General features: G+C 40.6%; 8 protein-coding genes and 1 non-coding gene across 12 annotated transcripts; 5 read left to right on the plus strand and 4 right to left on the minus strand.

Moving 5' to 3' along the window:
- Positions 1-330: 330 nt before the first annotated feature.
- Positions 331-10,960, minus strand: proza (protein Z, vitamin K-dependent plasma glycoprotein a). The gene is made up of 9 exons (XM_085784274.1): positions 10,859-10,960; positions 5,966-6,119; positions 4,620-4,774; positions 3,867-3,891; positions 3,672-3,785; positions 3,431-3,565; positions 3,228-3,343; positions 2,333-2,450; positions 331-1,310 (listed from the first exon to the last, which is right to left on the minus strand). Exons 2-9 carry the CDS (start codon positions 6,042-6,044, stop codon positions 772-774), a joined length of 1,281 nt encoding a protein of 426 aa, XP_085640400.1. The 5' UTR covers positions 6,045-6,119; positions 10,859-10,960; the 3' UTR covers positions 331-771.
- Positions 10,961-17,301: 6,341 nt separating this feature from the next.
- Positions 17,302-33,647, plus strand: gpr139 (G protein-coupled receptor 139). The gene is made up of 2 exons (XM_085784275.1): positions 17,302-17,900; positions 32,329-33,647. Exons 1-2 carry the CDS (start codon positions 17,753-17,755, stop codon positions 33,312-33,314), a joined length of 1,134 nt encoding a protein of 377 aa, XP_085640401.1. The 5' UTR covers positions 17,302-17,752; the 3' UTR covers positions 33,315-33,647.
- A 23,575-nt stretch (positions 33,648-57,222) lies between these two features.
- Positions 57,223-59,665, plus strand: LOC146982968 (lipid droplet assembly factor 1-like). 2 transcript variants are annotated; one of them, XM_085785413.1, is made up of 5 exons: positions 57,223-57,387; positions 57,696-57,787; positions 58,498-58,666; positions 58,773-58,918; positions 59,108-59,665. In XM_085785413.1, exons 2-5 carry the CDS (start codon positions 57,701-57,703, stop codon positions 59,168-59,170), a joined length of 465 nt encoding a protein of 154 aa, XP_085641539.1. In that variant the 5' UTR covers positions 57,223-57,387; positions 57,696-57,700; the 3' UTR covers positions 59,171-59,665. The 2 variants fall into 2 exon arrangements, with proteins under 2 accessions (XP_085641539.1, XP_085641540.1); XM_085785414.1 differs by having other exon boundaries at positions 57,224-57,387; positions 57,636-57,787.
- A 2,494-nt stretch (positions 59,666-62,159) lies between these two features.
- LOC146982969 (ER lumen protein-retaining receptor 2-like) lies at positions 62,160-70,474 on the minus strand. Its single transcript, XM_085784280.1, has 5 exons — positions 70,165-70,474; positions 67,918-68,018; positions 67,658-67,816; positions 66,715-66,967; positions 62,160-63,550 (listed from the first exon to the last, which is right to left on the minus strand). The coding sequence occupies exons 1-5, from the start codon at positions 70,253-70,255 to the stop codon at positions 63,516-63,518; spliced, it is 639 nt and encodes a 212-aa protein (XP_085640406.1). The 5' UTR covers positions 70,256-70,474; the 3' UTR covers positions 62,160-63,515.
- LOC146982970 (uncharacterized) lies at positions 69,555-76,604 on the plus strand. Of its 2 annotated transcripts, XR_015036291.1 has the most exons (8): positions 69,555-69,627; positions 73,786-73,979; positions 74,144-74,470; positions 74,569-74,669; positions 74,753-74,800; positions 75,052-75,156; positions 75,320-75,930; positions 76,367-76,604. XR_015036291.1 is itself a non-coding variant. In XM_085784279.1 (7 exons), exons 2-7 carry the CDS (start codon positions 73,895-73,897, stop codon positions 75,371-75,373), a joined length of 726 nt encoding a protein of 241 aa, XP_085640405.1. In that variant the 5' UTR covers positions 69,555-69,627; positions 73,786-73,894; the 3' UTR covers positions 75,374-76,077. The 2 variants fall into 2 exon arrangements, 1 of the variants encoding a protein (XP_085640405.1); XM_085784279.1 differs by lacking the exon at positions 76,367-76,604 and having other exon boundaries at positions 75,052-75,162; positions 75,320-76,077.
- Positions 76,605-77,057: 453 nt separating this feature from the next.
- Positions 77,058-84,676, minus strand: mfsd13al (major facilitator superfamily domain containing 13a-like). Of its 2 annotated transcripts, XR_015036290.1 has the most exons (8): positions 83,670-84,676; positions 82,672-82,986; positions 80,959-81,381; positions 80,638-80,792; positions 80,456-80,539; positions 80,150-80,293; positions 77,239-78,015; positions 77,102-77,145 (listed from the first exon to the last, which is right to left on the minus strand). XR_015036290.1 is itself a non-coding variant. In XM_085784276.1 (7 exons), the coding sequence occupies exons 1-7, from the start codon at positions 83,880-83,882 to the stop codon at positions 77,874-77,876; spliced, it is 1,476 nt and encodes a 491-aa protein (XP_085640402.1). In that variant the 5' UTR covers positions 83,883-84,676; the 3' UTR covers positions 77,058-77,873. The 2 variants fall into 2 exon arrangements, 1 of the variants encoding a protein (XP_085640402.1); XM_085784276.1 differs by having other exon boundaries at positions 77,058-78,015.
- Positions 84,673-95,599, plus strand: cdr2a (cerebellar degeneration-related protein 2a). The gene is made up of 7 exons (XM_085784278.1): positions 84,673-84,902; positions 87,865-87,977; positions 89,949-90,097; positions 90,956-91,126; positions 92,921-93,235; positions 93,415-93,709; positions 94,396-95,599. Exons 1-7 carry the CDS (start codon positions 84,821-84,823, stop codon positions 94,675-94,677), a joined length of 1,407 nt encoding a protein of 468 aa, XP_085640404.1. The 5' UTR covers positions 84,673-84,820; the 3' UTR covers positions 94,678-95,599.
- A 3,876-nt stretch (positions 95,600-99,475) lies between these two features.
- On the plus strand, positions 99,476-99,557 carry trnal-uag (transfer RNA leucine (anticodon UAG)). The gene has a single exon. It is a non-coding gene; the product is annotated as a tRNA-Leu (tRNA).
- Positions 99,558-100,692: 1,135 nt separating this feature from the next.
- sdr42e2 (short chain dehydrogenase/reductase family 42E, member 2) lies at positions 100,693-114,612 on the minus strand. The gene is made up of 11 exons (XM_085784277.1): positions 114,108-114,612; positions 111,219-111,314; positions 110,958-111,015; positions 109,823-109,941; positions 109,641-109,716; positions 107,111-107,193; positions 105,088-105,225; positions 104,905-104,970; positions 104,334-104,397; positions 104,140-104,213; positions 100,693-101,242 (listed from the first exon to the last, which is right to left on the minus strand). The coding sequence occupies exons 1-11, from the start codon at positions 114,564-114,566 to the stop codon at positions 101,012-101,014; spliced, it is 1,464 nt and encodes a 487-aa protein (XP_085640403.1). The 5' UTR covers positions 114,567-114,612; the 3' UTR covers positions 100,693-101,011.
- Positions 114,613-143,296: the final 28,684 nt, after the last annotated feature.

Genomic DNA, 143,296 nt, shown 5'->3' on the forward strand with positions numbered 1-143,296 from the left:
TCGCTTATTTTTTACTGTTTACATGTATGTTTACGTACGTATGTCTCCTGTTCTTGTCTCTATTTTCAGCCACATTGGAGGCATGGTTGTTGACATGGCAGTATCAGTGGGTCTGCTGATTGGTTTGGCCCAGACTATTTTTTTAATTTCTCACCATTAGGCTACTGATATTAGTTTTGCATAGCAAGGCAGCTGTTAATTACTTTGATGTCTTGTTGGTTTCATACAGATGATTCTTAAGGTAAATATATCATGGGTGTAGTTTGAGTCGTGGAAAACAATTAAAGAATTTGTCACATTACTCTTCATTCACAAATGACAGCTCTGGCATCAGGTGTGACGTTGGGGTTTATTACATTCATAGAACAGTGATTACCTGTAATGTTACAATGTGGAGTGGTCACTAAAATAACATCAGTCAAAGCTTATTAAAAGGTCTGTCCACATCACAAAACACATGCTGAATAATTCACTCTCTTAGCCATAAGGGTAGCAGACACATACAATAAGTGCTCCTCCGTTTATAGCAACACAGAGCCACCTTGTGGTTAAATGAGGAAGTCCATACAGAGAGATGGGGGAGGCCATTGCGTAGACTGAGATTATATAGAGTTACATGGATAGTTTGACATTTGGAGGTGGGTATTAATAAAAGACACACGGGATGTAAACTAATGAACTAGAAGTGCACACTCGGAAAGATTTATCGGATTTATTCACCTGCATTTCCTTAAATTCGTAGCCTTCACGTTCTCCCTGACTTACCCCGTCTTAACGGGTGTTCATGAGTGACTGCAGCCAGTCGAGGTGGCGTGACACTTTCTGGAAGATGTAACCTCTGCTACAGTCAGACCCTTCTGGCTGACTCACCACCCCTGTGAGAAAGAAGACCCCCCGGTACAGGGTGAACAAGGGGCTGCCGGAGCTCATGCTGCAGTCGGCGTTGGTCCGGGCAGCGGTGCAACCCATCTTATTGGTTATCAGGTTGGGGTGAGTCTCCAGACACTGAGGCAGCTGGTTGTACGCCAGTTGGTTAAGGGTGAGCGGCCCGGTAAACGCAGTCGACGAGCCCGTGGGATCTTTCCATCCAGCGATCACGGCGGGGAACTCTCCCGCCGTCAAGATGCTCTCAGCAAAGTCTCTTTCTGGCAGACAGGCAGCGATCATGTCCCTCTGAAACGCGATGCGGTCGCGGAGCTCGACCATAGCCAGGTCATTTTCGGGACGACCCGCCACGTAACGCGGGTGGATGTGGACTATCCTCACTTGCTTTACCTGCTCTCCAGTTTCATAGGCGGTGCTGCGCTTGCCTGAGGAGGCACAGGTAAGAAGAGCAAGTCATTCAGGATGAAAGTGGTTATCAAGCTCATGCAACATGTATACATTAAAGAGCTGTAATCAATCAATCAATTTGTTTATTTCGGGCATGTCAATTTAAATCATCATCATCACACTTCATCTTAGTTCAAATAATACAATACACATGGCCGAAAGGGAAAGCGGGAGAAGCAAAAGCTTATCTAGTCCCGCCCCCATTACCCACAGAATAAAAATCTTTTCATAATCAGTAATAATTGGTCGATTTAGTGATCGATTGATTGATAGAAAATAAAAAAAATATTTTGACAATTCGATTATTAGTTTAGTAATTTTCTTCAGGAAAAATGCCAAACATTTGCAGCCACTCTGAATATGTTTAGAAATTGCAAGGGAAGTGTTTCTCAGGATTTTCTGATCTCTCGTAGAATAAAAATGAATAATTTGCTATAATAATAATAATAATGCTTATATTAATTTCTTTTTAGAGACTTTAATCCAAATGTGGCCAACATTCCTTACATCCTTGTTACTGACTGAACTCAATTATGAACTTCGAACCTAAAATACTAAATTCAAATGCATATTTGCATGGGACACATTGACTTCCATTCAGTTTAAAAACAGTTTTGGGTTTTTATTTCAAGTGATTTTATATGTTCTCAAAAGAGAAATTAACATGCATTGGAAAAATAATGAACTGTGTGAGCTACAATTCTGGACTCTGGTTAGCCATTTCCTGTTTTATTTTGAAATGACGTTGCTAATGTGTCGGTTGCTTTAACTTCCTGTGTTTCCATTTTTATTTCTAGCATGACTGTGCACAACCTCTCCTTTACCTTTGTCTGCTGATTTGATCCTGCACCTATACCTAACTGCACTCTAGCTGCTTTCCTTCCTTTATACAGTAGATGTAAAAATTCTCAAGTTACTTTTAATAAAGTAACTGGGTAACTTTATACTTTCCTCTAGTTGCACAGATGTGAGTGTGTGTGTGTGTGTTTTGTCGACTCACCGACAGCCACCTGGAAAGTGCTGTATTTGTTGGCGCACTGAGCTGAAGTCAACACCATGTTCTCCTTCAGAATGACTCCACTGCAGAAGCCTGGCGACTCTGAGCTCTTCAGGAGAGCCTGCAAATAAAAAAGAAGCAAGACCCTTCATTATGATGAACATGAAGAAAATGTTTGCTGTGTGAAAGACACATAAAGCAGTGCCTGTTAAAGGGATAGTATCATTTTTTAAAAGTGGGGTTGTATGATCTACAAATACCCCCTAAGTACTTTAATTGCAGTAGAAGACTCTCTGCACTCCTCCCGTTAGCAACGCCAGCCCATAATAGCCCTGCCCAGAGATTTACAACATACATTGTTGTGAATGGACCCAAAGAAACGGCCTATTTTCGTGGCCTAAAAGAGGTTTTACGTGAAAAAAAAAAACACAGTTCCATTGTTCGCTATAATATAATTTTTTCCAGCCCTTCAAAGTGCAGGAATTATTATTTGGACCTAACCAACTGCTGATCGGCGGGCGCTAACCCTGGGCGGAGGGATACGTGAGTTGGTTTGGTCCAAATAAAAACTGCGTTTTTCCTGCACTTTGAAGGGCTGGAAAAAATTATATTATAGTGAACAATGGAACTGTGTATTTTTTTTCACGTAAAACCTCTTTTAGGCCACGAAAATAGGCCGTTTCTTTGGGTCTGTTCACAACAATGTATGTTGTAAATCTCTGGGCAGGGCTATTATGGGCTGGCGTTGCTAACGGGAGGAGTGTAGAGAGTCTTCTACTGCAATTAAAGTACTTAGGGGCTATTTGTAGATCATACAACCCCACTTTAAAAAAAATGCTACTATCCCTTTAAGTGTCACTGTGTGTGTGTATGTGTGTGTGTGTGTGTGTGATCCTACCTGCCAGGGACACTCCGCAGAATTACAGGCAATTCCTTCAAAGTTGCTTTTGGCATTGTTGGTCTGTCTCGCATCCCACTGACTCAGACTGTTCACCTTACCACAGGGGTGTGTGACTGAGAGAACAATAGAAAATGGTTATGATTGCTTTTTTCTCTCATTGGTTTTGTTTCTCCCTTCCTTGACCCTGGAAACACACTAACCTGCAGGCTCACACGTATCCTTTTTCGTCGTGCTGAGCTTCCACCCGCGCGCGCAGGAACACTGGTAGGAAGTGTAGCCTGGCTTACAGAACTGGGAGCAGCCCTTGTCCTTTTCCAGGGTGCACAGCGTCTCATCTGCACCGTGGGAAACAAGAGAGGAGAGGGTTGCAGGCAGCGCTCGCACACCAGGTGAAAAGTAAACTAAAACACACACAACTCGCTGGCATCTCCTTCTTCTCACCGTTTTCGCAGTGGACCCCGGAGAAGCCCGACTTGCAGACGCAGTCGTAGCCTCCCACGCTGTCCGAACACATGGCTCCATTCTTGCAAGGCTTCTCTGCACACTGGTCTCCGTCTAAACACACACAAAGCAAGTCTGAGAAGATCTAATGCACCACTAATGACTGGAAAATCATTTTTTTACCACAGCACTTACCGATATAGACGGACCAGAAGATATCCTGTAAGAGAAAATACACAAGAGGAGCGCAGTTGAAGTCCAGTGCAGACACTATAGGCTGTAGACCAGTGGTTCCCAACCTGGGGGGCGGGACCCCCCAAGAGGGTCGCCAAAGATCCAGGGGGGGTCGCGAAGCCCTCTTGATTTTAAGGGGTTTAATAATTTTAATGTAATTAAAATGTTAAATAAATGAGTAGGCTAAGCATTTAATTCATATATGTGACTAAATCAACTAAATTCAAGGGCCACATTAAATATTTATTCGTGTATTTAAATAGATAAACAAATAAATTATAAGCCTATATCAATAGATGATTGAATATCAACAGTTTTAAAACATTAAATACGTAATATACAGCAGGGCAATATCAGTCACAATGAATTTGGAAAACAGCATGGAACAATGAGAAAAAACCTGTGTAAAATTACAACATATTCTTCAGAACTTGTACTTTTAAAAACACAATTATGTTTTTAAAAGTACAAGTTCTGAAGAAATATGTTGTAATCATACACAGGTTCTCCTGATTGTTTGTTCCATGCTGTTATTAAATTACTCAAATATAATAAAGTATTTCATGTAAAAGAAGTTATGATGTTCCTTATCTTGTTTTATTTTTCACCAAAGTTTTCAATGGTAAAAATATGGGTCCCTTAAGAAAAAGGTTGGGAACCTCTGCTGTAGACAACAGGCGAGGCAGGACTTCAAAGTGAAATGCGAGGGCTCACCGTGCGATACGAGTCCTGGAAGAACCTTCTGGCCTCCTCGTAGTTGCACACCTTCTCCATGCAAGCTTGCTCGAGGGTGGCGGCGCGGCTGCTGCCGTCAACGGCCCTCTTCTGGCGGTAGATCACCGAACTCGCCTGCTGCTTATCCAAAAACACTGGAGAGAGCCAGTTCATGTCTCAGCTGGTTCATACACAACAGACTAAACTACAGACACTGATGCAGAGTTCATCATTGGTGGTGCTGAAAATTTACAATATGCATATTTATAGCTGTTAATCAACTATTTAACTAATCTTTCAAGCAAATAATTAATAAAAAACCACATTGCTAAATGTGATTATCTGCTGCCTTTCTCCCTGTTTTAACATTGTAAAATCAATAAGTTAAAGCAGAAGTAAGCGATATTTTTGTGTTAATATAAGTCTTAAATAGTTCTATCTTCCGACAGCAATCACTTACATAGAGTGTTTGGACTGAAACACGGGTCTGTCAGTCACTCTGCTCTGCTCTGAGCCGAGGAGAAAACTTTTCTCGTATCCTACAAGTTTTATCCAATGAGGAGAGAGAACGGCATGAAGCGCTGTGTATGCAGCCAAGGGATGCGCCTGAATGTGGTGACGTAGGGACGAGGACTGTTATGGTGCATTCAAGGCAACTCGTAACTCGTGTATTTCCGACCTGTGAAGTCGTACCAGTTCGATCTGGTACGAGTTCACGGGTCAGAAGTTACGAGTGGCCGTTATAGTGACTTTCACAGGTAAAACAGGTCGGAAAAACACGAGTGGGTTGCCTGGAACGCTACAAAGTCGTAAGTCGTGACTTGAAGCTGTAATTTACGGCCTGCCTGGAACGCAGCATTAGCCAAAACGACCGGATCGCTTACTTCTGCTTTAAGGTTTTGGAGTGAAATTGTGACTGCCATTTCAGTATTTTGTGATGTTTTATATTCCAAAAAATAGATCAATTCTCAAAAAAATAACTAATAATGAAGAGAACAATTAGCTGCAGCCATATACTGATTAATCAATATAAAATACAGTGTTCATCATAGAGATATCAAACAAAATTTCATTCTGTATCTTGAGTGCCTTGAAATACAGGCAAAAAGTAAGTGCAACCAGTGAACACAACTAAATCATCTTGTTTGATTTTAAAGCTTCTGTTTGATCCATTCAATAGTTTCTTGTCTTGTGCAGAGGGGAAACTGACATGTCAAACCCTGCATGCTGCCATCTTGACCTCCTTAAATTCCTCCCTTCTTTTTCCTCTCTCTCTTTCTTTCTACATCTTTGTATTTTTTTTGGGGCTCTGCAGTCTCATCTAGCGTCCATGCCGGCCTCCTCACCTGTGTGGGGGGTCTGGATGGCGGCCACGGCCCCCGCTAGCAGACACAACAGAGCGGCGAATGTGTTGGAGGAGCCCATGGCGACACTGAACTGTGGCCCAGATCTGAGTCGAGCTGTTGGTGGAGCAGGGATGAGTCAGTGTGTAGCCTACTCCTAGAAAAAGACAAACAGATTTCAGAGGAAGAGATTGAGGAACAAACAAGTGTTATCTAGTTTCTTTTAATGTTGCAATACGACCACACATGACACCAGGGCCGGCCCTAGGATTTTGGTGGCCCCCTAAACAACAAGCAAACACCAAATCACTGGTTAAAACTGAATACAGACGTGTTTATGCCCTCTGAGGTTTGAGGCCATTTTCTCGATTTTTACATATTTTCTTAAATTGATCTTTTTAAGATACTTGCAGATGTAACAATACTCAAGTGTTTTATGTCTAAATATTAGAACCTCCGCTGTAAGTACACTGAGGCCAATTTGTCCTAGAACACTGTATAAAGAAATAATTTAGGCCAAATGCTGGAAATTTGAGGTCTGCTTTTTGAAAAATTTCAAATCCCTTGTGAAAACACACCTTCAGTCATGAGAATGAACTGTTTTTTGGTAATATATAAGTGTAGAAAACAAGTCTAAAATGAAATTTTGTAAGATTGCTTTCTGAGCACAAATGTTGTCATTCTGCCGTTCTATTTTCACCAAATGTCTTAAATGTGAGATAAAAGAAGCTGAATATTGACTTCACATTACATATAAAGCTCATAGCGTGCACGTGCAGACCTCAGGATGTTTAAATGACTTGATGAACCCCGGTACCTTTCTGATCATGTGGCCCCCCACCTAACGGCTGTGGCCCTAAACAACCGCATAGAGTGTTTATGCCAGGGGCCGGGCCTGCATGACACACAAATTAAGAAACTTGCTTTTACAAAGGATGATGTCTGATAGTCATTACAAAGAACTTGGTCTTCTATTGCACTTAATGTAGTATGACAATTATTCCCTTTTTGTTGGCAGGAACTGATGTATGTATGTTTATTATGCTGATTATTAGGGAGTTCCCAGTATTTAAAAATGTAACCAACCATTCTTCAACCTTTTACGATCACAGCTACTACCAGGTCAAAAACGCAGTTCATTAGACTTTGTAACCATAAAGTCAGAATGACTAAAAGAGATATTGACCCAAAGTACAGAGGCACAAACATGGGAGCTATTTGAGTTTTATCAAATGTTCCCTTTATTTGTGACAATAAAGGAAACATAGGACTCTATGGTAGGCTATAGTAACACCTTTTGTGTAGAAAACATTTTGGAGTCATTGTCAGAAACATGAACCAGATTTGCAGTTGTTTCCCTCATATGTAAATATACCCTCATACCTAAATATATCAAATAAGGAGATCAGAGCCTTCAGTGAGTAATTTGTTAATGTTGTGTGATGATTAAATCCAATACTACATACAAAAGCACACCTAAAGTAGTGCTAGTAGCTCATGTCTCAAAGGGTTTAACATCATCAAAATTAATGAGTTTCTATTCTGTTTCCTGTTCTGAATCAACTGGCTTTTCACGCTTATCAGTTATTGGTTGATAAATGGTGCTTGACAAAAGGTTGCCTGCTGCAATTATAAATAATGATCATACTGTAGGTTCTACAATAATCAAACCTGCAAAGTTCTGCAGCAGGATTTACAACAAGGTGGCAACTCAGAGGTGGCCGGTCTTACAACATTGGTTAATAACATACAGCCATCTCTTTATCAATTGTTCCCTTTTAAAATGAGTAATGTGTTATTATAGTGTAGGCCAGTGGTTCCCAACCTGGGGGGCGGGACCCCCCAAGGGGGTCGCCAAAGGTCCAGGGGGGGTCGCGAAGCCCTTTTGATTTTAAGGGGTTTAATAATTTTAATGTAATTAAAATGTTAAATAAATGAGTAGGCTAAGCATTTAATTCATATATGTGACAAAATCAACTAAATTCAAGGGCCACATTAAACATTTATTAGTGTATTTAAATATATAAACAAATAAATTATAGGCCTATATCAATAGATGATTGAATATCAACAGTTTTAAAACATTAAATACATAATATACAGCAGGGCAATATCAGTCACAACAAATACTACTGATAATAGTATTTTTGGTTATGCTAAGCTAGCAGCAAAAAAAAGAATAAAACTGCTGATCATCCTATAAAGTTATGCAGGGAATGTCATCATCTGTAGCGAGTACACTAAAAAACCCAATGAATGACATTTTGGGCTAACCAAAAATATATTGCTGAATCAATTTCTTGGCGTGGTATCAATTGACTGAACCTGTTAATCTATGTTGGAATGATCATTCTTTGGAAATTGTTGAAAGAACTAACATATTCAAATACAGTGAACACCCACAGTTAGCTGTTGGCTCAATTAAAAGACATAAATCCAGTCAAAGAGATGCTGGCTGTCATGTGACATTTCATACGAGTGACTCGTTCAATCAATGACAAATGATTCATTAAGTGAATGAAGTCAAAACTTGTCCACAAGGCCAGTGCAAATGTGCCATTCGAGGAGCAGCATCTTCAGAGACCAGACAAGGTGAGTTTATTCACATCAAGTTGCTAAATAATAAACTCTACTTTGTTGGTAGTTGTATCTTAACTCATCATGGTCGACGTGTTCCTAGCGAACAAGTTAAATAACCGTCTTAATATTTCTTTGGCTTTGATATTCTAGCTAGTTAGCTAACATTAGCTAGCTGACAGACTGACTAGCTAATGTCAATGTTGGCTGGAGGATACCGGCCATCAGCTAAACTAACGCTTAGTTTTAATATTTTTTCATGCGAGAAAGAAATCATTTAGAGTCCCAATCTGCGGACAGTTAATCCAAATGACGCCTGTTTGGAAATTTGCTCCCACGTTTTTGGAGAAGTGAAGCTCCACCTGGGGAGCAGCCACAGAGAGTAGAGGGTCGTCAAGGAGTCAGCAGCTGGTTAATTCATGATCTCATTGAATGGTTTGTTAAATGAAAAGTGAGGCTCCAGGTCAGAAGAGCAGCGCTGCCCCGGGGCTCTGGATGTACAGAAATCATCACATTCATATCAATAAATTCATGTTTCACAATTAGCCTAACTGATTGGTCTACATTAAATTTAATCTAATCAACATACAACAGAGGGAAATTCTTTGTGACGCGCTTGTGTTTTCACTGTTTTCGCCTGCTGTAACTTAAGCAATATTTTTTTTCATATGATATATGCAGGACCCACTGTGTATATTGTTTTATGATTTATTAATGTGAAACAATTTTAATGTTAGTAAATATTATCTCCCACGTGTGGCCTATCGGTGCAAGTAATAATGCAGTGTTGAACATTGTGTGATGCAATTTCCTAATTGTTCTTTCTATACAGTAGCCTACCATGCATCGAAGATCGGTTGCAATCCAAGGCCTGCAGTACTTTCTCAAAGAACCTACACTATCATGAAGACATGTCAGGTAAATCAACATTTCAGGCATCAGGGGGAAACACTTCTGCTATAAATATCTTGAAAGATTTTAACGAGTCTTGTATGTACTTTAATTTAGACAGCTGATGTGGAGACTGCAACTGACGGAGTTAAGGTCGACATCCTGGAGTTGGTGCCAGTTCCTGCAAAGTTGCACTATTTGCATTTTTAATAAAGTTGTGTTAAAAAAACATTGCTGCTTTCATTCTGTTGATTCAGTATGTCTAGTTTTACATCCAATTAAGAATTTTATGTTGATTGCTTTAATGAACAATTGTATAGAAACTAATTCCCTAGCTATTTTTCATTGGGATGTCCAATGAAGAATTTCTAATTGAAAGTATGATAAGATAATGGATAAACTTTAATTGAGTGAATTCTTTAATGGTTGGGATAATGGATAAACTTTAATTGAGTGAATTCTTCTGATGGTTGGGCAAGCAAACAAATCAAATTGAGCCAACCAAGATTTTTTAATTGAGAGAATTACTTAAACAGAGAAATTGAGTAAATTAACAATAGCTAGGGAATTAGTTACTGAAAGATTTTACATTGGAACAGCTCTTTTTTTTTTTTTACAGTGTATGAGCTGAGTGATTGAATTAATAAAAAATAGGCTACAAACACAAAAAAACAGCATGGAACAATGAGAAAAAATGTAAATGTGTAAAATTACAACATATTCTTCAGAACTTGTACTTTTAAAAACACAATTATGTTTTTAAAAGTACAAGTTCTGAAGAAATATGTTGGGAACCACTGGTGTAGCCTACTAGCCTATATTTCTATGGGATGATGCAGTGACCGACTTCATTGTGCATTATCATCGGTGACTGCGCAGTTTCCCTGCCCAATGCCCATCGTTGTATTTGCAGCATCACTGGGCCTCACAGTGTCTTTGATTGTAAACAGTGAACAACCAGGCCTCCTACTGTTGTCTGTTGTTGTCTTTGGGCTCTTACAGTCACTGAGTCCAATATTGTAGCAACAGCTGCAGCCTGACGCACAACACTGTGTTTGCACCAGGTTAAAGGGAAGCCTTATTTGCTCTCCTGTCTGTGAGGTTGTGCAGCCACAAATAGCATTAGCTCATGTTGTGTGTTACTGTTACACAACAAAGATAAGGATCAATCAACAGCCGTTAAACACGCTGCAGTTGTTGGACACGCGCGGTGCTCGGTGTCCACGAGCTGCTGCGATGTTATATTATATTATACCTGCACGAAAACACTGAAATGACAGCCTATAGTTATCAGCCCGAGACTGTGTCTGTACGGCTCACCTCAGCAGACCAAGATGCGCTGTGGTACAATACAACAATAACAATAACACAACAGTAATAATAATAACAACAACAGCAGCAGCAGCAGCAGTGATGTTTGGTACCCACCTCTCCGGACAGAACCACAGCACCGACACGCCTTGTTCCCTCGAAACACGTCCTGGACGGATCAGGCCTGTGGATGTGGATGGAAAGTAACGGGTAATGATCACATCACATCCAAGCCTCCTTCCTTCCTTCCCACTCCCTGTTCCCTGTTTACTGCTCGGAGTGGCTGCACGTACAAAAAGGAGCCACCAGGGAGCGCTACAACACCGAGGACGCTCACCGCGCAGTTCAGCGTGGTGGCCTGCAGGGCCACACCACTACAGTACATCCATGGGCCACACTCACATGGATCAACACAAACACTGTTACTAAGACGCTGTAAGAGGTCAGTTACACAGATATGTGATAAGAACCCCAGACGTGGGAAACTTTTGAAATACTAAAATAGAGAAACAAATATTTGAATATTTAGTGTGAATAAAATGGTACGGACAACAGAAAAAAAATAAAGGTAAAGTAAATCAAACATGAAATAAAGTGTAGGCTAACTTACTCCACCTCCAAGGCTATACTCTGACTTTTTTTTTGTTACGTCCATTTTCCTTATGATTGTTGTTGCTATATTATTTTCACTGTTTGTAGATGTATGTATGTATATAGCCTGTATGTATGTATGTATGTATGTATGTATGTATGTATGTATGTATGTATGTATGTATGTATGTATGTATGTATGTATGTGTATGTATGTATGTATGTATGTATGTATGTATGTATGTGTATGTATGTATGTATGCTATGTAGGCTATGTAGTATGATGGTTGATTGTTAATTTGATTAGCATTGTCTTTGTCTTAACATGTGTGCTCTAATAAAAAAGTAAAAAAAAGAAATGTATCATATATTTTATTGTTACTTAATTGACTCTAAAACTGCTAAAGGAATCCATTGATAAATCTTGGGGGTCAGCAGATGGTTAAACTGACAGGAAAGATGGGGAAAATATTTGTCATAGAAAATATTTTCCTGAAGGACACATTCACCTTTCAGGGATGTTTGAATTACAATCTTTCTAGTATTAGTGGGAAACTATCTTGTTCATCTCCCCTTTTTACAGTGGCCTTTTTTTTTTCTTCTAAGGAGACGTCACTGTTATTCTCCCCAACTGTGTGAGGGGAATCAGGGACTCCTCTGATTTGCACACAAACAAATTGGGACGCTATCCGCTGTAATCAATAAGAGAAGCCTAACTGCAAACAAAAACATGTCAGTCTAGACAACAGCAAACAGCCAATGTCCAAATTGGGGCTCTACATAAATCGGCTAGAGCAGACAAGTCAAAATCAAAGTGGACAGGAGGATTAGATGGAAAGTGTTGAGAGACTGGGAGCGGAGATGCTGTGAAGTCTTTGGCAAAGTGCAGAATGAGTAAGAGTCAAAACAAACAAAGGTTGTTGCATATTTTAATTCAAAATGTGGATTCTTTAAGTTTATTCTTGGTAGAAACAACAGACACACATACACACACAGTGATGAGTGCTGCTGAAACCAGGCCATCAAGGCCATGCTTTCCAAATCCAAAGTCGCTCCTCAGTGGCCTTATTTCAATGGGATTGTTTGTGAGAGCAATGTAATTTGCAGACAGGGCCGTGGGGCTTTAGTCTCAGCTGCAGTCGTGTTAACTGTCTCCATTTCCCAAGTCTAATAACGGAGGGTTTTTTTTTTTATAAGAGCTTGCTCAGACCAGCTGGTCCCTGGTGCTGGACAAGGGCAGGAACTGGTCTGCCCAGTCCGAGGAGACTTACCCCGGGGTGGAGGAAAGAGCCTGCCCCGGCCAGCCAGATGTGTAAATTAGTGAGATGGTGTTAATTTCCCTTGTGATTGTGTGTGGTCTGTGGGGTGAAATACAAGGTTGAGTCTATGCATGTCCCTACACACACGTGCCCATGTTATATATCGATTGTGCACCTGTGTTTGAGTGTTACTGTACATGCTGGCTTGCAACCAGCACAATAGTACATATACCCCCCCCTCCTCAATCCATCTACCATCCCATTCTCCCAGTAATGTTTTATTCAACGTCCTGCTCTTGTACTGTCTCTCACCCTCTCTCTCTTTCACTGCTGCTCCCATTTCTTGCCAGTCCTCTCATTATTCTTTGAGTGCCGCCTCTAAATTGGACGAGAGCAGGAGAGAAAGAGTGGTACGGCGCTCACGTGTGACCTCGGTGACCCGTTTCCTCTTCAAATCCAGGGTCCAATTTTACAGGCACACTAAACAAACAGCTCAGCCATCTCAGAAGGCATCCATAATTAATGCCACCTGATATTCGACAAGTTTCTGATGGATTTAACAGGCTGGGAGACGAAATCCCCGGGACTCCCTATATGTTGGGGTCTCCATTATTCTCCTTTGGAATTCATCAAGGATGGCGATTTCTATCAGTCCGTCTATCCAGCATAACCTGGCCCTTAGTGTTGTTCCCAGGGCCGTTGTATAGAGGAGAAAGGTGATGATAATTCTAGGGGCCCAGCGCCCAGTGGGGCCCATAAAAGACCCCAGTAGTCTAATCTTTGTATGACTGATTTATTCTGCGTAAGACCCTGACTAATACTCATAGTACACTGTAAAAACTCAACATCTTTCCAAGAATATTTGTCTTATTTCTTGTCCAAATGTCTCATTTCTAGTCAAAACTAATCTCTTTCCACTTAAAATAAGACTCATTACCTGAAAATTAATTTGTTTTTAGATCATTTTCACTTAAATTCACAATAAATAGAAAAATCTGCCAGTGAAAGTAAGTTTTTTTTTTGTAATAAGGAAGAAAAACTTGCTCCACTATCACATTTTTTCTACTTATTCCAAGTGAAAATATGCTTGAAAGAAGTAAAAAGTGTCTAAAAACAAGCTACTTTTAATATGATGTGTCTTATTTTAAGTGTAATGAGATTTGTTTTGACTAGAAATGACATTTTGACTAGAAATAAAACAAATATTCTTGCTAAGATACTTGAGTTTTTGCAGTGTAATGCTGCATTAGCATCAAAACAAAGAAGGCTAAATAAAAAACGATAATACATACGTAGTCTAAGAAAAAAAAAGGAAAAGTTAGGGGGAGGGGCCCACTTTAGTATTCTTTAAGGGGGCCCAGAATTCCTAGCAACGGCCCTGGTTGTTCCCAAATACATCGGCATTTTTCACCATGTGTTGCATTCAGGCTCTCATGTGCAAGGATCACATACAATTAACTGGAGAATTAGACAGCTTCAATGTCACCCTGATCAGCTTAGCAACAGACCATAATTGTCAACATGGCACAAATACAAATTAGTTAACATGTTTAAAGCAGAAACACGTGTTTGATTTTGCACGTTTTGTCCACGTGACGGCTCATTTCAGTGAGGACCTGACAGTGCAAGGTCCCTGTGTGTAATGATGATGTAATGGATTAATAACACACAAACACAGCCGCCCTTAGACACACATACACACGCAGACACACTCTAATGACCTACACAGACCTTTCCTCTGACCTCACACACACATATTGCTGCCGATACACAGGGCCGTTGTATAGGGGAGAAAGGTGATGATAATTCTAGGGGCCCAGCGCCCAGTGGGGCCCATAAAAAACCCCAGTAGTCTAATCTTTGTATGACTGAATTATTCTGCATAAGAACCTGACTAATACTCATAATACACTGTAAAAACTCAACATCTTTCCAAGAATATTTGTCTTATTTCTTGTCCAAATGTCTAATTTCTAGTCAAAGCTAATCTCTTTCCACTTAAAATAAGACTCATTACCTAAAAATTAACTTGATTTTTAGATCATTTTCACTTGTTTCAAACTAATTTTCACTTGAAATAAGTGGAAAAATCTGCCAGCATGTTTTTGTGCTTGTAATAAGGAAGAAAAACTTGTTCCACTATCACATTTTTTCTACTTATTCCAAGTGAAAATATGCTTGAAAGAAGTAAAAAGTGTCTAAAAACAAGCTACTTTTAATATGATGTGTCTTATTTTAAGTAGAATGAGATTTGTTTTGACTAGAAATGACATTTTGACTAGAAATAAGACAAATATTCTTGGTAAGATACTTGAGTTTTTGCAGTGTAATGCTGCATTAGCATCAAAACAAAGTAGGCTAAATATTACATGATAATACATGCAAAGAAGAAAAAAAAAAAAACTGGAAAAGTTAGGGGGAGGGGCCCACTTTAGTATTCTTTAAGGGGGCCCAGAATTCCTAGCAACGGCCCTGCCGATACACACACAACAACCATAACCTGCCCTGGTTTGGCTGTAAAGAGTGAACACCACAACATTACCAACACTTACACATCAAAAATACTCTCACACACACACGTACAGTATCTGTTGCCCTATATTGAATCCAGCTGCAAACATCAGCCGACGCAAAACACAATCAGGCTTATATCAAAGCGCCAGAAGATTGCGTGTAATTGAATTTGTGTGACAAGGACCTATGATGATGTTGTATTAAGTAGTGGTGAGCAGACAGGCACTAGACCCTGTGGGGGTCTTTCACAGCTACGCGAGCTGCTCTTGAAGAATCACCGTCCTCTGTCCCACATTTCTCCATGATCAATTCACGTCAGCAGGCCATATTTTATTTAACACTTAATCGTGGCGCTCCCCCTCCCCGCGTCCCCTGAAGCTCATTTGTTCACATATAGGAGAAAAAGAATCAAGAGCACGTGATCGCTCCTCCTTCCACTTTTCTCGCCCACTCCTTCACTCCTTCCTTCGCTTTTCTCCATCTGATTTCTGCAGAAACAGGTTGGCCGTTATCGGATGGTGTCGTAATTAATTCCTCTTTTCTTATAACACCCTCCCTCCGTCTGATTGGCAGAGGAGGCTAGATATGTAGACTTTATGCACACAAGCTCGGAGACTCTCGAGTTCTTTTCCTTCCAAAAAAATCTGCTCTTTCTCTCTTTCCTTGTGCAAAACTCTTAAAGCCGGTCTGCCCTCAGGTCCTTGTTGCAGCCAGCCACACGTGCCACCTTTAAGATGATGTACAGCATCTCACCGAGAGAGAGCAGAGTGAGGCAGAGCTCGGTGTGGTTCTGTTTGCTCAGACCTGTGAAGTGGTGGCTTAGGTCTCTGGTTGTGCTGAAAAGGCAGAGCAGAGGCACAGCTGACAGCTCTTTAAATGGACATGATGTTTCGCTGCACTCGTGCCAGAGCTGCTCTGATGTCGACTTTCTGCGCATACGGCAACTCCTAAAAAGCCCAAAGGAGTCTGTAAATCATTCATAGTGAGAAGAATGAAAAAATGTCCATTCACTACTCACTACATCCTATGAAAAACCACTAATACCCCTCATGGCTTGAAAGTTTTTCTTGAACCATCTTCATGAGGATTCACAAAATTCCCTGTGCAAAGAAAGAAGAGCACATAAGAAAAAACTTTTCATGAACACAGCAGTTGGTTGGAATACTGAGGTTTAAAATCAATAGTGTAAAAAAAAAAGTAAAAGTAAAGACCCCTACTGTATATATTCAGGTAAAGTATCAGGTATTCAAGTATCAAAACAGCAGCACAGTGGCTCCTGTGGCGGTTTTTATTAGGATGAAATTCCATAATTGCTGAATTGTTATTATAATGGTTGTATTAAACTATGAGCAGCACAGTGCTATAGCCGACAGTCAAACTAAATTGAACCACTCAATATACTATTGGTGGATTCTTATTCTTTTTTTATGGCCCATACAGACAGGTGAGAAATGGAAGGAAGAGAATTAATGGGAGTAAAGAGAACTATGATGATTATTAAGTTATTAAATGGACTTGGACATTGATTGTTCTTATGCTTACAGTCTTTTCTCCCATTAGAAACAAACAATAAGGAAATATTTTGTAGCTATACGTTGAAAATGAAAATGAAAGTCACTGTCGTCTGCAGCCCGGCTGCTGTAGTGTCAAAGAGATGTGTGATGAACCAGAAGCTGTAGTGTCTCAAAAAAAGCAATAATTGTGCTTTTCAGAGTCAGCCTTGTGCTCATTAGCACATCTTAGCTTAGGATTCAGACAGTTCACACTGCATGGCAAATGAGACTGAGTCCCAACCCCCCACTCCCACACACACACACACACACACACACTGCACGTGTCCAATCACATGTATCTATACTGTATGTGAGGTGAATGATATGCAAAATATGCTTGTTGATATGTGTTGAAGATACATACAAGACACACTGACAGATGAACACAACATGACAAGGGTAAACACACTGTCATTCTTCACAGTCAGCTTAATCCTCCATTTATATTTTTATATTTATATTTTTTTCATCTGTCTCCCAGTCGGTTTTATTGGTTGAGTGTTGTTAAACGGGAGCACGTTCCTCTCTGGGTATCCCTCCCTCCACCTCCCTCCAGTCTCCGTCTCTCCCTCACTTTCTGCTCTCTACAGTGCCCTTGCTCCCCATCTACCTTCCTTCTTTCCCTCCCTCTCTCCTCCTCTCTCCTCCTCTCTCCTCCTTCCCCCGCTGCGCTCTCCACTCGCTCTCATTCCCCCTCGCTCACACACTCAGGCAGCATCCTCCCCTCTCCACTTCTACCTTCACACTCACCTCTCCGCGCCTCCCTCCGCTCCTCTCGCCTCCCTTCCTTCTCCGTCACATACTAACACATATCACCTCTCGCATCTTCCCCCCCTGGCTGTCTGTTGCCTCCCCTCTTCCCCTCTCCATCCTCACTCTCTCCTCCATCTATTCCCATTCCTCCTCCCTTCCTTTCTCACACACTCAACCTTGCTGTCTCGCGCAAATGCACGCGTGTACACACTCATGCTGATTGGCACCCAAGGACAGAGCACCCTCTCTCCCAAACCGGCTGCCAGGCGGTTTGCTCGCGTGGCCGGGCTTCTTGACACTGAGCACAGCTGAGGAAGAGGAAGAGGACAAGGAACGGGACCATGGAGCACAGCCACATCTTCTCTGTTTTTTCCCCAAACGGCAGCAGCTGGAGCCCAGGGCAGCAGCCCTCAGAGGTTGCACAGGGATGCCCTCTCGGACCACTGCCTGTCATCTACTACAGTGTCCTGCTCTGTCTCGGCCTGCCGGGTAAGACGCGCTTACTGTAATGTGTGTGTGTGTGTGTCTACTCACATGCACGTTTTTGTTCGGTGTTATAATTTGCTCATATTTCTTCTATATCAGAGTCTGCATCGGTGGGGTGCAGGAGTTACGCTTTGCATCTTGATTTGTTGTGCACTTGTCTGCAGCTCTGAACGAGTGCATGTCTTGCACAGCTGCTCCTGAGTGCCACACTTTGCACACACTGTTGATTTGTCATTCTGACCTTGTGGCAATCACTTGCATGCATGCTCTTTGTATGTATGTATTTGTTTGTGCCTATACCTGCCTGTCCTGTGTATGTGCGTTTTCCCTCTTCAATTGGAAATATCCAAGCACCACTAAAGAAAAAAGAAAATGCAGCAACAATTGTGCAGAGCATCAATAATCTGATTATTCACTTGATTGTTTCTTACTGTAAAAATACACAAAACAAGAAAGTGCATCTTCTTGTTGTTCATCTGTAGTTGTGATGGATAATGTGAACAATGACTCAGGTTTGACCTCGGGGGCGAGTGTATCTTACACGGCCCCTGTGATGACCTGAATTAATGACACTTCCTTGCTGCGTCTTTACCGTTGACTGATTAATCCCTTCACAGTCGCTGTCGCACCCATTTACTTCCACTGTCCCGCTGCGTGATCTATCGCCGCTGACCTAGTCTCACACAGGGAAGCAAAGTGTTGTGTGTATGCACGGTACGTGTCGGTGTGAGTGTGTTCATTCAAACAAAAAAAAAAGAGAAAAAGAAAAGAGGAATAGAGGCAGTCAGACAGAAAAACTGGAGGTCAGATGAAAGAGGAAAAGTGCTGATGTCTAATCAGAGATTGGGGTTCAGACGTTCAAATCCCTCCGGACATCCAGCCTATCACCAAAATGCTGAACTCACTCTGTGTTGTATCAGCTTAACGCATAATTGAAAGGTTTTCCTATCCAACTCCTGATTTAAAGGTGTGATTTATTGAGATATTTTAACGTTAGGGAGAAACGCAACTACAGTATGATGCCTTTGATCTGACTTTTACTGTATTATTCGTCCTGTAAGTAAAACATATCTTCTTCAGCTCTGAACTCCTTTTCTTTGATAAAGTCTGGGGGTGAGATGTTATCACCAACCTAAGCTGTTCTGGTTAAAAACAAATCTGCAGCGAAAAGCCTTCTGTATGCCAAGGCTGCAGCTGCACAACAGATTTGCTGTCTAGTAAAAGTAAAAGTCTCTCCTCCTGATCAAATCTTGTCTATTTATCTCTCTTGGAAGTCCAGCCCTTGCACGAACAATTCTCTCTCCCGTCATTTAAAGTTTCGCCAGAGTTTTATTCGATTCTGCTGCTGAGCTCGTTCGTCTCGGCTAATGGGATAGATGCTGTTTGTGTAATCAGCAAGTAACAATAACCTGAGAGTGTAATGCAATCTTACAATACTTGTCTGAATTAATGGCAAAGTTGAGCGCGGCGGGGCTGATACTTCGCAGCGGCTCGAGTTCGACTTATTCAATCATTATGACACAGCTCATTCCACTCAAGCTGAATCATGAATGTTTCATGAGCGCGGCATGTGTGAGTAGTAGCAGCAGTGTGACCTACAGACCCACACATATTTAACACTCTGGATGGATGGATGGGAGGCTGTTATCATGATTACCAGTCAGTATTTCATGAAGAGAACAACAGGCAACAGGGCTTCACATCTGCACGCTTCTGTCAGACCTTCAGGGCTGCAGAGACAGAGAACCGGGTCACGTCAAGATCACAGCTTTTGAGGGCGAGACGCGAGATGATGAAGGGAGGAGATGGAAAAAGGGGGATTACACGAGTCAAGTGTTGAGAAAAAGATTACAGTGTGACCTGGTAAAAAAAATGATGAACCAAAAAGCTCTGCGCAGCAACAAGAGGGTGAACAAGGAGGAGGCTGGAGTAGCTAGATGGGAGACAAGGGCACCCAGCAGAAGGAGAGGAGGAAGAAGAAGAAGAAGAGGAGTGGAGTTATAAGAGAGAGCGAGATTAATAACAGCAGAGCCAGTGAAGTAGCACCTCCGAGCCCTGAGTGGGGGAGCTATACAGACGACAGAGCCGAGACGAATTGCCACATTTTTAATTAATCGCTAACTCGCGCCTTCCCTTCCCTCTCTCTCTCTCTACTCACTACACCGCACTGCTCGAGACAGGACAGACGTGTGCTGGCATAGCAAACAGCACGGTGAGGTGAAGCTCTGCTCGGTGCACAGTCTTGGACATGCTGGGCTTACAGAAGTGAAGCCATGCTCTGTGTACAGTACAGTTTGCCTTAAAGGGATAGTATATTTTTTTAAAGTGGGGTTGTATGATCTACAAATAGCCCCTAAGTACTTTAATTGCAGTAGAAGACTCTCTGCACTCCTCCCGTTAGCAACGCCAGCCCATAGCCCTGCCCAGAGATTTACAACATAAAGTGTTGTGAATGGACCCAAAGAAACGGCCTATTTTCGCGGCCTAAAAGAGGTTTTACCTAAAAAAAAAATACACAGTTCCATTGTTCGCTATAATATGATTTTTTCCAGCCCTTCAAAGTGCAGGAAAAACACAGTTTTTATTTGGACCTAACCAACTCACGTATCCCTCCGCCCAGGGTTAGCGCCCGCCGATCAGCAGTTGTTTAGGTCCAAATAAAAACTGTGTTTTTCCTGCACTTTGATTTACAACACTGTATGTTGTAAATCACTGGGCAGGGCTATGGGCTGGCGTTGCTAACGGGAGGAGTGCAGAGAGTCTTCTACTGCAATTGACCCTTTGTCAAGGCCCCGCCCCCCACGGTTACTGTTGCTAGGTTGGACAAACAATGGTCACGGAAGGGTTAACTCCCATTGGAAACCATTGAAAATTAGGCAGATTTAAATTGCTTGTAAGGAAAATTTTAATTAACTTATACATCAGAAAAATAGTGTCCATGATAGAAGACAGACGTGGCTCAATAGCGATTGAACGGGCATTACCTGACTTTTCCGAAAAATGGGGAAAAATCATTGTTTTGGTCACTCACTAGCTAGTAGCTAACGACGCTAGCTAACGTTAGCTACAAGCTAATGCTTAATCTCCGCCGATCTCCCGTTTCTCCTCGTAAAACTTCACAAAGTTCAAAAGACATTAGCAGCGGTAATGTTACGTTTGCTAGATAATTTTGAAGGTATTAGATCTTCTCTTGTCTATGAACACGACCAGAGAGTGGACTGGAGGATGAATGAGCTTCAATAGCACAAAGTACAGCAGGGAAAAACAGGCTCACTTCTCATGAGGACTGCACACAACAACAACAACAACAAACAAAACTTTGCAGTTAACCCCTGACCTATGCCTACAGCTCCCCCTAGTGGACCACCCCCAAACCCTATTATTAAGCTCAACTAACAGAAGGTTAAAGTAATATGTTATACAGTACACATGGACCAAGTAGCCTATGTTTATTGATGTCTTGTGTTTAGGGAATGGGATAAAAATGACTCCAGGAATACGTTCCAGATATCGTGAGTTGCTATTGCAGGAACCCCAGGCACATTTTAACCATATTGAAAAATTATAAAGTAGTTTTTGCCAAAAAGAATTGCTGTCTACCTATCTCATTTCATAGGGTTTCATTCCAGGGTTGTCCAACCTTAGAATGTTGTGCAACATGTGACATGGGGAGAAGCGCTCTGATTGGTGGATCAGCAGACCAATCAGAAGGCCAACAAAGGGTCAATTAAAGTACTTAAGGGCTATTTGTAGATCATACAACCACACTTTTAAAAAATGCTACTATCCCTTTAAAGCACCCGGTGCTGGGATGCAAACCGTGTATAGCTGTCACTTGCAGAGCCATTCTGTGACCTTGTTCCGTCACATGTGGCCTTAACATGTTTCAATCTCAAGTGGACACAGCTTTAAGTACAGATGTGAACACACTCAAGATGCATATGGAGTACACACTGGGCAACAATAGGAGGTTGTTTGGTCTGCATGTAGCTAAAAAAAATTGTAGGCAACAATAACAATAAGATTGATTCTGGAAGGAGAACAGAAATCAGATATGTCACAAGTGCATCAAACTTCATGGGCGGTTTGGATCATCAAGGAAAAGACTCAGCGTGGATTGTTTTCGATGACACTGCTGCCTTTGCACGGGTTAGAAACAACAACGCTAAAGGAGTTGTTGTACGTGTTGAGAGCGGGGAGGTGAAGTGAGCATGTGGAGACACTTCTTTCTAATGTCAGGTGTGAAATGACGTACACGAGAGTCCCTGAGACCGACCTGTGATAGGAGCAAATCTCACCATCACCCATGTTAATGCCGGGGCAGAAGAGGTCGACTGTGACGTAACCAGATGGTCCAGTGAAGCTGCTCTGAATGCCTTGGCTGAGACAGATGTTTTAACACATGACTGTTTGAGACAAATATTTCTCCACACAGTCTATCTGTTATTCTTTGAGACGCACGCCCTCTTCTAATGTTACTTCAAAACCTCATGATATTATAAATGCAAATGTTTTGTGTTGCTTTGTAGTGCACTGTCAAGTACTGTCAAGCAAAGAGATATTAGTAATTAAGCATTCATGTGGGGTTGAAGCAGTCAGTCTACTCAATGTCATAAACAGTGGTGGAAGAAAAATGAAAAATATTTTTATATATTTTTTCTCAATTGAATAATTTATAAAAATGTGTTTTGCATGCAAATTGTAATCTGCAGATTAATTAACCAAAACCTCTATTTTGAAAATGAAAGTAGGGGAAAAGGAATGAAATATAACATTTTATGTTTTAAAGGAAGCTCATTTTTTACCTCAAGACAAGATAATAATTCCTGCAACTGTTTATATCAGGGGACAAAGATTTATAGCAAGTATAGTGTGAAATGATTCAGGCTACATCTACATCCAAAGGTGGCACAAATTTCAACCAAGTTTCCAGAAAATTGGCAAACAAACAATATGCAAACAGGTGTGTCTCCAAACACCGATGTGGCCAGGATGACCTTATCAAGTCAGCTGCCTTGAACAATGGCAGAGAAAGAAGGTGCAACAAGATTTGTTGTAAAGATGCACTGATTTTTCCTGCTCTGCTGTGAATGGCCAATAATTTCAACACTAAGCACTGTTTTTTTTTTTAAATTATCACCACAATTGTTCCTTTACCTTAAAGCAGAAGTAAGCAATATTTTTGTGTTAATATAAGTCTTAAATAGTTCTATCTTCCGACAGCAATCACTTACATAGAGTGTTTGGACCGAAACACGGGTCTGTCAGTCACTCTGCTCTGCTCTGAGCCGAGGAGAAAACTTTTCTCGTATCCTACAAGTTTTATCCAATGAGGAGAGAGAACGGCATGAAGGGCTGTGTGTGCAGCCAAGGGATGCGCCTGAATGTGGTGACGTAGGGACGAGGACCAATAGATCCATGACGAGGGCGGGGGCTGCTAACTCCATCGGCTGACAAGACGTTATGGTGCGTTCAAGGCAGCCCGTAACTTGTGTTTTTCCGACCTGTGAAGTCGTACCAGTTCGATCTGGTACGAGTTCACGGGTCGGAAGTTACGAGTGGCCGTTATAGTGACTTTCACAGGTAAAACAGGTCGGAAAAACACGAGTGGGTTGCCTGGAACGCTACAAAGTCGTAAGTTGTGACTTAAAGCTGTAATTTACGGTTTCAAAAGCCTGCCTGGAACGCAGCATTAGCCAAAACGACCGGATCGCTTACTTCTGCTTTAACAAAGGTTATAAGTATAATGACCATGAGCTATTTTAACCCAAAATCTAGTGTTTCTATTGCTTTAAAGGTGGAGTCTGGAGGAAGTATAATTTAACTAAACCTTGACAACCGGTGGTGTGTGACATTTCATTTTTGAAACTGTGAGTTATAATGCTTTTGAGACAAAGACAAATGAGCAACATACAGTATCTAACTGGGGCAGATGTAAACAACTTATGAGTCATTTGTTAGACACCTTTATCGTTTCTTTTCATTAGCTTTTTTTTTCCTGAGCTTTCAGCCAAATGAAATATGCTCTTGTGAGCAGAAACGTACTTACTGTATATTGGGGTTTGAGTTCTCTTTGAAATCCTGAGAGGCTCTCAGAAGATCTCTCCTCCACCTGTGCACTAAACAAACATGTGTGTGTGTGTGTTCTTGCGCTGCACCATGTGTCGTGTGCTCTTGACGTCTTCCTTGAAGTATCTCTCAGTTCGTGGGGCCGCTTCACAATCAGAGATGTGACTCGGCGTACGTGCAAATTGGAAAACATCTCCTGCCACTCCCACTTATCCACCCGCCCAAGGGGAAAAGGTCAGGGATGTTCAGCGCTAACAAGCCTCTGTTCCGTGTCGCAGCGTAGGCCAGGTGTCAACCCTACTTAATGAAGAGATGGGCCCCATCGATTTTCAGTTTGGACTATTGATCTGTCAATCTGCACCAGCGACAGGATAACTGCGGTGGGATGAAGGCTTGTTAATAGATACTATCACTCTGAAAGCGGAGTTTAAGTTTAGGGGAGGTGTGCACTGGATGAGCAGGAAAAGACGTGAAGGTTTGTGTTGTGAAGCACGAGTGGAGTGGAGAAAAGACAGAGAATATTCAATGACTTGACAGGGTTCCTACAGCTTAAGACAAGTTTAATTTAAGACTTTTTAAGACGTTTTTAATGCCACTTGAAATGACATTTAAGACAGACTTCACAATAAGCACAAATGCAAAAAAACAAAAACGTCACCACATATATTACATACGGTTAGGGACAATTTTACCCACTTTCCTATGTGGTCCAAGGTAAAGTGACTGCTACATGAATGATTCGGGGGGGGGGGCTATGAGTGAGTGACATCATTTAACAGCTGTATAGTTGTGGAGAGGAGGTGATGAACTAAAAAGGACACGTTTGCTCGTCGGTACTGTATGTTTACATCCAAAGTGATTCAAATAACTGGGAAATGCGCATTAAAAGAAATTTGAGTTCTGTGTGTTTCCATTAAAAGTATCCTACGGACTTTGGTGAAAACTACAAACTCGCGCGAGTTTTCCGCAGCTGTCCTTTCAAAATAAATGCATAAAAAGTCCAGAAAAAAAAAAACACTGACTCGGGAGCTGGTGGCGGTGAGAAATTTAGCGGTGACGGCCGCCACTAACTTCTCTACGTCGGAATTTTACCAATTATTTTGAGATTTGAGACTAATTACAATCATAAAATCCCACTTACCAAGTGTTAACATTTTTAAGACGTTTTAAACATTGATTTAAGACATTTTAATGCCAATTAAGGCCTTGTTTTTAGATTAATGAATTCAATGCCTTTTAAGACTTTTTAAGGATCCGTAAGAACCCTGCTTGAAAAGGGGGAGGAGGGGGTTGAATTTTTCAGGGGCTCTGGTTTTTTCTCCAGTGTGCAGTTTGGGAAAGGAGGTGAAGGGAGGGAGAGGGAGATGTGGCGAGCATGTCGGCCCGTTGTGGGGGGGGGGGCGAGCCAGAGAGGGCGCAGGAGGACAGAGGATGCGGGAGGCAGAGGAGGGAGGTGTTGTTTGAGGCAATAAATCAGAGATGTTGTTGATGCAGTGACAGAGCTGACAACAAAATACTGTACTGTACCCCGCAGCCGAAAACCCAAATCCCTGTGTGTCTGTGGTCCGTTTGGAAAACAGTGACATGTCAGTCTGAGGATAATTACAGCTTCGCCCTCTCTCTCTCTGTCTTACAGCTTAAACTGAATTTCATCTTTCATATTTTTTTCTTAGCCGCAACCTCACAAAAACCATTTAGAGGGGGCCCAAGGGCACATTGTAATTGTTTGCGTTGTTTATGAACCCTTAAAAGGCGACAACAAGCAGGTTTGTGCCATGCGGACGCAGGGTTAGCCTTGGTGTAAGGACAGTCATCTCCACCCATCCTTGATTCGCTGTGGTCTGTCTTAGCAACGAACGGCTGTAAAGGTGAGCACACAGCTGAGCACAGCTGCAGCAGCATCATTATACCTTAACAGCAAGCAGGGTCCCTTCCTCTTAGTATGCCCATTAAACTTAAAACACATATCTCTTTCTCTCTCTCGTGCTCACATTATTTCCTTTATTGCATCTTTCTATTTTCATATGAGCTTCTCCTACCCTTCCCCCTGTTAATTCTCAGATCTCAAATTAAGCTTACGTTCACAATGAAATGGTGTTTCATTGACGGTATCACATTTGCATCCCATCACAGGTCTGCTCCTCTTCAATGCAAATTAAACGTGATGAAAAAGGATTTTTTTTTTTTCGCTTCATGACAACACCAGGGTTTTTATCTCTGTATTATTTAAAACAGAGCTTAAAAAACTGTTAGAAAAAAAATATATGTTATCTATAATGTATGGTTTTTTTAGTAGGGAGGATGTAGCTCCTGGTTTTTGTTCGGTGGAATTAAGGAATCATCCTGCTTTATGTCCGGTCTGACACTTAGAGAAGACAAAAGGGAAATGGTTGTCATCAGGAACAAAGTGCCTGTGACCTTTGAAGCAAGCTTTGATATTCACCCCCTCTCTTCCTTTCCTCCCACCGCCCCGCCGCTCCCCCCCCCCCCCCCATACCTCCCTGTCTGTCTCATTCTGTCTTTCCGTCTAATCTTCCCCTCCATTCACGCTCAATCACCTGCTCTCTCTCTCTCTCTCTCTCTTTTTTTTAACTCTCTGTGACCTTCCTCAGACCACACTTTAGTTTCCCCCCTCTGTCTATTTCCTCATCCCTCTCCTCCTCTCCTCTAGTCTTATTAGCCTCCGGATAAGCCGTCAAAGCCAAACCTCAATTTCCTCCAAATGACAGGGGGGAGAAAAAAAAGATCCTTAATTGCAACGCTCTCTTTCATTTTCTTTTTTGGGGCTATAATTTCCTCTTTACAATGTTCTGTCTGTGCTATATGAGGCCCGTGAGGAAGCTCCATGACAAGTGGCAGCATCTCGTGTTTTGCCGCCGGTTTTCAGGGGTTAAGTTGCGCAGCGTCGTTTGTCGACAGCCCCGTCTGAACGTGTCCCTTTAGTGGAGGGATGAGTCAGCCTCGTTACACACCTCAGGGAGCACGCTGTGCCTTCTCCTTTTCCCGCTAAACAACGTCAATGGCCCTCTCCCTCGTTACATTAGACAAGCAGCGGGGATGAGCGGAGACACAAAAAGCACTCCCACACAAATAGACACAAGGGGTCACCCATGCAAACACGCACAAACCAAACGCAAGCAAGCAAACAGACAAACGCACAGCAGCTCATTATGTGTCCCTTCGGGGTCATTCTAATCCCCTCTCGGCTGGAGACGCTTATTTTTCCATGCAAAGAGAAAAGGGAAAAGATGGGGAATTGCGTCCTCGCCTGAATGTCCAGGTGTGAGGTGCAGATGTTTCTGTATGTGTGTGTGTGTGTGTGTTTGTGTCTTCCTCTTGTCCCTTTTCTATGTGTGCACCTTTCAGCAACAAGCCCCCACCATGTGCCACCTCATACCCGCAGAATGCAGAGCAGATCCATCGCCTCCAGCCCCATCCCCGCCCTCCCAGCCCCAGAGACCAACGTAAAGAGCAGGAGTCAATTGAAATGAATGGGCGACCCAGTGCAAAGCTGGCTAGAGCTAAATGGAAATGTCAAGCTTGCCACAGATTCCTTTTGTTTGTCTGTAGAAGGTCCCCGTCTCACCGGGGAGCACAAACAGGATAATACAGCCGCTGACTGTCAGCGCCTCACTGTTTCATTTCATGCGAGTCCTCTTAAATTTTAGCAGTATGTGGACAGAAGCAGAGAGAGAGGGAGAGTGAGGGGAATCGATGGGCGGGAGGTACAATAGATAAAGCGAGGCGAGGCGGTGGGTGAAAGGAGTCGTCTGTTGTGTAGGATTTTTAATGTGTCTCCATTTGGACGATTTTGAGCAGCTCAGAGCTTAGCAGGAAACCTGTTCCTCACACAAACAGCTGTGAGGCTACAGGTGGACACACAGTCTACTGACGTCTGTGACCCGCTGCCTCATGGGAAAGTACACGCACTGAGGGTCAGTACACGAGCAGACAAAGGTGGAGTCTCTCAGTCATTTCAATGGACAAACCAGGCTTTTGAAACTCTTTTTTTTTTCTTTTTTTTTTTACTACAGTACACAATCACCTTTCATAGGGTGTGTGGATAACGTAAGTAATGATTAAAGCAGAAGTAAGCGATCCGGTCGTTTTGGCTAATGCTGCGTTCCAGGCAGGCTTTTGAAACCGTAAATTACAGCTTCACGTCACGACTTACGACTTTGTAGCGTTCCAGGCAACCCACTCGTGTTTTTCCGACCTGTTTTACCTGTGAAAGTCACTATAACGGCCACTCGTAACTTCCGACCCGTGAACTCGTACCAGATCGAACTGGTACGACTTCACAGGTCGGAAAAACACGAGTTACGAGTTGCCTTGAACGCACCATAACGTCTTGTCAGCCGATGGAGTTAGCAGCCCCCGCCCTCGTCATGGATCTATTGGTCCTCGTCCCTACGTCACCACATTCAGGCGCATCCCTTGGCTGCACACACAGCCCTTTATGCCGTTCTCTCTCCTCATTGGATAAAACTTGTAGGATACAAGAAAAGTTTTCTCCTCGGCTCAGAGCAGAGCAGAGTGACTGACAGACCCGTGTTTCGGTCCAAACACTCTATGTAAGTGATTGCTGTCGGAAGATATAACTATTTAAGACTTATATTAACACAAAAATATCGCTTACTTCTGCTTTAATAGTGGTTTTCTTGATTTGAGTTTCTGTGATAATATCTACAAATAGCAATTGTTTACATTCAGGAAGATGCAACACACAAAGTCAATCGTCAGTTGACTAATCTAGGAATTGTTTCATTGCTAGCAGACACCTGACACTTGTTGCCAAATAATTCAGATTTAACTCTAAAAACCACAAAACAATAAGGAAGAGATGACAAAAAGAAAAAGTAAAATGTACTGTATGTAGCATAGCACTCCTGCAAAATTGCTGGAAACATGTTTGTCAGTGGGAATCAAGATCGATGGAGAGGTGAATCATGGTTCTGTCAGCTTTTTTCATGAGTGTTGTACAAGTAGTGGCTAAGTAACTTTGAGAGATGAGGAGATTACAGATTGTATGTGCAGCAGCAGCAGTCCCTAAGAACAGGCTTTGTGTGTAAAATACATCTAATATTTTAATAATTGAATTCAGTGCTTGGGACTAATCCCATTGTATTGTTCAACTAATGATTGTGCAATTATTTACACTGGGGATTATTATAAACCTCATAATTACTATTGTGGAGATCCATTTCCCTAAATCCTGAGTTATTCTCATAGCTCACACTGATGACTGATATACATGTAGGACAGAGACAGTGGATCGCAGCAGCTGAAACCAAAGAATCAATAACACAGTAAAACCAAATTCAACATGAGCAATCCAACTCTGCAGACGTTAATGTGGTGTACATGCTGTGTGTGTGTGTGTGTGTGGGGGGGTGCAATCCAGCAGCCTGACATGTACACAATATATCGGCTTGCCAGGTCTTGTAAACTGCTTTGACATCTCATTTATGGTTATTGATAGATCATATGTTAATGAATTGGTGCATCCCTAATGATCGGTGTGTGTGTTTGTGTGTGTGCATGCGCAGACATGTCATAATGTGTGTGTGTGTGTGTGTGTGTGTGTCTTCTTGCTGCACATCCTCCAGTCTGGCAAGGACATCTTTAGTCATTATCTGGAGCCGGCTTTGTAATTTGTAATCAGCTGATAGTGGCTGAGGCTGTGAAGTGTGATGTACCAGACTCCAAGCTGCCATACCTAATCCAATCCCAGATCTATTACTGCAGAGGGGAGACAGGACCACAGAGCACACACACACACACACACACACACACACACACACATATACACACACGCTATATGGAGAGTGACGGCTGCTAAGTGCATGGATGTCTCAGTGACGCTGCGGAGCGAATCAGCGTCAAAGGCGTCTTCGTCTGAGGGAACAGATTGAACATGGCTTCATGCTGCACCAGCAACTTCCACTAATATAAATAAGGCTGGTTAGCAACAGTAACTCACAGATGCAGATGATGTGGCGTGCGCTTGATACTGTATGTGTGGTATGAATTGAAATAGGAACCTTTGGATAAAGTGGAAAAGTATTGATTTTCGTCCCAATAATGCCTCTGAATTTTCCACTCTACGGCTCCTGTATCGATATAAATTCTTAATGTCACACAGTTGTGAATATAGCACACTGGACTAGTCACCTTTAAGAAAAAGAAATGTTCAAATACAATTCTCCACCCAAGAAAAGAGTCTGCATGTCGTCATTGTGCGAGTGGAAACCAAGCAGAAATTAAGGAAGACTCTTTTGAGCAATGAAACTCAACCTTGACCTTGGGATCAGTGTGTGTGTGTGTGTGTGTGTGTGTGTGTGTGTGTGTGTGTGAGACACAGTCATCACCACTTGTCGCAAAGTCTACTTGTGAGTTTTCCTTCAGCTTTCAGCAGCAATGAGGCTGCGCTGCACTGTAGAGCTGCCTGTATGTAACAGAACAGAAACTAAAACAGCACTCAACCACTTATAATATTATCTGGGGTGATTTTACAATTCTGGGATGGTACTGAGGCAGCAGTCATTTTATCTTTTGTTATGACAATTTGGAGATAAAGACTAGAGGCACTTTCTTTTTTATTCTTTGGACAAAACCCTAAGCTTTTTACATCCTCACTGTGCCAACAGTGTGGCTTTATTCAAATAAATGAGGGCAGCTATTTCTTTTTCATGTGCAGATAATGTTGATCTAAACCAGCGATCACTGCGTTTATTCACAAATGAAACATCAGTGTGGAATGTGGGTCATGAGATAACAAGTAGTTGTCGATTGGTTGATTGTTGATCATAAAGATCAGGGAGGCCAGTCACATGCTGCCCTGGTTACGGCACCTACGCTCCCATCTCGGCCTGTGAAGATGTGACAGGTTGAAATTGTTTTTGTGATTAAAACACACAGACACACACGCAGTTCTTTCATATAGGTCAAACTGGCAGAAATCTCCCTGGTGCCGTCATTTACAGTAGCAGTAAACTCAACATCTCCATCAAATTTGGTACATATAGCATCATTTTTCCTGACAATGACGGTTTAATTGCGTTTAACTGAGTGTTATTCTTTGTCTCAAGCTGTCACATCCCATTAACACCACAGTGTAAACAAAGCAAGCAGTGCTTATACTCTCTCCTCTCAGCCAGAACGTGCTGACAACAACCTCGTGTGCGCGACTTGTCTGAGATTGAAGGGGAATAACCTGGGAATAATATGCACGTGTGGTGGCCGAGGGAAAATGAGAGCACAGAATACAAACGGATAAGAAAGAAAGACTTATAATGAGCTTGTTCAATTCAATTGCCGAACTGCAGCGGTCCCACGTGAGAGGCAGAAAGCTGTGCTCCTCTTGACTATAGTACAGACACACACAGGTCATGCTTTGGGAAAAGTAGCAGTGAAATAAATGACATCCAGGTCTTTGTGTTCTTAGAAAGAAAAACAAAATACTTGGGCTATTTACCTGTTCTGTGCAAGAAAGTGAGATGGAATAAATGAAGCTAAGGCAGCGAGGGGAACATTTAACTTACTGGAAGAGATTGTATCAACAGTACATGGGGTAAAATTTTTTAAAGTGATGCAGATGTCGAGATGGGGCGTCCTTGTTGCTTTGTTTTAGGTACTAAATTGCCGGCAGAAGGGTGGCAGGCAGTGGTGGACTCAACAGATTGCCAAGGCTGTGATACAGCAACGTTGGCCCCCCCTGTTTTTGTTGTCGCTTTACTCTTTATTAGAGATAACAAGTTGGCCAAAGGCAGAGGCAGGTGCTGCTTGAATTACACAGCAGGTGTGGACGAGGGAGGGGAAAGGGAATGGTGCAATAAACAGGCGGAGGATTACTGGGCAGGGGAGCTGGGTGAACATGGCAAATACTGGTCAGAGATGATAACAGATTTAAAAAAAAAAAAATCTGCACCCAGTGGGTTAAAAGTGAAGGTTTTGAGTCGTACTGGGTTGGTAGTGGTACTGTGGTGCTGCTGCAGATGGTGCTTTCCTCCCCTTTTCTGTTTTCTGTTTGTTTATTGCATTGAGCTTGTGTGAGCACTTCCAGTCTGTGACTTGTCTACTGCACCGCCGCTGCTGCTGCTGCTGCTGCTCTCAACTGTATCTCTATTGCTGTCCTGTTTGTTTCTGGCTGGATGAATGTTGCGCCTTTTTCAATTACCTGCCCACTAACACTCAATTTCTCTGTTTCCCTCCCTGCCTTAACCTGTGCCCTTTCCCTTTCCAAACTCATCATACTTTTTTTTTTTTTTTTTAAATCTTTCCCAACATTTCACAATTTCCTCTGTCTATCAACTTTCAATCATCTCTGTGCTTTCTTTTTCACCCTCCCTCCTCCTCCCAGCCAACATCCTGACTGTGGTCATCCTGTCCCAGCTGGTGCTGCGTCGTCAGAAGTCCTCCTACAACTATCTCCTGGCCCTGGCGGCCGCCGACATCCTCGTCCTGCTCCTGATCGTTTTTGTCGACTTCATACTGGAGGATTTTATTCTGGCCGCGCCGCTGCCGCCGTCGTTGAACAGCGCGGTCCAGGTCCTGGAGTTCTCCTCCATTCACACCTCCATCTGGATCACCGTGCCTCTCACCATCGACCGCTACATCGCCGTTTGCCATCCGCTGCGCTACCACACGGTCTCCTACCCGGCGCGCACACGGAGGGTGATATTCGCCGTGTATATCGGGTGCTTGCTCTCTGCGGCTCCTTATTACTGGTGGCCTGAGCTGTGGCACAGCCTGCCAGGGATGGGCAGTGGAGGTGGCGGTGGTGGTGGTGGCGATAGGAAAACCGTGGCCCAGCACGTCCTGGTGTGGGCCCACTGCGCCACCGTCTATCTCCTCCCCTGCACCGTCTTCTTCTCCCTCAACGCCGTCATCGTGCGCAAGCTACGCCGCCGCCGCAGCTGTTTCCGTCTCCGCGGCTACTCCACCGGCAAGACCACGGCCATCCTCCTGGCCATCACCTCCATCTTCGCCGTCCTGTGGGCGCCGCGCACCCTCATGATCCTCTACCACTTCTACTCGCCCCCCCCGGCCACGCGAGGCTCGGGCCGACTGCTCCACGTGCTCACCGACCTGGCCAACATGCTGGCGCTGCTCAACACCGGCGTCAACTTTTTCCTCTACTGTTTCATCAGCAAGCGCTTCCGGGGCATGGCGGCCAACGTGCTGCGAGCGCTGGTCCACTGCCGCAAGCAGACGCCTCCTTTCTACGCCAGCCACAACTTCTCCATCACGAGCAGCCCCTGGATCTCACCAGCCAACTCCCACTGCATCAAGATGCTGGTGTACCAGTACGACAAAAACGGGAAGCCCATCTGTATTTCCTCTTGAGTCTTCAGCCACCAGCACCACCACCACCACCCTCAGTCCTGGGGAGGGGGGGGGGTCTTTGGGCTCTGTCTCTGCGGCAACCAGCTTTGCCCGCATCATGGGACTGTTTGAGGTTTTTTACATAAAATGTCAACACGCCCGGGGAGCACAGAGGTGACAAGTTTAGCCAGCTCTTAGCGATGATAACAAAGTGATAGGCTATGTAGCAAGGTGGAAAAGCAAACAGCAAGATGCGTGCTTGGCACAGGCCTCGTCATGTTCAATAAAGTATTCACAAAGCAGCGACCAGCATCGACTACTGTAGATGTTGATTGTTTCCTCCATGCAAAAAATATTTAAAAAAAGAAAAATAAAGCTACTGTAAGTGACTGACCACAGCTTGAGCGAGCAACTGATGAAAAGATATCACCACCGCCGCCATCTTTCATAACTTTTACGAACCACCGTTTGTAAAAGCGCTAAGATTATAAACTGACCACTGAGATGTATCCTTGGTGGATACATCAGATGCCTTGGTTTCATTATTATGGACACTCTCTGTTGTACACTGCCGCCAACGCTGAAGAAGCTTTGAACAGCTGCAATCTTCTTCGCTCCGTTGGCAGTCATTCCCACCAAGCAGAGATCCAGTCAGAGTCTGGGCACTAAACATCTCCACCCCCCGAGGGGTGATTCACTCAGGCAGAGCCACCGACAACAACGTGTCCACTTGTCCACAGCTCTGACTGTCCTCTCTAACGCAAAGTAAAACAGCGCTGTCATTTCCACGTTAAAGGACAATTCCAGGCGAATTCAACTCGGGGGTGTATTTTCATATCATTTTAGGTCTAAAAGAAGGAATCTGAAGATTTTCAGTTTAATCGCTCCTGTTTTGCGGTAGTTGCGTCTGTCCCCGCATCGCCACGGCAGCAATGAAAGGGAGTGGATGTAAGTTCTGCTGTTTAGGCTGTTTACATCCCTCAAAGCCGCAATTTTTTTCCACAGACAGCGTCAGATGGCGACTCAAACATGCACCGAGAAGTTTATTTACTTCAAGCAAGCCGACATGTTTGTAAAACTAGATCTAATTCAAAGTCTCCCGGAGTCTCGCGCGAGCCCGAAGTTGCAGTGCTGGTGTGTTCAGGTGCAGTAGGAGCTACCGTTTGTGTCATAAACACAGGAATATCAACTCTTGACTTGCTTCAAGTGTACATTTTTTTCCACAGACAGCGTCAGGTGGCTACTCAAACATGTGCCGAGAAGTTTTTTTACTTGAAGCAAGTAAAGAGTTGATATTCCTGTGTTTATGACACAAACGGGAGCTTTTCCCACTGCATGTGAACACACCGAGCACGGCAACTGGGTCTCGTGCGAGACTCCGGGAGACTTTGAATTAGATCTAGTTTTACAAACATGTCGGCTTGCTTGAAGTAAATAAACTTCTTGGTGCATGTTTGAGTCGCCATCTGACGCTGTCTGTGGAAAAAAATTGCGGCTTTGAGGGATGTAAACAGCCTAAACAGCAGAACTTACATCCACTCCCATTCATTGCTGCCGTGGCGATGCGGGGACAGACGCAACTACCGCAAAACAGGAGCGATTAAACTGAAAATCTTCAGATTCCTTCTTTTAGACCTAAAATGATAGGAACATACACCCCCGAGTTGAATTCGCCTGGAATTGTCCTTTAACATGCAGAGGAGTCTCGACGACATAGCCTATACATGTTTTGGCGCTCGCTAATGAAAAGACCAAGTAATCCCACATCCAAGCTCAGAGGTTGTTGTAGGATGAGTAGGTGCTCTGCTGCTTGTCGTTTGTCAAATATTTATCAACGGTAGACTTGACTGTTATCGTAGCCTCACAAAAGTACAAGACAAAAAATATGACTACTTGGGGTCGGTTATTATGGTTCCAAGGTGTCATTAATCTAGTAACCACATTTTCCGATACTAGAGAGAGGAAATTTCTGCTATTAGTAGATAGTCCTCTATTAACTATTAATGATCCTTGATGACTTACTGTTAGCCATTATGTGGATGAATATAATGAATGTAAATGAGCATCTCTTTAACCCTTTAGCTTTCTGAGAGACTGAGAGAAAGAGAGAGAGAGAGAGAGAGAGAGAGAGAGAGAGAGAGAGAGAGAGAGAATCAACTCTGATCCCTTTTGGTTTCTGCCCCCACCTCACCTCACCTCCTTCTTTCCCACAATGCAATGCAGTGAATTTGGTCTCAGGGCCAAAGTGACACATTTCGACTCTGGTCATTCTGCTGCTCCTGGTTGATGGCAATTTAGTAACATTTTACACCGAAACACAGTCACATACATCACATCAACTGTGTCTCAGTGTTGCCCGAGTCCTGCCCGGTAACAAACACAACACACACACACACACATTCACATTCACATTCACACACACACACACACACACCTTGGGCTTGTATTGGCCACAGACAGCACACAAGAGATCAGTGCACATCCATTCTGCAGACACCTTGTGGCATTAGAAGTGTTCATCTATCTGGCAAGAATGGAGCTGAGCCAAAGGGCAGATTTCTGCTAATACCTGCCTGGAGGGATCAGACACTTCAGGCCTTTAATGGATAAGGATTTAAATCTGATGAATGTTAGGTGTGCCTGTCTGTCCTACCTGATAAAGTCGTGCCCTCCAAACTTATATTCAACAGTCGAACATTTCAGGTGCTATAGGGTAGAAAATATTACGGCAAATATTGTCTGTCACTGGGCGAGGATTTCACCATTTTAGTGTTGATTTTTTTGCCTATCAAGTTCATCTTGCAGCCCACATTATTCAAATTAATAAGGGGGCTGTGTTGGTGCCTCATGTCATCCAAAGTCTTTTGTTCAATGTAATTAGACCCAAATTAATGGATATAGTCCTATTGTTTGGTTTCATGCCCAACTAACTGTAACATAAAACTCAAGATGTTCTGTGATGTCAACATTGGGAAGATGTAATTTATTAAACACTCTCCCAGTGCTAGTGAGCTGTACCATTTTATAAAAAAGGTTTTAGCAAAAAAAAAAATCCCAAAAAGAAAAGTAAACTCTGAGAGAGATAGAGAATGAACAATTAAGACCATAAAAGCACATCAATGATAGATATAAATATCTAATGCATTAAAAAATATTTAATGTTCATACTCTACAAGTTTAGCAAGTGAAAGGGATAGTTCAACATTTTGGCAAATTTGTCTAGTCATAGAAGTAGGTTCATTACCTTTAATTGTCAGTGCAAGCTGTTTTGAGATCGGCTAAAACTTGCAATCTTTTCGTCTAATACCGTTCTGCAATGTGCTGCAGGAGATCTCAGCATACTATAATTGATGAATAACTCAGATCAAATAGGAATTTCCACTAAATCTACTGAACCCAGGTTGCTAATGTAAAAATACCAAATTTCCTTCAATTTCAGAGTCAGAGCTACATTAAATACAATATTATTGCAAGTGCCGTATTTGCACAATTTCTAACTGTTGGTTTATGAGATAGTCTGTCCAATTTCTTTTCCAATCAAACCAGAGTAAACCTAATTCTGCAACTGCCAAACCCCCCATTTTTCAGTTCAGTTGTGCAGCCGGGCCATAACTGGCTCCTCCGCTCTCAGTTCCCATTTCTTTGTTCCTCACAAATTGATTTTCTTCAAAACTGCTCAGTGAAGGAGGCAGTTGCCAATTGCCACCTGCTCCTCACCCCCTTCACTCTGGAAACCTCCCACTCATTCCTCTTTTCCTCCCACTTGGTGTCAAATCCACCTGCTCAAAGTTAATTTCACAAGTGTCCTCTTTGCTCATTAACTGATTACCTCAGAGTCCTTTGTGCTACATGTGCATACCGCGCATATTGCTCTATCATTTCTTATCAGAAAATTGATCCATGCTGTTGCGAAGCTTGAGCCGAAGCCATGTGGATGTTATAAGCGTTATTTGATGGAGATGAGCAGCAGCCAAAGGGTCGATAACCAGTAATCACTCAGCAAGTTCTTTGTTGCCCCACCCACGCACCTGCCAATCCATCAAAGTCATGCTCAGCAGGACTTTATATTTCATTTGGGGTAAAGGCAGGGCCGGCCGCTGGCATAAACACTCTATGCAGTTGTTTAGGGCCACAGCCGTTAGGTGGGGGGCCACATGATCAGAAAGGTACCGGGGTTCATCAAGTCATTTAAACATCCTGAGGTCTGCACGTGCACGCTATGAGCTTTATATGTAATGTGAAGTCAATATTCAACTTCTTTTATCTCACATTTGAGACATTTGGTGAAAATAGAACGGCAGAATGACAACATTTATGCTCAAAAGCAATCTTAATAAATGTCATTTTAGACTTGTTTTCTACACTTATCTATTACTGTATTCATATCCTATTTCAAGCACCAAAACAGTTCATTCTCATGACTGAAGGTGTGTTTTCACAAGGGATTTGACATTTTTCAAAAAGCAGACCTCAAATTTCCAGCATTTGGCCGAAATTATTTCTTTATACGGTGCTCTAGGACAAATTGGCCTCAGTGTGCTTACAGCGGAGGTTCTAATATTTAGACATAAAACACTTGAGTATTGTTACATCTGCAAGTATGATAAATTTAAGAAAATATGTAAAAGTCGAGAAAATGGCCTCAAACCTCAGAGGGCATAAACACGTCTGTATTCAGTTTTAACCAGTGATTTGGTGTTTGCGCTTAGAGTGCAGGGCCACAAACAAAAATCTTGTTTAGGGGGCCACCAAAACCCTAGGGCCGGCCCTGGGTAAAGGCACAGAAATATACTCTTTAAACCTTATGAATTCTCCCTCCAATGATCAATACTGTGATCATTAAGAAAGTAGTATCACATTTTAAAAAAAAGAAAAAGACAAAAGGTTTTGGCTTCAGCTGGAGGACCTCATGCCATACCCATGACATTCATTTCACGTGTTAACACCATCCAGTGGTTCGGTCATGTTAATGTGACATTTGTGCGAAAGCCAGTGCCTTATTCCCACGGCCTCCAGGGAATGAGGCAGGCATGCTGGGAAACCAAAGCAGAGGGGTGAGCCGGGGGGAGGGGGAGTGTCACATGCAGGTGTCCCCTCTTCTCCCACGTGAGGAGGGAGGGCGTTGTTGTGTGAGGGGGTTTGTTGCCAAGAAATCTTCCCCCATTATGAGGGTGGGGGGGAATAAAATGCCTAGAATCCATATTTTCTTCAGTCCGATATTAAAAAGAAAACCAAACATAAATCAATCACAGGGGAAAATTGTATTTTCTCTCTCACACATCCTGCTCTGTTCAGTTTCCTCTCTGTCTCTCTCTACCTGCTTAACTCCAGTGTGTGTGTGTGTGTGTGTGTGTGTGTGAGAGAAAGAGAGAAAGAAAGAAAGAGACTGTGTGTGTACATAAAGCCCGTGTTAGACAAACAGAAGCTTTAAAAAAAAGTGTTTGTGCCATAGGACCTGTAATGTATGAAATCAAATATGTATTTATACTCAGTCATGATGAATATAATTACATACAGCACAGTATTATAACGATATATCCATGAATGTACAAATGACGCTTCTGGCATTTTTGTTGGTATTTTTCTGATTGTGATTTTCTACACGATGACCTTTTTTGAGCAGTCTTTTAACTCTCTCCATGGCAGTGTTTCAAAACTGTGTTTTTCGATCGTACCGGGGTGATTATAGGCTTGCGTAATTCAGTTTTCTTTCCTCCTAATGAATGTATTGACTGTATAACGAGTATGTATTACTGTGCTGTGAGAAAGTATGCAGAAAAGTATTGGCCAATCTCAATATTTTTGATCAAAGAAATAAAGAACAGTATCTCTACGAGACGTTTGTGCTGCGCATTTTCTTCTGCACATGAAAGAAGGAAAATTGAGCCTTAACATCACTAACGATAATCTTATCAATATTTCTCTTTTCAAACTTCGACGTTTTTAGTTCAATCCCACCAGTTGTATATACATATACATATATTGAATTTTACAGGTCATTGGGCAGGTCATATTGATCTAAAGGTCAGTTATGACCACGTTCAAATGGTGCTCTTCCTGTTAATTAATTACAGTGAATTGATTAGCAAGTTTAACCAATATAGTCAGCACACAAAAAAAACGGAATTTGGCATGAACAAGAAAATAATTACCACATAATAAATAATATTCCAGCTATAAATTAGTATTTGTTTATAGAGCTGCACTTTGAAGGAGGGCATTCCTGTTTTTTATATAAATTATATCATTCTTCCTGGGAAACTTCCAAGGAACTCATTAGTGAAATGCTGATCAATAAACTGTTTGAATCCAGAGGCGCACACACACACACACACACACACACACACACACACATCCTTGTAAATCTATCTTTGTGAGGACATGTCATTGACATAATGTATTCCCTAGCCCCTTACCCTAACCTTAAAGGGCAACTTCGTTTTTTTTCAACCTGGGCCCTGTTTTCATATGTTTTTTCTGCATATGTGAGTGATGGATAATACTTTTATTGAGGTCGCTGCAGTATTGAGCCGGGCAGGCAGCCTGCAGCCCAGCTAACGCTCTTCCACGGGGCAAGTGGCTCCCGTCAAAGTTCAGAAGGCATTTTTTTTCAAACTGACAGGCTCAGATAGTTACAATGAGTGTCTGACAACATACTAGAAAGGAGAAATGAACGTATGTCTCTACCTTTAGCACGTCTCTTCTTCTTCTGACTGGCAGTAGTCATCCCCGGTCCAAGTGGTCACAGCAGACCCTGTGGTCGGCACGGCGACAGCGCAGTGCATCAACAGGAGTGTCAGCATCCATTTGTAGCACAGCTAGCCATAACTTGTGAAATCTCTGTGAAAGCTGCGTGAAGAGCAGCCCAACATTTTGTTGTTACAATTTGTAAATTCTCCGGTCGTCTCTCTTCACCTCAGTCAGGTAACAGTAGCTTAGCTATTCCCCACCGGTGTTTTGCCGCGAGTTATCGCGAGATTTCAGAACGAGATTTCTGGCGTGGTGAGATTTGGACACAGATCACAGCAAACAGCGACCTCCAGCTAAAGGTAGAGACTATTACGTTCATTTCTCCTTTCTAGTTTGTTGTCAGACACTCATTGTGACTATCTGAGCCTGTCAGCTTGAAAAAAATGCCTGTTTATAGGTTGAACTTTGACGGGAGCCACTTGCCCCATGGAAGAGCGTTAGCTGGGCTGCAGGCTGCCTGCCCGGCTCAATACTGCAGCCACCTCAATAAAAGTATTATCCATCACTCACATATGCAGAAAAACATATGAAAACAGGGTCCAGGTTGAAAAAAACCGAAGTTGCCCTTTAACCATCCAAAACAAATGACTAAACTTAACCATTACTCTAGACCTAATTTAAACCTAATTATAACCTAAAGTCTTAACCCTCAAACAGCCCTTGGAAAAAGTGAGGACCGGCCAAAATGTCCTCACTCTGTTGGTTAAAAACTCGTTCCGGTCCTCACAACTTAGCATGTACAAGAACACACACACACACACACACACACACACAGACACTCGTGTGTTTTCTAACCATGAATGGATTACTGTCCATCCAGTAATCCATGTGGGCCTAATACGTCTTGTTCAAAACAAAAGAGACAGGAATGGACCACAATTAGACACCTACTGTACGTGTCTGTGCCCTGGGGGCCAGTTGTCTCATGATCTGTCTGTACATCTAACAGAAGATGAATGTCAATAGATGATCACTGAGAATCAACGTATGCATGGTAACATGACATACAGACAGTGCAGAACACTTCCCACAGGGCATATGTGTGGCATGTGTGTGTGTGTGTGTGTGTGTGTGTGTGTGTGTGTGTGTGTGTAATTCAGGGGATGCACTGTACAATGCAGTGACAAACAGGGCTTTGTTGTTCCACCGCAGCAGCTCAACTGTAACAATCCAGGTGATAATCACAAGCTCAGAGGGAGAGGAGGGATTCAACTCTTTGTGTGTGTTTGTCTATGGTGTTTGTGTGTGTGTGTGCGTGCATATGCGTGGGCCTGTGCCTGTGCGTGCACGCCCAATTAAAGTCTTGACAGCAGCACTGACTCAGCCGACACCTTGTCCCCATCATCGTCAAGATAAGTGAGAGACAGAGCGTAGTGTTCATGAGAACAAACACACACACACAAAAGATGCTATTTTATTTAGCTACAATCACCTCTGATTGAAGCTGTAGCAACACAAGTGTGAGTCTGTGTGTGTGTGTGTGTGTGTGTCATCATTCAAAAACTCCCCCTGGTTACATCCACAGGCAGTCAGCCAATCGCCGCCTTGCTCATATTCACAGTCGACCCATATTAATACACACAGCTCACAATACACCAATCAACACCTCAATCAACGCCACATTTGAGCTGATATTTCCCAATATAAACATTCAAGTCACCAGCAGCTGAACAAAAGGATCAGCGTTGTCTGTTTCAGTGAGACAAACTGCGACTGGCTGCTTTGAATAAATCCACATCACCACATTACATTGTATAAGCTGAGGTCATCCACAATGGGCTGTAAAGTAGGTCCGTCTGACAAATGCCCTGCCAGCCGTCGGCCATCTCTCATGTGAAGCTTATGCAACAGATGAGGAGAGAAGACGAGAGAATGAAGAGGAGAAGATGGAAAGACAGGAAGAAAAAAACAGAGGCAGTGTGTATATGTGTGTGTGTGTGTGTGTGTGTGTGTGCTTTCTGCCAAATCTTGAGAGTGTGTTGCTGCAGTAATAAAGATGGATGAGCCCGTCTGGTGCTGCTGTGATTGGGCTGCTGCTGCTGCTGCTGCTGCTGCTGCTGCTGCTGCTGCTGCTTGTGTGTGCACACGTGTGTATCTGAGCACATGCAAAGGTTTATTTATTTATTTATTTGTTTGTTTGTTTGTATTTATTTGCACCTCAGGCTGCGTGTGTGTGTGTGTGTGTGCGTTTTGGAGCCACAAAAGCAAAAAAAAAAAAAAAAAAAGTGACAGAGTTGGAAAGGGTTTTATTTTATATAGGTGAGAAAAACATTACATTTTCTGAAAAAGACATCTCTAAATCCATGTGAAGGTTATTTATTATATATGTCTGTCAATATCCATAGAGGGAACTATAAATCATGCAGTGGTGGGCCGAGACTCTGCAGATTTTTACACCCTACACTACAGCCGTTCTCCTCTGCGCTCATTTTATTTCTTTTTCAGATATGTTCAAGTTGAGCCACTTACTCGCATGAAAATAACAGTGATTCAGTTGCTATTCAGTTAAATACGAAACAAAGAGTGTGTTCGATGTGTGATGAGAAATCCAGAAAAATGTACAATAATCACACCCTGTCTCCCTGTATCACCCCGTTTCTTTGTCTATTACTCATTCATATTCATGTGATACTGTGAGATGTTGCAGAGGTTTAAATTTAGATGGTCTTCTTATTCCAAGCTGCAATGCTCTTAATGTGTTGTCACACTTATAATATCAACAATGGATGAGCTCCATTTAGCCGTCTCAGACTCAGGGTCCATGGTAATTGTGTATGCTGGCTTAATGTCACACTAGGTGGGTCCACCTGCCTTTAGGCGCATTAAAAAACCTCAGCAGAAATCTCTAATCATCACAAGAAAGATTAATGAAGCCCGACTGGAGAATCAGCACCACCAGCTGTTTTTTCATGATATGTCCAAGTCCCAATATTCTCACAGCAGCGGTGGACAGTTATTTGCATTTTCTTGAGCAGTATTTCTTTATGGACACTTAAAAATGAGTGATACACTTGGGTGGAAACCAAGCTCCTGTCATGCCTGAATGTGGCATTTGAATAAAACAGAGCCGTTGTTAATGTTATTAGTTACACCTCTGCCTTTCCAACTATGACAAGCCAACGTGTCTCGTTATGAAACAGACCAAGTCCAAGACCAATATCAACCATGGATGATAAGTAGGGATAAGTGTTGGGTACATAACTTTTAAAAGGTAATAAGTTATATAGTAGTTACAGGGCTGTGCGGCATATACGTATGTCGCATGTGCTACATCAAAATGTGACAGTGGTGGTCCTGTCACTATGCCTCCAATTTATCATGTGCCCTGGCTACTTGGTCAAGGGGATGTCCCTTTGGGTGACTGGCAAGCGTGCGTGACTATTACCCGGGAGGTGTGGGTTCAATCCCCGCCCGGACCCTCTTCACCTTGCCACAAAAACATGCCTGTGCTAAGAATTAAAGCAGAAGTAAGCGATCCGGTCGTTTTGGCTAATGCTGCGTTCCAGGCAGGCTTTTGAAACCGTAAATTACAGCTTCAAGTCACGACTTACGACTTTGTAGCGTTCCAGGCAACCCACTCGTGTTTTTCCGACAGTGTGTTGTACCTGTGAATAGTCACTATAACGGCCACTCGTATAACTGGCATGACCCGTGAACTCGTACCAGATCGAACTTTGACTTCACAGGTCGGAAAAACACGAGTTACGAGTTGCCTTGAACGCACCATAACAGTCCTCGTCCTACGTCACCACATTCAGGCGCATCCCTTGGCTGAACGATGTAGCCCTTCATGCCGTATCTCTCTCCTCATTGCAAAATTGTAGGATATCGCAAAAGTATATCGTATCGGCTCAGATATCGTGATGAGTGACTGACGTATCGTGTTTCAGACCAAACACTCTATGTAAGTGATTGCTGTCGGAAGATACAACTATTTAAGACTTATATTAACACAAAAATATTGCTTACTTCTGCTTTAATCTGGCCTGTAGCATGGGTGCTATGGGTAAACAAGAAGAAGAATCAGAGCAGTGTATCAGCTGGTCACTTGTGGAAACGTTTGTGAGCATGGCGAGTGAAAGAGGAAAAGTCATCATGCATCCCTAATGATAAGAGAATAAACATCTAGGAGCAGAGCCTCTACTTCCAACAAAATCTGTGAATCTTTGACAGAAATCTGTGTGTTCGATGGTATCACAAGCAGCACTGAGATCAAGAGGGGGAGAGGGGGGGGGCAGGATTGAGTGCGGACCAGCAGCAGCCTCTCATTTCGGGTGCCTGTGCCATGGGTTGACTGAAACCAGACTGAGCATTTTCAAAGAGCTCTTTTCTTTTCACAAAAGCTGTTACGTAGATGATAAGTCACTTTCTGTAGTGCCGTTGTAAAAAGGACTCTTTGATACCTCTGAGCACTGATTGTGAATCTGCAAACCTAAACCTAAAAGAAAGGTGGGTCTTGATTGTTATAGCAATAACTGCAATAAGCAGTGGTGGCAACACTTGCACATCATAATGAGACATTTAAATTGATGCTGTAATATAACAAATTTGCTTAATGGAGCTTTTGCCAAAAGGAGTGTCAACAGAAGGTGCACTCTAATGGAGGGAGCTTTCTAAAATTATTTATGGACTCAAGTAAGGTTCTGGGATTATGATGGTTATCATTTATGCGCATGTATTAATTGCACAAGTATGTCCACTTAACCTTGAGTAGGCATCACCAAAATGCAAATGTAAAAAAAAAAAGATATATTTACAAGGTGCAATAGAACACTAACAGTCTCTGTAAAAGCTCTCCAAAAACTACAACTGAGTCGTTATTAGAGTTCACATTCGTGTGTTTGAGAGTTTGTGGTGTTCCAGCACATTGTTGATCCCAATGTTTTACAGAGCTGTTGTGTTGTTGTGTTGACTCGCATCCGCTTGAGTATTCAAGAAAAAAAACGGCAGCACTCAGTCTTGACATTCAGCTGATGAGGTTCAAGTTCTTCACAGGAAGAAGTGCAGAAATATTACCGACGAGTGGTTTTCAAGCGAGTCTCATAACGCAGAGATCATTGACTGACACAGCACAAGACATCAGTAACACTTTATATCTGCAAAATCATAGGCACTGGAGTGTCACACCTGAGCCTCTTTCTGACTGAGAGTGCAGCTGGTGCAAAATTATGCCGTCAGAATAACAAAATTATACTCTGGGGTGATGAAGCTTCAGAGTAGTTCTTTAACTGAGGAGGTTTATACTCAGGGACAAGGTGACTCAGTCAAACAAGTGGTATTGTTCCGGGAAGTGTAATGGAAAACATGCTTTTTTTTCCAGCAGTAACCTCTTTAATCCCTGCTCTTACTGTAACTGCACAGCCCCAAAAACTTCACATCCACAGAAGGGAATCTAGATTTGAGCACAAACATTTCACTCAAACATGTCCATGGGGATTAACGGGAATATATGGGAATTAACGGGAATATATGGGAATAAATGTGAATAAATCCGAAATTTACAAAATTGATTGGTGAGGCCGGGTGAGTAATATTTTACTCAACATTCATGTTTTTGTGGTTCAGTAAAAGAATTGATTGTTTATACAAGAATTAAAACTTGATAAAGTTCTACTCACAAATAAATCTGTTGAAATGTCATGTTTTTTAATTATATTGTTTTGCATGGATGTCTGCTTATGACAAAACCAAATATTTACATTTATGTTTGGATATGATACAGTTTGTTTAAATTGATTACTCCCAATTTCCAGTTAATTCCCATAAATTCCCAATAATTCCCATACATTTCCATAATTCCCATATATTCCCATAATTCCCATGGAAAGTTTCCAATTTGGAATATTTCCAAAATTCCCCAGCTTAACTTCCCATGGAAAGTTTCTGGAAAGTTTCCGGAAATTTACTGGAAATTTTCCACCCCTTTGCAACCCAAACTGCGATTAACCATTGAATTGTGTTTTTCTAATAATTTTATCAATCAATCAATCAATCAATCAATCAATCAATCAATCAATCAATCAATCAATCAATCAATCAATCAATCAATCAATCAATCAAGGTTTATTTACCCCAAAGGGTGACCAAAGTGCTTTTGCAGAAGAAGAAGACGCAGCTGAAAGGGGTATTTTTTGCCACTATTACAGTGTAAGCCTAAACATAGTTTAATAATACACACAGGCCTACCTTATGTAGAAAAAGAGACATTTATTGGCATTAAACATTGGAACATAAAAATAAAAACTGAATTTCTGTTCGCCTTAGGTCTTTGCAACTAAATGAAAGCAACATGATGATATCATTCAAAACAACGAGAAATATAATGACAGAAATATGACGTTTCTGTTAGTATCATCCAGCTGTTTCCATAGATTAAAGCAAATGATTTGAACGATTATGCAAAAATAATTGCGGTTGGCTCAAATAATTGCAATCAGGCAATTATGTAATAATTGTGACAGGCCTAGTTTGTATTCTCCCTAGCATCAGAGAGTTTCAGACATTCATCTGCATTTCTCCTCCACATGGCTTCTATATGCAATAGTTAAATTCCCAATAAAACTCTTTATTTAGACTATGTTAACTTCCAAGCCATTTCCCAACTGCTGCTCTGCTAAAACCCTCGTAGTACAGTACTATAGCCAAAACAGCCCTGTAAAAACCTGCATATTTGTGGATATTCAGAGGTGTGTCTGCAAATGGGAAGCCTGAATTGAAAAAATCAAGAAAATTCACAAGCAACACAAATTTGCTGGCCCTTTGAACCCAAAATATCATGTTAGCCGTGTGCCAATTCAGAGGCTACATGAGACTGAGGCAGCTTTCTTTTCCCAAGCAACAGTAGCTCCAACACCTGGATGCATCACACACCAGTAATAAAAAATAACATGGCAGCAAACAACATAGACAAAGAAACATTTAATCTTTAATTACTCTTCGAAATGTAAGACTGGGTTTCATTTCAGTTGAACAGCTGAATAGTACAACAGTTTTGGTGGAAAAAAGTGGCCACGGTCTCATTTTGGTGAGCACCCATCTAAATCTAATCGCCTCTACTATCCAAAGAGATGTGTGAAGTTTTCTGGGTTGATTGGTTTTCTCTCGTTATTATGGCTTGCAGTGCTTTCTAATAAAATAATTCAAAATGCTCTTTAGTTGTTTTTGTCATTGTTTGTTTGCTTTATGGGCTATAAGAAAATCCTTATTACTCAATAGGCTACAGAGGTCTTTACTGAATTTTACATATGATATGAATAGCTGAGTTTTACGCTGATTCTGGATCTGTGTAGCACTTGGAAAGGGAAAAAGTCTTTACTGTCTGATCACATGATGTAACTTTTTGTGTCAATTCAGTTTAGAAAAAGCAAAAATCTTCGCACATCCACTTCTCAGGCCAGTCTGAACAAATCAGTCTGAAGCACATATGTAGGTAGACTCTGCATGATTTGTTCGAACCAATGGCAGCTCATCACTTGGCATTTGGCCAAACGAAAGAGGTCCTGCCTAATAAAACCTGCATAAAGTTCCTAATTCTGTGCAAAATGTTGTTGTGTTGTGATGCACATTGTCAGACTTTTGGTATTTTGGGAGGTATAATAAAATCCCTAGCAACTAAGACAAGCTAATGCCACTAATTCTTTGTTGTCACTTTTGTGCTCCTTTAAACAAGCAAACCTGCTGAGCTCCTCTCCTGACAATAGTTCCTGACAATAGCTTCATGTAGCACTCGTGGCTTTTATGCGATAGAGAGAGATGATGAATCCATGCTAATCCCCCTTTCATCGCACCTAGTCTCTCTCTCCCCAGCTGCCGTGCTTCTGACTGTGTGAATACCTGCCTGTTTAATGTATTACCCGCCATGCAACACCCTCCGCTTTCATCTAGCTAAACACACTACCTTGATGTTGGAGTAGGGGCTTAATTCACGGTGGTTAGAGCATCAAACAAACTGCAATTCCAAACAGCCTCAGAAACAAAAGGTCACCTGTGAAGTCGATGCCAGCAGTAGGCGTGCATTTTTGTTTTCTGTGCATGTGTGGGTGTGATATTTTGCACATGCACCTAATTTGTTAAAGCAGAAGTAAGCGATATGTTTGTGTTAATATAAGTCTTAAATAGTTATATCTTCCGACAGCAATCACTTACATAGAGTGTTTGGACCGAAACACGGGTCTGTCAGTCACTCTGCTCTGCTCTGAGCCGAGGAGAAAACTTTCCTTGTATCCTACAAGTTTTATCCAATGAGGAGAGAGAACGGCATGCAGGGCTGTGTGTGCAGCCAAGGGATGCGCCTGAATGTGGTGACGTAGGGACGAGGACCAATAGATCCATGACGAGGGCGGGGGCTGCTAACTCCGTCGGCTGACAAGAAGTTATGCTGCGTTCAGGTCAGCCCGTAACTCGTGTTTTTCCGACCTGTGAAGTCGTACCAGTTCGATCTGGTGCGAGTTCACGGGTCGGAAGTTACGAGTGGCCGTTATAGTGACTTTCACAGGTAAAACAGGTCGGAAAAACACGAGTGGGTTGCCTGGAACGCTACAAAGTCGTAAGTCGTGACTTGAAGCTGTAATTTACGGTTTCAAAAGCCTGCCTGGAACGCAGCATTACCCAAAACGACCGGATCGCTTACTTCTGCTTTAACGTTTGCATGATAACGGATTCGGAGGACCACGGACCATTGCATATTTATCAGAAGGTATAGGCTAGTACTCCATGAGGTGCGCTGCGCTGCCATGAACTAAAATGAAGATTTTCCTGCACAAAACCATCGTTGCTGCATAAATTCCTCAAAACAATGAGCCAAAATATAATGAGTGCAGTGGACAGAAAAGACCTTCCTTGCCTTCCTAGGGGAGTTATGGTGAGGTGACAGGAAATACAAAAGGATGGTCTGATCCCAGGTTAATGAGAGAGAAACTCCTTTTGCCACCCGCTGTTGCCACCCATATTTATCCACTGTCTTTCGCCTCCCTCCTCTTCCTCTGCTCCAAAGGTCTCCTCCAGGTCAAACTCACACAAAAGGTGCCGCAAATAATGGATGTGAACGTATTACTCTACCATCACCTTTTCTTTAATGATGTCCTCTCCGGCGACTCTTCCACCTCCTCCTCCTCTTTTTTTACTCTCTCCTTTTTCAAGAGCTGTCACTAATCCCACAGCAGCTTTTAGCCCCCTCTCTCTCCCTTTAATCATGATGCAAACAGTGTATCAAAATGCGAGAGCAAATGGCAACAACAGTAATCCATCACAACACCAGAGCTGAAAGGGAGACTGCATATCTGATGAGGAGTAGAAAGAAACAACACAATTCAACAACATTTTGCTGATCCGGTCCATTTTTCTTACACGCGCTGTTTTTCATAATGGCAAACCCACTGACCCAGCTTTGGGAAAGTTCCTCCCTGCTCCGAAATTCACTGACACCTCATAGATTTTGCACCTGATTGATGGGGAAGTTTGTTTTCTGATAAAACGCAGCGGCAGTGTTGATTCATTATAATTGTCTGAGGGGAAACAGGCTGTAAATTCTATCATTGTTCGTAATGAAGTAGAAGATAAAAGCAGAAAAACACGATGTTGGGTTTATCAGCAGAGATGTTCAATATGCTGATGGAAGCAAACAGGCAAATTCCTGCCAAAACCGTTTATGGTAGGTAGCCTATATAGTAGCCTATGGGTGTACTTTAAATATGATGTTGGGGTGATTAAAGAAACAGTCAAGAAGGATATGACTGTTATTTGGCTTAGCAACAGGACTGTGAACAAAGGTAAACACTTGGTCTAGTCCTGTCCAAAGATAACAACATTTTTCATCACCACCACCACTACCATCATCATCATCATCATCATCATACTGTGTGACACAGTGGTGAACAGACTCAATAGGACTATGGGACCGCATGTGGGAATAAACAATTAAACAAAGCAATAAAAACGATAGCCAGAGCCCTGTGTCACATGGAAATTCAACATATAAAGTAGGCTACTGACTCGTGTCGTGTGCCTTGACACTGCAATAATACCCAACACAAATTGGGAAAAATGAAGACACAAATTGAACCTACCAGCACAACAACCAACAACTTGTGACCAAGGAGCAGCCAACAAAGACATAGAGAGCCTAAGCGGAAGCAGGAAGTAACGTCGCCATGGGACCTCAACTCTGAAAAACTATCCATGCAAGTGAACGGGACTGAAATTTTTATTTCGTGATCCGATTGAATTGTGCCTTGAGAAAAAAATATGACCTCTACCTGTTTAAAACATCACGTTTCATCCGGGAAAAAAAGCAGTTCAGTCACCTACGCGACTTGTAGTCTTTCTGGTTACAGATTCTTCCGAATTTTATTCTACAATAGTTTTACGATAAACTGCTGATTTCTCTTAATGAAACGTGATGTTTTAAACAGGTAGAGGACATATTTTTTTCTCATGGCACAATTCAATCGGATCACAAAATGAAACTTTCAGTCCCGTTCACTTGCATGGATAGTTTTTCAGAGTTGAGGTTCCATGGTGACCGTTACTTCCTGCTTCTGCTTAGGCTCTCTATACGTCAACGCGGCCGCCATCTTGGTTCGGGGAAAGCCGTGTCTACTTACTGCACTAGTCAACAGAGGCAGACGTCTATCAACCATTAAAATCGCCATAACTCACCGAATATTCAACCGATTTTCAAGCCGTTTGGTAGATACTCAGACACACACCCACATGCATAAATACACTGAAATTTGTTCTACAAGGGTCTGACCGGGTCTGACTGCTGGTCAGACGTTTATTATGTCTATGGTCAGAACCCCGGACCAAGATGGCGGCGCTATTGACGTACGCTGAGAAGCAGAACGCGGCATCTTGTCTATGGTTGCGTCTGAAGCTGAAGTTAGCTGAACTATAGCAGGTTGGCTATTAACACACCTGTGGTCAACTTCCGTCGACGATGGGATCCACAGTGGAGATATGAGGACATGACAGGCCATGGCCCATGTCACATAATCCACATGTTGCTGAAAGACAAGAGAAGACCCGCAGCCACCGCCAGGTGAGGGGCGGAGCCAAACACACACCTGACATAAGGTCATCTGATAGTTTGGGAGTCTGGCCAGGGGCAGACTGCATGCTAGGCTACATTGACTTGCTGGTTGCTTTTCCTCTTCACTAAGGATGCTGCTAAACTGTTTCCTACAGATTTAATATAAATAGGCTAATTAGCTAAGACACCTTTCAATCTCAAATTCATGTCCACATTGATTTTGAATTACAGAGGTCTTCCGTCCTGTCTGCTCGGAAGTGTCACTGTGATTGGTCAACTTCCCCGGTGCGTTGGGGTATATTAACCCATTGTTTGCCAAGACAAGTTTGTAACAATAATCTAGAAATTATTATTATTATTGTCAAAGTGAGTAAAAATAAACCTTAAAAAAAAGACGGTAGGCTACATGAATAGGAGTAGGCTACAAAAAAGTTTTCTGTGTTTTTTCTTAGGCCTAGAATACCTTGAAGAACCAGAGGAGTCTCCTCGTGTGACTTGTAATTTTACTGATTTTAAGTCAGATCATAAATATTTGTAAAAACATAATAGTGCAGCTGTAATGCATCATTTCACTGGGTTTCACTAAAGGTTGATAGCTATAACTTCATGGAGGTTAGCTTTGTTTCCCTCTGTGGGGCAGTCTGTGTTGCCAACATCTGTCCAAACTGGATCTTACCTGAACTTTAGCTTTGACTTTAGCCTTTCAAGCTCAGATTTTACTGCATACAAATATTTGTGCTCAACGTCCATGTTTATTTTGGTAGAAGAACAATGATTTGTGGGTTCGTGTGTAGCCTGCTTTCAGAGCTCAAGTCATTACTGAGCAGTCACTCAGCAGTGTGTTCACTGGTTCATTCTCCCTCCTGACAGTAGAAGACCAGTAAATCAAGTTGGTGGAAATCGGTGCGAGCGATCTTCATGTGTAGTTTTGTCTCTGTATAATTAAAGCAGATATCATCGGCACGGCCGTTTCGGCTAATGCTGTGTTCAAGGCAGGCTTTTGAAACCGTAAGTTACAGCTTCAAGTCACAACTACGACTTGGTAGCGTTCCAGGTAACCCGTAGCTCGTGTTTTTACCGTCCTGTTGTCTGTGAAAGTTCCCTATAACGGCCACTCGTAACTTCCGACCCGTGAACTCGTACCAGATCGAACTGGTATGACTTCACAGGAAGGAAAACACAAAGTACGGTTTCTTGAACGCCATGAGTTAGCAGCCCCCGCCCTTGTCAGGCATCAATTGTCCTCGTGCTATCACACATTCACGCGCATCCCTTGGCTGCACACACATCATGCCGTTCTCTCCCCTCATTGGATAACACTGTATCCACAAGGAAATTTTCTCGGGTTACAGCAGAGCAGAGTGACGGAGAGACTCGTGTTTAGGCTGAAATACTTCATGTAAGTGATTGCTGACGGAAAATAGGACTATTTAGGACTTATATTAACAAAAACATTCCACTGATATCTGCTTTAAGCTTTATACGAATATATTTTCATGTGCATATGCCAAATGTCAAATGAATTATTTGGTAATTACCACATCTAATGAAGAGCATCATTGGTATCTTTGTAAACAACGTCCTTCTGTTGAAGTGTGTGTGCCGTGAGCAAGGGCAGCAGCTTCGAGAGGTTAAAGAGGGCTCTGACTCCATCCTCCACAGCGCCCTTTACCACCCTCCGGGGAGCTCCCTTTGAGCCTCTCTCTCTCTCTCCCCCCAGTCAGAGGACAGGAACTGAAAATGGCCCCCCTTCATCTGGCAGAATGACAGCCACTGACCATGTGGACTGTCCCATTTGACATAGGGCAGACTCCAAAGACATTCTGTCCTCCTGTGGCCAGCTGTTGGCCACACACTCCCGTGCAGCTTCAAAGAGAGGTGTACAAAGTGGGGACTGTGTGAGAGGCTGGTGGTACTGTACGTGTGATGGGAAGGTGTGGGTATTGAGTGTGACAGGCCAAAGGGAGACAGAAAAAAAACCACCAGGTCCCTCTCATTTTCTCCTAACACACGGCAGGCACTGACAAAGAGGAATAGATGTCAATAAATATAACACATGCTATTATTTTGGGAGCCACACAAGAGGTGGACATGCGTCAGTGAACATGGGAACCATGGGAGATTTCTGACAGTTTTCTGTTCGTCACCGCTCCTCCTCTTGAGGTGATTAGTTTTCACAATCAGCGGATGCAAATTGGAATTTGCCGACAGCTCATCAATCACAGTTCGGCTGCAATCTGTTGAGCGGCTCGGCACGTGCCGGCAGACAAACTATACAGTCAATTTGGTCTCAGACACTCGTATATATCTCTGCACCGGGACACATTAGGAACATTCAGTTTTCATTTGCCCTCAAGTTGAAGAGGCTGCTTGTCACAAGAGTCATTTTGTCCCAGGAGCCATCAAACAACTCTTAAACCTTCAGCTGTCTTATTTTGTTCAACAGGAAAACAATTTGAGATTACCAAAGAGATTGTCAAATTAGTTTCACATAGAAATAACAAAAGTATTGTTATTTTTTGTAAGTTTTTCAATTTTATTGTTTATTGTTGCTAATTTATGAGTAATAAATGTACAGTATGTAGTGGCAGCACATTGTGTTTAACTGCTTTGTTATGTACATGACATTGTTTTGAACAGACTTTTTCATGAATTATTGAATACTAGCTTCAGGTGTTAAATAACTCATAACATTTTATGTTATTATTATAAATCTAAAAGATTGTACTGAAAACAGTAAAAGACACAGTCTGGAAAATGTTAAGTCATGTTCTCTATACAGTAATTTCACCATTGTAGCAGTAAAGGCTTTAGATGTATAGTGTCACTCAAACTGTGACTTTATGCAGAAGATAATCAATCATGAGTCTCAAAGTGTCAAAAAAACATTTTTTTTTCCTCCAAAAATGTGTTTCTGTTGACTACATCATATTCACTCTCTACTCCATCGTTAACTCAAATCTTGCTCAGGAAGTACTTGGAGCACAGCTTCAATTTGCTTGGCATTTCCTATGAGATCTGTACAGTCTGTTCATACAGTACTGCTACACAGCACAGTACGCACTGTCTACAGTCAGTCTGCAGCATGCGCTCAGGACACAGCAGACCTGTGCAGTAACTGTCTGTTTAGCTGATAAATGTGGCTGTTTCACATCTGTGATGGAAGATGAATCTCTTACTTAAAAACTGATGTCCTCAGGTGAGCATGAAGTGGGCAGCCAGGCCCCGTTAGTGAAGCAGTGGGCCGACGTGTGGGTCAGCAGTCAGAAATGATGTGACAAAGCATTGCAGCAACCTGCAGTCCAGGCTGCAGCGAACCGGGAGTATCGGATAAGACAAGAGGGAGATTCCACTGTTAGAGTCATCAAAATAAATGCCTGGAATACAAAGTGACAGCAGCAGGGGGGGGGAAACGATGTAAATTTGATTTCTGGGAACTTCTTTCTGTGAGTACATTAATGCATAAGCTGCATACACACGTATACAAGCACACAGCCACACACACACATACACAGCTCACTCCCTGGTTCACTGAGTTCATTGCGCTTAGCAGTCTGGAGAGGTGGATGCAGCCTCTCTCCTTCTCTCTCTCACCAAATCTTTCCCCTGTACTCAATACAAAAGAGAGTGATTAATTAGTTGGGCCGGCAGCAATAAAAGGTCCAAATAAGTTGTCATCACTGGTCCCCAGGGTGTCTCTCCATGGTGCAGTTCAGAACAGATCACACTGCCATTTTCCTCACTAAGACCTTATGTGCTCACATATATCTAACGCTATCCTCAAGACTCAAGGGGCCAAGCTGTGGCGGTGCCAAGGCCGGCAATTCTTATCTTTGATTGAAGAAGTAATCAGTGCTGGTGGTGAAGTTCAGTCATTTAATATTCTGATCAGTCTCGGTCTTCACAGAGAAATCTTGTTGTTGACATCTAATAGCAGCAGAGAGCAGAGAGGGAGAAAACACGGTCATTACTTTTAAAGAGTCATTTCATTCCGACAGCTGAGATGTAAATTGGGAACCCCCTCTACTGGATTTCTGGAGAACTGCTCCTTTATGACAAAGCAACAGCTTTCAAGGTTGCTAACTGCGGTCAACAGGGTTATCTGAATGTTTGTGTGGATGTCTGTGCAAACTGCAGCATGTATATGTGATCCTAAGACCCTCTGATTTAACCCATGGTTAGAAGAAGAGCTTCTTGAGCTGCATGTGCAAATCATCTGATAACTCATCACCTGTCCAATAACGACAATTAGTGTTTTATGGCGCAATTAGGCAGAAGCAAAGAAGGCTCCCTATTAAATCTATCATAATTAGTGACAGTGGTCCTTTAATGACAAGGAGTAAAAAGGAGAAGGTGGAGAAGGTTTGTGGTGGACAGTACTCTTGAGAATAAAAAGGCAATGCGGGCACTAAATGGGAGAATTGATCAAAAGTAAACTGGAGTGCACTAGCACAGTGAATCTACCCTTTAAAACAGGCACATTGTTGAATATCTGACCTGCCACCGTCATGTCTGTTTTCATTCACATAAGACCTGCAGCAAGAAGAAAAACAGCTTCATTAATGCAGTTACTATCATTACAAATATACTTTTTATCGTATGCTCTCTATAATCAACACACTAACTATGAGTTCTGTTGTGGAAATTCTTTAGCAGTTTCTTGTTGGTGAATAATGAAATAGAGACTTCTGCCGGCCGACAAGTTTTTATTTCCTTGCAAGGAAAGGTCAGTCCTCACCCGAGCGGTGACGGTAAAGGAAAGACCCCGAGAATGGGGAGACCTAAACATTTATACCCGAGGAGGAATGCTCCCTAACATCCCTTTGTCTGCTGCAGGTATCAGCACCGACCCCCATATGTTTCACCCCTGGGGCATGCTGCAGGGTTTTGTGTCTGGGTGGGAAGTTAAGAGATTAAAATACACAAATGGTTAAGAAACAAAAGGAGACCTGATACTTTGGGGGGAAAGCAGGGTGTAGGGACATCTCAAGTGATTAAAACATAGAAATATTGAAATTTACTATTACAGTTCACAGTGCAGAGTACAGTATTACTGTATATAAACATGTTTGGAGTTAAGGTTTCTCACTGTGACCACCAGAGGGCAGTCCGCACTGGTCAAAAAGTCTATTGATTAAAAATGTATTTATTGGAAGAAATAATTATCATCAACATGACAAAAACAATCTGCTTAAAAAGCTGCTGAATGAACCCTGTTTCCATTAATTTCAAGAAGTACGAAAATGAATGAAATAAATGGATAGATAAATAAATACATAACTAAATCATTAACTTCACACAAATATTTTCTTTGTACTTCTCATTAACTGTGCACACTACTTTGATTTGCTCGATTATTTGTGTGTGTCTGCTTTGCTTGCTTCATTTTTCTGTATTATTGATGTTGTATTGATCTACTGTATTTCCTCTGTTCTCCACAGCTGTCCTCGTCCCACCCCCAGATTTAGGACTTGTTAACATACATTTTTGTGAAAGGAGATATTTTCTGTAAGTTGGTAAGTAGGAGAACACTTAATGCAGGGTATCCGCGGGGTCTTGAAAAGTATTAAAAGGTGATAAATCAATTTTGGGAAAATTAAGACCCTTAAAAAGTATTAAAAAGTCTTTTCACAACTTTATAAAGTCTTAAATATTGAAGATATTTTTTCTGAATTAGCTGTCCAAGGGTTTGAGTCCTAAAAAACATTGTAAAAGTGTGTGAATTTATTCATTTTATTAAAAAACAAAGATGAACCGCTACATAAAAAAGAAAAGAAGATTGTTGTTTTTGTTTTTTGAGAGTGGAGCAATGTTGTTGTTTTTTTTTTATAAACTTTGCCTTTTATTTATTATCCCAGCCTATTTTGAATTCTGTTGTATCATAGTGGTCTATAGTCTTTATCACAAACTAAAACTGTTAAGTCACTGATGTAAATGGTTACAGCTTGAAGTGGCGGTGAGGTATTGAAAAATATTGAGAAGGTCTTGAAAAAGTCTTAAAAAGGTATTAGAATTAACTTCAAGTTTCCTGTATATACCCTGTTTGGTCACACACAGCGTCATATGCAGTGTTGTTGCTGCAACATATTTGGTAAAACAGCAGATGGCAGCAATAATATCAACAAGCCTTTAAGAGTCTCTCTTTCAGGAATCCAGAAGAGGAAGAAGGGGGAGGAAGAAAAGGAGGAAGAAGGTGTGTGTTTAAAAAGGGTGTGTTTCTTGGAGTATTTGAGGCAGTCAACACAGGACACAGTTTTAGAAGTTGTGAGCAGGACTTTGCTGAGTTAATCCCCCCGGGTTTACAACATCGCTCAGGTTTGTACAGCTCAACTAAACTTTTTTTTGTTTTTGAAGTACAGCTGAGAATTATCTGGGAGGGAACATCTGCCAGCTGTGCTCCAGGACAGCTGTTAGCTATAGGGAACTAAGAGCTAAATCTTTCCTCTGAGATTCAGGTTGATCAAGATTGTGAGCCAACTTTTAAAAAAAACACAAAAACTAAAATGTTAGATGATGTCTGGCACCTTCTATCTGTAAACCGCTGTTGTTCAATACTCTTTTAGTGCATCAGTAGTGGGATTGTGCTTGTCAGACTGAGCCGGTTTCACTCACTGTCAATACAGTGGAGATGCAGAAGAACGGCAGAGTGACTGAGTTTGAGCAGATGCAGGAAAGATGGACCAGCCTGCTGAACCGCATTTATGAGGACCCAAAGGTAACCCAGAATAGAATCACCTGAATATGTGACAAAAAAAAAAACCTCTTTTATTTTCTTAATTTCCTTAAAGGGATAGTAGAATTTTTTTTAAGTGGGGTTGTATGATCTACAAATAGCCCCTAAGTACTTTAATTGCAGTAGAAGACTCTCTGCACTCCTCCCGTTAGCAACGCCAGCCCATAGCCCTGCCCTACATTGTTGTGAATGGACCCAAAGAAACGGCCTATTTTCACGGCCTAAAAGAGGTTTTACATGAAAAAAAAAAAAATACACAGTTCCATTGTTCGCTATAGTATAATTTTTTCCAGCCCCTCAAAGTGCAGGAAAAACACAGTTTTTATTTGGACCTAACCAACTGCTGATCGGCGGGCGCTAACCCTGGGCGGAGGGATACATGAGTTGGTTTTTCCTGCACTTTGAAGGGCTGGAAAAAATTATATTATAGCGAACAATTGAACTGTGTAATTTTTTTCAGGTAAAACCTCTTTTACGCCGCGAAAATAGGCCGTTTCTTTGGGTCCATTCACAACAATGTATGTTGTAAATCTCTGGGCAGGGCTATTATGGGCTGGCATTGCTAACAGGAGGAGTGCAGAGAGTCTTCTACTGCAATTAAAGTACTTGGGGGCTATTTGTAGATCATATAACCCCACTTTAAAAAAAAAATGCTACTATCCCTTTAAAGCTAAATGAGATGTGTGTTCCAGGTGACACGGGTGATGGAGACGAGGGTCGGGCAGTACCTGAGCAGCCATCCTGCCTTAGCTCTCACGGTGATGCTGTTTGGTGTCATGGCAGCGCTGCCTGTCGGGCTTTTCCTCATCTTTGCTCTCGTGACCGTTGTTATGTCGGCAGTAGGTTTTGTTTTCTTCGAAGGTAGGTGTGCTCATGTCATGTCAAGGTCGGCCTCGCTGCGTTGTGTTGTTTTGTGTTTTGTGACAGCCCCACACACCTGAAATCTTTCTCTCACTGTCTCCACTAGTGTTCCTGCTGTTCGTGGGGGGGCTGACTCTGCTGTGTGTGCTCTCTGGCCTCGCCTTCTTCTCCGTTATAGTTTCAGTCATCTTTAATATTTTTTATAGCACAATCTCCAACATCTTCAACTATTACGACCCACGCCTGACAAAGGTAATGAACTGCAGACTCGGATCTTTTTTTATTATGTACAATATATAATGCCTGGATTTAATATTCTCAAAAATGGAAGTAAATATACACACTTTCATATTACTTTCTGTGACACTATTACAATGAACTATTAAATGTTTAGTCGCCGTCGTTTATTTCTTTCTCTTTCTCTCCTTTTTTCCCCATCAGCAACATAAAGTCCAGGAGAAGGAGAGTGAATGGGAGTCTTCAAAAGTGAAGGAAGCGCAGTAGCTCTCTTCCTCTCATCTATAGTTTATTAGGCAGCATAAATCAGCACTACTGAGGTTTGATGGTTGTGGACCCTGATGCTTGAATGTACAGTATGGTGGTTTGAGTCTGAGATCTACTGTGGTAACATATGTACAAACACCGATGGTTACTGAATGTGTAAAGCCTAATATCAAAATTAAGTTTCAATACCTTAATATTAACTAGTCTTCCAAATGTATAATTACCAAAATAGATGCCTTAATGTGTGTCTGATCTGTGCATATTCTTGGATATATTCTTGGGATGGCAACTTTTTCCTACCAAAAACATCATTATTGATGATGGCTTTCAGTCTGAAAATGCCTTAATATTTATTTGTTTGCAGATATTTAATGTTGGTGCCCTTTTGACAATGGAGATGCATTACAAAATGCTGTTACATGTGTATGTTGGCTGTTGACTGGTAAAGAGCAGAGTGTTTTGCGTTTGTAAGACAGTGTTGAATAAAAGCTCACCTATTAATCTATTTATATCTCTCCTTCTTGTATCAGTGTGGTGTGATTAGCTTCTAGCAATGTTTCCATGCAGAAGAATCTCCTGTGTATTACAATGGCACATATCCCTATGGGCCTTCTTGTAGCACTACGTATATGCAGAGGAATTTGTCTGCTCAGTTTGATTTACAGTTTTTTCTCAATCGCTTTAGTGCATTTCTCACATCACTATTAACATTTGCACAACAGTTGCAGTGCATTTCTCAAAACAATTAGTACAAACTGCAAAACCTAGTGGATAACCTGCAAAAGCGTGTCACTGGCTCAAAATGGATAGTTAATTCCTCAAAAGCAAGTATTCATGTCAATGAAACTGTCAGTGTCGTCAAAATGAGAAGTCCTGACATTGTTTATGAACAAGATATAGTCAAATGTCATGTTTTCATTATGACGGTTCACTCTGTATTTCCAATGCAAAAAAAGTCAGATCTTGGTGATTGCCTGAAAATGCTCAAGACGGCACTAATATACACTACTTGTACTGTACAGCAATTTGAAAAACTACAGTAAAGTTACACACTGTATTTAGGAGTAACTGAGTACAAGACATTGAATATACAGTTGTGTTCAAAATAATAGCAGTCCGACATCACTAGCAAGATAAATCACTGATTTTGTTAGAATTTCAACTTTTTTTTTCTTCAACTTTTTCCAGAAGGTTTAGTAAAGGTATAGAAAACCAACAGACCCAACAGGCATGACGTGCATGCTGCTGATTCTGTGAAACTGAATCATTTACTGAAAGGGGCGCGTTCAAAAAAATAGCAGTGCCAAGTTCAATTATTGAGGTCATTGATTATGTGAAAAAAATAGGTGTTAAACAGGTGGCCCTTATTCAAGGATCAAGGCAACTGATGCTGCATATGCTGGCTGTGCATTTGTCCTTGAAAAACAGAGTAAAATGGGTTGTTCAAGACACTGTTAAGAAGAAGAGCATTCTTTGATTAAGAAATTAATAAAAGAGGGGAAAACCTATAAAGAAGTGCAGAAAATGACAGGCTGTTCAGCTAAAATGATATAAAACGCTCTAAAATGGCAGCCAAAACCAGAAAGGCGAGGAAGAAAAAGAAATACTGATAAGAAATATCAGAATACTGGAAGAAGTCATGTTGCCGTATGCTGAAGAGGAAATGACCCCAAACACACCAGCAAGCGTGTAAAGAAAGATGTCAACACTGCTATTTTTTTGAACATTATATTTCTTGACTTTCTGTAAAATATTATCAAATTAAATTACTTTTTTTCCAATTTTCTTGGTTTGAAATAGAATGTGCAGTGTCCCCAATGCAGTTGTGTTCCTTAAAATACAATTTATTTGAAGAATTTTGAGGTTTACTCACCTTTTTAAACACACTGCTATTATTATGAACATAACTGCATGTTTAACATTTTTACTGCTCTTTGCAATTCTAATTAGTTTGTGTTTGTTTGATTGTGGAAAAGAAAAATACCCTACAGTCATTTTTTTTTACAACAAACATAAGAAACACCCTTTAGGTAGAGCTGTGCACAACTGTAAACAATATTGCAGTACATATTGTAACTGAACATACAGAGTACTGTAAATCATTCCTGCACATCAAGACGTTCCTGTCTGGCCACATTTTTTTTTTAATCTATATCTAATCACTCTGTCAATTATAACGATCAAAACGGACTCAATATTCCCAAAGATATTGTCATCCTCGCTTTGTATCTCTCTCAACCTCATGGCATTGTTTTGGCATTGCTATCACCATTGCACAAATCTTGTCCCACTGTAAGTTAAAGGTATGACACAATGGCAGGACTGCAGTGCAGATTGTTTAGTGCCCAATTACTGTCCAATACTATACATACCTGTTTAGTATTGGAGATACTGGAGATAGATTTTGACAACTAGTTCAACAATTTTGTATGTAATGACTCGAGCAATGAAATGAGGACTATTAGTTTTATAGGGAACAACTACTCAGCATTCATACTGTAAGTATTGTTCATTCGGACTGACGTGACATAAGCAAATGATAATGTTATAAAACAGCAGAGAATTGTATGAAAGCAATCGATACATGTCCAAAAGCATTTGCAATTTGTTCAAAGGAATGAGAAATTGCTACTGTGATGTGCTCAAATGACTGAATGTTGTGGAGGTTGAACCAATTCTGATCTGAGAAATGCACCAAAGCAACTGAGAAAAACTGTAATTGTGCATGTGTTTTCCTCACATGAAAAGCTAAAACTGATCACTTATTATTCAAATATCTACAGTATTTCTTCTTCTTAGACAGAAAATCCAGAATCTAGTGAGAATTAAAGTGAGCACAGGGACATTTTCCACATGAATGTGAAACATAGTACATCATTCTGCACAGTGAAGCACAGACATTTAAGTAGACTTCATTTCTGAGTGAATGGGGGCCCCAAGATAAATCTGCACTTGCTTACATTATCAATAATCACATAGCAGCAGTGGAGAATGATTCTCATAAAATCTTTAATGGAGGTGATATCATGCAATAAAAAAAATCACATAAAACGTCAAAATGATCTTTAAGGATTGGCAAATTAAGGATTGGCAAAAAAAGAAAAAAAAAAGAAAAGAAAAAAGATTGAAGTTAACATGAGGCCTTTAATAGAAATGCACCCATTGAACACCATGACAACCTCTACTCAATTACTGAGCAGCATAATTTCCACACTCCAGGCAGTTAAAAACTGAAATGTCACAACCAGTCAAAGTGCTGGAGGATATTCTGTAAAATATGTGAACACTTCTCATCCCGGTAAGTGTAATCATCGTTCAGTCGTTCATTATTGCTGTACTCTGACATCGGTGATTTCTACTTTGACAAGTCACTGTCAGAAAGTGTTCATGCCTTTGTTACAGGGGTGCAGTAATGACAGAAACAAAGTCTGTGATGTACCAACATCCAAAATGTAATGTAGCGTTGTTTTAAGATTGTATGAAATCTATATTAAAGCTGTAGAACAATTGATGCATTTTCAATAGACTAAGCTGCAGGAAAAAAAAAGGACCTTGGGAAAGGTTTAATTCCAAATAGGATATCCACTTTTGAAGATACCTAGAACTACAACAAAAAGACTGCTGGCATTTAAGTGTTTAACAGGTTAACTCTTGAACTAAATGAGTTGGACATACAAAAAAAGGTCTGATTTTTAGAAGAGAAAAATTCTCTTTAAAATGTTTTGAGTGATTTCAGGAAGCAATGTTCATACAAAACCGATTTGTGTCATCTTTAAAACGTTTCCATGTGAGGGTATATGTGTTACATTATAAGCAAACAATGATCAAAATTTAAAAAAAAATGTTAACAAAACAAAAAAAATACTGTGAGAAAATGGACATAATCCTCATGAGGCACTCGGATACATTACTCTTTATCTCACTCTTTAATAAGACTGTACATTTGTGCATTTCATTCTCAGAGTCGACCCTATTTGTGACATTATAAAAAAAAAAAAAAAGCGTATACACCTCACATGTAAAAAAAAAGAAGAAAGAAAGAAAAAAAAAAAGAGCCTTTTCTCCTATTTGAACAGCAATGAAAAGAAGTTTAAGGCAAGATGCTGAACACAGAAATCCAAAGGTTGATCTGGGATGATCTTATCTTTGTTCAGCTCTGGTGTTTGTTGGCATTTACCAGTTCCATCAGCAACCATCAAGAAGAAGACTAGTGTTTTTCCCCCATTAGTTAGCTCTCTGCCTCAGGCATCCTTGCTATAGGTCACAAGATTTCAGGATGTCCTCTCCACACCCCCCCCCCCCCCCCCTTGAGTCTGCTGGGAGTCGCCTTCGCCTCATCCATGTTTTACGCTGGCAGACTCAGCTTCTTGCCCTTCAACACTGAGGAATGAGAAAAAAAGTGAGACAGTTGTTAAGAAGGATGCAGAGAACCGGAGGAGCCATTTTTTTTTTTCGACCAAATACTCCCCAGAGGCTAAACTGCAGACTAAAAGGCTTTTGTGCTTCCTGTTTATGTGTCCAGCTCTTGTCAGGAACCGTGACAATTTGGCAAATTAGACCAATGACGACAGCATTTTCACGTGGAGCAAACAACACAGTTTGTGTCTTGTGCTTGGTGATTTGCTGTGTCTGATGGGATGCAGAGGAGACTTGCACAGGTAAAGAAGGAGATCATTGATTTGGAATAGGATGTGGAGCACTGCTATCTTTTATCTTGCAGCGTGTCTTAAAGGACAATTCCAGGCGAATTCAACTCGGGGGTGTATTTTCCTATCATTTTAGGTCTAAAAGAAGGAATCTGAAGATTTTCAGTTTAATTGATCCTGTTTTGCGGTAGTTGTGTCTGTCCCCGCATCGCCACGGCAGCAATGAATGGGAGTGGATGTAAGTTCTGCTGTTTAGGCTGTTTACATCCCTCAAAGCCGCAATGTTTTTCCACAGACAGCGTCAGATGGCGACTCAAACATGCACCCAGAAGTTTATTTACTTCAAGCAAGCCGACATGTTTGTAAAACTAGATCTAATTCAAAGTCTCCCGGAGTCTCGCTCGAGACCCAGTTGCCGTGCTCGGTGTGTTCAGGAGCAGTGGGAAAAGCTACCGTTTGTGTCATAAACACAGGAATATCAACTCTTGCTTCAAGTGTACATTTTTTTCCACAGACAGCGTCAGGTGGCTACTCAAACATGCGCCGAGAAGTTTTTTTACTTGAAGCAAGTAAAGAGTTGATATTCCTGTGTTTATGACACAAACGGTAGCTTTTCCCACTGCACCTGAACACACCAAGCGGCAACTGGGTCTCGCGGAGACTCCGGGAGACTTTGAATTAGATCTAGTTTTACAAACATGTCGGCTTGCTTGAAGTAAATAAACTTCTCGGTGCATATTTAAGTAGCCATCTGACGCTGTCTGTGGAAAAAAATTGTGGCTTTGAGGGATGTAAACAGCCTAAACAGCGGAACTTACATCCACTCCCATTCATTGCTGCCGTGGCGATGCGGGGACAGACGCAACTACCGCAAAACAGGAGCGATTAAACTGAAAATCTTCAGATTCCTTCTTTTAGACCTAAAATGATAGGAAAATACACCCCTGAGTTGAATTCGCCTGGAATTGTCCTTTAAGTGAAAATGCCTGTGTTTAAATGTGAAATTATCAAAAACCAAACACAAAAAAACAACTTACTAGGTGCCAATATATCTGTTATGTCCCCTTTGGCTTCCTTATTTGCCAAGAGCAGTAGTGCACAAAACATTCAGGTAGTAGCTTGTCATATTTAGCTGGCTCGGACTGTCTGTCCAGCAGAAGGTCAAATCAGGTGACACAAATTCATGACAGTCAAAAATAAAACTTGGCTGATGTCAGGTTATAGTCCTCTCTGCAGCCGGTGTTTGCAATCTGCCAAAGATTGTTTGTTGTGAGGCAAGACAGAGACCGAGACCGAGAACAAGATCTTCTCTCCCGTTAATCACATCACATCAGTTTCAACAGTTGCATTCATCTTGTTAACTTTTAAAACAGCCATCAAAACAAAAAAAAAGCTAACCTAATAAACTCAGTAGTTTTAAAGAGGCCATTGAGTCTTTGGATGAAAGTGCTACTGCTACCATGTGTCAGCTGTTATTTCAATGAGTCAGATAATCAACATCTGAATATAACTGTCAGATCAGACTGCTGGCAGATTAACATGTCCGATCGGGTACAGGGCAAAAAAAAAAAGAAAAACTTTAACAGGACATCCCTGATAACAAATCAAGTCCAATACTGATCCTGGTGGCAACACTAATGTAAATAAGACTGAACACAATGGCAGTCCTTGGGCAATCAGAGAGTATTACTCACAGAGGGGAGGGTTTGGATGCCAGGAAGTCCTAAATGTACGACCTAAATGGTTACTCTGGTGGAAATCTAAGTGAAGTTCCTACACTCCTTCCTTCAGAGGCAAAAGATTTGGGCTGCAGCCAGTGTGTGATTATTAAATGTACTCTTATTGGGGGACTTCACTCACAACCAGCTTTTTCTGTCACGCAACTCTAGGCAGTCAGGGACAAAGTCTGCTGCCTTGGTTCGTGGAAAAAAAAAAGAAAGAATCCCAAACCAAGTGCGTATAACCAAATGTGCAGTCAAATGTGCACAAAATTCCCCTTTGTGCGTTTCCTGGGACTGTGTTTCCAAACTTAATAACTGTGGAAGGACAGTGACACAGAGGGAATTTTGTACTAGAAATACCGTAACTCTGGAATATACCCACTTCATTCAGGAAACTCAGATGTGTAAAGCCTCATATTAACTTCGGCTGAACTTCTTGAGGTTTTCAGGGAACAGAGACTGTTGATTTTGTCCCTTATCTTTTACAGTGAACTTACTCTTGGGGTCAAGTATGGACGAGAGGAATGATTACATTATCAAAAAGGCTTGTAAAACCATACTTGGTGCGTGAGCATTGTATAATCCCTAGGGCTGGGACGATATGCTTTTCTCCCGATTCGATTTTTCTACGATTTTTTTTTTTGATGGCGATTCGATTTAAATTGCGATTCTACGATATTGCTGATTCTCTCGATTTTTAGTCTGCATTTTTAACATTTATCTGCACACAAATACTGTAGGAGCCTATAAATTAACATACTCCATTATAAAGTGAAATTAAACCCTTTTCAAAACATGTACTCTCTGTATGTAAAAAAGGCTAACAAATGCACATTGCACAATATTAAAAAAAAATTTTTTTAATAAATTTAAAAAAATCGATTTTTGAAAAACAAAAATCTATTTAAAAATCGTCAAAAAAGATATTGCGATATATATGTGAATCGATTTTTTTCTCCCACCCCTAATAATCCCACATTTTATGTTTTTAATTTAACAAAAACATGAATTATATAAGATTACTCAATGTCCATTAAAAGTCTCCCTATACACTAAAAATAATAATGACCACTACATAAATAATACTGATATTGCCTGATAATAAACCTCCTATTCCCACAGTCACATCTATCTAGTTTGGTGCTTGTATAATGGATGATACCAGTAGAGAGCCCACCTTTGGTGACATAAAGGTAGAAGAAGTCACAGTAGAGGACAGTCTGGACCACACCGGCCACGATAGCGATCATGTCAAAGAAGCCTTCGAAGTAGAAACGCCAGATCCAGTTGAAGAGATAGAGGGCTCGATACATGCCCAGGCAGAACAGGTAATGGGTGGTGATGGTCTCCGCCTCGCCAGTCTTGCTGATCATGAAGAGCTGTGGCAGGATCGCCACCGACTCCAGGTAGATGGAGAACGTCCAGAGGATCTGATGATACAAGTTCAATTCAAATGTGCAGTTAATGTTGGTGCCCTTTGGACAATGGAGATGCATTACAAAATGCTGTTATGTTGTGTATGTTGGCTGTTGACTGGTAAAGAGCTGAGTGTTTTGCGTTTGTAAGACAGTGTTGAATAAAAGCTCATATTTGCTAACATTTTTGTTAATGTTTGCAAAGGGGCCGTGTGTTTTCAGAATGGTTAGCTCCTAACTGATTTTGATTTGATTTGATTTTTATTTGTCTCAAACAAGCACATCAAAAGACACAACAATCTATGTAATAAGAAACAAAACAATAATGATACTGTGCAAGTTTGAGAAGGGGCTGAAGGAAGCAAAGCTTATCAAGTTCAGCCCCCCCCCTTACATTGTGATTCATGTCATACAGTACATCTGTAGTTCCATACAATTCAGAAGATTAAAAACATATTGCTTTAATATGAAATAAGACCATGATTATAAATAAAAAGAGTAAAATTAGCTGTCAAGTTCTTTATAGCTGTCCAAGAGTGTATGTTTGTACTTACTTTTAAATTGTTTTAAGTTATTGCACATTTTTATATCCTCATCTAGTCTATTCCACATTTTAACACCACAAAAATAGATGCTAAAACTTTTCATGAATGATGAATTCAGTGACAGCTGATGGAAAAAAAAAAAGAAGAAGACAGGACCCACCTCTAGGAAAGAGAAGTCGTGGTTGATGAGAACAGCCAGACCTCCAACAGGAACGACCAGGAACTCCACTCTGAAACTGTCATGGTTGCCGTCGTAGGTGGCCCTGAATTTGGCGTAGATCAGGTAGACCGTGGCACACGAGCAACCGATGTAGATCACCTAGTGAACGACACAAACACGCTCATCACTCAGGTAACAGGCAGAAACAGGAGATCTGTGTGAAAGGCTGCTGGTGTGTGTGTGCTCTGCTGCTGTCTTACCTTCATGCATGTGTTATAGAGGGAGATGAAGGAGGTGAGCAGATCCAAGTAGCGTGTGGTGAACACAATTGCAAACAGGATTTGGCTCTTTCCAGAGATACCTTTCACAAACAAAATATCAAGCACATTCATCATTAAACTGAAATTATACCAAAGCCATGAGCAACTTCAGAAGGGCTTCAGTATCTTTAGTGTGTTTCATTACTGAACAGTGACATCTGCTGGGAAAACTGTATTTATTTATCTGCAACTTTGGACAAAGATAACAATGCTTTTATATTCCTCTTAAGCTTATTTTCTACATATAAGATATATCGCACTGCACACAAGATAGTCCAATTAACAATAAATGTTGCTTTCTAAAATGATTCTTGGCATGTTTAAAAGTCCAAAACAGATGGGTTTCAAATACTAAACTTTTAAAAACTGACATTACAACACTGAAGGAAGATACACATCTCAGAAATGTGGATTATTATGCTTGAATTTACACACTACTTCACAGGGCATCAGGACAACACATACGGTATGTATATAAGGATTTGTTTCTGAGTCGGTTAGCATTGCTGGCCTCATCACAAACAAACCACATTAGTTTAGGTGTTGAGAATTAAAGCCAGGCAGTCAGACAACGACGTCCCTCCCAGATCCTCGTGTCCTCTGACCATGACCGTACCTGAACATAACCACTTCAACCTCATCAGCACTGTTGTGGGTTTTCTGCAGGTGTTTTTCCTCCCATAAAACCCCAAAGACACAAAGGTCGGGTAAACTGGCCACTGGGAGCAGTAGTGAATGTGTATGATGATAGATATCTGTCTACATGTGTGATATCCTGTCTGAGATTTATTTACCTCAGCTCAGGCCCAATGCATGGTGGGACAGGCTGCAGCCCCACATCACCACCCTGCAAAGAATAAGCAGGTCCTCATCCTGCAGGAGACTCCAGTGTTTCCTCAGTATATCCCTGTCTTCATATCATTTGTGGTGTGGTGTGTGCAGACACACAAAATATTTTATTTTACAGCATACCTCTGTGTGAATGGTAGGCTATAAGCTGTTTTATAATGTGTCTAGTCAAGGTCATCATGGTTGAAAGGGGGGGGTTTAGGGTCCAAATCCTTCTAGGGTTGAAGTTGATTGATGTTTCCGCAGTTGTTTGTATTTTTTCGTTTTGTTTTGGTTGTTCTTTCTGAGGTAGAGACAGACTGCAGGTTCCCTTATCTCTAATCGAGAGTGTAAAATGTAAAGTTTGTTGAGGCATATTTGTGATTTTGAACACCACAACATTATATCTGACCATGTTTTACCTAGAATTACAAACCAAATCGTCTTATCTCTTTATCTGGTTCCAAACATAACCTTAAATTAGCTTTGAAGCAGGTTTGTAACCAATCAATCACTGCACTTCTCAAATTCTAACCCTACTGTAGGATTCACCAAGGTGCACATGAGAAATCACTGCTGTCCGTCGTGCTCCAAGATGCAGCTTACTATATCAAGACATATAACATGCTATTATAAGAGCTGCAAGTGTGATTAAAAAAAAACACACAAACTATTTTGCATGGATGTAACGTTAGCTATTTTGTTGCTAAGCTAACGTTACGTTCTTCCGTAGCTCGTTCTGGAACGCCACGTCAGAAGCCAGACCAAAAGAATCGAGCACCAAACGTCAAATTAGTTAGCAGAGCAGGAGCTAATGGATGGGTTGGTGAGGTGAAGAAACACTGCACCAAGTTAAATATTTCTGATAAAAAAAAACCCTGTAACTATTATTTTTGCTCATGCAAGCTGCAGGGCACCTAAAATGACTTCACAGTTCACAATTCACACACACAGACACACTCGACTCTCGTCCCACAGCCTAGCTAAGTTAAGCTAACACGGTTCACGGACAATAATACACAGACACTTCAGTGCTGAACACACTGTTGCCATTTCCTTCAACGTTTTATTATTATTAGACATTTGAAGTAAATGTTTATGTAAAAGTGCAGGCAGCAGTTTTTAATTGTTGTGGTATAAGTTAGTTAGTTAGCCCACCACCTGCTAACGCTATGATGAACCGCTGGCTCAAATGAATGAGTGTGACACGTTAGCATGAAGCTAACTTAGCTGCCTAGTTGGAGCTCAGTGGGCGAGAAAACCACATTTTCAGCCATTAAAACAAAGGCAAACTCAACCAGAAACAGCAGGAAATTCACGCTGTATTTGTATTAACTAAAAAGCGTAGCTCGGGCTCACCTGCACACGACCTGCTTTTCCATATTTTGAGGAGCAGGATGATGATAGCAGCCAGATGAGAGAGGTCCCCTGTCAGCCTGAAGATGTTCATGGTTGCGGGATGAAGTGACAGACACAGCCGGGGGGAGCTAAACTGCAGATGTCCCTTGTTTTTTGTTTTGTTTTCTTATCCAGAAGCAGATCCTTTTCACACGTTTTATGCTATAAAGGTTGTGTGAGGGTGAGAGTGAGGGGGGTTTCTCCCGTTCAACTTGGTGGTGGCAAACCGGGCTGCGGGTCTCCCTACTAGGATTGAAAATATGGCGAGAGTGCAGGTCGACGTGGAAGGGGGCGTGGGGAAAACACATGGAGAGGTTTGGATTGGACAAAAATATTGACTGACAGCAGAAAATGATCCGCCCACAACGAGCTAAAACCTAAAACGAAAGGGACTAGTAGTCTGAAAACTTTGGTGAAGATATAAGGACCAACGCCTCACTCAGCAATTAACATGATTACTATACTAACCTTCACCTTTCCAGTTGTGCAGGAAGTTTTCAGACTGTGCTTATTATGTTGAAGTGTTCATTTAAAATTACATTTAATAAGCCAGTGTAAGAATACTACTGGGCTGGGCTGGGGGTCATATAGGGCAGAGCGATAGATATAATATCTATCTATAAGGGACCGTTCGTTATTTATGGAATGGGCCACCGGAGGAAAATGGGGGGGGGTCATGTCATAATATTCTTTGTTGAGGGGTGGGTCCACTAAAAAAAAAAGGTCAGTGAGGGGGGGTCATTCAACATTTTGTCTGGAGGACACTGCAATGCCCGCAGAAAACAAAAACGGGACATTTCAAAGCTGCAAGCACTGATGGCAATGAGAGCAACGGCCCCCGAATCACAACGTTATTTTATGTTGCCCTGATCTGCCCTGTGTTGGTTTCGAACCCGGGTCTCCCGCACCGCAGGCGAAGATGCTAACCGCTTCGCCAAGAACTCAATAAGGGTTTTGCCCGCGGCTTAGCACGTCTTTTATTGGTGAGTGAGTTTAACTTCAGTACCATACAGAGGCTACGCTGCCTCATTGCGTAACTCTACATAGTCTGAGCAGCACGTACGTTCACCTTGCTTTTGTGAATTGTAAACAAACAGACGCCCCCTCGGTTTTAGCGTCCAGCAGTTTAGCGGCTAATTCAACAGCAGTGATGGATAACTGTACCGGAGACAACTTCATGAACTACATTTGAGGAATAAACGGCAGCTTTTACCTGACGGGAGACCGACGCCTGAGCTACGGTAGCTAACAGCTAGCTGGTTTTACGTACTTTCTCTCTCTTTCTTACACACACACACACACACACACACACACACACACACACACACAGTTGTCTGTCATATCTGTCGTAAACCTTGTAATAATACGTTGTTGTTGAGTACGGTTCACATTATTGTTGCTTCGGTTTGAGTGTGGATTAATTGTTAATGGCTTGTTGTGTAATGTGAGCTGGTCCAAAATCGCGATTCTGTTATTGATGAGTTGGGTTTTAATAACAGCTGATAAATGGCATGATGAGAAGGTGTTGCACACATAGTTGTCAAAATGAAATAATGTAGTGTCACGCGCTACGTGATGCGATGTCACGTGTCGATGGCTGGGGGGGGGGGGGGGTCATGTATCTTTTGATAAGGCTTAATGCAGGGTCATGTTAAAATTTACTGACTCCGACAGGGGGGTCATGTAAAAAAAAAAAAAAGTCCTGTTAATCCCTCCGGTGGCACTGATGATAAATAACGAACAGTCCCTAATAGATATTATAATATAATATCTATAATATCCATTATATCTATCGCTCTGATATAGGGTAATTACTGCTGCATAGCTTTCAACCTGTAACAATATTTGGCCTTCCTCTATCCTTTTAATACAGTAGATTTCTCACTCCATTGTTTTCCGTTTAGGTTAGTTTAATAAGTTTATTTGTATCAGGGACAATGTACAAAATAACATTAGTCTCGAGATGAAAAGAGATGCCTTGTACCGGATTTAGCAGCTACTTTCCATCCGTAGTCCCTGGGCAGGTAAGTAAAAACAATAGAAAGGTAAGAATTATCAATTTACATATCGTTCTAAACATCCATACACATATGCATATACACCCTCTCACACATCACAAACACTCAGGACATAGGCCTATTTCATATCAGTTAAAAAAACATACAGTTATTAAAATACTTCACACTTTACACAAGGTTAAAAATAATTTAGGCTCATGATTAATGCTGACATGACTGATTTCTTAGGATCCATTGTTTGACTTCCCGGGAGAAAACATTGAAGTCTGTACAGAGTTTCAGATTAGTTGGAAGATTGTTCCATTATTTGACAGATTTAAAAGAAAAGGCAGATTGAGCAAAGGCAGAGCTACGCTTAGGAATATTACAATCTCCACTTGAGACAGATCTTAAAGCTCTGGTGGAGTGGCTCAGAGCAGAGTTTAACGAAGGTTTTCAATGGGGGAGGGGCAACATTATGAATTATTTTGTACACTAAACGGACATCGGAATACATCATTAGATTATCAAAGCTAAGCATTTTATATTAGTTTAGTATTTCACAGTGATGATACTGTCGTGACTTTCCGTCTAATATATTATTAACCGTGGTTTAACAGTGGTTCCCAAACTTTTTTGGCTCGTGACCCCATTTTGACATCACACATTTCTGGTGAAGCCCGCGTCCGTCAATCAAGATGCACCAGCTCAGATATTTTTATGTGCTGCATTTTATTTGAACTCGATTTTCAAGAAAGTGAAAGTACTATAGAGTTTAAGATAGGCTAGTTAGTTTTTTTCCCATCATTTTAAAGGAAACGGCCGGATCGCTTACTTCTGCTTTAAAGGAATAGCCTAATAATAAGTTTAAAAAATATTTTTATCAATACTTTTTTTTAGTATTATCAATTACTAGACATTTCAGGCAACCCCATTTGAATTCCAGGCGACCCCAAGATTGAAAAACACTACCTTAAAGGGATAGTTTAACATTTTGGCAAATTGGCCCATTGCCATAATAATCCCTATAGCAGTAGGTTTGCTACCTTACTTGTTGGTGCAAGCTATTTTTAGATCAGCGGAGCAGAGCCACGAGCTGCTCAGAGCCACGCTACGGAGGCTCATTATGGGATTTCTTGGTTCCCCTCATCAAACTCATCAAATGCAACTCCAAAACTCTCTGGTGGACAAGTTGTGACCTGCACATTCACCACGCTATAATAATAACAGAACGTTACGAGACAGAGTTGTTTTCGAGGTTAATTCATGCAAAACCGCTGATGCACGTTCCCGTCGGGGGCAGCCATTTCAGCATTATGCTTGTTTAAAATGTCCAACCCCACATTATATCTTTTCCTCCCTTTCTACCCTTTGCACACATAGATGATTGCACAGTGGTACCTACATTGTCATAAATAAATAATGACAAGAGGATGTTGGTGCCACTGGTTTCCTGTTGATAATCGCACAATCTGACCCTACCATCTCTAATACCTCAGTTTTACCATTGAATCTTGCACCATTCATTATTGCCAGTGTCATGCAACATTAATGAACTGAACTGCGTTATGTCTCTGAAAAGCAGTTGCGTTACCATTGAGCTGCATGAAACAGGAAGGAGGAACTAAGTCGTGAGGAAGAGCCTACCCACTTCCCATGTTGTCAGCTATTTCAATAACATCATACAAGGAATCATGAGATCATTCACAAGCTGTCAAACATCAGACATGGACCGGTTGTTTTGGTTTTCTCTGCTGCTCACTCACCTGCCAGTAACAGGTAAGATGTCTTTCCGACGTATGTATGTCCCGGCGTCAAGAACAAGATGTATTTAGAGAATACTGTTTTCCAGTTGTCATTATTCCACCCAATGAGAACAGCTCATGTACAGTACTGTAATAGCTCAGTAGTTATTTTGAAAATGACCAATTCAATCTTTCCAGGGAGCGAGGGAACAGCAGATGGCTGCTTAACACAGCCTGGAAAGAAGATCTGGCGTGAAATTGGACAAGATGTTGAGTTGCCTTGTAATGTCAGTTCACACTGTTCAGCCACAATCTTGCATTACGAGTGGTTTGTTTTCAAGGAAGACTCCCATCTTCAACTCAACTTGCAAGGCAATGCCAAGTATTCCCTGAAAGGAGCATCTTTACGCATCCGTTCACTTGACTCTAATGACAGTGGGATCTACCACTGTGCCGCAGTATGGGATGGGCATCCAGCAAATGGTGCACAGCATGTAGGAGCAGGTACCAGTCTCACAGTGAAAGGTGAGTCTTTTGACAGAAACAAACTGCTATATACCCAAACCTTACAAACTTTTGAGCACAGAATGCTTTGATTAAGATAAACTATGTTTTGTTTTCAGGAAAAATTAAAACAATGGCAAGGCACATTCTTCTGTTGTTATCATTTGTCCTATTGGTCATCTACAGCATGGCAGTAGTGGCACTTATAATTTTAAAGAAGGTACTTCCATATTTATCTCAAATTCATACAACTGTAATAACCGGTACTATATTACTGAAATTAATCTCTTCTTCTCTCGGCAGAATGGCTGCAATATGAGATTCAGCAAAAGGAAGTGCAAAAGTGGCAAGGTTGTAGACAAGTGTATGATTTTCTGTTTTAATTTGTATTTCAGTGTTTTAACTGTTCACTAAAGTGGGGGCAGGGGGGAAGCCCACATAAGTAAAAAAGAGGAACAGGAACCAAGGCCTCTGTAAATTCCTGGCCAGAAAAAAAGCTCTTACAACACTGCAAGTGTCAAAGCAATTGCCACTGAAATTAAATTTGGAAAGACACATGTCTAGATATATGTTATGATGAATTTCTTCTTCTTTCCACACAGGATAACTCGAGTAAAAAAACACAATTTCGCGATGTGCTACAAGAAATGAACAACAAAAGGAATTTGAAAAGAAGCAAAAAGAGATCAGGAAGAGACCATTCTCAAGTGGAGGTAAATCTTGTTGCAGCATGTTATGGTTAGACTTAGTCAACAGATTGGGTAACCGTGAAACTTCTGCATAGCTTGTGTTACAGCACGTATGTTTTTTCCCCACTCGTCGGAAAATGTACCTTTTCACTATCGTTTTCATTATTTAACTTTGTTGCAGGCTGCAAGTGCTGAACTGAACGGCTCAACGGATGACATCTATCAAAACGTCTAAGAGTTGGTCAAGGATATCAATCTGCATTATCTGAATTAAGAAGAGATTTCAAAGCCATGAAACGTCTGACAAGAGGACGCTCATGTGACTATGGGATATGAACATAAACCCAAAGGAGACCAGCTATAGTTTTCTCATGAAGTGAGATAAAAATACCAGAAATGCCAGAATAAGGAGGCTGAGTCACTGTTCCATCTCTCTGGTTTTTCAGCGTCAGCAGCAGCGATCTTAAGGCATCTTCAGTCCTACATCGTGTTGTTTATAATCACTGTAATGTCGGAACAATTAGAAGAATTTCTCCTCCAAAACCAGGTCAGTGTTTTTACCTGGATAAGAACATCCTATTTGACTCAGGGATGCCATTTGCACTTTATCAAGATGATATTATGAATTGATACTTTCTCTTCATAAAAAACATGTAAAACATAAGGTTGTGGTGGCGTAGAAATATGTTTAATCAAAAACCAAACCAAGAGATGTGATTTGACAATACAAAATCAACCATGACAACGAAGGCCTATTCAAGATTAACATACATTTAATACACTATGGCAGTGGTTCCCAAAGTGGGGTCTGGGGACCCACAGGGGTCCTTGAGAGGGTTCAATGGGGTCCCCAAATTTTTTTCAACTTTCTTTTTTTTTTGAGAGATTTTTTTAAACTTTTTTAAAAATTATTTTACTACTTTTTTCTAGAATTTGAAGTTGTTGGGTTTTTTTTTTCACCTTTTTCTAGAAAATGTTTTACTTTTGTTTTCTTTCTTTTTTTTTATCGAAATCTTGTCACTTTTTTCCAGAAAATTCTCTACAATATTAACAAAAATTCACGCCATTGGCCCTAATTTGAACATACACTGACTAAAAAAGTAACAAATATTTTTGTATTTCTGGTGTTTGCTTCGAAATTTTGTCCAGTGGGGGTCCGTGGTCTAATTTGTATCAGTTTGGGGGCCTTGATGTATAAAAGGTTGAGAACCACTGCACTATAGTATAGTAAGGAAAAGGGACAGGAAACAATACATTTTTGCTGCACTGGAGAGTATCCCTTCCAACTTAATAGACATTAAGAATAAGACAACATTCAGTGTTCTGATATGTTTTTGAGGCACATTATGTTCAGTGAGAGTCAACTGCTGGCCCACAGAAAGAGTCCCGATCTAGAATTTCATTTTATACTGAAAAGGACACGATGAATATTGACATGTACATACAGTATGCTCTCTTGTTTTTCCACTAATTAAAAGCTGTGACATTAAACATGTTTTTTTGTCATTCATATAAACATCCACAACAAAGGTCTGTGTGTGAATTCTTCCCTTTCTCCTCTAGACTCTTTTTTTTTTTCAACAATTTTGGTTTTCCTTGATCACACAGATGAATGAATGGATATGACAGAATATTATACTACCTGAGAAAATATTATAAATCATTTTGTGTGTCTATACTACAAAATGGGAATGCCGTTTATCATAAAAGTCAAAATGCACCTGGAATTTGAAAGATCTTTTGGAATTTTGTTTACATGTTTTGTCCTCCTGAGTAAGAGGTAGTCTTTAGTCAGTCTACAAGTTCATCTTAACAACCAATCTAGGTTCAAAAGCGATGACATTTTGCTGACACCGCTGTTTATTTGGATGTTACTGTGATATGTCTAAGTTCATCTTAGTCTAAGTTCATCAAAGTTCATCTTAACAACCAATCTAGGTTCAAAAGCGATGACATTTTGCTGATACCGCTGTTTATTTGGATGTTACCATTACTGTGAGGAGAAAACTGTTCTTCATTTACATTTTGGCATCATTTCTGTTTCACTTAATTATTTCAGGACAATTTCTGACAATTTGTGGAACAACTGTAAGCTAGTACAATCCCTCCTTTAAGACCAAAACTATATTTTTGCAAATAACTTTTTAGGAACTGGTCCCTTTTATTTTGCAGAGCTCAGCTGCCGTGCATATATTCCTGCTAATTACCTGCAGAAGTCAAGGATGGAAAAATCTAACATTTAATACAAATGAAAAGGAATGTATTTATCAAGGTAGTGGACTTCCAGACTTCATAAATTTAATAATGATATCCCTATCCTGTAATGTGTTTGAGGATGAGAGAGTCGGAGTGCATAAAATATTCACTTAAGGCTCATCAGTGGTCATTTCATTTACAGTAGTTGAAGACATTTACAAAACTTTCAGATCAAACTCATCATCATTAATATAAATTCATATTCATATCAAAACTTTTAGACCTCTCTGATAATTATCAAAATCCAAAAATGTAACAAAACAATAAAAAATAAAGATAAACTATTATATTTGAAGGTTTTTACATGGTCTTGTTTTTTTCCTCAGTGTACATATAAAACCAGTGGATTTTTACCCTCTATATATAAATATATATTTATACATAATTTGCTCTTTACTTTCAATATTATCCTTCAGTCATGAAGATTTTTCCAAAATTCCAGCTATAGAAATCTTAATCAGCTGTTAACAATACTGAAGTTAGTTGTCAATGTACTTTGTGTCGACCGTGTGACTGTTGCGGATGGAAAACGGCCTCCAAGCCAGGACTTGCACAGCAGCGACACACAACGGCACCAGACAAACCAAGTAGAACATCACACTGTGGAGGCTCTTTAAGGTGCTGCAAACAAGAAGATTTTCGTTATAGGTACAAAGTGTTTGTATGTTTAATTGCAGTCATTTGCACATCACTATTTGATGTGTTGAAAACTGTCAGCTGTAAAAACCTGTGTGTGTTAACTGTGCCTGGGTGGTTTCTGACACTGACGTCACAGACCACGAAAAGAAAGATGTGGGACTATTGCAAAAAGAAAATGGTTGATGTCTAAAACTGAGCATATTAGACAGATTGTGTAAAATCATCTCACTAACATAAATGGCTTATTTAAAGGGATAGTAGCATTTTTTTAAAGTGGGGTTGTATGATCTACAAATAGCCCCCAAGTACTTTAATTGCAGTAGAAGACTCTCTACACTCCTCCCGTTAGCAACGCCAGCCCATAATAGCCCTGCCCAGAGATTTACAACATACAGTGTTGTGAACAGACCCAAAGAAACGGCCTATTTTCGTGGCCTAAAAGAGAGTTTACCTGAAAAAAAAAAACACAGTTCCATTGTTCACTATAATATAATTTTTTCCAGCCCTTCAAAGTGCAGGAAAAACGCAGTTTTTATTTGGGTTAGCGCCCGCCGATCAGCAGTTGGTTAGGTCCAAATAAAAACTGTGTTTTTCCTGCACTTTGAAGGGCTGGAAAAAATTATATTATAGTGAACAATGGAACTGTGTTTTTTTTTTTCAGGTAAACTCTCTTTTAGGCCACGAAAATAGGCCGTTTCTTTGGGTCTGTTCACAACACTGTATGTTGTAAATCTCTGGGCAGGGCTATTATGGGCTGGCGTTGCTAACGGGAGGAGTGTAGAGAGTCTTCTACTGCAATTAAAGTACTTAGGGGCTATTTGTAGATCACCCACTTTAAAAAAATGCTACTATCCCTTTAAACATTTTAACATGCCTGTTGTTGTCTTGTTGTTGCCTGTTGGTGTTTCAGGCAGGACCCAACTTATACTACAGCTCAAATATCTGACTCCAGAGCAAATGGCTCCAAAGGAGTGGCTCTGAATTTATGAAATGATGTAACTGGAGGTCTTGGAAGTCACTGCTAATATAACTGAAGATAAACTCGATCAAGTTGAAAATTATAAAAAAGGGAAGATGTTGCTGGAAAGTCTGTACAGTTAAAACTCAAGTCATAACATTTTTCATTTCAACACACTAGAACAAAAACTACAAGAATATAACAGCTACAAAACTAGTCATGAGTTGTGTCTTTATATCACTGCTGTCGAGGTTTTTAATACTGACTGCTGCCCACCCTGCAGGAAGAAACTGATACTTATTCATTTAAAATATAAAAACCAGCTCACTCATCATCACACTTTGCATTATAATATACCGTAATGCAGAGGAATGGATATTGTTTTTTTCTTTCTATTGTTGTTTGGGGTTATATCAATTCCAATTCTTTTTTTAATTAAAGCAGAAGTAAGCGATATTTTTGTGTTAATATAAGTCAGTTATATCTTCCGACAGCAATCACTTACATAGAGTGTTTGGACCGAAACACGGGTCTGTCAGTCACTCTGCTCTGCTCTGAGCCGAGGAGAAAACTTTTCTCGTATCCTACAAGTTTTATCCAATGAGGAGAGAGAACGGCATGCAGGGCTGTGTGTGCAGCCAAGGGATGCGCCTGAATGTGGTGACGTAGGGACGAGGACTGTTATGGTGCGTTCAAGGCAACCCGTAACTCGTGTTTTTCCGACCTGTGAAGTCGTACCAGTTCGATCTGGTACGAGTTCACGGGTCGGAAGTTACGAGTGGCCGTTATAGTGACTTTCACAGGTAAAACAGGTCGGAAAAACACGAGTGGGTTGCCTGGAACGTTACAAAGTCGTAAGTCGTGACTTGAAGCTGTAATTTACGGTTTCAAAAGCCTGCCTGGAACGCAGCATTACCCAAAACAACCGGATCGCTTACTTCTGCTTTAACAGGTTAAAATTATTTTATGCTGGGGTTAACATCAGTACATGGACCCCTTGTCCATATGTTTATCAGATGTGTAGAATTAAGAATTAAATAGAAAAAATATTGATAGGTAGAATTAGGACATTCAATCCGTTTCATCCGTTTTACTTGGTCCTACACTTCTGACACAGGTTTTGACCTTCATCTCAGGAAGAAGCAGGAGTGTCTGTACCTTGGATCCGATTCCCTTCCTGCTTCCTTCAGTTGTTCATATCCAAACTGGTTGAGGATACTGAGCACAATCATGGGGGCCAGAGACTGAGCTGGCTTGGTGAACAGAGCATTTGTCCCAAAGACCATGGAGGAGAGAGGGGAACTGGGGGAAAGAAGAACATCATGACAAAACATCATTTTACAGGTCAAATAACCTGAATATACTGTATTTGATTATGAATGAGAAAAGACAAACTGATTTAATATGTCTCTTAATTTGGCCCAGAGGGTTAAAAATAACGCTGAATAAAATGTATGTTTTTACCTGCGCTTGTACATCTGCATGTCTGTGTCAATGATGTCAGCCAAGGGCAAGCTGAACAGACTGAAGGCAGCTTGAATGATGACCCTGCACAGAAGGTAAGTACTTCAATGTACTGCAGGTACGATTCAGACAATTCAGTCGATTCTAGTGTGATTATAGAGTGATTATAAAACCATTCTTACATGTTAATGGTTAGGAAACATGCCAGGATGTAGTAGTGCTGAGGTCCGAGTGCTAGCATGATAGCCGCCATTACAGCTTCCACGTAGAAGGTGAAGAGGATGATCCTGTAGTAGCCAAGGTTGTGCAGCAGACTCTGACAGCTCAGCACTAACAGCTGTATCAGCAACAACACAGAGCAAATCAAAGTAGTGTGCTGTGAGGTTTCAAATACATAAAGTGTCATTGTTGGTGCATTCAGGTGCATAACCGTAGCTTTGACTGAGTGGGCTGCTATAAAAACCCAATGAAAATGTTTTTCAGCTCATCGTGCATCACTATACCTGTGGACAGATGAATCCTGCGCCGTACATGACGCTCTTGGCCAGGGATGGAAGCACATCTGGAGGAATCAGTTGCTCCGAAAATATCATGGTGAAATTATTCAAGAAAGCCAACATGAACACCTGGAAGAAGTTCATGAGCACAAATAGCTGAAAGTCCCTATTGGTCAGGATTTGCCACATCAATGTTCTTAATGTGGAGAAGGTTAACTCATTGGAAGTCTGGTCAACACACCCGTCTGCATCCGACACAGATCCTTTGTTATCGAAGCGGCTCTCACTGTGGAAGCCCGTGTAGAGCATGCAGCCACAGCTCAGGATGGCCATGAACACTGTGAAGGCTTGGAAGGCTGTAAAATCCTCCATGTTTCTGGACAGCATGCCACAAAAGAGGACGCTGGAGGAGCCAATGAGAGAAGCCACCTGGGAAATCAGACAGAGGAGTAAGGAGGATGAAAGTCCTGCCATGTTACAGTTTTTCTTGATTGTTTACACACATTTTCTGAAAGCATGCCTCATACTCTGAGAACTCTACACACAAATCCAAAAACACACACACACAATGGGCAAAACCTCTCACTTCTCCTGCAAAATGAAACTTTACATTCAAAACAATGTTATTTCTTCTCAAAATGCTATTTTAGTCTCAAATGACAGACACAAACCATCATATGACTAGACATTTATAAGAACCAGTTGAACACTGATGTGCTCAGTGTAAAACACTATGATGAATGGAAAACACTTCTACTCCATTCATCATAATGACTTAGGCTTTTTTTTTTTACTGTAACTACAGACAGTACATATATACAGTAAATGTGTTGTAAAATTTTATAATATTGTTTTGATACTCAGAACACTCAAATACACAGTAACAAATGAAATGTGTGAAGACGCGACCGCAGGGGGTCGTGTGACGATGCAGCCGAGCTGATGTGACCACAAAAGAAAAAAAAAAAAGAGTCGGTCGGGGTCAGCTGGTTTATGGCCGAACAATTTTGAAAGACTGAATACATAATTTTGATGGGATGTGACTACTGTAACATGTAGCTCACCTAGTAGAGCAGCTCTCTTTGTAGTCAAAGACTTTGTTCTATTCTAGGTTTGAATCCTTCCATTGACATGCAATTTTGGTGATCAATGCATTTTCTTATCTCATCATCATTATGATCACTGCTATATATATGTGTGTGTGTGTGTGTGTGTGTGTGCTTGTGTTACGTGTGGCCTCTCTCTCTGTTTGGTTTCTCTCTTTTTGGTGTCAGTCCATCACTGCCTGTTGTGCTGCCCATTTTTGCTAAAGCTCTGATTGCTAATTGTAAAACTGTGTGACAGGTGTTTACCCATGTGATGAGTCAGTGTGCATAATAGTAGGGAAACTAACTTTAGAATTTTGAATAACAGTGTGTTACTCGTGAAAACAAGAGATTTTCTTCATGAAAATTGTGCCAAATGCAGAGAATTGTGTGTAGTGTTTTGAAAAAAGTGTGTTATAGAACTGCAAATTGAATGTAAAGCAGGAATTGTGCTTGTAGTTTAGCAGAATTGGTTCGGTTCAGGGGGTTGGTGCATGAGTTTGATGTTGAGGCCATTGTGCCTCAAGAACCAGAAATTGTGTGTAAACAATCAAGAAAAACTGTAACAAAGGGGGCACGCAGAAGAAAGATGGGGGCAGCGTTCAGCAGACACAAGTAGCTACTGTCGTCATACCTGGCTGTATTTGACAAGTCTTAGTCGGCTCTGATGGTGGCTGGAAATCTCTGCAAACAACGCACACTGTGCCAGCAGCACGAAAGTCAGCATGCCGTCGAAAGCGCACAGCGCCACCGTCAGATGTAGGCCACTCATCCAGTCGCCGGGGGTGTAGGATCGCCACGGGAACCAGGCAAGAAGGAAAGCCAGGGAGTAGAGGGGAGCGCCGTAGAGGATGGAGAGTCGTCGCTGAGAGCAGCAGGGTACCCTGGAGTTATCTTGCAGGTAGCCGAAGAGAGGATCGTTGACTGCATTCCACACCATGTATACCACCTGTGTAGAGGAAGTCGATGAGGTTATAATTTTAAATAAGATACAGTACAGGTCAAAAGTTTGGACACACTCAATGCATTTCCTTTATTTTCATGACTATTTACATTGTAGATTCTCACTGAAATTCCACTAATGAACCCTGACAAGGCTGTCAACCTGTGAAGTGAAAACCATTTTCAGGTCAGGTTCACCTCTTGAAGCTCATCAAGAGAATGCCAAGAGTGTGCAAAGCAGTAATCAGAGCAAAGGGTGGCTACTTTGAAGAAACTAGAATTGGAGGGGGCAGAGATAGAAGAGGAGGAGGAGGAGGAAGAAAAGAAGAAAGAGAAGACAAAGAAGAAAAGACATGTTTTCAGTTATTTCACACTTTTTTGTTAATTCCACATGTGTTCATTCATAGTTTTGGTGCCTTCAGTGAGAATAAAGGAAGCACATTGAATGAGAAGGTGTGTCCAAACTTTTGGCCTGTACTGTATATCCCTGTTAATCATGGACAAAGTGTCAGATGACGTATTTTTAGGAGGGAATTGGAGGACTTGATCTCAGGGGTAAAAATGTCTTTAATTTGCAGCCAGGATTTTCTCTTAAATCATTCACTGCACCAAAGTTTTTCCACAGATATTAACATTTGTATCCAAAACAGCAATCATGACAGGGGAATGAATATACTGTAGGCTACTCACTTGTGATTGGTGAAACGCTCCCTCTGATATCTTGTATTTATTGAGGAAGAGTTTGACATAGTAGAAACTGAATATATTGTTTATCATGGCAGCTCCCAGCGTGGTCATGGCATAGGCCAAAGATGCAGGATTGACCCCAAAGTTGATCAGGTGTCGGACTACATTCATTCTGGTGTAGCGCACACCTGCAGTGGGTTTCTCCTCTGAGGCCATGTTTGGCAGCTGAGCTCGGCTATGTAGCTGAATCTCGAGAAAGTCCTGCGGCGAGGAAAAGCTGTCGTTTAACAAGAACTAACGTTACTACACGCTGTTGTTGTTTAGCATCGCAGATAATGACTTCAACCAGGGCATGAGATCAATTTTCCCGATAAAAAAAAGGGAAGAAAATCGTTCAAGTTGAAGCTTGTATTCGTCCCAGCTGTTTCATTGTCCACATGTCGCAATGTTAACTTACTTCCGCAGGACAAACTCAATTAAATGTCCGCTGAGGCACTGTCAACTTGAAAACTCTTCTCTTCTGCTTCTTCTTTCTTGAAAACTCTTCCGAAATATCCAAAACAGTAAGTTAGGCTACCTACTTGTCAAACTCGTTGCTTGGTTGTGCATCCTGGATGGGGGCGGTGCTTAGCGACAAAAAAGAAAGCATCTGATTGGTCCGTGTCACTCTTTGGCTGCGTTCGCTACTTTATGATTGGTCGATAAAAAATGTCTGTCAAAGGAAAAGCAGGAAGTCCCGAAAACGAAAACAATTTGACAAAAACAACCAACAAATCACGTTTGTCGAGCTTATTTATTATTTAAAAAAAAAGATAAGTGCGATTAAAGTGATATATATATTTCACAGTCATTAAAAAAAATTAAAAAATAAAATAAAATCCATGTTTCATCTGGTCTGCCACCTACCGGTTGGCTGTTGTCGTGTACTAGACATTTGCCACGTTGCTGTAGAGACAAGCGGATTTAAGGCTTCTCTCTCTCTCGCACCGGGGAGGATGCAGTTTGTAGTTTACTTTCCTCAACAACACACACGGCTGTGGGTGGCGGACAACTCCAAGCTGCTAAACTAACACACACACACACCTGTCTGTGTCTTGTGTGTCAGGTTTCTGTCAGGTGGAGTCTCCGCTGGCCCCGCGGCTGTAAAATATAAAATGTTGACTGACATGATTTTGGAGGAGAGAGAGTTTGAGAAGAATGGAGAGTCTTGGTATGACCCGCAGGACCTTGAACACGGTAAGAGCTGCTCTGTTTGTCTGGTCTGGTCGCACCCTCAACTGCTGTAAACAGGCTGAGCAGGGATGGAAAGTTAACAAAGTTGTGTTGTGATGTAGCCTATAGTGTTTTTCTTTTCCTTTTTTTTTTAACATGCAAAGGGGCTATAGCACTAAAAACCTGTAAGCCAAATTGGGATTGGTTAGAGGAACAGATAATTAAAGATCATAATAAACATATATCCCTGCCATCATTATGGTACTGTCCTAAAGACAGACAATCCATTAATTAGGTGCTCCATTGACATAGTAAAGCTTGTGCATAGAAGGCTAAACATGCAAAAACCAATAGTGTTGTTGAAACTTGTCGGTGGGTGATGATGGGTTTATAGGAGTAATCCTCTGTAGGTGTAATAAATAGGCTCAAATAAGTTAAAAAAAAGTTGGAGAGAAGATAAAGTAACGCCCTGCCACAAAATGTGTATTTTTCTGTGGACCTTTCTCTCATCTTAAATGTAACTTTTATGATTGATTGATTGATTGATTGATTGATTGATTGATTGATTGATTGATTGATTGATTGAAGTGTTTATTTCGAATATGAAAATAAAATAATAATAAAAAAAGAGAATAAGACAAAACATTTAAACATGAAATATAGAATACATATTCGAAAAGGAGTGAGAAGAAGTAAAACTTATAAACTCCCACCCCCTCTCCTTATATATGACTAGCTAAGATCCTTGTCTAAACATATCTTGTTACAAAATCATGAATATAATTTATTTATAATTTACTGTACGTTTTAATTTAATTTACGTTTACTTATAATTTACTTATACACACTAATTATACATACATACTAATTATACAAACATACAAACATACATACACATGTCCACATACAGATACATACACAAACACACGCGCACATACATGCAAAACTTTTATTAACTAACTTTTAGATCATTTTACCAACCTGTCAATTTTGATGGGAAATCTGAAACATAAAACGTTTTCTTTCTTTTTTTTTAAGATGTCACAAGAGTTGAAAACTCATATAAGTTATAGCTGTTAAATAATAGTGTGGACAAAAGTATAGATTTTTCATCTGGAACATGTTTACAGTAGCACACAAAGGAAACAGTCAAGTAAAATACAAACAAATCTGCTTGAGCTCAGTAGAAATGTTGGCAGTAATCACAGCAGTAAACATGATGACTCACTGAGGGAGCCACATGTGTTGTTTTTATGTTTCTTCTTTGTTGCTTTGTGTGATGTTTTATTGTACATATAACTATTTATAAGCCTATATTAACACAAATATTCCGCTTACTTCTGCTTTAATACCGTGAAGTTTAATGCTGATTTCCCCTGTTATGTGCGTTACCGTTGTGCACAATAACAGTTTAGTTAGTTGGCCAGTAAAGTCCAGCTAATTCAGTCACTCCTCACCAGTGCTCACAGATGATGAAATAGCCCTGAAGTCTTTAGGCTTCTCTTGTTGCACAGAATCACACTAGTCATGGGGTAAAAGTGAAGGCATCCTGAGAGCTCTGTGGAGCCAGGATTTCCTGAGGCTATTACTGGTGCTGTGTTGATTGTTTTCGAATAAACTTGTTTCTCACAAATTGTAAAATGCTGTTAACAAGACCAGGAAGGTGGGTTGGAGATAGATGTCATAGATAAGCATAAACTAGAACCAAAATCTTTAATATTTATTGAATAAAGTATACACATGGCTCTAGTGTAGGCCTACTAAACTGTATGTGAATCTTTCAGAATCCAATGAATATACAGCATGTTACATATTTTTCCACAAGTACAGGTGTGTTACAATTCAAAGATTAGCAATAACAAAGAAATGAATATCGACAGATTGACAAGGTCTGAAAAATGCAATAGTACAGAATACAGATGGATTGTACAGCTGCAACCATCAGACTTCTAATCAATTAACTAATGGTAAAAGATAAATAAATCAAGTAAGTCTAAGTGATTACTGTAGCAGATTAGTTGCATCCTGTCAATGCTTCAGCCGAATAAAGTAATAAGTAAAAGCCTGATGAGAAGTCTGCTGTAGTTGCAGGAAAAAAAAGTCTTCAGCGTGGCACTTTGACACAGCCAAGCTGCTGTCCAGACACAGAGGTGATGTGTTGTAGTCTACGGAGCGGTGGCAGCAGGCAGGAACAGCTTCCTGTAGCATTCCTCAGTGGAGCTGAGGAAAAGTGAACATCCTCCTAAGTTATGAGAGGTATTCCTCACAGAGGATAACTGTTTAAGTGCAACATCCTTTCCTCCACGTTGTTATTTTGTGCTTGCACGTCATGTTTGAGTTGAACATCCTATGACATACATATTATATTATATTATATTATTTAATTGTGCACTTAGCAGAACCACATTTTAAAGCAGAAGTAAGCGATCCGGTCGTTTGTCTAACTTCTTGTCAGCCGATGGAGTTAGCAGTCCCCGCCCTCGTCCCTACGTCACCACATTCAGGCGTATCCCTTGGCTGCACACACAGAGAGGACCGCCCCTTTATGCCGTTCTCTCTCCTCATTGGATAAAGGTTGTAGGATACAAGGAAAGTTTTCTCCTTGGCTTACAGCAGAGCAGAGTGACTGACAGACCCGTGTTTCAGACCAAACACTCTATATAAGTGATTGCTGAACTATTTAAGACTTATATTAACACAAATATTCCGCTTACTTCTGCTTTAAGTGGTTTACTTCAGGAGTTTTACTGGACAAGATCCAGTTGGACAGCGTGTCACAAGGAGATCCCAAGGCACGCCTCGGATTCCTCTGTGATTCACCAGTGCCAAATGCTAATAGTGTGAGACAATGAGTTGTGTGTTTGTGTGTGTGTGTGTGAAAGCTGCACTACCGTAAGTCTGTATCAGATGCCTGAGTTTGGGCATTGAAACTGTGTTGTATCTGGTGTTTACATTTTCTTTCCCCCACCGTGTGCTGCTTTGACAGACCTCCATTTGGCAGCGGAGCTGGGGAAAACACTCCTCGACAGGAACCATGAGCTGGAGCAGGCCCTCCAGCAGATGTACTCCACCAACCACGAGCAGCTGCAGGAGATAGAGGTGAGTGATGAATGTTAGGAAGGAAGTGGAACCAATCAGATGACTGAGCTTGTGAGTGAGGCATTTGACCGTGTGAAACATGTATATATTGCATAATATCCTCTGCCTGTCCATGGTCTCCTGTGGATACATACACATAGTATACATGTAGTTTTATATGTATAGGTCTAAACTGGGAGACAATTCATTCAGACCAATCCCTTTAAAGGGATCTGAAAAGCTCTTTCACTGCAGCGGAAGTGCCATTGTGAATTTCTCTAAACTTTAAATAGGATGGAGTAGAAGCTAATCCTCACTAGTCTGACCTAGCGTGAGCCTTGGCTCAGAGCGTCCTGTTGGCAGTATGTGCGTCCACCTAGTTAAAGTAAAACTTTCACCAGCTGATTTAATTGCCACTTTTGCGTTGTTCAAATAATTAGGATGATTTAAGGTTTTGATGTTGGCGTGCAACTAATGAAAAAGGGTTACCAAACTGTCGTATTTCAGCACAGTTCTTGGCCTGTGAGTGGGTTGTCAGGTAGAGAGAATAAATAAACATAATTGGTCCTTACATTTCAGTGTTCAGACATTTAATTTTGGCACACGCAGACAGTGCTGATCTATTTGAGTACGAGGACGTGGCCTTAATATGTTTACAGCAGTGAGAGGGTTGGTGGCTTCAGGATTTATAGAGGTTGATATGATAATCCCCATACGTCTCTCTGACCCTCGTCTGCATGCTCTGTCTGTCTGCTGCTGGTCTTACTCAGCACTGTCACAAAGCTGTGCATACACCAGAGAAAGTATATGTGAACACAATTACAAGTCAAATGCCATTCAAATCTAACCCACAGACTCATGTTATCCATTCCCTTCCCCAGTGGTCAGAGTCCTTGTCCAGACTCTCAGCTGGCAGCTTCTGAGGGAGCTTTTGTCTGTTTGGTGATAAAAGGTGACAGACTTGGATATGAAACCAAATGTAAAAATTAGTGAAACATGATATGCCATCCTTGTCACTGCCCTTTCTTTGCAAAGGCTTTAAAAAACCTCGTGTATCCCTTGATACCATTGCTCTGGTCCATTTTTTATAATCTGTTAAAGGGATAGTAGCATTTTTTTTAAAGTGGGGTTGTATGATCTACAAATAGCCCCTAAGTACTTTAATTGCAGTAGAAGACTCTCTGCACTCCTCCCGTTAGCAACGCCAGCCCATAATAGCCCTGCCCAGAGATTTACAACATACATTGTTGTGAATGGACCAAAGAAACGGCCTATTTTCTCGGCCTAAAAGAGGTTTTCCGTGAAAAAAAAACACAATTCCATTGTTCACTATAATATAATTTTTTCCAGCCCCTCAAAGTGCAGGAAAAACGCAGTTTTTATTTGGAGCTAACCAACTCACGTATCCCTCCGGCCCAGGCTGCTCCCCCGCTGATCAGCAGTTGGTTAGGTCCAAATAAAAACTGTGTTTTTCCTGCACGTTGAGCGGCTGGAAAAAATTATATTATAGTGAACAATGGAACTGTGTATTTTTTTTCCAGGTAAAACCTCTTTTAGGCCGCGAAAATAGGCCGTTTCTTTGGGCCCATTCACAACAATGTACGTTGTAAATCTCTGGGCAGGGCTATTATGGGCTGGCGTTGCTAACGGGAGGAGTGTAGAGAGTCTTCTACTGCAATTAAAGTACTTAGGGGCTATTTGTAGATCACTTGGTGGTGTAGATCACCACTTTAAAAAAATGCTACTATCCCTTTAATGTGTGTATTATTTTTCAGTTGGTTTGTTTTATAAGTAATATAATAGGTTAAAAAAAACAATAGTCTACCACAGTGTAAAACAAAGACAAACGGTCCACTGCACACATTTGAGAAGTCGGAACCAACTGGTTCAGCTCTACTAAAGAGATTTAGTGAAAATACCACAAATAAATCTGGGAGACTTAACTTACCGGTAAGCTAAAATGTTTTTTTTTCCACTTCTCTTGTGCACCAGTACCTGAGCAAGCAGGTGGATCTGCTGCGTCAGATGAACGACCAGCATGCCAAAGTGTATGAGCAGCTAGATGTGACTGCCAGGGATCTGGAGCAAGGCAACCGCAGACTGGTACAGGACAACCGCACGGCCCAGCAGAGGATCCACAGGTTGGTCCTGCAGACTTTGGATCGACGACAAAATCACCTTCAAACATCATGTATCTAATCTGGTCAGACAAAAAATAGGCTTTTTTTTACAGAAACAAATCATCTTTTCCTTTTCACTGCAGGAAGAAACTTATTGAAGCAACTTTTATGTCAGTTTTAGATTATGGAGACATCGTATACAGGCATGCATCAGTTACAACTTTACATCCACTTGACACCGTTTATCATTCAGCCCTGAGGTTCATTACTGGCGACAGCTACAACACTCATCACTGTGACCTGTATATATAAGTTGGATGGCCCTCACTATCTAACAGGCGTGATCGACACTGGATTTTATTTATTTTTAAAGCTCTTACTGGTCTCTTACCATCTTATATTAACTCACTAGTATCTTTCAATGCAGGTCTCTATCACACACGCTCAAAAGACTGGCTCACACTGCAGGTTCCCTCAGTTAACACCGAACTTGGAAAGACCAGCTTCTCTTCCTGTTGCACCTACAACCTGGAGCGCTCTGCAAAATCATTTGAAACGTACCTCACTTTTATCAATAGGACAATTTAAAGCCATAACTACATCTTATTTTAGGCTCTAACTGCTCGTGCTTTTAACTATGTTTCAATTTATATTCTGGTATTCTGTTATGTTTTTGTATGTTTCAAATGTCTTGTCTTCTGTCCTTGTGTGTTTTGTGTTTTCATCTCGGCTATATTGTAAATGAGGTTACTCCTCAGTATATCTCCGAGTTTAAATAAAGGTTATGAAATGAAATGAAATGAAATGATATTTGATGTAATTATTCATCCAGTTCATCAAATTCAAATTTTTTTTCTGTAAACCGTCTTTCCACTACAGCCTAACAGAGACCATAGATGGGCTTCAGACCTACATGGAGGACCTGCAGACCCAGGTGGATGAGCTCAAGTCTGCCCAGGCTGAGAGAAACAAAAGAGAGCAGCGACGCAGCAGCCTCTCAGCACAGAGCGTGTCCTGTCTCAAGGAGCTGTATGACTTACACCATGACAGGTATTGCATGTGTCAGTGGAACTGCTTACGCTCTGCTGTACATTTGCCATTAGGGATGTCACAATTATAAATTTTCTTGGTACGATTATTGTCAGAGAAATAATCACGGTATTACAATTATTATGCATTAATGAATTTCACAACACTATGAATGTGTAAAATCAAATATAGTCAAAATATAATTACTCATTGTTGACACAAAATATTTCAAGTATCTATTAATATATGACCAATTCTTAATCCCCAGGGGAAATGTTTGAAATATAGTTATCCAAATGTAGACCACATGTTTGCTTTTATTTTAATCATTTTTTGTTTTGTTTTGCTTTTTTTTTTAATTAAAAATGACACGCTAACTATTTAAATTCCTACCAATTCGATGTTAGGTTAGTTAAATGGACCTGTATCTGAGCATTTACCTTTACTTTGCCGCACATCTGTCGAGATGGTTCCAACATAATATTTTTGGGAAAGTAACAGTATTTAGGAATCTTTACGATTAATTAATTGTGGCATTTAATACCACGATTAATTGTGAAAACAAGTAATCGTGACATCCCTATTTGCCAGTATCAGAGCTGCAGGATTTATTTTATTAGGTTTATGGGAAATGTACACAGACATTAAACAAAAGAATGTAAAGATGTGTGTATACCAGATTTAGCAGAGAGAGCTCATTTCCATCTGTAGTCCAGGATGTGTTTTACAAACTATTGCCAAACAGGAAATTACATGGTTGGTCTCGTCAGTATTGTGTGAGAAAGAGTCTGAGTTTCTTTGAAAAATTGTGACGCAGAATCTCTACAAGCTAAAATGTGTATGTGTACAGACATAGGTTGTAAGTTCCTGTCTGCTGTCTGGTATTTCAGTCCCTTGATGCTCACTGGAGACCTTCAGGTCACCCAGACCCAGAGCAGACTGCTTTAGACATAATCCAAAGGAGGAGTAGTTAATCCTCCCCTATTGTCAGCGACACACTAATACATGCACACCACTGTAGCTTTAGCTTGCTGCTTTCATGCCATGTATTTGGTGTGCTGTGTCACCCCAAAATTTTACTACTCCCCTGTCTTTAAAGCAGAAGTAAGCGATATTTTTGTGTTAATATAAGTCTTAAATAGTTATATCTTCCGAAAGCAATCACTTACATAGAGTGTTTGGACCGAAACACGGGTCTGTCAGTCACTCTGCTCTGAGCCGAGGAGAAAACTTTTCTTGTATCCTACAAGTTTTATCCAATGAGGAGAGAGAACGGCATAAAGGGCTGTGTGTGCAGCCAAGGGATGCACCTGAATGTGGTGACGTAGGGACGAGGACCAATAGATCCATGACGAGGGCGGGGACTGCTAACTCCATCGGCTGACAAGACGTTATGGGGCATTCAAGGCAACTCGTGTTTTTCCGACCTGTGAAGTCGTACCAGTTCGATCTGGTACGAGTTCACGGGTCGGAAGTTACAGTACGAGTGGCCGTTATAGTGACTTTCACAGGTAAAACAGGTCGGAAAAACACGAGTGGGTTGCCTGGAACGCTACAAAGTCGTAAGTCGTGACTTGAAGCTGTAATTTACGGTTTTAAAAGCCTGCCTGGAACGCAGCATTAGCCAAAACGACCGGATCGCTTACTTCTGCTTTAATGTTAAATGTATCATGAAGATCTATATACCAACAGGCTTTGATGTGGAGTATTTAGCAGAAAGTCTTTATTTTCCTTGTCAGAGTATTGTTACTTTATAAATATTGTTGAGATAATGAGTTTTTCTGAAAGTGATGTATCTCAAATATTCTGGCTCAGGAACCTAGTCTACGACGGTCTCCATGTGGACGGGCTCTGGTCGCCTCAGGGCGCTTTCTGTGACCGAGACGGATGCCAAGACCCAGAGGACGAGAACGTGGCTCTCCAAAGGTCCGTCCAGACACTTCAGGCCCAGATAGCTGCGGAGCGGAGCCGCAGGGAGGCTGCGGAGCGGGAGAATGAGTTGACATTAAGGGAAAACATTGGCCTGGAGCAGAGGCTGTCCCTGCTGGAAGGCTGCTGGACCAGGCAGAAGGAGCTGGAGGCAGAAGTGGAACAGCTGCGGCTTCTATGGCGCGCTGACTGTGCCAAGAGGTTAGGACTGAATTATGTATGGACTGTGTTCAAATTCTATTATCTTGGCTGTGTTTTTATGATTCCAACTGGTTATACACTTAAGATTTTACATCACACGTATGGGGCCACTTCCAGGTGTGAAATTTCCCATGATTCTTGAGACTCAAAGCCTCTGTGTCCACCTCTACTCCCACCAGTGTCAGAAGACCAGAACAGCTGCTGCTGCCTGATACAGTGTTCTTCGGCTCAGAAGAGAAACCCAGCCCAGGGCAGAGTGACGTGGAGGAGAAGGAGAAGGAGAAGGAGAAGGAAGAAAACGAGGAGGAACGGAGAAGGCGCAGCCGACAGAGGAGCAACAGCGACAGCTTTTTGAAAGTGACAAACGACATTCGCCGTGGTCACGAGCAGCTGTGTATAAGGCGAGCAGAGGCAGTAAAACAGAGGGGCATCTCTCTGCTCAACGAGGTGGATGCACAGTACAGCGCTCTGCAGGTGTTGTATTCAAAGCACATTTCTTACATTTTATGCACGAGAAGTATTTTTTTGATCGATGGCCCTTTTTAATCTTTAAAGCAGAAGTAAGCGATATTTTTGTGTTAATATAAGTCTTAAATAGTTCTATCTTCCTACAGCAATCACTTACATAGAGTGTTTGGACCGAAACACGGGTCTGTCAGTCACTCTGCTCTGCGCCGAGGAGAAAACTTTTCTCGTATCCTACAACTTTTATCCAATGAGGAGAGAGAACGGCATGAAGGGCTGTGTGTGCAGCCAAGGGATGCGCCTGAATGTGGTGACGTAGGGACGAGGACCAATAGATCCATGACGAGGGCGGGGACTGCTAACTCCATCGGCTGACAAGACGTTATGGTGCGTTCAAGGCAACTCGTAACTCGTGTTTTTCCAGTTTGATCTGGTACGAGTTCACGGGTCGGAAGTTACGAGTGGCCGTTATAGTGACTTTCACAGGTAAAACAGGTCGGAGAAACGCGAGTTGTGGGTTGCCTGGAACGCTACAAAGTCGTAAGTCGTGACGTGAAGCTGTAATTTACGGTTTCAAAAGCCTGCCTGGAACGCAGCATTAGCCAAAACGACCGGATCGCTTACTTCTGCTTACCGTTACCGTGTTTACAAGAAAATGAATGCACTTTCCTAAGATATATCTCTGTGTTATCTAGGTGAAATATGATGAGTTGCTGCAGCGATGCCAGCAGCCGACAGATGAACTCAGCCATAAAGCCGTCCAGACATCCAATAGTCCCTTTGCGAGCATCCGGACGCGCCGCCGCCTGTCCAGCGTGCCTGCATTGTCCGATCTGGCAGCGGTCCTGGAAGACGGCCAGCAGCCTGAGTACAAGGCTCTCTTCAAGGAGATCTTCACCTGCATCCGAAAGACCAAAGAGGACCTCAGTGAAAACAAACGTCCAGGCAGGGAGAGTAAATCCCAGAGCCCGGCCTAACAGTTGCATTATTCACACACACGGGGACTTGCACTTCCTTTTTTCGTGGGAAAGTTTTTGACAAATGAGAAACTTTGAGGTGGCTTTGCAATAAAAATATCCAGAGGGTTGCAAATGCAATAAGCAGCACACTCAGTCTTTGTGCGTCTAAGACATGCTGCAATCCTCTTATCTCCTGCCATGTTGATGCATCTAGACCTCTTCAGTCAGCACTGTTGCATTTACTCCGTCCTCATTGAAAATCCAGTGTTAAATAATTTGTAATTATGAAGCAGCTGTATGATTTGACAAAGGAATACATTCCAAAGTACAATTACACATATCAAGAAAATTATAGATGGTAAAGTATTGTTCTATGGGGACATATTTGTAGCTTTATTAATATGTACTAACACAGACTAATAAAAAGCACATGTGTAGTTTGACCATCAAATTTAATTTAAGTATTATGCCAAACTACAACAGTATTCAGTGTTATACTCAGTATTATATAATGTAACATTTAACCACCTAATCATTTGGTGCTTGGAAGAGAAATACAATACACGAGTCGAATATTGTTAGCATGTTGGTGTAAGTTGGAGACATAGCTGCTACAGTATACATACAGTAACTTATATAAACAGATATGTTGGAATGTTGTAATAGGATGGAAAACTGTAGCGATGTAATAACTAAAGACTCAGGAGTTTATGATAAATGGCTTAACAGCTAATGTGAGGTGGTTTGTGTAAGTCGGCAACAGTTGGTTCACCAGTTGAGGGTCATTGTAATGTTACCGGAGAGATTTCAGTGGACACTGGAATACTGTTTTTTGGCGGTCTGTGCTTTCTGTTCTCATGTCTGCACACCTTTATGCCAGTAGTACACATAACAGCCCTGCACTTTTTATGACTGAATCACAGTTTGTGTTTTATTTATTCTTTTTAAATAAGTTTAGAGAAGATTTAAAATTAAAAAAAATTATATTTATTTTCTTTATTGCTAAATATTTAGAGCAAATTAGTCAGCTGAGAGTGACTGGAAATGAAATTAAATGTACACTGTGGTATTTTTCTGTGGTTGTAAATATTTGTTCTGACACAGATGATTGAGAAAAAATAATACAGATGGAAATAGAAAGCACAAATGAAATGTTCCCTTGTTCTTTAACAATTTCCTGTGCCTCACATAGTCACAATATTTTTCTGGCTTGGACGTTCATTTCTTTCAGTATGGGACAGAGATTTTGTTGATTGATTAAATTTTTCAATAACTGTTTACTCTCGTAACCCTGTCGTTCTAACTCTGAACTCCTAGAAATAAATGCTAAAGACCTCAGGTGTAAGTGGCTAAATTTAAACAGTTATGTATTTTCTATGTGATGTGATGCTCATGAGAAAAAAAAGATGCTTAACTGACAACGCTGATGTACTAAACATATAGTCGGCATTTAGCAATATGTTGTTTTTGAAGCTGTGAAGTGGACTGTGTACTGCTGCAGAAGGCATCGCTGTATGATTACAGGTGTCCTCCATGATGACTAACATGTTTTTGCTTGCAACTAACTAGTAAAAAACACTGATGCAGGAGCCTGTGGAGTGTTATCTGTGTGTAGCATCTGCATTATAACAACAACACTACTACACACACACACTGTGGAACGAGAGATTGCATTGATAGAGTCCCTGTGCACAGAGGTGTTTCAACCTGTCGAGCATAGTCTGAAAATTTCATCAGATAAAAAAAAAATGAAATAGCTATAGAAACCAAGAGGTGTCCTAATTTCTCAAGACATCTGTCCCACAGTGCACTCAGTGGCCTTGCAAACAATTAATGGGGCTTTGTATCTTTTCATAATTGGGTTTTATGTAACTGAGATTTACCTCCTAACCCTGCTTTCGGCTAGCCCCAAATCCATTACTAAACCCCCAAACAAGGGGATTGCATACCCCACTCACCTCACGTCTTGGCAAGACCATAAGCATACATACATAATGCCTCAGCAAAACAAAACAGCAGAAGTCTGCACTGGACTAATTATGGTAGCCTACTGAAAATAGAAAAAGAAATCACACAAGTAAAGAGTAGTTGTTAAATGAACTGTTGTGTGGAAAGACACAAAATGATTACAGTTTTTCTCAGTCGCTTTGGTGCTTTTCTCAGATCAGAATGAAAGTTCTCATAACTATTACAGTAGTTCAACCTCCACAACATTTAGTTATTTGTCCACATCATAGTAGCAGTTTCTCCTTCCTCTGAACAAATTGCAAATGCTTTTGGACATGTATCAGTTGCTCTCATACAATTCTCTGCTGTTTTATAACATTATCATTTGCTTATGTCATGTCAGTCAAAATGAACTATACTTATGAACGCTGAATAGTCTTTCCCTAAAAAACTAATAGTCCTCATTTCATTGCTTGAGTCATCACATACAAAATTGTTGAACTAGTTGTCAAAATCTGTCAAACTAATTTTAAATGTTGGGAAAAGCACTGTGAATTCAATTATTCAAACATTTACAGTAAGGGAGAACAGGTAAGTATAGTATTGGACAGAAATTTAGCACTAAACAATCTGCACTACTGTCATTGTGTCAGGCATTACTGTAAGATACAGTGGGAGAAGAACTTTTTTACATTTACATTTAGACTTTCAGCTTCACTAGAGAACAGATTTAATGTAGCCTATTGTATTGTATTACAGCAACCACAGTAAAGATTTCCCATCTTGTACCCAAAGGGTGTTTCTTATGTTTGTTGTAGATGGCTGTAGTGTATTTTTCTTTTGCACAACGCTGTGAACAAATCAGAATTGCAAAGAGCACATGCAGTAGAAATGTGAAACATACGTATTCAGTATCAGTTACTCCACTAAATACAGTAATGTGTAACTTTACTGTAGTTTTCACATGGCTGTACAAGTAGTGTATAGTGCTGTCTTGAGCATTTTCAGGTAGTATCATCACTTTTTTGCATTGGAAAACACTTAGAGAGTAAACTGTCATAATGAAAACATGACAACATATCTTGTTCATAAACGATGGTGTCAGGACTTCTCATTCACTCACTTGCTTTTGAGGAATGAACTATCCATTTTGAGCAAGTGATGTGCTTTAGCAGGTTATCCACTAGGTTTTGCAGTTTGTAATAATTGTTTTGAGAAATGCACTGCAACTGTTGTGCAAATGTTACTGTAATAGTGATGTGAGAAAAGCACCAAAGCGATTGAGAAAAACTGTAAATCGACTGCTGGTGACTGCGTGGAGGAGGTGGAGAGGCCACTGTCACAAATGGAAACTGGGCCTAATTGACTAAAACTCAGGGCAAATCCTCCACACATTCCTCTGAGTGGCGGCTCTGGAGCTCAGCCAGTCAGTCAGCCAGTCAGTCAGCCAGCCACACGTTCAGACCAACAGTGACCATCTGTGCTGCTAGCAGCAATGGATTGTAGTAAAAAAAATGTAACTGCTTTACAATAGGCTACTCAAAGAGTTGGTATACGTGAGTACTATTGCCAGGCACGGCATTCAACTGGCAGCTGAAGTTACTGGTGAGTTTGCAGATTAAGTTGTTTTGTTTTACACAGAAAATAGTTCATCAGTCATGATTGCCATTCAAACTGTTGAAATTAGTTTCACTTCGGCCTGCTACAGCATTGAAATACCATTTACAGATGAGATGAATGCATCCAAGTCTCTTCACCACATTCACCAATCAGACACACATTCTACATCTGTTGCACAGTGTCCAATCATTCACACACTATTTTGGGACTTCTGCATGTGGACTAGAGAGGCCAGGGATAGATAGATAGATAGATAGATAGATAGATAGATAGATAGATAGATAGATAGATAGATAGATAGATAGATAGATAGATAGATAGATAGATAGATAGATAGATAGATAGATAGATAGATAGATAGATAGATAGATAGATAGATAGATAGATAGATAGATAGATAGATAGATAGATAGGGGTCAGCCCTATGTTCCCACTGTGATCCCACAGCCCTATGTTCCCTCATTTCTAAGAAAAAAAATTTCACTGAAAATTTCGAAAATTCAGCCCTATGTTGCCTCATTTCTAAGATTTTTCTTATTTCTAAGAATTTTCTCAAAATGAAACTCTAAGTCAAGTCATTTTTATTTTAAAGGGATGATTCGGAGTAATTTCAAACTAGGGTCCTTTGCACCATGACCTACAAACTTTCTAATGCTTTGTTTAGCCTACTACTACTAACACTATTTGTACTACTGTAAGAAGTTTGTTGTCTAAATTGCACTAACTTGGAGGTGAGTTTAAAAGAGTTCGTCACTCAACCCTATGTTGGGGTATTGGTGTTGGAAGGAGTCAGCCCTGTGTTCCCAGGGCCCTATGTTCCCAGATTTAGCTAAAAGCTACATTACATCGGTAGTCAACTGCTACTGGATAATAGGTTGGGTGTAATTGACTACCACATTGGGAGAAATGGGGATCAAATCTGATCCAAATTGATCATAAAGGAAATGTGGGAACATAGGGCCTCATTTTGGAAAGAAAAAAAAAAACCTTAGAAATGAGGGAACATAGGGCTGAGGGAACAAAGGGCTGAGGGAACATGGGCTGTGGGAACATAGATAGATAGATAGATAGATAGATAGATAGATAGATAGATAGATAGATAGATAGATAGACAGACAGACAGACAGACAGACAGACAGATAGATAGATAGACAGATAGATAGACAGACATCTCCTCCCACCAAAAAGAAGAAGAATTATGCTCCTCATCATGTAGACTAATTGAAACATGACTACCGCCAGGCACAGTGGTAGCGTGGCCGAGTGGTCTAAGGCGCTGGATTTAGGCTCCAGTCATTTCGATGGCGTGGGTTCGAATCCCACCGCTGCCAGTACATTTACTTTTTGCGTATCTGTCTCAACCCTAAAAATAACGAGCATAATCAAATCCGCAGTGTCTGTGGAGTGTGTGTGTCATGCGATAACATGACGACGCATACATACACCCCCCTGTACGCTGGGCTGGTGCCCCGCTGGCCCTTTCTGCTGCTGCTCCCTCTCTGGCTGCTACACATTACGAGGACCCACCGCCAGCGAAACCCATGGCGGTGCAAGCGCGCCCCCTTGTGGTAGCAAACAAGCGCACAAAAAACACCATGTCCTGCATAGTGTTTTAAATTAACCCTCCTGTTGTCTTCTGGGTCAAATTGACCCCATCTGTTCCCTTCCTTCCTTCCTTCCTTCCTTCCTTCCTTCCTTCCTGCCTTCCTTCCTTCCTTCCTTCCTTCCCTTCATCCTCACGTATTCTTCCTTCCTCTTTTGATCCAATGGACCCTCCATCTTTCTTTCCTTCCTTCTTTCCTCCCTTCTATCCCTTTGTCCTTCCTTCCCTTCGTCCTTACTTCTTCTTCCTTCCTCTTTTGATCCAATTGACCCTCCATCTTTCTTTCCTTCCTTTTCCCTTCCTTATTTTCTCCCTTCTTCCTTCCTGCTTCCTTCCTTGAATGAATCTATTCCCTCCCTCCATCTTTCTGTCCTTCTTTTTTCCCTTCCTTCTTTCCACAATCCCTTTTCCCTCCCTCCCTCCCTTCCTTCCTTCTCCCTTCCTTTTTGACCCAATATGTTCCCTCCCTCCATCTATCTTTCCCTCCTTTTCCCCTTCCTTCTTTCTTCCCGTCTTTCCCTTCGTCCTTCCTGCCTTCCTTCTTTCCTCCCTTCCTTCCTTGACCCAGGTGGACAACAGGAGGGTTAAATTACAGTAAAGAAGATATTCTTTCCCTCTTTCCTTTGAGTATAGTAAATTAGGAATTTAATTATTTCCTTATTGTAGATATAAAATGATCATTGGCATTCATTGTTAATGCTTTTATTTCTAAAAGTTTACAAAATGACCACTTAAATATTAATTAAGCACTACAGATGCAAATTTCAACAAGTCTTTATCATAGAAACTGCATGCTTTACATACAATCAATGAAATGTAAATATATATATATTTATTTTTTTCATATTAACGAAATCATAGCTTTATCAACTCTAACAACAATTTCATCATTTTAAAATTAGACACCACATATACCCATGTCATAACAGAGGAGGCAAGACAGTAAATGTAAATCAAAGGAAGACTGCTTAACTTTAAAAACGTATACTATCTAAGGTCATAATTTATTGTGTTTAACAATGGTGGAAATAAACCATCACCTTTATGAGAAAAAAAATAGAAGCAAAAACGTTTATTTTTAATTTTATATCCTAACAATAAATCACATTGCCTGAGACAGTTTATAGTCCCGCCACCCATCCAGTAATCTAGTAGCTACCAAAGATCGGTCAGTTCAGACTATCAGAATATGCAGGACAACATTAGTAGCACCAGACTGAAACCCAGCAGCAGCAGCAAGACGAGGTGCTGCGAGGACCAGGAGAGGTTGAACAGAGATGAGGTGGAGCGAGGCCGACGGGACTTCAGGTACTGCTCCACAGAGTCCGCCAGGCTGTAGGGCTTCGGACAGTAACCCAGCTCTCGATGAGCCTTGTTGATCCTGAAAGTGTGGCTGACTGCGATGGTCCTCACCTGCAGCGGAAAGTGAGTTTTTTATTTTTATTTTTTAATTTATTTATCACAACAGAAGTCATCTCTATCGAGCTCTTCAGCAGGGCCGGCCCTAGGATTTTGGTGGCCCCCCTAAACAAGATTTTTGTTTGTGGCCCTGCACTCTAAGTGCAAACACCAAATCACTGGTTAAAACCGAATACAGACGTGTTTATGCCCTCTGAGGTCTGAGGCAATTTTCTCGATTTTTACATATTTTCTTAAATTTATCTTTTTAAGATACTTGCAGATGTAACAATACTCAAGTGTTTTATGTCTAAATATTAGAACCTCCGCTGTAAACACACTGAGGCCAATTTGTCCTAGAACACTGTATAAAGAAATAATTTAGGCCAAATGCTGGAAATTTGAGGTCTGCTTTTTGAAAAATTTCAAATCCATTGTGAAAACACTCCTTCAGTCATGAGAATGAACTGTTTTTTGGTAATATATAAGTGTAGAAAACAAGTCTAAAATGAAAATTTGTAAAATTGCTTTTACAGTAATCCTATATAAGTGTAGAAAACAAGTCTAAAATGAAATTTTGTAAGATTGCTTTTTGAGCACAAATGTTGTCATTCTGCCATTCTATTTTCACCAAAGGTCTCAAATGTGAGATAAAAGAAGCTGAATATTGACTTCAAATTAAGCTCACAGCGTGCACGTGCAGACCTCAAGATGTTTAAATGACTTGAATGAACCCCGGTACCTTTCTGATCATGTGGCCCCCCACCTAACGGCTGTGGCCCTAAACAACCGCATACAGTGTTTATGCCAGCCACAAGGTCAGACCAAAAGGCAAAGGCCAGCCAGACTAATGGTTCAGATTAACCTCCGATACCCTTCTGATAACTTGGTTTTACGTTCTGATACTGTAGCATGTGACCGATGGATGCCTCCTGTTACTGCATCTTCTTACTGTCTGGGGATAAGGTATCTGCATGAGAAGCACACGCAGTGAATAAAGTGCCCATAAATGTCTCAGTGAGACAAGAAGAGTTCTTTAAAGCTCTTATCCAACACAGTCAGTTCACTTTTTGTCTTGTCTAGTAGCCAGGGGGGGTTACCATGCACCCGTAAGATATATTTTTTATAAGATATAACTTAGCTTTTTGTAATCTTTAAGGTGTCTAGTAAATTAATTTTGATGATCCCCACGCCAATTATTGTCCCATGCATGTTTTTTTTGAACATCTTTTGTGGCCATCCTGGATTTCCGACTGTGAAAAATGAAAAATTTTAATCTATATAGCTCCTGAACTACATCCTACAGAGACAACTGACCAGATTTTCTTTTTGTCTTGGCATGAGGAATTGGTAGAGATGAAGATTGCCACGATTAAATCATGTGTGGTACATAAAAAATCAAAAAAACACAAAAAAAAAGTTAAAACAACGGTGGAATTCTATCACAGGAACTCCTTCCCAATGCGCCCTATTGACATTTTTTTCCTAACTTTTATATTTTTACAATCTTCAAGATGTCTTGTAAACAAATTTTGATGATCCCAACCTGAAATATTATCCCATGTATGTTTATTTAGGCTATTTTGGCTGCCACCACCTGGATTTCCTAACATGAAGTGTTTAATTTGGCCTTAAGTAGCTTGTGAGGGGTCAAACTAGGGGTTTTTCATGATTCTGAGTTGATTGCAAGCATTAGTTTTTCACCCAAAAAAAACACTATAATGTAAACCTGCTTCAGTCTGCACACTGCTGATCCTATGAGCTCTCTCTCTCTCTAATAGCTAAGTGTATTTCCACCCGGTTGTATGAAGTGTACAAGGCTGTGGATGCAAACTGTACTTGTAGGATGGTTTTGATCTTTTTGTTGGATTTCTTGACAATATGATGCTATAGAGTCTAGGTATCATCAGACACCAGACTTGTCCTTTAAACTAACTGTAACGAACACTTCAGGGTCAGATAGTTCAGCACTGAACCATGGCTTGACATTTGAAACTGCATCTTCTACAGCAGCACGCATTTACATTTACAGCTGGAATTTATGCACGAGAGGAAAAAGGCATCTATCTGCATGTCTTGCGATGGTTTAACCTGAGAGTTGGCAGGATCATTTGAGCCTGGGCCGAGAGTTTGCCCGACTCCGCTCACCATGGCAACAGCCATCGTACTGAGGTCACTTCCTGTAAACCTCATCTTGAACTTCCTGTTCTGACCCATTGCGGTTTATGTTTTATTCAAAGGACAATCATCGATCCCCCAGCCAGCAGCTGTCTGACAGCATGAGCTCCAGGTGCAGGCCCTCGACGCTCAGCTTTAGTTTCTGGCTCATCACTCATTCATGAGGACCTTACGGGTCGCAGCGGAGGCTCCTTGGCTTGTAGCGTAAAGGCCTTCTGTCTGATAATGTATAATTACTGTGTTTTCATGGAGATAGGGACCAGCAAATAGCATTAAAGAGCCCTAGATTTCATACCAAAACCTTTGAATCATTCAAGACTCACTTTGGTTTTCCATAATTCGTGTGCAAGGTATAGCATCAGACTATAGGGGGGTGGAGGTGGGCGGGGTGATAGGAAAATACCTAATGAAGTCTGTCTTCGCTGCTGAGGGAGAGACTTAAACAAGAATCTACTCATTAGTGAGCAGGTAACTTAATCTCCAGGACACAGGACACATACTTTCATTTAGTCATGCGTGCTGTTCACACAAAGCTCCACAATGTGTAACTTTCAACACCACACAATCACATCTTTGTCAACTATAAACGTGTCTCAAGGTCCAACAACTAATGACAAATGTTGGGTATAAAAACTGGCTTAAGCAGAAAAAAAAGGCAGGATCTCCAGATTTCATTCAAAACCCGACAAGCAAGGGAGAGTTTAAAAGAGACAGACAGGAGGAAGCTTAATTACCTCACTTCTGGTAAAAAGGAGAGGCACTGTTATCACCGGTCGTAGAGCTAAATGCAGGTATTCCACCAGGATGGCTTGAAACAGAGGATATGTCAGTGTAGTAAAAAAACAACAACATCAAATTTCAAAACAAATGTGTTACAAGGGGATACAGTATTTAGAAAAAGCGTAAATCGAATGAGGAAAAGCAGTACCTGCTGAATAGACCAGTGAAACAGGCAGTTTTATCAATGGTCTGCTGTAGCCCAGCCTTTCAAACTGCAATAGAAAAATGCAAAAGAAAGTGAAGTAATTAGCGAAGTAATTGAAGTTAATCTTTCTGTACTTACCATTGAAATGTATTAGGATAAGGATAACTTTATTCGATTTTTTCCCACTATTTTCAACAAATCCAATGTAAATGCCACACCAGACAGACTTCCCCCATCCAAACTGATAAGTTTCTTCTAAAAAAATCTTTAAAAACAGGTCAGAGAGATAAAGTTTCAGTTCCTAAAGGCCCAGCAACTGCCTAAAACATTTTTTTTTAACCAATTTTTAAAAATGGCACCAGTAGTGCTTTTAATGGGGGACTATTTTCAGCTGCCGATTAATACACATTTGGTGCAGGAGTGAGTATTTCCAGTAGAGTGGATGGATTTTTTTTGGTGGAGATCTATGACACCGAGAGATAAGGTAAAGACAATGACTGTTAATAGAGGCAGTGAACGGATGGTTTTGGTGTCTGTAAACAATGTTTATCACCTGCCTTGTTCTGTAACTCACCAGAGGTGTCAGCCACTCGAAAAGATTGACTGAGACTCCATCATTGATGAAATAGGCCTGTCCACTCTGCAAAACAACAGAAATGATTGTGTTAATGTCCAGTTTAGTCTGTGTGGGTCTTTTTAGTTCTCCACAGTGCTGTGATCAGAGGGATGTGTGGGTGTTCATCCTGCCGTCACTCACAGCAACACAGCTCCCCTTCAGTGTGAGAGCCTCCGCTGCCAGAGAGTGAGCCAGCACCAGGTTGTCTACGTGGACCCAGTTCATCCTGGCCTGGGGGTCCCCGAACCTGAAACTGAACAACCGACGCTCCACGTTCACCTGAGACAAAGAAGGTGGACAGTTTGATTTTCTCATGCGTGTTTTTTGTTTGCTTTGTATTGTTTCACATTTTTATCTTCTGTGTTTTTTTTTATTAAATGGGAACTGGCCTCATAATCAGACTATATAACCAATGGCAGGTTGAATGAGAGAGTCAGTCTTAAAGGGATAGTAGCATTTTTTTTAAAGTGGGGTTGTATGATCTACAAATAGCCCCTAAGTACTTTAATTGCAGTAGAAGTCTCTCTGCACTCCTCCCGTTAGCAACGCCAGCCCATAATAGCCCTGCCCAGAGATTTACAACATACATTGTTGTGAATGGACCCAAAGAAACGGCCTATTTTCACGGCCTAAAAGAGGTTTTACCTGGAAAAAAAATACACAGTTCCATTGTTCGCTATAATATAATTTTTTCCAGCCCCTCAAAGTGCAGGAAAAACACAGTTTTTATTTGGACCTAACCAACTCACGTATCCCTGGCGGCGCTAACCCTGGGCGGAGGGATACGTAAGTTGGTTAGGTCCAAATAAAAACTGCGTTTTTCCTGCACTTTGAAGGGCTGGAAAAAATTATATTATAGCGAACAATGGAACTGTGTAATTTTTTTCACGTAAAACCTCTTTTAGACCGTGAAAATAGGCCGTTTCTTTGGGTCCATTCACAACAATGTATGTTGTAAATCTCTGGGCAGAGCTATGGGCTGGCGTTGCTAACGGGAGGAGTGCAGAGAGTCTTCTACTGCAATTAAAGTACTTAGGGGCTATTTGTAGATCATACAACCCCACTTTTAAAAAATGCTACTATCCCTTTAAATATACAGTATATATACAGTAACATATTTTGTATCATTGGCATTCAACTATTAATCTCTTTTAAAGAGATTAATAGTCACTCTTATGAAGACTAACCCAGTTGTTGCTACAACTGGGTTAATCCATCCAAGTACAAATTAAAAATCAGTTTTCAGTGAGATGAAGTGCACTTGTGATTGTTGATCTACGAGGTGGGGACTTTTTTATCACAACTTTACTTCATCTTTAAGGTAAGATTGGTTATCTTGTGAGCAGAGCCCATTATGTGTTACCCTCCTCATAACAGGGATGCTGTTAACTCCTTAGCAATTGAGAGTTAAATAGATTTAGTTTGAGTTACAAAACTACAGTTCTGAAGTGTAAAGCATATTTACCCTTTGTCAGTCTGTGAATACACTAAACATGTTTTATTCACACAAATGTACTACTTTTATACTGTATATTGTATCATATAGAGATGAACTAGGAAAGCCAGCTCATGTACTCACCACTTCATTTCCAAGATAAAACTTAAAAGCACAAAAATAAGTTCAAATTGTTTCACTAAAGTTCACTATTAACAATATGATGTCTATTATTTTGTAATTATAGACATCAAGAAAGTGACTCAAGTCTAATTGTACTCCAGAGATTTTCTCAACTGAAATGAATGTCCTTATAAATATTAAAACTTGACGTAAGCTTATATTTTTGGAAAGATAAGTATCAAGAATTTGTAAATAAATCTTCAAACATATTTACTTTTGTACCTTTGTACTAATTGACCCTGGGCTACAGAGTCAGTTTGACCTGCAGAATATTAAAGTCGGCTCTCGTGGCCACTTGGCCGACAATAAACCCCAAACTGGTGCCTTGTAGAGGAAAGACTGGAAGAAAAGCTGGCTGTAACTGGATACCTGGAGAACTCCATCAATAATGTAAACACTTCAGGCTGGACTACGCTCTGCCAGGGAGGCATCAGACTCTGCAAGATGTGCATTTTTTCCCCCAGTGCCAACACACAAAGGATTCATCTTTATTACAGGACAATGTACAGTAGGCTACACGTTCTTGTTTGAGTTTGAGTCCCTCACCATCACTCTGTGAAGATGTCTCCTCTCTCCTGGTCCGTAGATGCCACATGGCCGCAGGACACAGGTCCGCAGCAGTTCTCCCCCTGCACAAGACACAATACAAACTTTCACCAATCATGTACTGTTAATTTTCTGACACTTAAAGGACAATTCCAGGCGAATTCAACTCGGGGGTGTATTTTCCTATCATTTTAGGTCTAAAAGAAGGAATCTGAAGATTTTCAGTTTAATCGCTCCTGTTTTGCGGTAGTTGCGTCTGTCCCCGCATCGCCACGGCAGCAATGAATGGGAGTGGATGTAAGTTCTGCTGTTTAGGCTGTTTACATCCCTCAAAGCCGCATTTTTTTTCCACAGACAGCATCAGATGGCTACTCAAACATGCACCGAGAAGTTTATTTACTTCAAGCAAGCCGACATGTTTGTAAAACTAGATCTAATTCAAAGTCTCCTGGAGTCTCGCGCGAGCCCGAAGTTGCAGTGCTGGTGTGTTCAGGTGCAGTTGGAGCTACCGCTTGTGTCATAAACACAGGAATATTAACTCTTTACTTGCTTGAAGTGTTATTTTTTTTCCACAGACAGCGTCAGATGGCGACTCAAACCTGCGCCGAGAAGTTTTTTTTACTTGAAGCAAGTAACGAGTTGATATTCCTGTGTTTATGACACAAACGGTAGCTTTCCCCACTGCACCTGAACACACCGAGCGGCAACTGGGTCTCGCGCGAGACTCCGGGAGACTTTGAATTAGATCTAGTTTTACAAACATGTCGGCTTGCTTGAAGTAAATAAACTTCTCGGTGCATGTTTGAGTCTCCATCTGACGCTGTCTGTGGAAAAAATGCGGCTTTGAGGGATATAAACAGCCTAAACAGCAGAACTTACATCCACTCCCATTCATTGCTGCCGTGGTGCAACTACTGTACCGCAAAACAGGAGTGATTAAACTGAAAATCTTCAGATTCCTTCTTTTAGACCTAAAATGATATGAAAATACACCCCCGAGTTGAATTCGCCTGGAATTGTCCTTTAAAGCAACATAGAGGTCTCCTTCTTATATCGAAAAGTGAAATTAAGAAATTTTGCTGCTTTTCATTTTATTATGAAGTATACTAACTTTATTACCATTATCATATGGATATATATATATATATATATGTGTCTTGTTTTGTTCTTGTCTCTTCTTTGTTTGCCTATTTGAAGTCTTGTTGGTATGATATTGTTATTTGTTAGTCACCCACGTTGCACCCTTGTAGTTTGTCCGTAGTAACTGTATGTCTTTTCACGATATGGCACTATTAATAAAAAAAAAAAAAAAAAGGAAAAAAAAAAAAAAAAGAAATTTTGCTGCAGCAGCCAGTATCAGCATGGGCATACAGTATATTTCTTAGCATAGAAAGAAACATGGTAAGAATGACCAACCTGGCAACTACAGTACTAATATAAAAACACGTGTTCCATATAGGAAACACTCACCACGAGGTAGAAGAAGTTTTTATATCTTTATATAAAGTTCTAGGAGGTTTTGAGTACTAAAAGTAAATGCTTTTGTTCTGCTCTTGTAGAACTTAAATTATGATATGATAATTAGAAAATCATTTGATTATTTAGTCCATGCGAGTGGTACCTAAGACATAATGGAGGAGGAGGAGTAAAGAAGAAAAAAACACAATATTATTGTATTGTACATATGAATATTATATTATATTATTATAAATAGGTTTATTTCCAATATTTACTTTTTTTTACTTTTTTTACTTCTATTGGATTTGATGTTGTACAGTATTTAATGCAACCATTGCTCAGTCACATCTACAACTACTTTTTTTGTGTGACACCATTGGGCTTTCGATGATGCATCACATTTTTAAAGATAAATTATGCTGATTTTTTTTTTTTTATGTAAGATTTTAATCTGAAAACCGTAGTTGTAACTGTGGCTCTCAAATCAGTCTACTGGAGAAGAAGATACAGTAGAAGTAGCTAGGCCTAATCCAAGGCTTTCAGTCTTTCAGTCAGTGGAAATAAAAACCCCAAACCTATATCCTCCTGTTGCAGACAGGATGAAGATGAACCTACACCTTAAAATGAAATGAGACATCTCCTCACTCCTGCTTGATTGATATACACAGGGTGATGGTCACTGTTAAGGTGTAGGGTTACAGTGGAGGAGGGAATGAGAGGCTTCACACCTGCTGATGTAAAGCAACGTAAAACCCATTACAATGCATTAGAAGATTGCATCTGTGTGTGTGTGTGTGTGTTTCATTTCTAGAGTCACATGACTGTCGCACTCTTTGGTTCTGCTTTGTCCAGCTCTAAAATTAAACCAGTGTCGCTGTCTGTATTGGATTGCACGCTGAGTTTCCATGGCTACAGTACCACAGCCATACTCTCTCCCGCCCGCTGTCATTATTTCAAACCAATACACAAAAACATTTTTACACAGAGAGCTAAAAAAGATAGGGTTGCAGGCAGCCCACTTTTCATGAGGCTCTATGATTACACCGTCACACACATATGGATCATTTCACACCTTTCAGGGAGCATCCATTGGCTGAGAGGACCATCTGCTCCGCAATCGCTTTAGTTCTGGAGTAGTGGTCAATGTGCTGGAACAGAGAGACAAACAAAACTTATCCCAACGCTTGTTACTAAAAAATAAAATAAGAGCAAACAACACACAACAATTTATGGGTTGTTCCTATTTTTACCCACCACATTGGGGGGCACGAACGGCACCAAATCCTCATCACCATCCTCAATTGGTTTCCCCATAAACACCACGTTGATGGTACTGGTGTACACCAGCCGCGGGATGCTCCTCTCCTTACAGACTGAGAGAGAGCAGATCAAGGGTAAATATTGAAAATACATTTCCTTAACGTGCCTCCAGTGTATGCAAAATGACAGACAGGAATCAGGATTTGATCAAATCAAATGGGATATCTTGCAGATTCAGCAAAAGTAACTTGAAGGATCATATTAAGCAGGGCTGTTGTATAGGGGAGAAAGGTGATGATAATTCTAGGGGCCCAGCGCCCAGTGGGGCCCATAAAAAAACCCCAGTAGTCTAATCTTTGTATGACTGATTTATTCTGCATAAGACCCTGACTAATACTCATAGTACACTATAAAAACTCAACATCTTTCCAAGAATATTTGTCTTATTTCTTGTCCAAATGTCTCATTTCTATTCAAAGCTAATCTCTTTCCACTTAAAATAAGATTCATAACCTAAAAATTTACTTGTTTTTACATCATTTTCACTTGTTTCAAACAAATCTTCACTTGAAATAAGTAGAAAAATCTGCCAGTGAAAGCAGGTTTTTTGTGCTTGTAATAAGGAAGAAAAACTTGCTCCACTATCAGATTTTTTCTACTTATTCCAAGTGAAAATCTGCTTGAAAGAAGTAAAAAGTGTCTAAAAACAAGCTACTTTTAATATGATGTGTCTTATTTTAAGTATAATGAGATTTGTTTTGACTAGAAATTACATTTTGACTAGAAATAAGACAAATATTCTTAGTAAGATACTTGAGTTTTTGCAGTGTAATGCTGCATTAGCATCAAAACAAAGTAGGCTAAATAAAAAATGATAATACATACGTAGTCTAAGAAAAAAAACTGGAAAAGTTAGGGGGAGGGGCCCACTTTAGTATTCTTTAAGGGGGCCCAGAATTCCTAGCAACGGCCCTGTATTAAGTTGAGATAACCTTTCTAATACAGTGAGGAATTTGTTGCCCTTTTGGGCCATATTTTGGGAGGATCTCGTATTTTCAGTGTTCAAATGAAGTTCAGAGATTTTCACAGTGCATGGTATTGAATGACAGCTGTTTGTATGTATTCTTACCATTTATAACATTATTTGTTCCTCCAACATTGATTGACTCCACCTGCTCTTTCTGCAGCTGAAGGCAAAGAGAAATGGATGAAATCGTTCAATTGTTTTACTTTTTAGTTAATAGTTAAGTTAGAGTTAATACTCTGAAGGTCATATAAGTTCAGAACTTGCAGCACTTTATTATTTAATGAAAATCTTTGCTTTTTTTGACTCTTTATTTGAATGATCAAGTGGTGAGAAGGTGCTAAAGAGGGCGTGAAGGGAAGTCACCTGTGCTGGTCCAGACATGCCGTAAGACGCTGCGTGGAATATACAGTCGACCCCCTCACACACTTTATAGAGGGAGGTATAGTCTCGGATGTCGCTCTAGGAAAGAGAGAAGAAAAATCACCCTCAGTTAATTAAACCAACTCTACAGACATTAATGACAAGTCCATCTATGAGAGAAGACACTGTAAAGTATTGATTTTAATCATGACTATGATTTGTTATTAATAACCGACATACATTTGCAGTGTATTCTCAACACAGCATTAGCAGTTTAAGTAACACAATACATCAATAACCACCTCATGAAAGGACAGTTATAATTAAGGTAAGTGTGCCATGAGGGCTGCAGGTGAAACCTGAATCATGTCTCCGCCCTCTCCGACCCAGTCAGCAGCTGGCCAACTGAGGCGGATCACTCAGCTGCGTCTGTTTCCAGCCAGCACGTAGACTGATGCAACGTAACACTACAGTCCATTTTTAAGTCTGCTGGGAGCACTGGGAGCATTGTACTGTGTATTTCAGGTCATTTATACCCCAGACCTATTACCCCACCATGTACTGTACCACTACACACTGTCTGTGATACAATGTAAAAACAGAAGAATGTTAGAAAACTGAGATTTTCCTTTTTTATTTCCCTATATGATTACTGAAGGTGTCAGGTATTTAACAATCACAATCAACCCCCAGTACAGGGAAGGTTTTAGGACTTTACTTCAGGTGGCTACCAGAGAATAATAATATAATAATAATATTCTTATTTGCAGTGAGCAGAATAAGTCAGTTTTATCTTGTTTAAACAGATAAGATAAAGAAAAAATCTGGTTTAACTTGTTAATTAGAAAAGAATATTCTTATTTGCAGTTAGCAGAATGAGTGTCAAGGTAGTATTCCATTTTATCTTGTTTAAACAGATAAGATAAAGAAAAAAAACGTGTTTAAGTTGTTAATTAGCAAATATTATTCTTATTTGCAGTTAGCAGAATAAGTGTCAAGCTGGTAAGTAGTCAGTTTTATCTTGTTTAAACAGATAAGATAAAGAAAAAAGTGTCAAGTTGTAAAGTTTAAAAAAAAAAATCTTGTTTAAACATGAAACCCAACTCCATCTGTTGTAAAGACAGGGCGTATCAATTGAAAACAAATCTAAACAAATGTAATAATTGTTGTATTAATAAAAGTAAGAAAAAACATTCAATAGTTGATCTTTCTTTACATATAACATAGTATTGTTGGTGGGTTTGCAAAGGGGGTCCCTGGCCAGAAGCTAATGCTATTTGGGGGGCTTGGCATGGAAAAGTTTGGGAACCCCTTATTCAACATACTGTATGCAGGGCCGTTGCTAGGAATTCTGGGCCCCCTTAAAGAATACTAAAGTGGGCCCCTCCCCCTAACTTTTCCTTTTTTTTTTTCTTAGACTATGTATGTATTATCGTTTTTTATTTAGCCTTCTTTGTTTTGATGCTAATGCAGCATTACACTGCAAAAACTCAAGTATCTTAGCAAGAATATTTGTCTTATTTCTAGTCAAAATGTCATTTCTAGTCAAAACAAATCTCATTATACTTAAAATAAGACACATCATATTAAAAGTAGCTTGTTTTTAGACACTTTTTACTTCTTTCAAGCATATTTTCACTTGGAATAAGTAGAAAAAATCTGATAGTGGAGCAGGTTTTTCTTCCTTATTACAAGCACAAAAAACTTACTTTCACTGGCAGATTTTTATATTTATTGTGAATTTAAGTGAAAATTATCTAAAAACAAGTGAATTTTTAGGTAATGAGTCTTATTTTAAGTGGAAAGAGATTAGTTTTGACTAGAAATGAGACATTTGGACAAGAAATAAGACAAATATTCTTGGAAAGATGTTGAGTTTTTACAGTGTACTATGAGTATTAGTCAGGGTCTTACGCAGAATAAATCAGTCATACAAAGATTAGACTACTGGGGTTTTTTATGGGCCCCACTGGGCGCTGGGCCCCTAGAATTATCATCACCTTTCTCCCCTATACAACGGCCCTGACTGTATGTGCAAAATATTTAAAAGACGTTATCAGTGAAGGGACCAAAACGCAGAGAAAAATAAATAACCAATGCAACTGTATCTCCTCAACAATTAGACTGGAAAAAAAGCACTTTGTTTCATAAAGGAAATCTACAACGGCACAGCAGGGCATAGTGAGGTTCCTCTCCAGGGCCGGCCCTAGGATTTTGGTGGCCCCCTAAACAAGATTTTTGTTTGTGGCCCTGCACTCAAAGCGCAAACACCAAATCACTGGTTAAAACTGAATACAGACGTGTTTATGCCCTCTGAGGTTTGAGGCCATTTTCTCGATTTTTACATATTTATTTAAATTTATCTTTTTAAGATACTTGCAGATGTAACAATACTCAAGTGTTTTATGTCTAAATATTAGAACCTCCGCTGTAAGCACACTGAGGCCAATTTGTCCTAGAACACTGTATAAAGAAATAATTTAGGCCAAATGCTGGAAATTTGAGGTCTGCTTTTTGAAAAATTTCAAATCCATTGTGAAAACACTCCTTCAGTCATGAGAATGAACTGTTTTTTGGTAATATATAAGTGTAGAAAACAAGTCTAAAATGACATTTTGTAAGATTGCTTTTTGAGCACAAATGTTGTCATTCTGCCGTTCTATTTTCACCAAATGTCTCAAATGTGAGATAAAAGAAGCTGAATATTGACTTCAAATTACATATGAAGCTCATAGCGTGCACGTGCAGACCTCAGGATGTTTAAATGACTTGAAAGAACCCCGGTACCTTTCTGATCATGTGGCCCCCCACCTAACGGCTGTGGCCCTAAACGACCGCACAGAGTGTTTATGCCAGCGGCCACCGGCCCTGTTCCTCTCCACTGTCCCATACCTGATAGAAGACGGCTCCATCGGGGACATCACAGGGAGGCGGGCTCATGTCCAGAAGGATCACAGACATCCCCTGACGGGCCAGTTCCCTCCCCAGCCTGAAACCAAAGTATCCGCCTCCACCCGTCACCACCACCTTCCCCGTGGAGTTGCCCCGAGCCAGTGCCACCACCTCCTCCTCCAGTCTAGAGGCGGGGCAGTCTGGGCCGCTGCAGCCGGCCGCCGTGGCTCCATTTACCCGGTGTCGCATCATGGCCACAGCCGGACTGGAGGCAACGGCCGGGGCCGGTTGGTGGTGGTTTGCCCACGGCTGGTGGTGGGGCAGGTGAGGGAGGTTGTGCATGTGATGCCCACCGGCCTGCAGGCGACAAAGTGGGGCGCTGCTGTGGCACGGAAGCTGCTGCTTCACCTGGCACATGGAGCCTCCACTCTCACTCATATTGGGACCACACAGCTCCATAGACTTCCTGATCGTTAGAAGGAGGGAAAAGTACCATTAAAGTTTGACCTGTGAAGCTCAGTCTCACATTACCAGCTTATTTAAAGGGATAGTATCATTTTTTTTAAAGTGGGGTTGTATGATCTACAAATAGCCCCTAAGTACTTTAATTGCAGTAGAAGACTCTCTGCACTCCTCCCGTTAGCAACGCCAGCCCATAGCCCTGCCCAGAGATTTACAACATACATTGTTGTGAACAGACCCAAAGAAACGGCCTATTTTCGCGGCCTAAAAGAGGTTTTACCTGAAAAAAAATACACAGTTCCATTGTTCGCTATAATGTAATTTTTTCCAGCCCCTCAAAGTGCAGGAAAAACGCAGTTTTTATTTGGACCTAACCAACTCACGTATCCCTCCGCCCAGGGTTAGCGCCCGCAGATCAGCAGTTGGTTAGGTCCAAATAATTAGGCTATATTATAGCGAACAATGGAACTGTGTATTTTTTTTCAGGTAAAACCTCTTTTAGGCCGTGAAAATAGGCCGTTTCTTTGGGTCTGTTCACAACACTGTATGTTGTAAATCTCTGGGCAGGGCTATGGGCTGGCGTTGCTAACGGGAGGAGTGCAGAGAGTCTTCTACTGCAATTAAAGTACTTAGGGGCTATTTATAGATCATACAACCCCACTTTAAAAAAAAAAGATACTATCCCTTTAAGCTCTTAACACTGCGTAAAATGACCCAGAACCCAGAGATATCGTTTCCCAGATATTTTAAACTATGACCCTATGATTAAATCTGAGCTGAATCATGGCACTGTAACATGTCACATCATGTATATCATAAATTCACATGACTGTATGATGGTGTTTTGTATACCTGATGATAGTGTTGTGTTATTGTTGCCATAGCATGCTTGTGCACATATATATTTTTTTCTATTTTTTCCTTTTCTTGTTGAGTGTTTTATTATGTAATGTTTTTTTGGAATATTGTGCACTTAAGATGTGTGACCTGTTTGATCATGTGACCTAAGAGTATATTAGAGGCTCACTGCTTTCACCTGTGTTAGTCTGAGGAAGGGTCCTTGAGCCCGAAACATTACACTCCCCCCTTAGGTGATAATAAATTATTGCTCTGGAGCTTTTGCTGGTGTGCGGATTTTTTCTTTTTCATCATTGACTTTTTATGTCCGGCACCCAGCGTTTCAGATTTTGGGATGTGCGTGCTTTTTCTTATGTTTTCAATACATTATATATCATACATGATGCAGATACTTGTAAGAATTTAAAATGGATTTCTCCAGGTTGCTGAGGTTTGACACAATGTTATGAAGTCTTTTGACTTTTGATGCAAACTTGGCCTGACATATATCTTTGGGAGCCCTACTATCATTCTTATCATTCATTCGAGCTTTATTTAACTTGGTAATACACAGAGGCATAGACCTTGTTAACAATAAAGCTCCCAATGTGTAGAGGTTACAGTCCTCGCTGCAGTCAGCCCCGGTTCGAATCCTGCATGGGGTGGCCCTTCACTGCATGTCATATCCCCTCTCTCTGCCTCCCCATTTCCTGTCTGTACTATCCAATAAAGGCATAAAAAGCCCCAAAATATACTTTAAAAAACCAATAAAGCAGAGCAGAGGATAAAGGTCCTAGACACAAGAAACAACAACGCTGAACTCACATGAAAGAGTCGGAAAGCACAACAAAAATGTAAAAGTGCCAAGAAATGCCAGCAGACAGAGAGCACAGTAGCATCTTCATCTTTTAAAGTATTTTTATGAATTGTGTATTATTTTATTCTTTGTTTAATTTGTCATGCTTTCCTTTCTTCTTTTTAAGGCTGCTGTCATGAACTAATTTCCCCTCGGGGATAAATAAAGTATAATCAAATAAAACCATACAAACATTCAGAATAATAAAAAAAAACTTTAACAGTAATTAAAGTATTACAATAAGGGTGTTCAGATCACATCATGAGTTTATAATAACTGACCACCGCTTGTTAATGGGCTTTAAAAAAGTAAATTGGGACTGAACTTGAAAGAATGCCAGAACAGCTATTGAGTAGGCTAATTATTATATTAATTAAACTAATGAATAAGTGTTGTGTACAATTTTTAGATTTTTCACACAAACATAAGATATTATTTACATTTTGAGAATGTAATGAGAAATTGTTCCGCCGGACACAGGAAGAGCAGTGAACTGAGACACTGGGAGCTTCCGCTACAAACACGCTTAAGATAAAGACTTACTCAATTTGTTTCGGAACAATTTCTCACGTCGGGGCTTCAATACAAGACGGACATTACAGACGAGCAGTATGGAGGCATTTGGATGTTTTTTGGTGTGTCTTTTTGTTACGAAGACAGTTGGTATCCATTGACAACCATTATATGGACAAATACTGCTGCGCGGACCCTCCCCCCGTAACTCAGTGAAGGAACGGAGGACTCTGAAAATTCTCACAGCTCTTAGTTGACATGAGGGTGAGTAGATAATGAGTGAAATTTGAATTTTGGGTGAACTATCCCTTTAAACTTAAACTTAAAGGGATAGTTCAACTTTTTGTCAAATTGCCCCATAATCCCTATAGTTTTAGGAGTAGGTTTGTTACCTTTAATCGTCAGTGCAAGCTATTTTTAGAACAGCGAAGCAGAGCCGTGAGCTGCTCAGAGCTACGTTACGGAGGCTCATGGGATTTCTTGGTTTCCCTCATCAAACTCATCAAATAGCTACACAATTCAACAACTAACATACAAACATAAATGTACAAGTTTACAAAACTATGTTACACATACAAAACCCTGTTTTCTAGTAGGCTACACCGTTTTGAATGATATAATATTCCTCACAAACCTGTCAAAATTTCTTAAATTAATTTAATTACGGTAGACTAAATATATTATTTTATGGAAAAGTAATACTTTTATTCTGCACCCCTCTAAACGCCCCGTGCATATATTATTTTTGAAAAAGTAGCTTTTAATAAGCATTCTCCATATACCTTTAAGAGCCGCAAACTTGTGCAATAATAAGGCACTTTACTTATTTACCTGGCGGTTTTTAATTTTCTAAGTTGTTTTTTTTATAGTTTATTTTTAATTTTATTTTTATTCCCTATTGCCGCATACTGTAGGCTACTACCTTATAGCTACATGTTTGCCTTGACTGTAAGAACTGAATTGCCCTTCAGAGACAAATAAAGCATTCTGAATCTGAATCTGAATTTTCATGAATAATATGAGAATGAATCAATGTAAGGAATTAACCTATAGGCTAAAACAGATGTAACCCGTCACTCCGTTGCATACTAGACCATTTATTTTTCCATGAAAGGTTTCAGTAGTTGTAGGCATACCCAACAAAAAATCGCTAAACTGTATTTTTCTATGAAACAGACGAGCTAAGGACATGATTCAGCCACAGTGATGAATAAACTATGCGAGGATCGATTCCCCATCACTGGTCCTGCAGTTCTCCGTTCACTAACTCTAACTTTAACTCATACGCATGGACTTACCTTAATGTTCCTGTCGGCCTCTCACATCCATACCCGTGCCGGTTGGCTCGTGAAATAATCCAGGCAACAGGTAACCCCTTCCAATGCGCTCACGGTGTCTCCAGACGCTCCACCTCTCTCTCACCTGTCAATCACCTCCAGCTTCACCTGCACGGGGACTCTCTCTCCTACCGTAATGTCTGCAGGCAGCGCGCCCCGCCGCCAAATTACCCATTTAATGAAGTTAATGATGTTTCTCTAATTAGGATCTAATAGCTACAGGCGAATTACTAAAGTGTCACGACATCGTCGACCTACAGTCTGTCCAGACAGATCAAGCCATAAAATCATATTATGCACGAGGTGACATGTTGATTTATATCTTAGGCTACTTGGCTGCAGAATGGCCTACTCAAAGTTTATCTTTGATCAACATAAACCAATGCCTTTAGGCGGATGCTGGTTCTAATAAGCTTTCAAGTCTGAAGTTACTTGTTCCAGGGCCGGCTCTACGCAGGGGCAAGAGGGGGCAGCGCCCCCTTAAATAAATGTCTTGCCCCCTCAAATCCAAATTTTAGAAGTTGAGAAAGCACATTTTAAAGCAGAAGTAAGTGGTCCGGTCGTTTTCGCTAATGCTGCGTTCCAGGCAGGCTTTTGAAATCGTAAATTACAGCTTCAAGTCACGACTTACGACTTTGTAGCGTTCCAGACAACCCACTCGTGTTTTTCCGACCTGTTTTACCTGTGAAAGTCACTATAACGGCCACTCGTAACTTCCGACTGGTGAACTCGTACCAGATCGAACTGGTACCACTTCACGGTCGGAAAAATACGAGTTTCCTTGAACGCACCATAACAGTCCTTGTCCCTACGTCGCCACATTCAGGCGCATCCCTTGGCTGCACACACAGCCCTGCATGCCGTTCTCTCTCCTCATTGGATAAAAACTGTAGGATACGATAAATGTTTTCTCCTCGGCTCAGAGCAGAGCAGAGTGACTGACAGACCCGTGTTTCAGTCCAAACACTCTATGTAAGTGATTGCTGTCGGAAGATATAACTATTTAAGACTTATATTAACACAAATATATCACTTTCTTCTGCTTTAATATACTCAAAAAATGTGTATATTACAAGTTGACAAAATCATCTGCAGTAGCACAAAAATCTGCAGGAAAAGGGACACTGTTCTTTTCTAAAATGTTCTGTTCTTTTTTTTTAGTATTCTACGTTTCAGAATCCCCCCCCCCCCACACACACACTTCTCAGAGTACACCAGAATGCTTCACTCAAATTTTAAAATCACAAAAATTTTCTGGGGGAGATGCCCCCAGACCCCCCAACAGGGGTTTAGCTACTCACCTTTTTCACTCCCTCTGGGTTTGCAGGTATATGCACCCCTAACCCCCCATATAATGTGGCTCTATGCATTACAACAGTAACAAATTTGAGACCCTGGTTGGCCCCCCCAGCCCCTAGTTGGACAGGTCTGAAGGTAGAGGCCTGACAAAGTGCAATCCACTTCTCCAGGTTGGGGTTGGACACATAGTCAACAACCCAATTCAATGAAGTTACTATAAGCACGGAGAAAAAAAAGTGCTGGAGCATGATGTGTTCACACGATGCCCCCTTCACATTTCTGACTGCCCCCTCATATACAGAATGCCTGCCTAGAACCGGCCCTGCTTGTTGCTACGTTTTTCATGAAGGTTTCTATTCCATCACGTTTGCGCTTGATAATGTTGTAAGACGTTGGTCCAGATCAGAGGGGGAAAGCCTCTAAGCAGCCAAAGGAAATGTATCAATGGCTTATAAAACTGTAAAATTGTAAAGCAAGCCTATATACATTCAAGCAATTAATTGTTAACCATTAAGTAAGTTGACCCTTGGTTGTTGTTTATTTTGGTGATAGGTGATTAGGTGATATCTGGAACCAATGGAGTGATGCAGAAGAACCTTTTATGGTTCAACAAAGAACCATCGAAGGGCAGTTCGTTGAGGCACCATGAATAGGTTCTCCAAAGAACCTCAATAAAAATAGGTTATTTATGGAACCTTTTTAAGAAGGTCTGAACTGGTTTATTATTAAAGAACCCCTTTTAAATGGTTCTTGAGTAATTTATCCAAAATAAATGTTTGTTTGTTTTTTTCAGCATTATGCATTTATGGGTGAAAAGCAAGTACAAGAACATAGTTGTTGACCTTTCTTTCTTTCTTTATTTAATAGATTTAGACAAATAGGCTAGATATTTCATAGAAATTGCATATTTCATAGATTTGGATATTTCCTAGATATTTCACAGATATAAAATAATGGATTAAAGGGACAACAAGGAGTTTCTATTTGGTTATAAAAAAGTCTCATATTAATGTGGATGAATCTACGCTACCCACACTTGTTAATGGGCCCATTTTCGATAAATATATCGTTTTGTCTCTATCGTTATTTTGTTATTATTAGTGGTGGCGGAGATGCTGGGCGAGCCGACCAGCTTTCTTTACTTTCGGTTTCGTGGCAAATCATGAGAATAACTTTTTAGATTAGATTAGATTAGATAGAACTTTATTCATCCCGAAGGAAATTATTCAGCCAGGCCGCTCCAGAGAAAAATAACTTGGTTAAAGAAAATAAATAGGATACAAGGAGGAAAATATATGACAAAATATATCCTGTAATGTCTAGGCCTACACAACAGAGGAGCAACCTAGATATAAATTAAAAGTTAAAAATTAAAATACAGTGCAACATTAATTTAAAAAGTGCTGTAATACAAAGTCCGAAAAACACAATAGATATGTTATTGTGTATGTTTTATGTTCCCCTCCCAGCAAAGGGTGAGGAATTAACGCCACTGAATCGCCGTTTATGGTCGGAAGTACGACGGTATGTGAACCTCTTCGAACCTCTGACTTTAATTCTTGATGAATGAAAACATGAGTCTGTCTGGCGCCGGTCAAAGAATTTCACGGTGCACACAGAGACTCATACATGTAGTGTGAAAACGCTTCGCTTTTCCAAAACTCCTCGTTGTCCCTTTAAAAATGTTAAGCTTCAAACTACATTTACTCAATTCAGGTATAACATAGGAAAGTGGAACAAAGTCACAAAAATAATTTTCTAACATAATAATTTTCTCTCTTCCTTTGTCTCCCTCTATCTCTCTCTGTCTCTGTTTGTCTGTCTCTCTCCCTGTCTCCATCTTTCTCCCATGCTCTGCCTCTCTCTCTCTCTCTCTCCCTCTGCACAGCTATTCTGGTAGCTAAAGTCTTCACTTTCAAAATGAATGTCTCCAAAAATTAGAATGTTTTCCTCAGCTGACTTGGGTAGGCGACATTTTAAACCTGATGAATCGCCAATGCTCATTGCCAATGACACATCCATCTCTCCATGATAAACTATCATGGACAAGTGCCGTCACTCAGTGGCTTTCCATCAATGCATGTTACAGTACAATTCGGGCTCAATGGGTCCTGAAAATACACACACAAGGCTTACAGCTGTAGTCTACAAGATTGAAACGTTTACAAATTACATTTATATCCTATCCTATACCTTCCTATCTTCCTATCTTCCTATGTGACAGTCATTAAGGGGAAGGTTTGCTGATTTTCAGCCATTTTTGTAAAAATATAGTGTGGCTGCAGGGACACACTTCATCAAATCTGATAAAATAATATTAAATATATGTTGTTTTTTTGTTGTTTTTTAAATCCCCAAACACAAGGAGCAAAATTAAGGGATTTTCACTGCTTACAGTTTTTCACAGGCTGAGCTCATTCAACCAATATCCCAGTCTAAACATTCAATAATAATCATCAGCTCCACAGTTCTCCAAACCATGTTATTTATTTGAGAATTTCTCTTGAACAGAAAATCTGTCGCCATATGATTTCGCACAAGAAAAAAGCGTTATGACTCAAAGCTCCAGCCTCAGATGATGTTAACAGATGTATCTGTGACATGACCATAGGCCTGGTAAACAGCAACAGCAGCAGCAGTCACTTCCTGAGCACAGTGCTTTTGGAGAAGACAGAAATAGACGCTTCATGTTTTATTTAGCAGACAACAGACAGACTGCCAAACCTGAGCTGACACTTAAATGCATGGCACGTAATTAAAGCAGATATCAGTGGCACGGCCGTTTCGGCTAATGCTGTGTTCAAGGCAGGCTTTTGAAACCGTAAGTTACAGCTTCAAGTCACAACTACGACTTGGTAGCGTTCCAGGTAACCCGTAGCTCGTGTTTTTACCGTCCTGTTGTCTGTGAAAGTTCCCTATAACGGCCACTCGTAACTTCCGACCCGTGAACTCGTACCAGATCGAACTGGTATGACTTCACAGGAAGGAAAAACACAAAGTACGAGTTTCCTTGAACGCACCATGAGTTAGCAGCCCCCGCCCTTGTCAGGCATCAATTGGTCCTCGTGCTACGTCACCACATTCACGCGCATCCCTTGGCTGCACACACAGCCCTTCATGCCGTTCTCTCCCCTTATTGGATAACACTTGTATCCCACAAGGAAAATTTTCTCCTCGGGTTACAGCAGAGCAGAGTGACGGAGAGACTCGTGTTTAGGCTGAAATACTTCATGTAAGTGATTGCTGACGGAAAATAGGACTATTTAGGACTTATATTAACAAAAACATTCCACTGATATCTGCTTTAAAGACAGAGAGGGCGGGGGTGGGAGGGAAGGGGGTGCGGGGCTCTTAAGTGGCTACCAAATGACTGAACTGTGAAAGCAATTTGGAGATAAACTGCAATAAAACTGTACTTTTTAAATATGTACTTACCTCTTTTCATGAAAAAGTACACGACGTGTTGATTTAATTCTGACCTCAGGTCACTTTTAACCCTTTTTAACCTCCGTCTCTCTGGAAATGCATTAAATTGACTTACAAATGTGCTGTCTCAAAGGAAAATCCATTCACTTAGTACACATCATGTTCTGAAAGTAAATTAAAGTGCCCCAAAAATGAAACAGGCCTGGCACAGCCTTTTGTTAATACTGTACATGTGTCATTATGATGTCATCAGGTCTCTCTTGTAAATGAGACCCATGGGTCTCAATGAGATTTTACCTGTATAAATAAAGGTTGGATAAAACTTGTAGGATACGAAAAAAGTTTTCTCCTCGGCTCAGAGCAGAGCAGAGTGACTGACAGACCCGTGTTTCGGTCCAAACACTCTATGTAAGTGATTGCTGTCGGAAGATATAACTATTTAAGACTTATATTAACACAAAAATATCGCTTACTTCTGCTTTAAGGAAACTCGCCTATAGCCACTACACCTGGTAGAGCAGCCCACCCACCCAGGAACAGTCACCTGACACATCCGCAGCTTTCCTCTTATGATGTTAGCTCTTGTTATTTGCTATGTCAAATTTAAAGGTTTGGAAAATAACCCTAGGGAACTCTCTCAAGTGGACACAAAACTAGATTATCTTTTAAGAACCTAAAGAATGTTGTGCACACCAATGCTGAGCTTCTAGCCTACTATCATGAACAGCTTTACAGTGTCAATCAAATTAAATCTACAGACTCAAATTATTATGAGGATAACACTTCTCTTGTCTTTAGGTTGAATTTTTATTGCAGGAATTTAGCAATGCTCAATGCAGCATTAGAACATATGAACCCAATTACATCTCATAAATCATACAGCATATCAATTTAACCCTGACTCTAATGAATGATAACCATTATTTACCATTTTTAGGGTGGGATACAGGCTTTGGCTGGCCAGTCATGAACTTCCTGAGATCCTTCTGCCGGGGGCGTTGTTCTGGCTGAGGGGCTTGGTGCCTTGGTGCCTTTTTTTCCCGGTCTTCGGGAAACCAATCTTTACCTATAGGCTGAAATAACCCAACAAGGAATATTCGGCTCTGGCCTTAGCAACCCTGTCTTCACCAGCAGGGCCGTGTATAGGGGAGAAAGGTGATGATAATTCTAGGGGCTCAGCGCCTAGTGGGGCCCATAAAAAACCCCAGTAGTCTAATCTTTGTATGACTGAATTATTCTGCGTAAGACCCTGACTAATACTCATAGTACACTGTAAGAACTCAACATCTTTCCAAGAATTTTTGTCTTATTTCTTGTCCAAATGTCTCATTTCTAGTCAAAACTAATCTCTTTCCACTTAAAATAGGTTATTTTAAAAAATTAACTTGTTTTTAGATCATTTTCACTTGTTTCAAACAAATTTTCACTTGAAATAAGTAGAAAAATCTGCCAGTGAAAGTAAGTTTTTTGTGCTTGTAATAAGGAAGAAAAACTTGCTCCACTATCAGATTTTTTCTACTTATTCCAAGTGAAAATATGCTTGAAAGGAGTAAAAAGTGTCTAAAAACAAGCTACTTTTAATATGATGTGTCTTATTTTAAGTATAATGAGATTTGTTTTGACTAGAAATGACATTTTGACCAGAAATAAGACAAATATTCTTGGTAAGATACTTGGGTTTTTGCAGTGTTATCAAAACAAAGAAGGCTAAATAAAAAACGATAATACGTATGTAGTCTAAAAAAAAAAAAGGAAAAGTTAGGGGGAGGGGCCCACTTTAGTATTCTTTAAGGGGGCCCAGAATTCCTAGCAACGGCCCTGTTCACCAGGCTGGACTAACTAACGCAGAAGGGTAATTGCAGCTCTTCGGGCTTCTCTGCACCAGGCTGAGGATTCCTCAGAGAGGAATGACTCGCTCTGGACGTAGTAGCTTGATCTTCACTAGGCCGAGAAAACCTCAAAGGGGTAGATTCAGCACCGGGCTCAGAAAGATGATGTTCACCATGGCTCAGCCAATCCCAGTGGCAGGGAGACCCAATCACTGGCAGCAAGTATTTTTCAGTTGGACTCTTCTCTTGCTGCCAATTCTTGGGGTCCTCGCAGGCGGGTGGTCTGTCCAACGATCAGGGCCGGCCCCTGGCATAAACACTCAATGCGGTTGTTTAGGGCCACAGCCGTTAGGTGGGGGGCCACATGATCAGAAAGGTACCGGGGTTCATCAAGTCATTTAAACATCCTGAGGTCTGCACGTGCACGCTATGAGCTTTATATGTAATTTGAAGTCAATATTCAGCTTCTTTTATCTCACATTTGAGACATTTGGTGAAAATAGAACGGCAGAATGACAACATTTGTGCTCAAAAAGCAATCTTACAAAATGTCATTTTAGACTTGTTTTCTACACTTATCTATTACTGTATTCATATCCTATTTCAAGCACCAAAAAACAGTTCATTCTCAAGACTGAAGGTGTGTTTTCACAAGGGATTTGAAATTTTTCAAAAAGCAGACCTCAAATTTCCAGCATTTGGCCTAAATTATTTCTTTCTACAGTGTTCTAGGACAAATTGGCCTCAGTGTGCTTACAGCGGAGGTTCTAATATTTAGACATAAAACACTTGAGTATTGTTACATCTGCAAGTATCTTAAAAAGATAAATTTAAGAAAAGTTAAATTCGAGAAAATGGCCTCAAACCTCAGAGGGCATAAACACGTCTGTATTCAGTTTTAACCAGTGATTTGGTGTTTGCGCTTAGAGTGCAGGGCCACAAACAAAAATCTTGTTTAGGGGGCCACCAAAATCCTAGGGCCGGCCCTGCCAATGATGTTCTCATGCCCGATCCTGCTCACACTCCACCCACACACCCTTGCCGACTTGCCTTTTATCTGGGCGAATCAGCCAACACCCTTTAGCTGTTTTACAGGTCGATTTCTCCATCAGCCTGGATGGAAAATCCCCTTATATGGCCAATCAGCCTTCCTCTTCATCTCTCCATTGCCAACCCCTCCTCAGAGTTTTGGGTGCTGCCACCATCACAGTCCCTGAGGCCTCCTCCTCTCACTGATTTCATATAACAAACTTTTTTGTGGATTAATGGATAATCTTGATGTGTAGTATGACCTTTAATAAGATTAAAATGAAACCAATCAGACAATCAGATATTAACCTGACAGATCATTATGTTTAGTCAAATCTGTGATGAAGGACAGCACCGTAGACATTAAAACGCCTCAAGGTGTTATTATGAACCAATTAGTCGCCTAAAGGTGGAGCAACACTGGCTCTGGCTCCACCTAAACTCAATACTAGTTTGCTAGTTGTACATTTGGCTAGAATTAGCATTACTAGCTGTTTGCCTATGTTCCCACAGCCCTTTGTTCCCTCAGCCCTATGTTCCCTCATTTCTAAGGTTTTTTTTTTTCTTTCCAAAATGAGGCCCTATGCTCCCACATTTCCTTTATGATCAATTTGCATCAGATTTGATCCCCATTTCTCCCAATTTGGTAGTCAATTACACCCAACCTATTATCCAGTAGTAGTTGACTACAGATGTAATGTAGCTTTTAGCTAAATCTGGGAACACAGGGCCCTGGGAACACAGGGCTGACCCCTTCCAACACTGCTACTCCAACATAGAGTTGAGTGACGAACCCTTATACCGAAATTAAACTCACCTCCATGAGTTAGTGCAATTTAGACAACAAACTTCTACAGTAGTACAATTAGTGTTAGTAGTAGTAAACAAAGCATTAGAAAGTTTGTACAGTAAGTACACCAGGAATACCAGACATTATTGGGGTAATTTAAAGCAGAAGTAAGCGGAATATTTGTGTTAATATAAGTCTTAAATAGTTATATCTTCCGACAGCAATCACTTACATAGAGTGTTTGGTCCGAAACACGGGTCTGTCAGTCACTCTGCTCTGCTGTAAGCCGAGGAGAAAACTTTCCTTGTATCCTACAACCTTTATCCAATGAGGAGAGAGAACTGCATAAAGGGGCGGTCCTCTCTATGTGTGCAGCCAAGGGATGCACGTGATTGTGGTGACGTAGGGACGAGGACGGGGACTGCTAACTCCATCTGCTGACAGGAAGTTAGCCAAAATGACCGGATCGCTTAGGCTACTTCTAGCTGCTTGGTAACGTGGTTAGCGCCATTCAGTTAATAGCAGTAACTCGACCACTGTTCGAGCAAGGGAAAAGCTTCTGGGGGGGGGGGGGCGTTTGGCTCAAGGTCATGGTGCAAAGGACCCTAGGTTGAAATTACTCCGAATCATCCCTTTAAAATAAAAATTACTTGACTTAGAGTTTCCTTTTGAGAAAATTCTTAGAAATAAGAAAAATCTTAGAAATGAGGGAACATAGGGCTGAGGGAACATAGGACTGTGGGAACATAGGGCTGACCCCGTTTAAAGGGATAGTAGCATTTTTTTTTAAGTGGGGTTGTATGATCTACAAATAGCCCCTAAGTACTTTAATTGCAGTAGCAGACTCTCTACACAATTATATTATAGCGAACAATGGAACTGTGTATTTTTTTTTCAGGTAAAACCTCTTTTGGGCCGCGAAAATAGGCCGTTTCTTTGGGTCCATTCACAACAATGTATGTTGTAAATCTCTGGGCAGGGCTATGGGCTGGCGTTGCTAACGGGAGGAGTGCAGAGAGTCTTCTACTGCAATTAAAGTACTTAGGGGCTATTTGTAGATCATACAACCCCACTTTAAAAAAAATGCTACTATCCCTTTATCAATACAAAAGGTTAGGCTAATAAACCTTCAGAGCAGGATGTTAAAGTGACGGTACCTCCAAAGTGACGGCTAGCTGAATAGTAGCTAGCTGGATAGCTGAGTACCTTCAGAGGAAGAAATGAAGAGGTGAGAGAAATAAAAGCAAAACAAGAGGGTTGCTAAAACCACTCCTCTTCTCTCTACAAAGCTGAAACTATAATATCAAAACTAATTTCTTGAAAAACACATCACATTCATATTTTTTTCACACTTCATGTGCATGTGACCTCCAGGGTGACAGTGCAGTCTGAGTGTTTGTTGACTTTTATTGATCTGTGAGAAGTCACTGTGTCTGCACAATACACATCCTAAAATAGCAACAACACGCACATTTACCCGTGCAGTGTTAGAAAGTGAACAGTAACCAGATCGGTGATAAGCCACTCTCTGACGCTTATTCTTTATTTCACCACTCACCGTGATAAAAGCGTTGAGTTACTCTCTGATTAAATGCTGCCCAGCGCAGCCATGAATCACTTTCAGCAGAGAGCTGTCACCTCGTCTGACCTGCTGCAGCAGGGAGGGGGAAGGACTACTTTGGTAGAAGCAGACCTCCCTTGTCTACGACCTTGTCAGGCCCTCCCCTGAGGACTGGAAATAGGATGGTTAGCAACTCCCAAAGTCCCAGCAAAGTGTCGAGGTCAACGGGAGCTGCTGGAGAGATACTTGAGACACAGAGGATGGGAAATACAGTAGGCAAGTAAAGATGAATAAGAATAAAGAAGAAGCATTAAATCAGATAATATCCCCGAGGCTCATGGTCATTTGATTTGAGTGATACAAGTTTGTGATTTAAAGGTTAGAAGGTTGTTTTCACATTAATAAATGGTTGAAGAGTGATTGTGCAAATTAGTTTGGGAGCCATTAATGGCTCAGCTTCAGCATAATTTACACAATTATACTACTTATTTAAATTGACCAGGCATAGCTGATTGGCAGGCTGAAATAAAAACCAGTTTGACCCTTATACGAAGTGCTCTGGTGTTTGAGTATGGCCCCTTTAAAGCAGCAGGGGGCGCCAGTCAACTACATTTATGGTAAATACATGAGCCCACAACACACTGCACTATGTTATAAAGAGCTAAGATTTTGTTCCATTACAATGCATTTCTGAATGAGCCGATGTCAGCCAATGAGCTTAGAATTAACATACCCTGATAAGGTGAAGATCTGATCCTGGATCAGTTTCCTCTGATCATGTGCCTGCGTGTGTTGTGTTTAAGATGTTTCTGAACAGTTTTGACAAAATATAGACACCTCCCACGGGCTTCTATACCTAGATACAAGTGAAATAACATTCAATTGTCAGAGCTACTATGCTTTTAATTGATAGGCTACTGATCAATTTTCCTTTTCCTTTTCCTTTTTTCAAACCTACAGTGGGGATTCATGCCAAATGGAATTGAAAATAGGTGGAGTAATGAACTTATTTGTGGAAGAGGAAAGTAGGACTGTGACAGCAAGGAGCAGTTGATGCAGCTCTGGAGGAAAATACAGTGAAGGGGAAAACTGCAATGAAGACCTGTCACAAAAAGTCAAAAACCCACAAAACATTTTGCATGCCAAAAACGTACATGCACAGTGGATGACAGGGCCCCGTTCCCAGGTGGGCGGAAAGTTTACAGAGGTAAAGGAGACATCTTTTTTTCCTCCACACAGCATCATGCTGAAATCCGACCTGTCAGAGGAAGAGAAAAGAGTGCAAAGTAATGTATACTGCACCAGCCTGTGAGTGACAACTATAATACCAAAGAGACAAAAGAAGTGAAAAATGTAAAGAAAAGGCAATGCCAGGAGGACATGCAGAGAAATGTGACAAATTGACTTTACAAATTAAAAATAAATGGTCTACAGCGCAATGTTATGAAGGATGCCACAAATACTACTAGTGTCTTTGTTAAGTGCATAAAAACACATTGAGTTAAAGAACAGTGTCACCAACAACATCCCTGCTTTTATCATCATCCAATGAAAGTAAATGCAAAAAAAAAGAAGAAGAAAAGAAGTGATGCTGAGATATTTTATTGTCAAAATGAAGTGGTCATTAGCCATTAGTTATTTCAGGAGTGCTCTGGAGAAAGGCAGACTGATGAGCCAGTGCACTGAGAGCATTTCAAGCTAATCAATTAGTTTGGCTTAATGTGCAACATCCCCAAATCACTTGTGTGTTAAAGTGGCACACAGAGAGAAAAAAGGAAGCTGCACAGAGAGAGGAGACGAGAGGTGGTACAATCTATTCCTCAGCAACTTATTTTTACATTGTAATTCAATTCTGCCTGAGGTGTTTAGAAACATGTAGCCTATACATTTAGACACTGTGGTAATTGCAGCATGCTAATATGCACATGGTGACAATGCAATGTTAGGTCATGCTCACCATGTTGACCATCTCATTATGTTTATTTGCTTGCACCAAGCTGATGGGAGTGTTTCAGTGTTTTTTTTTGTAGAGGTTTAATAGTAAAATGTAACATGTGCAGGCAGGGCCGTTGCTAGGAATTCTGGGCCCCCTTAAAGAATACTAAAGTGGGCCCCTCCCCCTAACTTTTCCTTTTTTCTTCTTAGACTACGTATGTATTATTGTTTTTTATTTAGCCTTCTTTGTTTTGATGCTAATGCAGCATTACACTGCAAAAACTCAAGTATCTGAGCAAGAATATTTGTCTTATTCCTAGTCAAAATGTCATTTCTAGTCAAAACAAATCTCATTATACTTAAAATAAGACACATCATATTAAAAGCAGCTTGTTTTTAGACACTTTTTACTTCTTTCAAGCTGATTTTCACTTGGAATAAGTAGAAAAAATCTGATAGTGGAGCAAGTTTTTCTTCCTTATTACAAGCACAAAAAACTTACTTTCACTGGCAGATTTTTCTATCTATTGTGAATTTAAGAGAAAATTATCTGAAAACAAGTTAATTTTTAGGTAATGAGTCTTATTTTAAGTGGAAAGAGATTAGCTTTGACTAGAAATGAGACATTTGGACAAGAAATAAGACAAATATTCTTGGAAAGATGTTGAGTTTTTACAGTGTACTATGAGTATTAGTCAGGGTCTTACGCAGAATAAATCAGTCATACAAAGATTAGACTACTGGGGTTTTTTATGGGCCCCACTGGGCGCTGGGCCCCTAGAATTATCATCACCTTTCTCCCCTATAAAACGGCCCTGTGTGCAGGACTAGACTGATGTGGGAGAAGCTGTGGGAGTGTTTGCGTTGTATACTCCGTTCGTTAACTATTGCCGCTGCTCAAGCATAAGCTGCTCTCTCCACAAGTGCACGTAGATAAAGCTAAGGCAGAAAAAAAGAACTATGACTTGCAGGAAATAAAAATGTCAGTAGTGACTATAACTTTACCGGAAGAGAAAGTGAGGGGGATGTAGCCTATTGATGTAGGGAATTGATCCACTGAAAGAAGTGATTTAAAACCATTTTCAAAAAAGCTTTGGTGTTCCTGCTCTCCAACCTGACCTACAAATGTAATAATTAAAACCAATAAAAAGTGCAGCACAAGGTCTGTCACAGAGAAATGACCCAGGAGAGAGAAGGCACACAGAACAGACACAAATGATTGGGTGACAGGCAGCCAGCCAGAAATTACAATTAGATATCAAAAAATACTCTGAGTGTATTCACAGCACTCAACAAAATACCTTTTGTGTTTTCAGAAATAGCACAGCAGAGTTGCATTAAAGAGACGCCTCTTTAGGTGTAGTCTAAAAAAAAACATATCCACATATCAAAGTCTGTTTAAATGTTCAATCAAAAAACTTGCATGGAGTGCTGCATGGGTATCAATTGTCTTTGTCTCTTGTCTCTACCTCTGGTGCTCTTCAGTGTGAGGATCCAAATACTGGGTGGTAGCGGGAACTGAGGCACTCAGAGTAGGAAGGTGATTTTAAAAAGCCTTTATTGCAGCATGGCCAAACAAATTAAAACCAAGCCAACGCGTATTGGGTAGTACTACTGAATACCATTTGAAAAGAAAATGAATAAAATCTCTTGTGGCTTTAGTATGAGTCAGAATTTTATCATATCACTATTACCAAACTCCCCTTTACCTAACGTGTACCCAGGGGGCAAAGCAAAAAAACGGACACGGAGCGTTGTAAAAGGTTTGACAGCAGAAATGATCTCTAGGAACGTCAAGGATTAAAACCTGGGTGGACAACCTGGTCAACTAGCTGCTGGAAAGCTACAGGGGCCAAAACCCCTTTCTGGGGTCATTTTGCTGGCGAAATGATGTAAATGCAAATATTTAGGTACTACAATGGCATAAATAGTCATACAACTATAAAATTTGGCAGAGAGTATCTTGACACATAGGGGGAGGCATGAAAAAAACATTCTGGGGTTTGTTGCAACTCCATTTTAAGATATCACCCTCAACATCCCAAAAAATACAAAAAAAAGTACTGTTCGCCTGACAAATTCTCATGAAAATTATTATTTTTCAGCACTTTATGGAGAATATCTATGCCTAACATGTATATAGAAAATTTCCTTAATTCATAAGCTTCCATTTGAGTCCAAGATAGCCTTTCTATCTCAAAAGCCCCACTTGTTGTGGCCAACGGTCTTCTCTATCTATCTGTTCACTTTGGGGAGACCAGAAATACAATGTTTTCTGATCATGCCAGTTAACATGTAGTTTTTCACAATAGGTGTTGCATTGTTTGGAGACAGCCTGTAGCTTTCCAGTAGCTAGTAGAAAGGCTATCTTGGACTCAAATGGAAGCTTATGAATTAAGGAAATTTTCTATATACATGTTAAGCATAGATATTCTCCATAAAGTGCTGAAAAATAATAATTTTCATTAGAATTTGTCAGGCGAACAGTACTTTTTTTGGTCTTTTTTGGGATGTTGAGGGTGATATCTTAAAATCGAGTTGCAACAAACCCCAGAATCTTTTTTTCATGCCTCCCCCTATGTGTCAAGATACTCTCTGCCAAATTTTATAGTTGTATGATTATTTATGCCATTGTAGTACCTAAATATTTGCATTTACATCATTTTGCCAGCAAAATGACCCAAGAAAGGGGTTTTGGCCCCTGTAGCTTTCCAGCAGCTAGTTGACCGGGTTGTCCACCCAGGTTTTAATCCTTGAAGTTCCTAGATATCATTTCTGCTGTCAAACCTTTTACAACGCTCCATGTCCGTTTTTCAAAAAACTGGGATTTTGCCCCCTGGGTAGTGCGTATAAGTATACTCAGTACATTATAAATACAAGGCTTTATTTGACTATGATTATGCTATTGGCAAGCACAGCTCCTAATACAAATTGATGACACCGATTTTTTTTTACATTCTTGCAAAAATCTGTATCATTAATGGAGATTTTTTGATGTGACATATTATAACGTTATCATGTTATGTTACGTTACCTTACGTTACCACAACAACAAAGATTCTTGGCCATTTTGTGCATTCATGTGTTGTGAACCTGTTGCTTATCCCATTGCAAATCAATTATGAGGATTTGGTTTGATAGAATGAATGTTCAAGTTCAATTCTGACTATAAACTGTTTCTTAAACAATGTATTTACTATTTTAGTATGAGACATAAGATAGGAAAACTATGGGAGAGAGGGGTGAATTAATTTTTTCTTTCTCTCTGATTCGACATATCTATTTTGACTCATTCTCAGCTAATTTTCCTTTTGTGAAATTCCACAGAAGCACATTAAAAAAAAAAAAACATACCGGCAACATATGAGTTCTTGGAACCTATCAGCTGATTTAGCTGGCAAATGAAGCTTGCTTGCTTCATGTCTCGCTAAAAGATAAAGGGGAAAGAAATTGAGTAAAGTGACAGACAAGCACATAATTCCTCCGAGAGTGAAATTGGAGGCTTGGGACAAAAATGATGGCAGTGCTGCTCCTTCAAGGACAGATAAAATGAGAGGGAGAAGTGTTTTGTCAGGAGCAGGTCAGGACTAGACTGAAGGAGAAAAACATAGCTACCCTAATGGCTTTTTAACAGAAAAAAATGATGGACACTTTGTGAGAAAGATGAGAACGTTCATTAGGTGAATAAATGTAATTTATCCTCCAAAACCAACAAGGCCCAACTAATTTTATCTACAGTTTATTATTTCAGCTTCTTCCCTTCCTGGCATTCTGTGTGATGTTTTGTCAGGATACTTACATGCTGTCTTAATAACCCAGAGTCAATATTAAAAAACAAAAAAACAACAGAAAGCTGAACAGCAGTGCAGAATTTGACAAACAGCTTTACTCTAAGCCGGCTCCCATTAAGGTCGGAGCCTCACAGCCAATCGATATCTGGCAAGTTACCTTTCAATCCATCGTTCGGGAGCCCAATCAGCTGAGCGGCTGTCCTGATGCAAAGGACGGCAAGAGGAGAGAAGTGCAAGAAGAACAGCTTCTTATTTTGTGCATGTCTCTGCAGGTGAGCAGGGCCGTTGTATAGGGGAGAAAGGTGATGATAACTCTAGGGGCCCAGCGCCCAGTGGGGCCCATAAAAAACCCCAGTAGTCTAATCTTTGTATGACTGATTTATTCTGCGTAAGACCCTGACTAATACTCATAGTACACTGTAAAAACTCAACATCTTTCCAAGAATATTTGTCTTATTTCTTGTCCAAATGTCTCATTTCTAGTCAAAACTAACCTCTTTCCACTTAAAATAAGACTCATTATTACCTAAAAATTAACTTGTTTTTAGATAATTTTCTCTTAAATTCACAATAAATAGAAAGTTTTTTGTGCTTGCAATAAGGAAGAAAAACTTGCTCCACTATTTTCTACTTATTCCAAGTGAAAATATGCTTGAAAGAAGTAAAAAAAAGTGTCTAAAAACAAGCTACTTTTAATATGATGTGTCTTATTTTAAGTAGAATGAGATTTGTTTTGACTAGAAATGACATTTTGACTAGAAATAAGACAAATATTCTTGCTAAGATACTTGAGTTTTTGCAGTGTAATGCTGCATTAGCATCAAAACAAAGAAGGCTAAATAAAAAACGATAATACATACGTAGTCTAAGAAAAAAAAAGGAAAAGTTAGGGGGAGGGGCCCACTTTAGTATTCTTTAAGGGGGCCCAGAATTCCTAGCAACGGCCCTGCAGGTGAGAGTAAGATATGAGATTTTTTTAAAATGTGTATTCTCATGTTGTGTGATTGCAAAGGGAGAAAGAAAGAAAGAAAGAAAGAAAGAAAGAAAGAAAGAAAGAAAGAAAGAAAGAAAGAAAGAAAGAAAGAAAGAAAGAAAGAAAGAAAGAAAGAAAGAAAGAAAGCGGACATAAAAAGATTACAGGCATCTCTGATATCATCACGATGAGAGCGACGTCCTTCAGTCGCCCCTGACAGAGGGCCGTCGCTCTGTCACAGCTCTGATCTCCCTCCATAACACTGTTATCTGCCACACTCATACTCACAACTCACAGCTTCTCTGGTTTGAGCTTCTCTGCACTGTGAAGTGAAGCTCTAGTCTATTCAAACCAGGGTCGTCTCAATCATTCAATCTGTCTGTCTGTATTCAGCAGTCATTGTTTCTGATATCGAGGTCTATATTCATGATAGCTGTTGCTGCATTCCCAGCATGCACCTGCCGGCAACAGCACAGAAAAGGGTAAACTTGCCAGGGAAATGTTGATCAAAGTTGAGGTTTTTAACACCTTTTGTTCACTGCAGAAAACTCTTAACCATCTGAGATGTGTAAAGTTCTTTCGCCTGACCAGTGGTGTGCACAGACTTTTTGAAGGGCGAAAGAAATTTGGCCTTTTTTAACGTCGATTTGGCCTGTTTTAACACGTGTTTTGGCTCCCAAGAGGGCACTTTAGCACATGTTTTGGCTCCTAGATGTGGCTCCTAGAGGGCACTTTCAGGGCTGACAAGAGGCTATCTTGGACTCAAATGGAAGCTTATGAATTAAGGAAGTTTTCTATAAAACATGTTAGGCATAGATATTCTCCATAAAGTGCTGAAAAATCATAATTTTCTTGATAATTTGTCAGGCGAACAGTACTTTTTTTGTCTTTTTTGGGATGTTGAGGGTGATATCTTAAAATCGAGTTGCAACAAACCCCAGAATCTTTTTTTCATGCCTCCCCCTATGTGTCAAGATACTCTCTGCCAAATTTTATAGTTGTATGACTATTTATGCCATTGTAGTACCTAAATATTTGCATTTACATAATTTCATCAGCAAAACTATATAAAGGGGTTTTGGCCCCTGTAGCTATCATTTCTGGTGTCAAACCTTTTACAACGCTCCGTGTCTGTTTTTTTGCTTTGCCCCCTGGGTATGTTGCTTGTGTCAATGTTTGTTTTGCTTTCATTTCTTTTAGTGGCATTAGTCGGCTTGTAGCGGAGGCTAGTCTAGTCATGATAGAGTGGTTCCCTTCACCGTTTGTAGTGTTAAAGTGCACCGGGACACAGTTGCAGTGTGCACCATTTGCAGTGATTTGCCGTGAGCACGCGTGGTGGGTAAGTTGTTGCACCTATGGAACACATCCTTAGGTAGGCTGCCTCCCTGTAGTTAGCTTCTGTCCACTCCTTTTTGTTAATTTCAGAATAAGTGTTACCAAAAAGTAGTCATTTTAGCGTTTTTTATAAAAGAATCCCCTGTTAATAAAATTTGTTATACTTTACTAAGTTGATTCACCTTTTTTGTGTCACTAATCCCCTTCTTATTAATTAATTCAATTGCAATAAATAAATTTGGCTTTATTTTGAAACCACGTCTCTGTCTTGTCTTAGTATACGAACTTGTGTTGTCTGTGAAAGTATTGAGGTCTTATGCAGCCTTCATGTGCTATGGTACAGATGGTATTTTCCACTTGTGAACTGGTATTTACCAGTGCGTTGTGTTCATGTGCTTTTGTTGTTGTACAGAGAAAATAAAGATGGTTATGGACACACAGATTCAGACTTGTTACTTGGGTAAAACCATAGATATGACACGGGCATCTACGTGTATATATATCTATGTAAAACAATCTTAAATTGTCTAGTTCATCTCTTATAGCAAGAAGATGAATCATCAAAACTCAAACGGTAAATATTAATATTCATGGAGATTTAGCACTGGCTATTTGGCTAGCTTTTTAAAAGCATTTTTTACTGTACATGCACGCATACATAAAGTGAATAGCTGCTAACTGTTTTCTAAAGGCTTGCCTTGCTTACCATTAACGAATCTTGCGTTGCTCGCCGCCATGTTGAAAAGGTCAAAGGTTATTCTCATCTCGGCAGCTCGGGCATCAAAAAATTCTACGAGTTGCCCAGTGGAAAATACCACATGAGAGGGTGTTCATGTGCACTTTTCACGTCGTCTTTTGGTATTTACCATAATTACCATAGCACATGAAGGCACCATTATTCAGAATTTCATAAGATATTTCCTGGGGTGAAACGCTGGGTTGTTTCCTGCTATTTGCTTCTTTGGGGCTCTTCAGCACGGTGACAGAAGATGATAACAGCAGGTCTGCTCGAGGCCTCTCGCCAGGAGGTCACTCTTTGAATTGAATTGAAATTTGTTTATTTCGGTCATACAACACCAACATCAAAATCAACCATTTTGTGTGAACAGTTTAGCCAAAACATATTATACACAATTGCAACCATACACAACACACACACAAAAAAAGAAAATATCATACAGTGACCGAAAAGGGAATAGGCTGAAGCCCAAGGCTTATATTTGCCTATCCTTTACACTCTATGAAATTAAATTACCTAGAATGTCAGCAGTCCAAAATAATAAGATGAAAGTAATCATTACTGTATTTTATAATTTTTCATTATTTTACATTTCAAGGCTTTCTTAAAACTCAACAAAGAACTACATGTCTTCAACTCATCACTGAGCTTATTCCACATTTTAACTCCTAAAGACTGAAACACATTTGTATTTTATATTAGTTCTCACTTTACACATTTCAAAAATCAATAACACCTCTTAAATTATAGTTTCCTTTTCTTAATTTAAATAACTGAAGGATACAAGCTGGAAGGCTGTTGTTCTTTACCTTCTTTACCTCTTCTCCTGGTTTGACTCCCCAACTCCCATCGTGACACCACAGTCCACAGTCTGGGGGACAAAGAGAGGACAGACAGTCAGGCAAATACGTCAATGAACTCTGAGCGTGAGGTTTACTTTGTTTCAGGCATGAATTATAATTGAAACTGAAAAATATTACATAATGTTTGAATTTCAGTACATTGTCCTTTCACAATTTATTCTCATCTTTTGGTGGTGATGTTGTTGACTCCAGAAACACAAACAAGCCTTCATTATTATCATACCAGTGTGCATTTCTGACTGAACAAATACACAATAAACACACACACACAAACACAATCCTCTCATGTATGCGTCTCACTGACCTCGCAAAGGCACAAACTGTTCTCACATGTGCCCACGCATTCCCCAATGACTCATCTAAAATAACACAAGAGCCATATCAAAAGACACATTAATACCCTCGTGAAAATAAACAGTGGGGCTCAGCAGAAATAAACACTGGTCAGGGGGCTCGGTCTGTGGGCCGTGAGACTGCAGCCGCTCCTCCAGCTCCTACAGCTACAACAACATACCAAACACATCCACATGCAAGTGTGTGTGTGACCGACTCTTCGGGATAACACAAGGTAGTCTGGTGAATAATGGCTGGGCACTTTCGCTGCGGCTATATAGTATTTCGGTAATCAGGGCCGGCCCTAGGATTTTGGTGGCCCCCTAAACAAGATTGTTGTTTGTGGCCCTGCACTCTAAGCGCAAACACCAAATCACTGGTTAAAACTGAATACAGACGTGTTTATGCCCTCTGAGGTTTGAGGCCATTTTCTCGAACTTTTACATATTTTCTTAAATTTATCTTTTTAAGATACTTGCAGATGTAACAATACTCAAGTGTTTTATGTCTAAATATTAGAACCTCCGCTGTAAGCACACTGAGGCCAGTTTGTCCTAGCCAGGCTAGCGCCGCCTACTGGTTCCGGCAAATTTCATTTGCCTCAACAATGTAGTCAGGACACTAGCAATGCGTTTCGGTTTGCGGACGGACCAATCAGCGAACAGACGGGTAAGTGAAGGCGATGACGTTGAACTCAAGCGCTCAAGATTAACCTATGAGCTTAACCGGTGTATAGCACACGTGACCACCAAGCAGCAGCGATTAGTTGAAGCAAATGTAAGCAACCGCCTCCCGGAAGCAAACGAATCCCTATGGCTCAGGTTCAGACGCTTTTTGAAATGTAATGAAATAAGCGGCTGATGCATCAGGCTAAGTTTGTCCTAGAACACTGTAGAAAGAAATAATTTAGGCCAAATGCTGGAAATTTGAGGTCTGCTTTTTGAAAAATGTCAAATCCCTTGTGAAAACACTCCTTCAGTCATGAGAATGAACTGTTTTGGTGCTTGAAATAGGATATGAATACAGTAATAGATAAGTGTAGAAAACAAGTCTAAACTGAAATTTTGTAAGATTGCTTTTTGAGCACAAATGTTGTCATTCTGCCGTTCTATTTTCACCAAATGTCTCAAATGTGAGATAAAAGAAGCTGAATATTGACTTCAAATTACGTATAAAGCTATAGCTGCACGTGCAGACCTCAGGATGTTTAAATGACTTGATGAACCCCGGTACCTTTCTGATCATGTGCCCCCCCACCTTTTTTTTTCTTAGACTACGTATGTATTATCGTTTTTTATTTAGCCTTCTTTGTTTTGATGCTAATGCAGCATTACACTGCAAAAACTCAAGTATCTTAGCAAGAATATTTGTCTTATTTCTAGTCAAAATGTAATTTCTAGTCAAAACAAATCTCATTCTACTTAAAATAAGACACATCATATTAAAAGTAGCTTGTTTTTAGACACTTTTTTTTTTTTACTTCTTTCAAGCATATTTTCACTTGGAATAAGTAGAAAAAATCTGATAGTGGAGCAAGTTTTTCTTCCTTATTACAAGCACAAAAAACTTACTTTCACTGGCAGATTTTTCTATTTATTGTGAATTTAAGTGAAAATGATCTAAAAACAAGTTAATTTTTAGGTAATGAGTCTTATTTTAAGTGGAAAGAGATTAGTTTTGACTAGAAATGAGACATTTGGACAAGAAATAAGACAAATATTCTTGGAAAGATGTTGAGTTTTTACAGTGTACTATGAGTATTAGTCAGGGTCTTACGCAGAATAAATCAGTCATACAAAGATTAGACTACTGGGGTTTTTTATGGGCCCCACTGGGCGCTGGGCCCCTAGAGTTATCATCACCTTTCTCCCCTATACTACGGCCCTGCCTACTATATAATAGATTTTAGGCTTTTTTTTTTCCAGATGACTGCATATTCATACTTGCAAAGTAGCACCACCTTTAGGTCACTTGATAAAAAGACACTGACCTATGAAAACAACTTCTGACTTCATTGGTGGAAGCATGAGACACCTAGATGTGTTGACACTGAAGAACGGAAGGAAGATTAAAAAAAAAGAAATAAGTAAGCATGACTAACAGACCATGGTCGTGTGGCAGGAATCCAAAACCACCAGCAGCTCTCCGTAACTTTCAGTTGCTTTTCAAGCTCTCACCTGACAGATGATGAGTCTCTGGGAAAAGAAAACACACACACACACACACTGCTAGAAGCTCTTATTCTGCATAGCTTACATTCACAGCCTATGAAATGATCTGAAGCAAGGATCGCAGGGTAAAATTTTGTCACTGACAAAATGTGACAACAAATGGGCAAAAACATCCGGACAGTAACATCAGTGCTTTTCCTTTCATTATTGGGTGATTATTGATCATTTCTGTCGGTGAACACTGAGGACTGAGTGGCAGGTCTTTGAAAAAACTGTTTTAGAGCTTGAGGACGTGAAGGCTGAAGTAACAGCAAGGTGGCATGACAAATCATCAAAATAACCCACAAGAGAATCATTCCCCCAAATTATTAGTGCTGATGGAGATCCAACAAGAAGCACATTTCCAAACCTTCATGCTTATACTGAACACATAACATGTAGATTTTAACATATGAATTACCGGTATTCAAAAAAATACAAAACATTTGGTAAATTTTTATAATCCTCATTAAGTCTTAATTTACGTAAATAACACTGATATCAGCATAGAAAACCAGATGTGTGCGGTTAATGTCCAGATGTTCAATATAAACATATACTGTACAATAGCCTATTAGTCTACTTGCCAGCCCATAGGGCCCCATTGTGAACCCGGAAATGTTGAGTACCACAAAGTTTTATGTTAGAAATATACAGTGTGGGTCCCCAGTATTCAGAAACTGCCGGATGCTAACTTATATATACTGGGCAATTAGCATAACAGACATAATTAGCATAAATTAGCATAATTGCTTATATGGGCATGTATTTCAACAAAATTGACTTGGCTGATCTGGGCAATGTTGGAGTGGTTTTAGGGGTTATTGATGATGCTGAATCCATTTCTGACATTTTCAAAATTCAAAATGGCTGTCTAAACCGGAAGTGACCAGATTTTGAAATCCATCAAAATTGGCCCACTGGCAGTTAAAATCTGGTCACTTCCGGTTTAGACAGCCATTTTGAATTTTGAAAATGTCAGAAATGGATTCAGCATCATCAATAACCCCTAAAACCACTCCAATATTGCCCAGATCAGCCAAGTCAATTTTGTTGAAATATTGCCCATATAGGCAATTATGCTAATTTATGCTAATTGTGTCAATTATGCTATTTGTCCAATATATATAAGTTAGCATCCGGCATTTTCTGAATACTGGGGACCCATACTATATATTTCTAACATAAAACTTTGGGGTACTCAACATTTCCGTGTACTCATTGTAGTACTCATTTGTTCTGTAATGTAAAGTCTGACTCATGTCTAGAGTCATATTGTCTTTTTTTTTCTTGGCTCTGTTGAATTTACCACCTTTCAAACCATGACATAACATGATGAGCTGTTTGTTTGTGATTCATTTTTCCTGTTTTCCTGGCATGGACACAAACTAAGAAAACTACATAACAGCTTGGCAGAGTCAGTGTGCTAATGAGAGACTCTGCAGAAATGGCCTCGTGATCAGCCGGCAACTTGTAATCAGAATTTAGACAGGCAAGACATTTTATCTTCTCACATTACTTCTACTTATAACCTGGTTGCTGATAATTGACTTAATGATCTTGGATCAAATCATCATCTACTTTGCCCAGAATATTAATGCTTCTCATACTCATTTCAGTATCAACTATAATGGTATCTCTGATGCCAGATGCCCTTCCTGACACAGCCTGGGTTCAGAGCAGCAATAAGACATGATGTGTAATAATAATTTTAAACACTGTATAATAGATTAGACTATAAATATATTCATACAGTAGTGGCTCTGTTGCTTGTGTCTGGTCATGTTACATATTACAGTCACAATGTGATGTCAGAAAACATGACACTGCAGCAAATGCACCAGTCACTGTGGCAGCTGTGTTAGTTGCACATGACAGCAGACGTACTTGTGTGTGTGCGTGTGCATGTTCAGCAGCATCTGTTAGTAAACTCGGGTACACCTAAGTGACAGCAGATGTCCTTTGCATTCCACAGTTGATCATGCAGTGGTAACATGTGTTTGTGTTTATTCCTGCAGCCTTCTGTTATTGTCAGAAATACACGGTGACAGAGCTGAAAGTCCAGCTGTCGCCCCCCTGAGTGTCCCCAACATGACAGCAACATGAAGCTGCTGCAGATTTAACGCCAAAGCTGTAAACCTGGGCTGTGGTGGTTGAAAAGTCTCTTTGTTTAAGTGAAATGTGCTGGAAGTATCCGAGTGTCTGCAGCATGCACCATTATAAGAGCTGCTTGAATTCTCTAATTAATAAGCAAAGGAGTATAAGCTGCAGTGCTCCCTATCTTATCTCCTTGTACATAGAATAAAGTTTACCATCCTTTACAAAAGGAAAGGAGAAAATACTTTCACCTTGCTGCAGCAGCATTTAAAGGGATAGTAGCATTTGTTTAAAAGTGGGGTTGTATGATCTACAAATAGCCCCTAAGTACTTTAATTGCAGTAGAAGACTCTCTACACTCCTCACGTTAGCAACGCCAGCCCATAATAGCCCTGCTCAGAGATTTACAACATACAGTGTTGTGAACAGACCCAAAGAAACGGCCTATTTTCACGGCCTAAAAGAGATTTTACCTGGAAAAAAAAATACACAGTTCCATTGTTCGCTATAATATAATATTTTCCAGCCCTTGAAAGTGCAGGAAAAACACAGTTTTTATTTGGACCTAACCAACTGCTGATCGGCGGGCGCTAACCCTGGGCGGAGGGATACGTGAGTTGGTTAGGTCCAATTAAAAACTGTGTTTTTCCTGCACTTTCAAGGGCTGGAAAATATTATATTATAGCGAACAATGGGACTGTGTATTTTTTTTTCACGTAAAACCTCTTTTAGGCCGCGAAAATAGGCCGTTTCTTTGGGTCCATTCACAACAATGTATGTTGTAAATCTCTGGGCAGGGCTATTATGGGCTGGCGTTGCTAACGTGAGGAGTGTAGAGAGTCTTCTACTGCAATTAAAGTACTTAGGGGCTATTTGTAGATCATACAACCCCACTTTAAAAAAATGCTACTATCCCTTTAAACATCACATCAGAACTACATAACTGCAGAAACAATACAGCACCTGTTTTATGT

This window comes from Trachurus japonicus, chromosome 8 (assembly GCF_045865225.1).
Source record: "Trachurus japonicus isolate A0001 chromosome 8, Traja_1.0".
Lineage (NCBI taxonomy): Eukaryota > Metazoa > Chordata > Actinopteri > Carangiformes > Carangidae > Trachurus > Trachurus japonicus.

Coding starts and splice junctions, on each gene's coding strand:
- LOC146982969 (XM_085784280.1), bottom strand. CDS start 70,255: ATGAACATCTTCAGGCTGACAGGGGACCTCTCTCATCTGGCTGCTATC. Junction 68,019..70,164: donor GAAAAGCAGGTCGTGTGCAG/GTGAGCCCGAGC, acceptor TGTTTGTGAAAG/GTATCTCTGGAAAGAGCCAA. Junction 63,551..66,714: donor CTACCTTTATGTCACCAAAG/GTGGGCTCTCTA, acceptor CTCATTCCTCAG/TGTTGAAGGGCAAGAAGCTG.
- LOC146982970 (XM_085784279.1), top strand. CDS start 73,895: ATGAGATCATTCACAAGCTGTCAAACATCAGACATGGACCGGTTGTTT. Junction 74,801..75,051: donor GGAAGTGCAAAAGTGGCAAG/GTTGTAGACAAG, acceptor CTTTCCACACAG/GATAACTCGAGTAAAAAAAC. Junction 75,163..75,319: donor GAGACCATTCTCAAGTGGAG/GTAAATCTTGTT, acceptor ACTTTGTTGCAG/GCTGCAAGTGCTGAACTGAA.
- sdr42e2 (XM_085784277.1), bottom strand. CDS start 114,566: ATGGAGCTGTGTGGTCCCAATATGAGTGAGAGTGGAGGCTCCATGTGC. Junction 109,942..110,957: donor AACAAATAATGTTATAAATG/GTAAGAATACAT, acceptor GCTCTCTCTCAG/TCTGTAAGGAGAGGAGCATC. Junction 104,398..104,904: donor TCGAGTGGCTGACACCTCTG/GTGAGTTACAGA, acceptor TTTCTATTGCAG/TTTGAAAGGCTGGGCTACAG.
- cdr2a (XM_085784278.1), top strand. CDS start 84,821: ATGTTGACTGACATGATTTTGGAGGAGAGAGAGTTTGAGAAGAATGGA. Junction 90,098..90,955: donor GCCCAGCAGAGGATCCACAG/GTTGGTCCTGCA, acceptor TTTCCACTACAG/CCTAACAGAGACCATAGATG. Junction 93,236..93,414: donor CGCGCTGACTGTGCCAAGAG/GTTAGGACTGAA, acceptor TACTCCCACCAG/TGTCAGAAGACCAGAACAGC.
- gpr139 (XM_085784275.1), top strand. CDS start 17,753: ATGGAGCACAGCCACATCTTCTCTGTTTTTTCCCCAAACGGCAGCAGC. Junction 17,901..32,328: donor GCTCTGTCTCGGCCTGCCGG/GTAAGACGCGCT, acceptor TCCTCCTCCCAG/CCAACATCCTGACTGTGGTC.
- LOC146982968 (XM_085785413.1), top strand. CDS start 57,701: ATGCAGAAGAACGGCAGAGTGACTGAGTTTGAGCAGATGCAGGAAAGA. Junction 57,788..58,497: donor GCATTTATGAGGACCCAAAG/GTAACCCAGAAT, acceptor TGTGTGTTCCAG/GTGACACGGGTGATGGAGAC. Junction 58,667..58,772: donor AGGTTTTGTTTTCTTCGAAG/GTAGGTGTGCTC, acceptor TGTCTCCACTAG/TGTTCCTGCTGTTCGTGGGG.
- mfsd13al (XM_085784276.1), bottom strand. CDS start 83,882: ATGGCCTCAGAGGAGAAACCCACTGCAGGTGTGCGCTACACCAGAATG. Junction 82,987..83,669: donor GAGCGTTTCACCAATCACAA/GTGAGTAGCCTA, acceptor TCCTCTACACAG/GTGGTATACATGGTGTGGAA. Junction 81,382..82,671: donor GACTTGTCAAATACAGCCAG/GTATGACGACAG, acceptor CTGATTTCCCAG/GTGGCTTCTCTCATTGGCTC.
- proza (XM_085784274.1), bottom strand. CDS start 6,044: ATGGGCTCCTCCAACACATTCGCCGCTCTGTTGTGTCTGCTAGCGGGG. Junction 3,786..3,866: donor CTTCTGGTCCGTCTATATCG/GTAAGTGCTGTG, acceptor GTGTGTGTTTAG/ACGGAGACCAGTGTGCAGAG. Junction 1,311..2,332: donor CACTTTCCAGGTGGCTGTCG/GTGAGTCGACAA, acceptor GTGCCTCCTCAG/GCAAGCGCAGCACCGCCTAT.